Source organism: Strix aluco, chromosome Z (genome assembly GCF_031877795.1).
Source record: "Strix aluco isolate bStrAlu1 chromosome Z, bStrAlu1.hap1, whole genome shotgun sequence".
NCBI classification, from domain to species: Eukaryota; Metazoa; Chordata; class Aves; order Strigiformes; family Strigidae; genus Strix; species Strix aluco.
In genome coordinates this window covers 22,396,995-22,541,173 of record NC_133971.1, presented here as the reverse complement: position 1 = coordinate 22,541,173, position 144,179 = coordinate 22,396,995, and the positions used below count along the sequence as shown (strand labels likewise).

Genomic DNA, 144,179 nt, shown 5'->3' with positions numbered 1-144,179 from the left:
ACAGAAAGTTAGAAACTCACAGAGGGGAAAAAAAAAAAATTGAAACAGAAATCCCCTGTGGCCCTCCACATGGGATTAAGAAATTCCAGGAAGAAATAAGTTTCTTCCTACAAAAAAAAAAAGAAAAAAATTCAAACAAGAGGAGCTATAACTGCTGATCTCCATGGCTTGTGCAGTGGAATGAGCAAGGGGGTCACACAAGAGAGCGCTATGCAGGTGTAAAGAGGCTGGGAAAGTGACAACAGGTTTGTGGAGGTCGGATGGCTTGGCAGGGGCATGTGTTTATTCTTTAGGGGATGCTGGTCTGCCAAAATATGATGCATACTCAAATTGCAGCCACAGACTATGCTGCCACAAGGGAAAAGACAGCACAGAGTATTTTTCTGGGATGATAATGAAATCAGAAGAGCCAGAAAAGCAAAAGTCATGAGGTAGGAGCTGACTGAAGGTCATTTACCAGTTCTTTCAGTTCAGTTCTCCTTGCACAGCCTGTGAGGGAGACAAAACTGACTCTGGGCTAGCAGATACTGCTTCCAGGAGGGGAAATGTGAAGGTTTACAGCTTTCATTTCATGCTTTGTTTCTGGACCACAGTTTTTGTTGCCAGCACATTTTGTGTGTCTGTGTGTGTGCTTGCAAGCTTGAAACAACTTGAGTCTGCCAACTTGAGCAGGCTCAGGCCACATGCAGCATCTGTGGGCTCTTAGAAATAACAGCCGTTGCTTTTTGGGGCAGGGAATTAGCTCATAAATATTTACAAGACTGTCAGTTACTGGGACGCAGAGCTCTTAGCAAGACAGTTCTGATCAAAATATGGGAGACGGAACTTCAGCATGCCTGACTGATCTAGTCTGGTAATTGCCCAGCAAAACCATTTATGAGCACAAGGAAAGCAGTTTCCCTCCCTCTGCTTCACAAATAAAGCAACAGCGTACATTGGAGGAGGGCTGCAAAATCCGGCACTGCTCAAAACATGACCCTTGAGACTGCATTTTTCAACCCATATTTAAGCACGTCTCTATTTTAGAGAGGCCAAATAACTTCTCCCCACACCCTCATGTGTTGTAGGAAATCAAGCCTGAATACATCAACTTAAATCTTCACCCAGAGCCCTAGGTCACACAGCCCCAGCCCCACTCAGACCAGTGCCAATGGGAGAGGCCCAAAGGTCACCCTGGTGTCCTGACTCACTGCGCTGCTTCCTAACGAGGAGACGTGGCCATGCCAAGCATCTCCTGTAGGGGCAAATGATGCTCTCGCCCTCTTCTTGCTGGGGCAGTCCAGAGACTTAACAGCAAGGTACTTATGTCTCTCGGCGAGGGCTTTCTCCTAATCTCCCTTGGAGCTCTCTGCAGCTGGGTCATATCTGCAGGCACTAAATTAAGCCTCTAAAGGCTATGGTGGCCTTCATAGAACCAGAAATTTGCTGCTGCAAGCTGTATGCCGTCCTTGTCTGAAGGAGCCAGCTTGCACACTTTGAGGACAGGACCTTGGGAAAAGTAATGCCTGCCTCAAAATATAAATGGAATTTTTTCTTTAAGAGGTCATGGATTTTTTAGAAGTTTAGTTGAAAAAATTAGGAAATTGTTTGTTTGGTTTTTAAATGACCATGTGGTACAAGATCTCAAGGCTTGACACAGTGTTTTGAGCACATCAGTAATACAAGGGGTAGAAAGGAAAAGATGAGGCACAGTGTTTAGGTGAGATATTTCAGCATATGAGGAAATGAGAGGGTTGATACAGATCATCTCAATTTCCCTTATCCAACCCATATGAGACATCAGCAGGACCCAAATGTCAGCGGGACCCAAAGGTCTGCGAGTATGGGCAGGACTGCTCTGCAGGAAGCTCAGCAGTAGGGATTGAGAGGACTTGGAGCTCCTGGTTTGGTCAGAAGTCCACAGCTTTGTCAGATGTAGAAAAGCCTGAGACCTGTGGTTAACACATGGCACTAAGGTCCATTGCTCCATTTCCAGGTGTTTCTCTTCTCCTGTTGTTGGTTGACGTGCCTTTTGGTCCAGCATGTAGCATTAGCATAGGCCTTGTTCTGACTGACCTATTTTGGGGCACCTTCCCTTATGCAATGCTCCAGGTATAACTCTGGAGCACACAAGGATCTATCCACATAGATTTAATTGTGGGATCAGGTCTTGAAGGCAAGATTTCTTGGAGAGAGGCTGCCTCTTACTCTGTGTTTTTCCAGCACTCAGTTTAACGGAGCTGTGATCCTAGTCAAGTCTGGGCATGGGAGTCATGCAATGATGGCATGAGAGCACGGCCTCTTCGTGTATATTATCCACTAGGCACTCACTTTGTAACGTAACTACATGTCTTAAGCCATGGCTTATGTTCAAGAACTGTTTTGGTCAGTACTGCACATTTTTGGGTCTATGTAGAAAGACTCTCAAGTCCCGCTCTTTTTGCTGGTTGTTTTGGCTTTCAGCTGTCAGCTACATTAAAAAGTGGTAACAGAAACAGCTTTGTTAAGTTTCCTTGTGGCTCTTGCAAGGCACAGGAACTCAAGGTATTGAAGACCTTTTAAGGTGTGCTGGGAACAAAGGGACCCTGCCAGTGGAGGCTGAAAATCCTGGTTCTTGCTTAATTTATACTGCCACATCCACCCTGGGGAATTTGCAAAGCTTCATCATGCTTCCTCTCCCCAGCCTGTTGTGAGTGAAGAGCGATGCACACACACTTATTGCACCAGTGATCACATGAGAGACTCTGATGATCAGCGAGGCGAGATGGGAGAGATGCCTGGTGTCTTCAGGGTGTCTGATGCAACAAAAAAAAGGTACATGAGATTTTTGCCATAGATGCCCATAATGTACCTGATCCTGCCCATGCTAACTACCCCTGCAGCAACTCACAAAAAACCTGGCACCAGCAGCTCTGCTGTCCTACTGGATGCTGCAGAGGTGATCATCCACAGGGCTGAGTCCTAACACAGCTGGAGTGATGGCATGCAGTTCCCCATCTCCGATGGCATCAGTCCCTCCAGCCTGGATGTGAGTCCAGAGGACGTGTCAGCCCCTCGCTTCTCCACTGAAATCTTCCTTTCAAAAGCTGTGTGCACACGCTTTTTGCTCTGATCTGGTGGTAATCTATAGAGACTGCTAATTATTGGTCTGTGGGAGGTCAGGAGTCTCCAGGAGCAAAACGGAGGATGTTGTATGATGAGTCAGACTGCAGCATGTTCTTTTCACAACTCTTGATGTGCCTCATACTATAAAATACAAAAGGCAGGGGACTAATGATCTACAAATTTGATATCTGATTTTAGAGATAAATTTAAAAATGGCAAAAATAATGAAAAATAATTACGATAAAAAAAGGTGAAAATATTTTACAAAAATCAATGCCACAGCATGCAAAGACTCTCCAGACTGTTACTTTTTTTTTGCTGAGGGACAGAGAAAAAAATACCACCATTTTTGGTGGGGACTCAGTCTTTTGAAGTGTAGAATGGCAGGTCTTTTTCCAGTGTCTTCTGCATTTGCAGTGTTCTTGCAGAGACAGAGAAAGATAAAACTAGATATATGAAGGACAAAACCATATGCCTCAGAAAAGTTCTGAAGAGCCATAGTGAACACAACAGATATTTTGCAAAACCAAGAAATATCTGTAAGCAAGATATGCACTTTCTTGAAGAGACACAGCCTAATTTCACTACTGTCTTAGAATCTCCAACAAAATAAGCAGGGCAAAACTGGATTTATCAAAGGGCCCTGGGACTACAGGCTTTTCAAATGCATACTCATGTTTGTCCTAATCACATGTAAATAAAAATGCCTTTCTGAAAGGAAGAAAAAGCTGTATAACTCAGTGACTTCAAAATATCACCTTTTCCTTATCACTGGCCTTAATTCTACTGCCCTTCCCTACTCAGCAAAACACAGAAATGCAGGTTTAATTTCAACCATGCGCATAGATGCTTTGCTGGAGCAGTACAGAGCATTAATTGCCTGGTTGACGCTGATCTTTGCAGGGACTGCTGCAACACCCCAGCACCGGGGAATCCAGCAGGGCTTTCCCCACCGGCTTTTACAGAGCTAGGAATTTGCTCCAGCACCCCATGGGAATCATTCAGCATGTGAGAGATCAAGCTCTTCTCTTTAATAGAAAATGGGAGCTGAAATGTGTCTCTCTGCCCATTTGGTTCCCCAGCACTCCCAGGAAGCTTTTGTGCAGCCTTTGGCCAGATCTCCTCCGCTTTCCCTGCAGCAAAGCAGTGGGACCATGAGCCTGTTGGCAACACTATGTCCCTGGACTTTGCAAAAATGCTTTCCTGCTTGGTCTCTGGAGGAGGAATGCCTGCTGAAGGGTGAATTTAAAACTTTCACAGGACACAGCAAGTGTCAGGAACTGCAATATATATTCTGTTTAAGGCTGTAAACAGAATTAGTTTTATTAAAGGAAAGACAGGGTAGAGATAAGGGTCCTTAGAGGACAACCTGTTATCACTCAAGCCTTACTCCTTTCTGCATCAGTAACCTGCACTGACTTCCCCAAACGGAATAAAAAACAGAAGATAACTGGTTTTCAGCCAGTGCTTTTCCCCTAATTAAATCATATCTCAGAGTATAGAGGCACTGTAGGATTTGTTTAAGAAACATGATCTCCTAAGGTCTGTCCCGTGTTTCTGAAACACGTTTCCATTACAGCATCATCTGTGTGTATGTAACTTATACAGTGTCTTTGTCAGCTGGCAAAAACTCAGGAATATATATATGTCCCCAGCCTACCCTTTCATTCACGTGTACCTGGACAAGTTCTTCCCAACTCCTTTTTTCCATTGAAGATGCCACTGAAATTTCCAGCTCAGCTCCTGCTACAGGTGGCAGAGAAGCTGCCACTGAAAAGCAGACAAGATATTCCTGCATTATTCAGTGCAAAAAAGAAGTTCCTTGCCCTGTCCAATGCATAAAGCGCTGGAGCTTCTGCAGGCATCACTATGAGAAGCACAAGGCCTTGCAATCCTTGCTCGGCAGGTCCTACGTGTGGCCAAGTGGTGGCTATGGTGTAAGAGGAGGGTCACAGCCTTTGAGACATGACATGCCTCAAACAATGTCTTTTGTGCAGAGGAAGTACATCTCCCGGAGGGGAACACGTATTGTGTCTCACGCCACAGAAGATGGAAGCTGTTACAAAGCTTTGGCTGCTGCGTTGCTTGTGTTTGCAGCCCTGGACACCCTTCGTTCCTCAGCTCCCTAGCCGCTGGCCAAGGGAGGCTTGTGAATAAACAATTAAACAATATTGTCGGGGGAAAATTTTCCAGGAGTTCTGTAAAACATTGTGGTCAGCTGAAAACAAAACAAGGCCCGATCCCTGGCAGGAGATGTTCAGGACATTGGAGGATTGAGCCTGAGCTGAGCCAAAATAAATCCCAAGGAGCAACAATAAGCCAGCAGCCTCCATGCTAAACAAGAGTTTCCTTCAGTTTATCTACTTCTGTAGTGTTACTGCTTTTGTGTCCAGGTCCTGAAAAAAGCATTTTTTCAGAGACCAGAGGTCAAAAAAGATTCTTTAAAAGTAATAGACACCTCTTCACCTCTCACAGCGTTCAGGACCACACACTACTGCAAGCTATGTCCATGCCTTCAAAGAGAGGAGAGGAAAGCTTTGGAGATGCTGTTAACTGCAAATTTAAAAGCTTTGCTGCCATTACCTTGAGAAAATAGTAATATCTGAAAGCTGCAGAGTGAGGCTGCACTAAGCCAGGAGTTTAGGAGACCCTTCTTTGCTGTTCCATAACAAACCCCAGCAATGCAAGGGCAAAGATAGTCTGTCCATAAAGAGGTCTGTGAAGGCATGAGTTGGGTCAGGGAGATTCTTCTATCTGAGTCTGCAGACTACCACAGAGATGCCATTGATGCAGGATAGTGCAATGAAATCAGTTTAAAAGTACAGATAGGGGTTTTCAAGGCAGCCTGCAAACCCTGACCACCTATCTCTCTGCAGACTACAGGGCGTCTGAGGGAGCAGTGATTACTAGGGGTAGAGCACAGAGCAGGTGAAAAAGTAACGCAAAGTAACATCCCCATCTGGTTTCAAACACAAGGCTCCCAGTTAATTCGATTTCAGATTGCAAATTCAGCAAATACTGGTGTTTAAGTCTTAAAGTCTGCATCCCAGATATCCTTGGGATAGATCCCAGCATTTCTTCGAGTCCAGACATGAGGTCTGAACCTTCCTGTAGCTGACAGGAAAATGCTGGAAAAATACTAGAATACTTGGAGGAGGAACAACCAGCAGGCAAAAGTGCCCTAAAGGTATGGTTTTAAATATTCACGGCTTTTATTGCAATTTCATGACTTGTGGATGTTTGAGTTTAAATTACCACTAAGCTTTGATACCAAAGCGGTGCATTCAATCCCAGCTCTTCCAAAAATACTGTGTGTAACAAGCATGGTCTTTGTTGCTCAGAGGCTGTACTCCCACATCAAACCTCTGACATTTAACCACAGATGCAGTTGTACACTGCAGGGTTTTAATGCTGAGTTTCACACCACAGATTTTTAATGTCTCCATGTATTCCTTCACTCGATTTTTGAATAGCTCATGGTACACATAACACTGTTACTCAATGATTCATAGCATACAAAGAGTCATGTCAGAACAGCCATCAATATGAAATCACAATATGCTGGAGAAAGAGGCTGCCAAAGATCCAAAAAAATTTGACATAACTACTTTGGGACAGAACAGGAAAAGCACAGGAGTGCACATTTATTTTCTTGCCAGAGGATTAAGTGAATCAGAAATAATATTAACTTCACATAAAACTTTAGTATGCTAAATGATTTCAAAAGATGTAACAAGGTCACAGGCTCAAAGACAACGTTAATTGCTGGGTTTATGTTGAACAATTCTGTTAAAATGAAACAATGTAAAAAGCACCAGGTATGAAAGAAATTGTTAGGGCTACCACAGAAAACCTTGAAGAGTTGAAACTGTTCTTTCCAGAAATGTACAGAAATGACTGTGCTTGATCCCTGGTGTGTGTGTGATTTCTGGCTTCATGCAAGCTAGGAATATCACAGAAAGCTACTCTCTCAGATCATTTCATTCCATCAACTTCTAGTCTTAGCCATAAGCAAGCCTAGAAAATTAAGGGGAAAAAAAAAAAAAAAAAAAGAAGCAGCTGACTATTTTTGATCCTGAATGTAGTGCAGATCTGAGAAAGCTGAAAATATTGGCGCAGTGCCAGGAGGGTCCTTATTTCAGCAAAAGGGACTGGTCCAGACATGACTTTAAGGGCATTGGACTCAGTCCTGTTGCTACTTAAAAAGAAAGTGTTTTATCTTTATGAAGTGTGAACAAGCAAATCCATGGCAGGAGCCCTGAGATATGTGAAAAACAGCATGACATGTTCCTGGTGAAAATGGAAAATGGTTGAAAGTCTGTGCACAGATACAAAGGAATATATTCCTTTTTCCCTTCTCTTTCTCTTGCCTAAGGCCAAAATAACACAATGATCCAACTAACAAATGGATCCCTGCTCTGTCTTTCAGTGGCAAAAAACACAGACATCCTTTATCCAGAAAGTCTGACTTAAATGATAGGGGAGTCAGTAAAGCCAGCCAGGGACAGTTTTGAAGACTGTGTTACAAAATAATAGGAATGTATTAAGCAGCTTGGGAAACTTCATGACTGGCAAACTCCTCACAGGAACTTACCACATGTTTTCCAAGAAAAAAAAACCCACCACATATCTCCCCCCTTGAAAGCCAGCAGCTTTATTGTTGCCTGATTGTGTTGCACCAAACTTGTGTGGGAATGAGCCACAGCCATCATTCTGCTGGTTTTGCTTTGCACCGTGCTTTTTCGTGTGCAATAAAAAAATGAAATAAGAGAGGGAAAGCAAAATCCAGAGATAAAAGCAAGGAGAAGCAAGTTATGGAAAATTAATGGAGCAGAAAGACCCTGAAAGGCCAAATGGAAGGGCTGTGCTCTTCCACTAGGCTCTGTGACATGGCAAATGGCTCAGGATCTCTATTATTTTACTACAAGAAGATCCCGTGCAAGGGCTGGATCATCTGTCCTGGGCAGCCCAGTGCTTCATACTCCTTGGCCTTGTCAGTACAAAGCTTTTTTTTCCCCCCTCTTCAAGTTTCCTCCTGTTGCTTTTGCTGTTTAGTTCAAATTCTGACAGTGAGGGAAAACATGCTAGTGCATGGCATTTAACCATGGTGCCAGCTAAATCTCTACCCAAAAGATTTAGAAAGTGGCTCATTGGTCAAATCCCAGCTTTCACAAGACATAAGTCACATCAGGCTGCATCATTTGCCTGCTGATTGGGATGCATTCGGATGGAGCAGCATATATGGGGAAACAGGCGAGAGGAAAGAAAGCACTGCCGTTTCCAAGTTCTCCAAGCCCTGAAACACTTTACTGAGAAAAATCCAACTGGAAACAAAAACAGCCATCAAAACCCAACGTGGAGGCTAATGGTCTCATGTAACCCCGTGATTTCCAGGTGCTGGTGCGTTAGACACTCGTGAAGACTGAAGGGTGACATGTGCCCACTTTGGGTTAGGGGAAACGGGCAGGGACAGCGTGAAGCCAGCACACCAGAGGCTCGCTTTTCAAGGTCTGGATGCACAGACTGCCCAGCTGTGGATCACGAGTGACACACAGTGGAGGGGTCCATGAGCAGAGAGGGGATGAAAGGCAGGTTGCAGCTGAAAAAAATGCACCATGCCTCATGAGGAACTTGAGAAAAACCACACTGTGCAACTTTGGGACTACTCAGCAATGCCCCCAACCCCGTGCACCTGGGCTTTCATGCAAGGGACTGTAAACAAACAAAGGAGTAGGAAACAGAAGCGGGAAGAACCCTAGTGCCTTTCTGAAGAGGAATTTTAGCTGAGAAAAAGTGACATAACAAAACAGGAGCTTCTTTCTTCAGCCTACAGTTGAACATAAGACGAGTTGGAGAAAAAAAACTTCCCTTTCGTGCTCCCCAAAGAGCCCCAAGCACACCTCTCCTCACAAACGGCAGCCCCCTGTGTCAGCCTTGCTATTAACTCCTCCCTTGCCATAGTGTGTCTCTTAAGGGCCTCCCTGGCCAGCTGCATCCTTGGTGCTCTGCTGTGCTAATTCAAGTGGGTTAGTCCTTAAAAAGTTGTAGTGCACCCAGCTGTGTGAAGAAGAAGGTGGAAACTAGTCTACCCCCAAACACCTCTTCATGAGCTTTCCATAGAGTGTTTTCTAATAATCTGAACTGATGCGTAGAAAATCTGATTTCCTAATTGTGTGCTGGGTTTTTTCCTAGCTTCATGAGCCAAGCTATTAAAGCTACCTTGTTGCCTTCTTTTATGTTCTTTCCTTCCGCAAAGACGGACAGGCTGCTTTTACTTTACTGCAGAGGAGTAACGACGAGGCAGGGTAGGTTTAATGAGTTAGTCAGAGTGCGGATGCATTTTCCAGGGGCAGGGCAGGTGGTTTTGTCATCTGGAGGAGCATGTATCTGCTCCTGCCTCAGTGCCTGGCAGACACAGTGCCTCACCCATCCTGACTCTGTCTTCTGCATTGCAACTAGCTGAAAACATCTCCTACTTGCTATTTCCCCATGAATATGCAGCCAATTTTCTCCTTGTTTATGGGAAAGAAATACCCTCTTTTGGAATAACAGGGGTTGTGAGATAGATTTTGCCTTCCTTGATCAGTGTGAGTTGTACTTTCCTTGGAGAACAGTTTCTTTGAAATTGGTGAATTGTACCATGAGCTCCAAGTAGAAGCAGGGAGTTCTGCAGATGAAGAAGGTTTAGAAATTAAATGTAGGTCATAGTTTTCATTGAGGTTTATATATAAATAACTTACAAAAGGTTATTCATAGGTGCTTAATAGATTACCTTAGTGATTAGCAATCAATTTTTAAGGAGTCCAAAGGGCAATGTGTTGCCTCTAGCCATCAATTATTTCAGTTACTTGAAATATACCATGACACACATTAGGCAAGAAATATTTAAAATGTTGCGTTAAACTATAATAAACCTTTTCCAGCAGAACTTTCACACAAGTTAATGACTGAAGCTGTTCTGCAGTGCATGGTACCCTTTCTATCTGGATAGATATTTCAAGTGCTGCAGAACAGACCTATGTCACTAGGATGACATAAGATAAGATGATCTGCCTTTCCTGTAATCTTCTCCAGGGTAGTACCTCAGGTTTGGGAAACTGAAGAGTGGCTTTGATGGGGTCTGTGCTGATTTATAGGAAGTGTGTCTGTAGCCCTGTAGCAGTTTTTCATTAAAAGGAATGGGGGTGATTAGTAAACCTGCTAATGATTTCCTAAAGTTTTAATTTTAAGGCATGTGGCTGTAAGGAGGGACTTGGTATGGGGTCATTCTGGTTTTTTCCTTTCTTTAGAGTCACTTTGGGAATAATTCTTCATCTTTGCATACGGCTGTACCACTGCAACGTGATAAAATTCCCATACCAGTTCTTAGCTCAGAAAATTTATTTCTGAATAAAGGGCCTGTGTAACTAGTCAAAAATTCCTTCCAGAACAGTTTTGCAGAAAACAGCTGCGAGCTCAAAGAGTTTTGATTAATTAACCAGACTGATGACAGGAAGTGGGCTGGGAATAGTCTTGAATGAATTGTATGAGGTAAACCCTAAACTTTCCATATTATTTGAACAATCACTGTGTACACACAGTCACCCTTCTTCTGCCTGGGACTGCAGGAGTGACTCCATACACGGACAAGCTGGGTCTTCTCACCCAGGTCACACTTAACCTGCCTGTTGAGTCCCACTAAAACCAGTACAACTGACTGCCACAGATGACCAGGTGAAACGAGTGTGATAAATGGGAAGACACTTATATTACCATTTACACAGCTATTTCTTCTTCTGCTGCTGCTTCTTTGTTAATGGCATACAGCTACAGAAGAGGAAAACTTATGAAATAGAAAAGGGAGAAATGCTGATGTGCATGAATAAAATAAGCACAGCACTGTGAAGCAAGGGGGGAAAAAATGGCCAGGAAATACACATCTATCAAAACACATCTATCAAAACAATATCTTCTCAAACTCATGTTAACTGCTCCCCGCAGCCCTGACTTTGTTTTTTTCCAGCAAAATTATTTCAAGTTGTGGAATCCAGAGACCATCAGAAAACATCTTGCCTGATTCATATTCACTGACCAATAGACAGTTTTATAATTGAATCAGTGTCCTTGGAGGAGTAACTGTATATTTGTACAAAAGCATTTTAAAGGTCTCAGCAACAGATTGAGACAGAACTTCATACGCGGCACGCCACACCACCAAGTATGCAGCTCATGAGTTTAGTATGCCATTTCACTGACAGTAGACTTCTTCCCTTGCTTTAATATGCAAGGACAGGCAGACCAGAACCTCCCAGATATTTCTTTCTGTAGGGAGGGCTCATTTAGAAAAAAATCAGTATAATTTTGCTATAATCCTTACACATGTGCAAAACTCCAAACTTTTATTTCTTCCTGCTGGAGCAAATCTTCAAGACATATCCCTTGACCCCAACCCAGCAGGTCTAAATTTGATGCAAAATTCTTGGCAGTGCACAGGGGCTCTGTGTAAAATTAGGACTTTATGTTGCTACGTGCTGCAGAAGCATACAGGAAAGAAGATGTTTTTGCCCCACAGCTATGACAACCTGCAACAGGTTGGGGAAAGAAGAGGGCAGGGAGAGAGAGGAGAGAGTAAGATAGAAATACAAGCACGTTTTCATGTAGACAAGTGCAGCTAACTTGTTGAGAGATGCCATCAGAAGTCAACCTTCTGTGGATATCTGTGGATATGTTTCTTCCTAGATCATGAAAACTGCTTTTGCTCTTTTCCTGGCACTTAGACACAAAGAGATGCCAAGACTGGATCTTCCCAAGGAATTATGCTTGGGACATCCAGAGCCACAGCTGAGATCTCCTCTCACAAGACTGAGAAGTGAGCTCAGGATGGACAGAGATGTACCTTAAGTGGAAATTCTGAAAGACAGGAATATTGAGCATTGTTTCATCTTTGGGTCCTGCTCTTGCAGATGGTGAGAACTGGAAATGGAAGAAATATGCTAACTGAAAGAAATCTGGAGGAGCATTGGTCAAAGTAATACAACTGGCCTGGGAGCAGAACTGACTAGCAGAGCATCACTGAGTCAGGAAGCACTTGGGAGATGAGAAGTGTGGTCAAAGAGACATGAGGAGAAGGTGAGGTGGAGAGGGAAGGGCCCTGTGGCAACAGAGCTGAAGCAATCAGCATCTTCAGCTGGTGGAAAATGAGGAATTCTCCTGTTTTTTGAGGAGGACACTTTGCATCTGCAGTGGTCAAGCTACCTTTTAGCTGCCTTGAGATTCTTCCAGGCAGTTAGATTCTTCCAGATCACCTTTAGAATTTTATGGGAGAAAAGGTCACTTAATAACACCCCTTCTTGCAAGAATCCATCCCACAAGAATTTCCAATAATCTCTTGGCCATTGCATTGCTGAAGTATGGATTTTCCAGCTGCAAGAAGAGACTTGTTAAGGTGAGCAATCCCAAACCCTGGGACGTCTTTTTACAGCACAGCTCACATGCCTATGGTGCTTTGCAGAATTTCCTCAGAAGCACATGTTTTGACTCACTTTCAGATAATTTAGAAGATAGACTAGATGATTAATCCGCCTATTCTGGATAGCAAGCTACGATATGCAATGTGAATGGATTTCCAGATTTCCGTTTCACCACAGAGAGACAACAGCTGTGGATGAAGACATCCTCTGCACCAGCTCACAAGGTTTGGTCTGTTCCACCGAAGGTCCACAGTCATTACCATCCCAGGGGGATGGCATCTAGGCACATGGTCTGTAAAGTGCTTTGGGCCCCTCTGGGGTGTGAGGACTTCTCAGGGGAAGATGGTGACCTTTTCTTCTTGCTGCATTGATGGTTGTTTTTTCCTCTCAGGTGCCTCAGGACAGCTGACTGCTTGACTTTCTCCCTCTTGGGTCTGCCAGTAGCTCAGGTTTCAGTTGGGATTACAAGCATTTCCTGACCACTGGTGTTTGGGTTGTGTCAACACAGGAGTTAAGAGCTATTTCCATGCCACAGTAGCCAATGAATGATACTTTCAAAAAAGGAAAAAAAAAAAGGTCTTTCTACTGTTTTTTCTGTTTTCCCCTCCTGTAGTGGAAACTGGCATTGCTTCTAGGGAAACACGGCTGACAGGTTGTTTCCATGCTTCTACATGTCAATCTTCGTGTTTATGGCTTGCAGAAAGGGTTGGATCTTTGGCCTATATCCTTAAACCCTCTTATTCCTCCTGCACAATGCCGATTGGTATGGCCACAGCCTCCTGACATAGCCTTGCTGCAGACCCTGGCTTGGCAGAGCTGGAGTAAGGAGGGTACACCTGGTGAGCTCCTGGGGCTCCCTCCTTGGGCGGAGGGATCAGCCTCTGGGAACACAGCATCCAACCAACTGTACCACAACTCCAGTGCTTCCACCCACAGGGGCATCAGGAGACCTGTGAATGGTGGCTCACATGGTTCCCAGAAATGCCTCTGGGTCACCCACACTGACGTATGAATCTTCCAGCTCTCCAGGTGCTACTGGGTTTATCTACCTTTTAGCCACTAAAAGCTCTTTTTCCAGCCAAACCCTGAGAACTGGCATTCTAAAAGGGATTACTGTGTCATAAGCCATTAGAATATACAATGAATGAGACAAAACCCCCCAATTATTCCTGAAAAGTCAAACTGATGGCACAATCAGTATTGGCTGCTTCTTTTTTCTTCCATTTGACAACTTTTTTCTTTAATTTAGCCTTTGCAAAATAATGTGCTGCTCAGATGATCTCCTCTAGGCAGTGATTACATAATACTTTTCAAATTGGCTAGGTGTAGGGATTTATTAAGTGTTACATACGAACACATAACAACATTTTAAGGTGAGTTATCCTATCAGCTGAGGTTACCAACAGGATGTTTGTCTCAACGCATTGTTTGAGCTCAAGGAGCAATGTCAAAACTTTGTTTATTGACAAAGGATCAGCACTGACAGACAGGACAGGATTTGCTTAAAGATCACCAAGATTTAGGAGTGATGCACAGAAGTAGAGTAGCACAGGAGAGGTGTGCATGAAGCAGGAAGATGAATGATAGTTTTTAGCAAACTGGAGCTATTCATTTTTGACACTGGTTGGTCCCCTCATGCTAAAGCTGCTTGTACCTATCTGCTGACATTCCACTGAAAGACTGGCTCTGAGTAGGACTTTGAGGGGACATCAGTTATTCTTTGGCAAACCAAGAGGGAATGGACCAGCAAGAGTATAACAGTATTTTTGCAGTTGTTTGGGTTTACGTTAATGAAATCCTGCTCTTGTGACTACTACTGAAGTCTACAGAGTCATAGCATGTCACCGGTTATAGCTAATCAGAGCATGAAGGATGGAAGTTTGAGAACTTCCCAGTGTTGGGCTAACTCATCTTTTTGAAGCCACTGTGCATTTAAGCATCAATTTCACAGACAGGGCAGTGCCAAGTGCTATGGAAAAAGACACCTCTGGAGCCATGAGGAAGTTGTTTTAAACAACTGTATGACAGAGACATGTACCTGGGTGCAAACAGTGTATGCACTGAGTTGGAATATCCAAGGCAATAGTTCTCAAACCACTTTGTAGTGACACCACTCCCTGGATCAGACAGACAGAAAACCCTCTGTCTATGCAGGCTCTGCTTTCAGTTTCCATTTCCTCTTTACAGCCCCCACACTTCCTTTTTCGAACACTTTCTGCCTTCCTGCTGTTAACACCTTTCCATACTGTGGATGTTGTAATGCCATCCCTTTCCTAGAGTCATCGTTCAGCTCATTTCTAGTCTTCCCACATCAGGTACTAGTGCTCATTCACAAAATATTAGGAAATGAAGTCAGTACTCCTAATGTGTCTGTGCTAATGCACGATGGATCATTTTTGGAAAGACCTCCAGCAGGCCATCCTTATTCAACTATGTTATTTCTGTTCACTCGGTCAGAAATTGGTGTTTGTTGCTTCAGAGTTTGCTAACGGCAAGTGGTCACAGAGCGGCTCTGGCTCCTCAGCCCTCTTGCTGCAGCTGGAGGTGGGAGATGCACTTTCTGGGATTTGTAAGGGCTGGTGATATACTGGGCCCTGCCTTGCAACTCCCAGAAATAATCCTTGGAGGTCAAAAATGCTAGGTATTTTCTAAAGGTGGCCCTGTCTTTGTGTCTGGAGCTGTGAACATTCCCCAGCTGCTTAAGATCATCCCTTTTGGCCAATAAAACATACACCAAAAGCATCCTTCAGCCGGTCACCTGTACATTCCCTAAGCTTTCCACTCACCACACAATCCCATGATCTTTGTTTATGATAAACATCACAACACAGTGAGGATTTTTGCATGAGGGAGTGAGTCACCCCTAGGCAGATGTACAAGCTTTGTGAACACCTCCTGACAACAAACCACCATGGAGCCGAACTGGAGGCTTTTTTTGAACAGGTGAAGTAAGGACTTACAGGCCAAACACTGCACCTGTATTTCTGGTTGTCCTCCTCTTCACTTTCCTTTGGATGTCAACTTATTTGCTGAAAAAGAAATATCCTAAAGAAAATAACTTTACCTACTATTGTAAAATTTAGTGTAGCTGGCTACCCAGATGGGTAGCAGGTAAAACCAGTGAATATCAAACTAAATGGTAATTGGTTTTATCCTCAGCTCTTTTTCTGATTCTGAGAAGAACAACTGATAATGAAACAGCTTTGAAAAATTGAAAGGTAAATGAATTTCAGTAGTTAGCTTCCAGTAACATGAGTTTTTAAATGTTCACAATGTTTAAAAGGAGCTGCAGGAAAAGCAGGTTGCTCTGCTTACTCTGAAACCTGCCTTTGGTAATATGAACAAGCTCCCTGTCTCTTTCTAAGCTTGCCATCATGTTACTGGGTCTCCAGGCATCCACACTGGTGTCTCCAGGGAGGGTAATGTGCCAGGGAACAGGTATTTCCCCCACTGGATGTGGGTCATTACCTGAATTCAGATCTCCAATTTATAAACAACCAGAAAATTTTCTTACTCCTGACTCTGGAAAGCCTCCAAAACATATATGACATGAATGGTCCACAAATGGTGGTGGCAGGTTTGTAGGAGATGGTGAAGTTGGATGGGAATGTTTCTCTGAAACACATTGACAGAGTCAGTTTACAATTCTCACCAGTTGTGAAGAAGATATTGGTTTTCCCCATCATTAGCACTAATTCTATCTCAGATGTTCACAATAATGTGGAAAGTTTTTATCTGGAAATCTTGGCCATTGTGTCAATATGATTTCAAACTAAGAACTTAATCTTTCCCTTAAAAAAAAGCAAAAGCAAAAGTGTTATAAGGATAACGATAAGGACAGCAGGAAATCCAGGTTCAAAGCCAGTGCTTACCCAAGTATTATCAGTGTTCCACAGTCACACTTGTAGCCTTCCATGCCCTGATCACTTGCTGTTGCTGAGACAGCTCAGAGACTTAATACCAGTCCTCATCACAAGGGAACGTTGCCCCTGACCTGAATATTAATACAGACTCTAGCTTTTGTTTTTATTTTCATGAGTTTTCAGAGATTACATATTGTCAAAGGCGGGTTTAGCTCCCATTTGAAAAAGAGTAAAAGCAGTGCCCAGGTTCTGATCCTGGTTTTATAGACATACATCTGGAGTTGCTTTTCTGATTGCAGTAGGATCATCTGGCATTTACAGAAAAATGAGACAAGGTCATGACTGTATGGATAACAGTAACACCACTTTCTGTATTTCATCTCATGTGGTTCTGAAAACAGTTTAAATTATCTATTTTAGTAAGAATTTAAAGCCGTTAACCTGTAACAACTGATTTTTCCAGGGTATGCCACCTACAAATACATACAAACAAGTTAATGATCTTATTGCAGAAGTAGTTACCACCAGTGTATTGAACACTGCAGCAAACCTGATGGAGAATTCATAAAAGAGGAATGCTGTTTCCTTTCTAAGAATGGCCACTGGCCTGTCTGAAGAGCATTTGTTTGCTCTAATGGACAAATGCTATTATGAAATGGACACAAATGGTTGGCACTGTGCATTCCAGTTAAACCTCTGGTGTGGCACCTTCTTTTCTGCCTCCAAGGAGATGTCCAAGGACTGAGCGGATATTGTCATTCGGAGCACCTCACCCTGAGGTGTGCTGCTGGGCAGTGTAGGAAACTGTGCTGGCTCCAGTCCCTGGGACCATAGGTGAGACTCACACTTCCCTCCATAGCAGGGATGTTCCCACTCAAACCTCTCTGAAGTCAGCAAGACTTTTTTTCCATCACCTTCAGCAGCCTGGGAGAAGGCAGCAGACCTCTGAATGCAACAATTTTTTAAAACAACTTAAATGAAAAGGCTTGCGCCCTGAGACTGTTAGCACTCCATAACTTCAGTTATCCTAAAAGCAAATCCCTTCTGATGGCACCAAACCTGTCACGTTTGGATGCCATATTTCCATTCAGTTATGCTCACACTTGGAGGGGAAAATCCATGCTGTCTTTCTGTCTCTACACAAAGACATGAGCACTCTGTCATGAGGCTGATTTTGGCCACTGTATTACCTTCCTTCAGCTTGGTTGTACTTGATTGTTACAACAAAATTCAGCAAGAGACTGTCAGGCTGACTGTTTCAACAAAACATGGCTATGGCCATGGCCTTGACTCAGGTGAGGGAAACCAGGAGTACGTTTCCAGTCATCACAAAGGGGAGGAAAGAAATAAGCCCAACTAAACTCAACACAACAGGAAACAGAGGGGCTGGCAGCTGGACGGCTTGGGCTCCATCCTGCACAAAGTCCAATGGAAACCAGTCCCAGCAAGCTGGCAGCTGGCCCACAGAGGGTCAGTTCAACATGGCCGCCTTAGCCCTTCTCCTCCCTGGATTAGACATTTCACCTCGGTATTTATGAATAAAATCCCTTAGTTGCCCCTTGGGAATTACCATGCATGAAAGGACCATAGATCCAGGAGGCAAAATCAGGGAAAATGGCCAGGGAAAAGCCAGGTCATGTTTTTCCATAGGGCGTAGTGAATTCATGCTCCTATCCAACTCACCCGCTAGTGAGTTTGATGCTGTAGGTTCCAGCCAAGATCCTCCATAATGGATCTCTTGTTGTGAAGTCAGTTTGCTCTAACAAATGCTGTTCTGTGCTGTAGTCATCTTTTGGAGCTGAATGGCTCTGCTCCTTGTTTCCCAGGCAGAGCCCATTCCCTCCTCTCTCCTCCCAAACACCACAGGCTCACCTTTAACACAAGTCCACGTGGTCCCACTAATTTTCCATAACCCTCCTCTGCAGCTGTATGCATCTAGGTTTGCTTAGATGATAAACTTGCTGACCTGATAAAGCCTTCCAGGCTTTCAGGAAATACAGCCATTTCCTGCTGGACACTACTTCAGCATCCTACTTTTCAGCAGGTCCTTTGATGGCTTCCTCATCTCCAGTCCTGCAGGAAATCAAGCCTTGCAGTCCCATTAGTTTTCTGACTGTGGTCCAGTAAATCTTAACCGCAAGTTGTTTTTCAACTTTACATTTAATCCATTTACCTTTTTCTGCATTTCTCTTGGTTTATCATCACTAAACATATATTTTGCCTTCTTCCTTCATTACTAGTTTTTGGCCTTCAACTGCATTCTGATGTAATTCCCTCTTTCTGCTTTCCTGTCCAAACTCTTCTCCAAGAATGAGGTAAGTACATTACTAACCAGCTCACGCCTGAGTTGACAGTGAGTCAGCTGGGTGACTGAGTCGCTCAACTGAGGGACTCTTGACTCCTGCACCAGAAATGGCCTCATTTCCTGGTGGAAATGCTCTCCCATGGAGATGTTCATTTATTGGTCTGGGTTCTGCAAAAACACATTACAAAGAGGCATTCCCCATACTGTGGAATTCACAGTGGAAATGGAGCAGAGGGAATAAACATATTACCCCTAACTGAAACGGAAAATTTAGACACTGAAGGGAAATTGCCTAGTCATATATAGCCTGTGACAGCCAGGCATAATTTCTATCTCTGGACTCTTGGCACACACAATATTTTACTTAGCTGGCTGTATTTCCTCTTTCTTTTGATTATTCCTTGCATTTGTTGACTGTGTCCTGGGTCTCTGGGTTAGAGGCAGGACCAGAAGGGAAGGCACAGCACGGTACAGTGACTGGATTGCCACATCGTATCATGCGGTGGCCTCTTGCATGGGCACTGCGGTCTGGGTGAGGGGCATGCACCGGGACCACAGTCACAGCCCTTCTCAGCACAGCACTCCATTGCCAGCTGCAGGGGCAAATCCAACCATGAATGGGCTGGGGACGGTTAGGGAAGAAGGAGGACGCAGAAGCCCACCCAGCCTGGTGGTGCAATTGCAAAGACTCGTGTAGCTCTATTGATGAACAATTCTTTGATGAATGACTGGATCTGCTTTGTTTTTCATTGTATGCTTGACTTGCACACAGTGTTAACTAATGAAAGCATGGTTTTCTTTATTAAAATCACACGTATGTCACTGTTAGTTCATAGCAAACAACTTGGCTTCATAGTGAATTTATACGCCGTGTAATTTTTTTCCACTCTTAATGAAAAACACACTGTTTTGTTTGGAGCATTTCCAGACTTTTCAGTTATGGAGTAACTCACTGAAGGTGGAAGCATGTGGGAGGTTGCTTTAAGCAACGTTACTAGCAAAGCCACTTAGTCTGAACATTGGCTGTTCTTTTACTTTATTTGGATGAAGAGTAATATTTTCAGAAGTGTCTGAGCCACTTAGAAGTCCATGGCCTACACCAGAAAAATTTCACTGGTGCATGCTGGACTGGATGTGATGTTTTTCCTCCAATGGCTGCACCTTCACACAGTAGTACAAGGCATTGGAACAAAGGTGCCTTTAACTAGTGCAGTTTCTTTTGGTTCTTGAGCCAGAATAACCTGGACTGGCACAAACAATGGTAGATGAGTACAGATATATTGATGCAAGTGGAGTTGTGTCTCTTCCATTGTACTCAGCAAAATGAATGCAGTCACATTTGTGAGTGACCTAGAGCAGTTGGAAAGAAAAATCCTTTTGACTTTCAGCCAAAGTACTCTACCGAAACTTTATGCTTCTTCAGCTACGCAAATGATTTGGGAAATGTTAGCCTTGCAAGTAAAGGGACAGACCACTAACATTAAAAAAAAGAAAAATCTGTGCTACAAAGGCTTTTTTTTATACCACTGTGCACTGGAAAATGGGTAGAAAAAGCAGGAACTTGAATTTTGCATAGATGACTTACTTGTTTTTTCTTACACCAGTGCCTGATGTCTGCTCACTATTAAAATGTCTAGCTTGGCTACAGCTGTGCTGCAGGAAACCTCCAAAATGCTATTCAAATGCTGGAGAGAAAGAAAATCCCAAACCCTGTTGCAAGACACAGGCTGCACACATCCTGCTGGTAGTATCTGCTGTGGGATGGATTCTGCTGCCACAGCTCAACATCCAAGCCAGGCAATGCAAGCCAGAAATGCTCACTGGCCAGGAGCCACTGGAGAGGCAGAGGGGCCATCAGGCTGTCATTTTTTCCACGCTCCTGGAAGGGCCCCCTCATATCAACGTAGCCATATATGTTCTTTGACATGTCCTTCTTGGCTGAGTTATAGCCATGGAGGATGAGTTAAAGCCAGTGGTGAGGAGCCCATCAGGAGTTTATTGTGGAGCGCTGCAATTGACATCTCCTGACAACAGCCCTTAAAGCCTTGGCCCAGACAAAATTTATATCCTTGCCCTTTGAGCCAGGTCTGCAATGATTATAATCCACATTATGGGTTCATTATAACCATATCATTCCCAGTCTAGTGCTGTTCTGCTGTATCCCAACAGAGATTTCACCTCTTTACAAAATGCTAAAGGCAGGGGAGAGGGTTGTCCAGCCTGGCTCCATTTCATATCACTACTCGAAAACATTTTTTGCTACGTCCTGCTTGCAACACAGCCATGTAGCTTACCTGCAGCTGCTACTCCTGGTAAGGCTCCCCTGGCACAGCCGCTTGCCTGGGCTGACTTCTCCCCCCGAGAGAGACATGAGGGTCCCCCCTCCTGTCCACAGCCCCTTTGGTCCCTGCCTTCTCTACAACACTTCAGCCATGGCAGGGCAGAAACTGGGAAGGGTGAATAAAACTTTCCTGATTGCATCCTCTTCCCTGAGCTCACTGGGAGCAGGTCAGATTCAGAAGCTAGTGAGGGCACTTTTCAAGGACTGCAATCCTTGTACAGCAGCTAGGTTTACATGGTTTGTTTAAAAAAGGAAGCTGTCATCTATGGATGGTGATGAAAAAAATCATAATTTGTCATTTTACAGTTGCTCTTTGTGCTTTTCCAGGATTCTGGAGCGCTTAGATTCAGGGTGCGTTCTGCAAAAAAAAAAAAATAGAGTAAAGATGCCCAGTGTCTGTCAGTTTTCTACATAAAATATAAAATAATAATAAAAAATACATTTTAAGTGAAAGTTTTCTAATCCTGTAAGTTTTCATGCAGTTTGTCTAAGCAAAATCATTGCCTGTGTTGCAATTGTGTTTTATTTGTGCACTTAGGATAAGTCATTAAACATGCCTGGTGTTCCTGGACCAAAATAGACATCACAGCACAGACACTAAGCATGTGTCCAGCTGACAAGAAAAGAGGTCTGACAGTCAAGGGCCCCAGTTCCCACTTTACTTTTATGTGCGCTCCCTCTGGTAGAACAGGTGTGGATGGCTCATGCTTTTAACTGCATGGACTGAAAAGCAGGATTTCCACTTCACAGAAAATTTGCAATTTTTATTTTTTTTTTTTTTTTTTAAACCGCGAGCTCTGTTTTTGAGGAATGATAATCCACAAGGAAGACTGGTGCTTCTGAACCACCGGCACCTGCCATTTCCAGCGTGCTCCCCTGCTGTTGTGGGTCTGTGTGATCTTGATGTAGTTATGCCCAGATGCCCCATTCCGGCCACCCCTTCCCTGGCAAAATGCTGCCCTCCCTCACAGGCATGTGCTGAAGTCGCCAGCCCAACTGCACCAGTCCCTCCAAGCTCCTGCACCTGGGGGCTCAAAACAATCTTTCCTCCCCCAAAACATGTGTCGTCTCTCTCTCTCCTGGCCCAGGAGGGAAGAGGGCATGGACATGCCAGCTCGCTGTTTCCTGGACGGGTGCCATCACCATCCCTGCTTGTGAGTGCATGACCCTTTGGCCAGCAATCCGAAAAGTCTCAGTTTGCTGCTGGGCCCCTGTTGGCTGGGTACTTTATACCCCCAGAGGGATGTCCCCACCTGGGCATCCAAGGTAAAATAAGTGACTTTGGAAGAGGAAAGGAGCCACAAGTAAAAATAATGCCAAGCATCAGACTTCTGCAGATGTCTACAGAAGCATGATTTCACCCTTCACTTCCTCACGTGTGGGCTGGGAACCTTCCTCCCCCTCCTCCTCTTCTTTTTCCTCCTCCTTCTCCTCCCCAATGTGTTGGCCACCTCCAAAAATGAGTGGTTGGCACTGCCAGGCTTGGCATCCAGGAGCCCACAGGGCACTGCTGGCACCATTGGGACAGTGCAAGCCTGGGCTGGCCAGATCTGGACCACTCCTGAGCCCTGTGACAGACCCTCTCCTTATTCTGACACTGTGCCTGTCCCAGGTCGAGTGTCCTTGTCCCACCACTGTTTCCACTGACACTGCTGTGGGGAGCAGGGCCAAGGACAGAAGTGTGTGTATTTCTGAACAGCAGGAGAAAGGACAGGTGAGCTGAAGACTAAACAGCAGCTCACCCGTAAGCATGTTCATGCAAAGATGTAGGAATGATGTTTCAAAAATAAAACAAAGGTCAGTCATCTTTTTCAAACCCTTAACCCAGTCCAGCTCAGAAAAGTCTGTTTTCCTGATGTGCCTCTTTAAGAAATGCCATAGGGGTAGCCAGCTTGCCTGCAGCATATTGCATTAGCTGTAAGGACATATATATGATATTGGCATCTCCCCTGACACAAGAATTTCTAAACAAAATAATTGTCACTTGCTAGCATCTAGTTGTGTCTCAAAATCAGACCTCACTGTGAGCAAACAGCAGAAGGGGTCTGGAAGGCAATAACAGCTGGACTAGCTCAAATCAGGCACATTTTTGAATAACTCCCTTGAACTAAGGAGTGTTTACATATTTTGGAAAAGCAGGATTGCAAAGAGACACTTGAGGACAAGAAGAATGTACAAACTTCAAAATCTGTGGCAGAACAAGCATTAAAATATCCAGATATCATGAACATTGGAAAACAGAGAAATGAAAAAAAATAACCTATGTCAGTCCTTGAAGCATCCTTCAATCTTTTAGCAGTAGAACACCATTTATATAAAAACAGTTTAATTTTGTATTGAGTGTGGGTGGGAAATGGGAAGGCTTCTCCTTGTTTCAGTTGGCCTTTTGAGCTCTTAATAAATTAAATACACCTAAAACAACAAAGTCTTCCATCAGAGAAAAAAAAAAAAAAAAAGTAAGCCATGGAAAGGGTATTATTCTTTCCAATAGAAAAAAACCCACAACCCAAAATCCTTTCCTGAACTCGCCAGAAAGCCTTTGAAAGGATCATAAACCAAATCCTGCACAGAAGGTAGGGGGTTCTGTCCCATGTTGTCCCTCCTTGCCTGCAATTTTTCACTTCCCTGTTCTCTATGTATTATTTTTATTTTCCCATAGCATCATAGAATCATTCAGATTGAAAAAGACCTTTAAGATCATCAAGTCCAACCATGAACCTAGCACTGCCAAGTCCACACTAGACCCTGTGATGGGGACTCAACCACTTCCCTGGTCAGCCTGTTCCAAAGCTTGACAAGCCTTTTGGTGAAGAAATGTTTCCCAATATGCCATCAAAACCTCCCCTGGCACAACTTGAGGCTGTTTCCTCTTGTCCTGTCACTTGCTACTTGGGAAAGGAGACCAACATCCACCTCGCTACAACCTCCTTTCAGGTAGTTGTAGAGAGCAATAAGGTCTCCCCTGAGACTCCTTTTCTCCAGGCTAAACAACCCCAGTTCTCTCAGCTGCTCCTCATAAGACTTGTGCTCTAGACCCTTCACCAGCTGCATTGCTCTTCTTTGGACATGATCCAGCACCTCAATGTCTTTCTTGTAGTGAGGGGCCCAAAACTGAACACAGTAGTCGAGGTGCAGCCTCACCAGTGCCGAGTACAGGGGTAAGATCACTTCCCTGTCCCTGCTGGCCACGCTATTGCTGATGCAAGCCAGGATGCTGTTGGCCTTCTTGGCCACCTGGGCACACTGCTGGCTCATATTCAGCCCGTGTTTGACCAACACCCACAGGTCCTTTTCTGCTGGGCAGCTTTCCAGCCACTCCTCCCCAAGCCTGTGGTGTTGCATGGGGTTGTTGTGACCCAAATGCAGGACCTGGCACTGAGCCTTGAACTTCATACAGTTGGCCTCAGCCCAACGATCCAGCCTGTCCAGATCCCTCTGTAGACCCTTCCTGCCCTCAAGCAGACCAACACTCCCACCCAACTTGGTGTTGTCTGCAAACTTACTGAGAGTGCACTTGATCCAGATCATTGATACAGGTATTAAACAGAACTGGCCCCAGTACTGAGCCCTGGGGAACACCACTTGTGACTTGCTGCTGACTGGATTTAACTCCATTCCCACTTCATCCCCCAGGGAATTACAAAGAAACTGTATCTGTGGTGGAAAGCACCTGGTGTTTACCTTGCAGCTTTATTTAGAGATGCTTTAGACTACCTGGAGGAGGTGCAGAGAAAAGCAACACAAATGAGGAACTTCAAGGGCTTTTTGAAGGGTTGAGAAGAGTTTGGCAAGAGGTTGGGTATGCAACAAATAGAGGGGGGAGTGGCAGATCCATAACCACGTGAAGGCTAAGCAGTTAAGAAGAGGAAGACTTTAGACAAAAGTGGAAGAGGCTAATTTGCATCTGCTCCTGCTGGGACCAGCTCATCTGCAGCAGTCCTGTCCTCCCAGCCATGCCTGGCCTGGAGGGGCAGATCTCAAAAGGCACAGAGCAGGTTGTGGGGGTTGGCCCATGCGATGCGGGGGAGTGTGCTGCAGGGTCTGGGCATCATCATCCCAACTATGCTGGCTTTCCATGCTCCTGCTCTGCTTGCTGCCTACTGCACATTGATGCTGCGTCCTGTGTCGCTGCACGTGTTGTGTATTTAATATTAACGGATTGCCACATAAACAGTCTGACTTTGCCAGCAAATGGTGATCCAGGGCTTAAACCAAAAAATCCCAGAGGCATTGCACTGCGTTTTCATGAGGCGTGATTTATTTAGTAACTGTGTATTTTGGCTTTCTGCTCGTTATGTCCAGCAATCAAGCTCTATGGGGCTGCTTTACATCACACATGCCATGTCATGAAAAGCCCAGCACCAGGGTATTAGTCATGAATCACCAGGGTTTGGGGAAAGGAAAAAATAAAATTCTTCCCTTTTTATATTTTTGTCCTTAATAATGGCCGGAGTGATTAGTACTGTAATTTTACCTTAGGAGCACCACCTTTATCTTCTGCTATTTTGCTGAATCAGACATTTAGTTTCTCTCAGTATACAAGTGATTAGCTTCTCTAACAAAAGGCAGGGGGTTAATCAACCCTTTACCCAAGACCTCTTTTCTTCAAAGTGTGAAATAGGAATTAGCATAAAAATAGAGTCTTAAATCAGCTATGCTCAAACAGCATTGAAATAATACTTTTTTTTTTTTTTCCCCCCAGTTTTTCCTCCTGTGGCTTTGCAAATCTGTGTGTGGACACATTCATTTCTATATATAAGGCAACCAGCTTTGGTTTAGTCAATGTATGACCTTCTGTGGTTAAATCAAAACTGGGGACACATTCTAGTACAAACATTGTCTATGCATAGCAAAAAAGGAAAGGAAGGAAAAGGGAGAAGGGAGAGGGAGAAAGGAAAGAAGAGGGAGAGGGAAGAGAAGCAACAGGTTTGTTTTCTCTGTGCAGGAGAACTTTTCTATGAGGCAACAAGAGGAGGCCTGAGGTTAAAAGGCACAAATGTGGACTTGAAAGGAAGGAAGGTAGGCAAGTAGAAATCAGGAACAGATTATTAAGTGATATACATGAAATAATGCGTCCCTTCATTGTCCCTGGGTTTCAGCCCTATGTTATCTCCTGGAACAGACCAGCCCGTATCCTCCACACAGACATGCTTTTTGAATAATTCCCCTCCACATCCAAAATACCAGCTCTCCCAACAAAGGGTATTTCTTGCACACTCCAAATTACACATGCTAAATACTTTATTGTACTAGATACAACCTCTAAACATTTACAGTAAGTGCACTTAATAGCAAAATTGTTTGCCAAACCTCATTGGCTCTCTCCATACTTGTGAGTTATAAACATGGTTTTGTTTAAACAGAAAAACAAATTAACAGATTCCTGAGTCTCCCACATACACTTCTGGTTATCAAAAATTTATCACAGGCAAATAGCATTTCATGGAGGCTCTTGTTAAAATGCTGGCAGCTTATCAGCGGGTTGGATTTCCATATAGAAGACAGCAGTATAGTTTAATATCCTTGTTTGTTTGTTTATTTTTATATCAACCTCTTTTTTTTCTCCTTGATAGACATAGAAAACTGGAGCTGGGTGAATAACTTGTTGAAAATCCTCTAAGAGAAGAAAATGGGAGAAAGAAAAACATTTTCTTGAGAAGGCATGGCTGGACAGGTGTGAGAGTTATACTCTTTAAGCTCTATATCTATTGGAAGTGGCCTTCCAATCAAACGGTAAAGCCTGGGCAATTCGGCTGAACAAATGAGATTGCAGTTGCAAAGCCTCTCCATTCAGACATAAGTGTATGGCACAGACGGATTGCTAATGGCAAGAACTGATTGGAAAGGACAGGATAGGTAGGCTTGTAATTGCAAATTGCTCAACAGTAAAACCCTTAAGAGAATGAGAAAGGAAAAGCCTGTCTATTTGGGTTATGTTACTTCTGCAGCTGGTGGAGAAGAGCCAGTGTCCTAAGGCTGACTTCTGCCAGCTCCATCCCGTCTCATGGTCAGAGGGGACCCAAAGGAACAACAGGTACAATGGGGACAGGGTCATGCCGTGGTGTGGGGTGGGGACGGTGCACTAGAGAAATGCCTTTGCCAGATCTGCTTTGCATCACCTTGATTCACAATGATTGAAAGACAGGCTACGGGTGTTTGCAGTAAAGACTCTCTGCTGATGTACTCTTTAATCCTACCTGGGGAGAACAATCTGCTGGGTGGGCTTTTATCTCTTTCACAGAAAAAGCAGCATGTTTTTAGTCCGGGGACACCTACTGCAGTGAGAACAGACAGTGCCAGTGGTGGCAGCATCACAGAGAGGAACCCCCACTGGCTTTACAGTAGCTAAGCCTGGTATCTGGTAGCATACTTCTGGGGCAACACAGAGGTCAGTAGAAGCTATAAAGTCTGCTTCAGAAGCAGAGCCCACTTGAGTTTCCCATGACAGATTGTTCCTGGGACCCAGACTGGCCATGGCCAACCCCCACCTGGCCACCACAGAGACATACGCCTTGGAGTGACCTGCAAAGTTTCATCTCAGTGCAATGACATACTGGGAGAAATTTATGCTGACACTGAAACGTTACTTTGGAGGGGAAGCAGAATTAAGATACTGGACATAAAAATATGTCCCTTCCTCTTTGATACCTGTTACCCAGGCTTAGTTTGCACCACGAACATAGCATGCCTGCCCTTTCTTCTTCACCAAGTGGCATACAAGCAGCCTTCAATGCCAGCTTGTTCAAGCAGTGCCACAGCTGTGACTAGTTGGGAAAGGCAGAGTTAAAAAAACAGTGGTGGATCTTGAGGCAACTATTTAAGAAAAACCCCTTACTGGTGCACTACAGACAGACAGGTGTGTTTGGTTTTAGGAATCACTAAAAAAGCTCTAGATTGGTCTGCCCTTTCTCCTTGTGTCAGCTATCTGCCCAGCTTTGAGCACCCAGGTTAGCAGCCAGCCTGAAGCTACCAAGGGATCTCAGAGAACATGGAGCAAAAAAACGGGTTGACAAGAAATGCAATGTGTGTCAAACACAGAACGTATTTTCAACTTTTCATGTAAGTGCTGTGATTGACAGGTCTGTGGACCAATGGGTCTCCCAGCCTCTCTGTGATAGCAACAGAGAGTTAAAATTCTACTTAATAATCCTTCATTCAAAGGAAATCTTTTCAATTAGTTTTCAGACTTGTGCTGCCACTGAAAAAACAAAGTAGGAAAAACATTTTCTTTGACCTGCAAATGATTTCATCAACCATATTCCTTTTAATACACAACTCCCCACCACTACAATTGCTGAAACAAACACCATTACATTTGAACTTCAAGAGGATTTACTTGGACCAGAGGCAGCCAGCAACAGAAGAATTTTAATGACTGTGGGAGGATCGTTGGTATTTTAAGAAGTCTTCTAAAACCTTTTGAAGGATTTGAGATAAGTAAAAATAAGTGGAGCAATTTTTTTTCTCTAAGTACTTTGCACCACGTTTTCACATAGCAGAAGTGTGTTCTACAACTGCACAATGAAGCTGGAAAATCTGGACAGAGAAACAAAAGTTAAAAAAAATCTGAGACAAAACCAAGTGGCATGGGAACCACTCTGAAGAAGAGAGCAAATGAATCCTTCTATTCCAAGCTCTGGTTTTTATTCTCTTTGCTCACAGCAGATTTAATTTCATTAGCTTGCAAAGCAACACTCCATCCACAGATCAGATTTCTCAAGGATATAGGGAGATCATGTCAACAAAACAAAGCACTAATTAAATTTTTAAACAGCATCCACATGCTCAGTGATTTCGTCTAGTGGAATCACACAAGCAATGTTTGAATCCTGTTGCCATTGATCTAAAGCATTGCACTTCACCTATTAGAAGTAAAAGGCACCTGCTGCCAGAAGTGCTCCCGGATTAATCTACCCCACAACTGAAATTTAACTGCTATTAAGAGTTCAAAAGGTCCAGCTTCTTGAATTGTTGAGTGCCTCCTTGGAGAAGGGCTGATCGATGTACCTGGGTAGCAACTACTACCTGTTGCAACTACAATGAGCAAAACAAAGCCTCCTTGGGCATCTGTCTTCACAAGGGGCCTCTGGACCCACCCACGTGTCATAAATGATTGCACCCCTGGTTTAAAATTATTCACTCATGGCTTCTCCAAAACCACCACACTTTCAGCACTGTAAACCAGGATGATGTTATTTCTTAACATCATCCTCCCACCCTATCCAGGAGAGATTCAATAAAGAACATGTAAACAGCAGTAAAAAGGACATCTGAAAAGGGCAAGCCCCCCCCCAAAATAAAGTGTCCATGATGTCCTGCTTTTGTGGGGAAGTTGAGAACAGAAAAAAGCGCTCTCCCCCTGGATCCAGGGAAGAAAGCAACTCAGCACTCTTGAGAAAAGGAAATTGTTTTTCAGTCAGACGTCCCCTGTCTTTGGAGGCTCTGACCCTCTCCTTTCTTCCGTTTACCTGCACTAGTTCAAACATCATGCAGGCACTAAGAAAAATTTATGAGTGGCTTAGCAAGCAGATGCTTTTAAATGAAAAAGTTCACACAGCCTGTTTTTCTCCTTCTCAGTACAGTTATGTGGATAAAAAACAAATCAACCTTTACTTGCTCTCAAACACAGTCAGAAAAAAGAACTGTTTTGTCCAAAGCAAGTGCGACATTCAATACCTTGGTCAACTGGCCAATAATGTTGTGTCTATCCCCTCTGCCCACTCCATCTTCCACTGTGTCCACACAAATTTGGCTTGACAGTACAGGTGAATTTCAGTTTTATGGAAAGCAGTGGCAAAACTCTCACTTTATTCAGTGGAGACAGGTTTTGCTCACTTGCTGGTCTTCCCTCCCTCAGCAAGGAACTGCCTTTTCCAAGCAATTTTATGCTTGGAAGCATAAAATCCAAGCCTCTCTTCCATGCAAGAGATGCTAAAAACTCTGCTCTTTGCTGGGCTGATCCTTTCCCCTCCATTTCTTACCTGCCCAAATGGGAGAATATTGTGCCTGTGTTACATTCCAGTATGGTACATTGAAGGATACAGCTCTGATATATTTTTTTTTTTTGTTATAGAGGCAAATTACAATGAGGAAAATGGCCCCAGGAATTTACTGTTGATATATTTCACACTGTTAGGAGAACACACAGTTTCCCAGAGAAAGGTCCCAAGTTTTTTATCAGCAAGATCCCATTTTTGCTCACATTTAACCCTGTCCAGGAGTTTTGATTAATGTCACTGATTCTTGGTAAGTGAGATTCACACAAGTGGCATTTATCATTGAAACAGCCATATATGAAAAAAATCCATCTGTTAGCTTAGCTATTCATAACAATGTGCATGTGTGGCTATTACATGTAGCATGGTCCAGTCATTTGCAATAGACGACTACCTATGTTGTCTTGACTTTACAAAATAAAATTCTACCTTGGTTCTTAGTAGTCCACTGCTTTTGAAATGACTGATACATCATTGAAGAGATACCCTACAAATATTTCTTAGTCCAAAAATGCAGAAGGTGTTTTGTTTTCCATGACAAGAAAGGTTCCATAAAAATGTATACATTTTTTTCACATTAAAAATCCCTTTGCTTTCTGCCATGAACAAGAAAAGTATTCCAACACGATACTTATTTTTTAAAATCTACCAACCTGACCTTAGCCCTTTAAGAGCCTTAGGGACTTGTCCTGCTTTAAGAACTTGTCCATGAAAAGCTTGGGACCCCTCACATGTTACACATTTCATACTGCACTTCAAAGAAGAACATTAAATACCTTGTGACTAGAGTACTGTTTATTTCATAATCTAAACAAACACTGGAATACAGTCTATGCTTTTCTACTTTCCTGCAGACTTTACAATGAGCTTCTTTTTTTTTTTTTCATAATTAAAACAATCTGCATACACACAGAACATGCATGCTCTCTAACACCAGTAATGAAGGTAAGAAGAGTCAGTTTCCATCATCTTCCTGTTGCTTGTATTAGAAAAAAATACTTTTGTTTTTACTGTAGTTACGGCAGTGTGGCTAAGGATATGAAGACTAGAGCACAATTTTACTCCCTGCACAGAAAATGTTCATCACAAGCATGCTGATGGTGATAAATATTACATGTCTATTAAATGATAGGCATACTTTTATCCCCTTTACTCCCTTTTTAAAAAGACTAAGTGGCTACATGTAAATGCAGTGAAGCAGGTATAAGCTTAATTAATCAGAGTTGATTCAGACTGGCACCAAGATGCAGCGAAGTCCGACAAAGTCTCAGCGAGGCTCTCCATGGGCTATTGATGACCTCTGCCACAAGGCATCTGCCTCCTACTTTTTGAAAGTAGAAATCAAAGGCCTTGCAGCATGGCCAGTCTTCCGGATGGGGTGGACTGTGCCGGTGTGTTGGGCTCCCTGGAAAAGAAGCACTTGTAGTCCATTAGTGTTTGAGAAAACCTTGTGAGTGGGTTACCTTCCCCAGGGCTGTGCGTCCACCCCGCTCTGTGACATAGCCTGCTGCTCTTCGTCGGCCTCGTGACTGGTTGCGGTTTTACACCACTGAGTGGTCGTTGCTGTGGACGCCAGCCAAGATGGTGTGGTTGAGCGAGGATGCCGACCGGTCCGAGCCTTCGGTGGGGCCGTTGGCGCTCTCGCTGCGCTGGCAGCAGAGGATCTGCTTGAAGGTTGCGCTCATCTCCTTGTCCCGGTAGGAGTAGATGATGGGGTTCATGGCGGAGTTGAACTCTGCCAGGAGCAGGAAGAATTTTTCATAGGCCAGGACGTTGCACTGGGGACAGCAAACATCGAGGAGCAGCAAGACTAATCCTGGGGTCCAGCAGATTATGAAAGCACCTAAGAAGAGAAAGAGAGGACAAAACACAACAAAACTCACAAATACACTAATGCACCATTACTCGTCAAAACACTGTGAGAACCATACAACTAGAAGCGGCAACGGTTAATTTTCTCTCTCAAGAATATCTTTCCCACACTATTTCTTCACTGACCTGATGAGAGGGATGCCTTTCAAAGATCTTAAATGGTTATGGGCAGCACATCAAAAGAGCAAGTCATTCCCCCCCACACTCACCATCTGAAACTCTGCTTGGCAAATACATTTGCATTTAAAGTTGATAATGAGGAACATTTTTTCCCTTCAGCTAGAGACCTCTGACTAATCAATCTCTTGATCAGGAGAAACAATGCTGCAATTTACTTCTCAAACTAATAACAACAAAGAAAACCTTTCTGTGAGTGCTGTGACTGAAGCATCAGTAATAGAAAAAGAGTGTTGCAGGCAGCAATTCTCAAGAAAAAGAAAGCCTGGGTCTTGTTAATCCATTTCAGCCCCATTATGTAATGGAAAGTCCTAAACACACATCCTTCTTGCACTGAAATGCCGTCCTTCAACAGATCTACTTCTTTTCTTAGGGCTCCATTCAATAGAAATTCAGAGGCTCCTCAGGCTTCAATAGTGTAAATGCCAAAGAGCCTTACCCTGATTAAAATGCTTCCCCCTCCTTTCTCTGCTTTACAAAGCTCTGAGGAGAACAAAGCCCAGAACAAAATTCAGAGTTCAGTGCAGAAATGAAATCAAATGCCTTGCACTTTATTGGGAGTATTGAGTTAAACAAAGATGCTAGCTCCTTGCAAGGTTAAAAAGGTTTTAAATACAAGCACTGCTGGGGAAGCCCTTACACACCAATCATGTCAGAACAAAGATGGTGCTCCTGAGATTTTCCAGGCTGACATGCTTGACTGAGGTGGAAACCAAGGTCTTATCATCAGTGGGCAGGCTTAGTGCAGGCAGTAGCAATAAGGGCTTCCCAGTACTACCCCGTGAGTGCTGTTTTCAAACAGGTTCTCCTGTCACTGTGGTATTTATTTGCTAACATACTGCCCCTGTTTTTTCTGCAGCGATGCTCTCTGCAGGTCTAGCAGCTGACTATAGTCAGTTTCCACAGCGTGCAGACATTTTGCTGCGCCTGCCAAGGAAGTGCCTGCTATTTCCAGCTTGGGCAGTGGCGGCTGTAAACTGTGCAGACACCTTTCTGTTTGGATACCAAACCCACCTAGATCAAACAGAAGAACATTTTCCAAAGGGCTTTGCAAATATGCAGGGTGTGCCAGGCCACAGACACTGGTTGCCAACCAGGCAACCACACACAGGCTTCCTACGTACCAAAAAGTATCCCCAAACTGAGCTTGCTTGCAACATATGGTGCCACAGTGCCACTCAATGCCTATCACTTTGCCAACGAACACAGCTCACAACGGTACAGAAGCTGGGAGGCAAACTGCCAGCTGTCAGTGCAAAGCACCGATGTCTTTCACCAAATGACTTTGTTAGGGGCTGGCAGCAATTTAACAGCATAGGAATGAAACTCTCCCACGCCGAGGTGGCATCAAACACATGAATCCACTTCATAGCTTTTGTCTACAGCTCTTTCGGATTCCAGCAGTCCTAGAAAGGAGTACTTGAAACCCATGCAAAGGACTAAAGTCTTTTATCCCTTTCTTGTACCTTGTTCCCAGAAGAGTAGAAAACTGCATCTCTTTATTTGCAGGATTGTCAGCATTGATACAGAGACTGCACTCTGCATGGAGCAGCTCTGCTGAGCTGGTTTCTGCAGAAACCAAGACAATCTTTCAAATTCAACCACTCACTGCTGAAACTCTGCGTGTTGTGTTCAACCTCCTAGCTAATGAGGCAGTGGTGGACTTTGTTCCAGCTTGAGCATGTATTTTCTTCATTACAGGCTGCCTCGGGAGAACAACATCAGAGATGGGAACACTGCAAGTCATGGGATCTACAGTCAAGGACAAAAGATGATGACAGCATCCTCATCAGGCCTGTAGCAGAAAAGTCCAATATTGGAACAATGAAGCTGACAGGAAAGTTCTCCTGGAGTTGTTCAAAGTTGCAATTGAAAGCTTCCAATTTTCCAACAATTTTTTTGGTGCGTTTTTTTTTTTTCAATTCTGTCGTTGAGAAACGAAATACACCAAACAGAACATTCTGTTGCTATCACTTTTGGGTTTGTTAAAAGCAGTACGTTGGGGGAGGTAGGCATTTGCCTCTGAGAAAGCCCCAAAGTCTTTGACAAAAGTCCACATGCAGCCCACTGCACTGAACAGTGGTCTTAGGTGGAATTTCTGAGCCTCTCTGTGCTCTCAGTATCCCAGATAGATCCAATAACCTATATGCTGAGGCTTGACATGGTTGCACTCAAGAAAAAGTGGACTGTGGTTGAGCAAGCAACTAAATGCTCTGTGCAGCTCATGCCACACTGAAAAAAGATAAAAACAAAGGGTCGCCTTCCCACCCAGCTCTGGAAGAGAATGGAAGTCATTATTCTGCAGTGTCACCCTGCTGCTCATGCCAGGCCTGGAGCTGGGTCAGTGATGCACTGGCAGCCAGAGTATCAGAAGGAGATGAAATCCATGTTGCCCAGCTCCAGACCCGCCCGGGGTAATGCGGGCTTTCTGCTGCCCTGGCCCCCAGCTGCAGAGCAGGCCGACTTTCCAACCTGGTTCCTCCGCAGGCAGCAGTGGCAGCAGAGGAGCACGGAGCATCCAGGACCGCACCTTTGAGCAAACGAGGCTTCTGAACAGCTTCTGAACAGACAGCTCATTTGTTACTGGGAAGTAAAAGCTGTTGAAGCCAGCCCCATTCAGTCTAGGGTTTTGTTTTACTTTAGCCCCTGGGATTTTCCTAGCAAAACTTCCCACCATGCTAATGGCTCCTGCAGCTTATTAAGTTAAGTGCTTGCAAATGGTGACACAAACAATGTCTCCGGTTTTCTCACTTGTTATTTAACTGTCAGTGCCCTGGAAAATACTGGAAAACATCGCTCATAGTAAGGGCATGTTTGAGTTAGGTACAATGCAAGGAACATAAAAATGTCAGGCTCCTATTACTTTAGATTTAGGAAATATAATCTGTTAAACACTGAATTCTTTCCCTGGAAGAAAAAAAAAGCTTGAAGTTTATTTTTTCTACTTCTCACTTGGAATATTTGTCAAAGTAAAGTGATACTAAGCTAAAAGTGAGGTTAAATTCTTCCTTTTCCAGAAAGCTGTTGTTCATTGATTTCACCAAGAATGAAGACCTAAAAATATCACATCTAATAAAACAATGCGAACCAAAAGCTTCCTACTGCAATATACTGAAAAGCCTTAAGCATACACCAAAATCTTGATATATTTTTCTCCTCAGAAACAGAACTGAGAGCACAGTGTAATTTCCAGGTGCATCTTAACATTTTACAAACCCAGTCAAACCCACATTATAATGACATATAAAGCAGATCTATTGCATTCAGTGAATCAAATCTGCTCATCTTTGTGGTTATGTCATTGTCATGCCATGACACGGCATGTCAACATGCATGAATAAAATTGCAGATGGTTATGTCCTTGAGTGGCTGAAGAGCACTGTGTTTCCTGGACATATAGCACCTTGGCATTACACCTCCAACCCTGGCAGTCCTTAGAGGTGCTGGCATTGCACGAAGCTGACCGAGCTGTTCAATTGCAGCCGGAGGAACACCCCTATGGAGCATGGCCAAGGTCTGTCCTGCAGGTCTGGCAAGAGAGGTCTGGGTGAGGAGGAAATGCCCATCAGGCTGAGGGGTGAATGGCTAGCCATGAGACAGGAAAGCCCAAGGGAACTGGAGAAATGGCACTGCATCTTTTAAAAAGATTCAAGGAGGCAAGAGGGGAAGGGTCCCTATAAACTGAGGAGCATGTTTTACAGCAGGAAATCTGAGTTACAACAAAGCAGTCATGACACTAATCTCATTTGCTGTTGCTATGTGACACCTCTCACCCAGGGCTGAACCTCCAACTTCTTGTGCATAGTCTGTCTTGCTCTGCTGTGGCAGAAGTCCACTGGGGGCTTTCCAATGACCATTATATGACTACATCACATCTGTCTTGAACTCTTGCCTCGTGCACCAGTGCAGACTGTATTTCCATGGTAGTTGGATGCTTGCAAACTGCTAGGTAAGCATGGCATGGCCTCAAAGCAAGATCTGATTGCAAGAGAGTAAAAACGGTTGTGGGCAGTAGGCATGTCAACCATGACAAATCACACAAAAATGAGTGACTGAAAAAACAAAAGAGAAAACAACTCCAAAAACCAGAAGCAGAAAAGAAACAAGCTACATGAGAATAAACACCGATGAACTAGTCACTCTTACTAGAATACAAGACTGGATGGCTATTCATGAAACTTCTCAGGTTAGCAGGTGAAGCATTTCCTAAGAAGCACTTTTATTTTTTTCCTTTTGCCTTGGACAGTGTAAGTCTGCATTTATTCCATGAACATTTAGTTTTCTCTAACTCACAACAGCAAAATAAAAGAAGCACTTTTGCTCCTGCCAAGTCACACATCGCAGTCCCTTGGAGGCTTCAGTGGGATGTGGCTCTTGTCAGTGCACACCTATTCTGAAACACCCCTGTTCTCCTGCTTAACCATATTGCATCCCTTTCATATGCCTTCTTCCACCCATCTTTACTTTCCACCCTAACTTTACTGATCTCTGGCATGGGTGGGCTCACATCCACCCTGCAAATTCCTCATACGGAGAAGTCCATATGGAAGGGAAAAATATGGAAAGGGCCTCTTCTAGGGAGTGTGAGGAGAGAATGGGGAAAAAAAATCTCCTTGTGCTTGCAGTTTTGTTAAGATTACAGAAACAGGATAAGGCACTACCCTATGACAGACAGAAAAGACCCACTCCAGCTGAACTTCAGGGACATTTATGTTCTGCCGCTGTTGCCCACCTCCCCTTGTCCACCCACTGGCCTCTCCAAATCCCCTCCTGTTCTCAGAGTGGCACTTGTGATGGGCAGCTACACCACCTCTTCCACTGGGACACCAGTGACCAAGAGAGGAAAGGACATTGAGCATCACTGACAGTTACCAACAGGGAGAAAGGTCTTGCTGCACTTTCTGCAGGCTGAAAGCAATGCTATGGGGAGATGATTTGTTTTATTTAACAAAACCATAGCCAAAAAGGGCTACAGAAATGCCTGGCATTTTCCATGTCACAATACAATCCCACCCTCAGTAGGGAAATCCACTTGCTATGCTAGCTGAGGAGCAAGCTCTTCAGCTGCAACACAACTGCACTTCTTTATGCCCTAGCCATCTGTAAGCTCTATCAATAACACTCCTTATCACACTGAGTATTATCTTGTGCATAGCATGAATAGAGATAAGTACTGAATGAAATAGTGCTTATTTATAGCTATATATTGTTTTCCCCAGACACAAATATTAGAGAATGAAATCTAAAATGAATGCTGAATTCACATATATGCAAAAGATCCATGAAGATCATTTATCACATGGTAAACATACAGAGTGTAGGAGTAATTCTTCTAATTCTAGTCTGACATAATTTTCCCCAATTTTGCCACAACATTACTACACTATAGCTTATAGTTCTTGGTGGATGAAAACACAGTTGTTGCTGTTTTTTGTAGTTTCTGCTGAAAATAGTCAACACTGGGGAAGGTTTGCTTCCACGCATCAAATGTTTCCATGAAAAAATAAAATGTGACTTTGACATATGGACCAGATTAACAAATGTAGAATAATCCTATGCTGAATTTGGCAAATTCTGCAGAACTTCAGATATGAAAGGCTTGCCTCTCCATCCACAGACTCCAAAAGGCTTGGGGAGGATGACAGTGAGAGACAGTCCTTGAAAAATACCCCAGGCAGGGGAGAGCAGGATGCAGCGTGCTAGTAAGAATGGTCTTGTTGAAAAGGGTGATATCAAAACCCCTTCATTTATTTAAGGTGTCTTTATTTAAGGAAGCTGTATGAATGCTGAATGAGAGATTCATAGCATACTCCTGCAGTTTTTGATTGAGTGCAAAATGCTGTTTTCTCTGACATGTGTCTGGGAGACGTTGACACAATGGCTCCTTTGGGTTTCAAGCCAAACATTTCTCTGGTGGGACTGTGTGTGAAAGGGAGGGGGGATATCTCCAGCAGTGTAAAATAGGAAATGAGAAACAAAGCAAAGCTAAATAAAATCTACATTCATATTCATGCATGTACTTCTCATAAACTGATTTGGAGCAAGAGGACCCAAGCAAGTAAGAGAAAATAAACAACTAGGGGGCATATGGAAGGAACTGGGTGGTATAAGCTATAAGCTTGTCTTTCACAACACTACAAATGAGTCATCCCTGGGGTCCCCCATTCTAGTCTCCCATGAGCTGAACAGCTCTGAACATGCAGGTTATAGATAAAATCCTGACCCCAGCTTTTCCAAGTATCTGAACTCCACGTTACAAGCTGACAGGTTTGCCAGATTTTTCAGTCTGCCGCACCCACGGTTTGCAAAGGCATTTTTAAATATAAACTGTTTCTGCTAGTACTGCATCCATTCCCCGATTTCCTACCACAGCTATACGCACACACACACCCCAACCTCCTCATGAATCCTGTTCTGGGATTTTGAGCTGTTGAGTTTGGTTAGACTTTGCACAAAACAATGGCTGGAGAGTGTAGGAACACAGAAATCATGTCTTGCTCCAAAACGTATTTCCCCTTCCCAGCAGGAATACAGTGTGTTTCTGCTTAAAACATCTGCCTTCACCTTTGAACTCCTGTGCACAGAATTTATGGCTATCTTTGTCAACAAATCACCTCCTCTCTGAGGAACCTATATGCTTCCCTCTTAAACTACGTATCCCGTTTAAAATATGCTAATGACTTAATATGAAACTTCCTTAGGGCTCTGCCTGTGCTCTAGCTGGGCTGGGAGGACCAGCAAACCTTACCCACAAAGAGTGAAGTTTCAGTGTATGTTAGCATCACCTCATTCTGGGCCCTAGTATTTAGTATTTCACCTGTGTCTGTTCATCCCTTTAATCCTCATCAATTTCTTTTTTTCAGGAAAAATAAAGTAAAAAACTCTTCCTAAACGGACATACAATCTTGACCACAGCTGATACTCCTACCGGCATACAGACTCCTTTACTACGGGCTGGCCTCTGCTCTCCCTGTTGTCTTCCAATGCTCACATCACCACATTGCTCCTGACAATTTATCATTTAAATACTCACTCTCACAAATTCCTTGGTGAAATCTTTAGGTCAAAGCCCTCCTTTTAAACCAAACACATTTCTGCATCTACCCCTGCTGGATGTAGGGCCAACAGAAGATACACTTGACCCACCGTGGCATTTCACAAGGTGCTGACAACAACCATTAGCCAACAACATCACTGCCACTACTAGCTGCACCACCACTGTCTCTGAGCATGGAGATGCTCAGACAAAAAACGCCTGTGGTCGGTGGGGCAGCATCTACAGCCATTATGCCCTTCTGTCTGTCGTGGTGGCCGACACCTTTGGTTTTCTCTTCCTGCTGCAGTTTGCAAGCCCAGACCAGAGGTAATGAAGAGGAGGTTTCCCTCAGTAGGACTCATAAATGGCAACCGTGGGAGTCCTCGTGAGCTCGCTCTCGTCTGCATTTTGCGATCACTGCCCCTGAGTGCTTGCTGCTCAGTGCTGGAGGCAGGGTACACTTGGCCTCCTGGCCTTCCTTCTGAAGGTCCTATCTGCTGGGTGCCTTCCCACCTGGACCCTGGGTGGTCTTTCCACAGAGCCTGGCACCAGCTGCAGATGTTTCAGATACCATGTGGGTCTCCAAGCCCTTGCGTATCTCTGTAGTATTTGAAATTTTTGAAATTTGAGGCCCTAACAGACAGAAAAGCCTGGGGACCACCGATAACAGAACAAAACAAACTGAAGAGGAAATAAGACGTGGGCAGAAGCGACCTGTCAGAACTGACCGGTTTATTTCATGGGTACTCATTAAACTCTACCTCAGGTTAACACCTGTTTGGTGTCATTCTCTGCCTGCTGCTTGCAGTCCTGCAAAATGAGTTTGCTGGTCTCCAGCCAGATGATCCAGCCACCCCCAAGTATTCCTTGGCTGACATCTCTGAAGGAGAAATCAAGTGCTAATGCAAATGGAAGAGACCAGGACTGTTTTTCAACTGACACCTGCAAACCAAAGTTGTTCTAATACCTCCTCGTTTCAAATGTACGCTTACCATGGTGTTAAAGAACACCCTGCAAAAATGGCATGTGCAAACCACTTTCCAAAAAGAAAAGCAAAAGCTTGAACCCATGGCAATTTATCCATGTTCATTTAAATCCCTGAAATCAAAAGGCTGTTAAGGAAAAATGGAATTTGCCACTGATCTAGTGACTGCAGGAGAGAAACGGTGCTCCCCCCACTGCCTCCCACAAAAGAAGAAAGTAAGCCTTTTATCTATAAAAAGCATTTTAGACAAAAACAGGAAGTCATTAAATGCCTATGGTCAGGATTCCAACTGGTTTCTAAATTCATAAAGATATGTGAAGCTAATCTCTGAATAAAAGCCTGCCTGTTGCCAAAGCAATCTGAGTATTTATCTCTGTGTAAAGACAAACAGTAGTCCCCGTGGAGTTTCGCTGTTGCCAAAAACCTGACACACAGAGGAAATTTTGGTGTCTTTTTCAACTTTCAGGCATTCTAGACAACCCTTTATGCTCTATTATGGACACAAATACTCCTACAGTCCCAAATCAATGGTGGTAGCTTGGCTGGAAAAGAAGCATAAAAGCCCAGCTGGTAAGAGGCTCCTGAGGCTCATGGCACTGGTCTCCCTGGGTCACTGTGACACAGGACAAAGAAGAACAGGCAACAGATGTCTGGGGAAAATTAGAAGCAATAAACTGCCTTTCAATCCATACCTGGTAACCTACTTGCATCCTCTAGTCCAAACTCACCCAGGATCCTCTTTATGGGCACTGATTGCTTGTGGTCATGACTTGGGGTGCTGAGTGGGGGACAGACTTGTCCCTGAATGGCAAGAGGACCCTGTACCAGGGGTCTGGGTGAAGCTTTCAGGTCCTGGATGTGAGGCAGCTGGAGGTGCCCAGGTCTGGTGGCAACGTGAACGTGCCTACGCAAACGTGAAGGCTCACCGCAGGAGGTCATCTGAGGCAGGAGCCGGACAGCTGGCACCCTGCAGGCAGGGCTCACAAACCGGACTCTGTTCTGCCTGCCTCCGCAAGGTATATTTAGCATGCTTGGGACTTGGGTGTTTCACCACTTCTCTAGTACCTACAGTTTTCAATCACAGAAAAATCATTCACGGCCATGTTGAAAAAACCCTGTTTTGCCCACTTTTCTTTTGGTAATCCATATACCCCCTGCGGTACTCTGGTACTTTCCCAGGGACGGTCACAATGCTACACTCAAACAATACAGTTTGTTTAGCAGATTTCAAACAACTTTGGTACAAGAGATTGTTTAATTGTATTTTCTTTTGTTGTTAAGGACATGAAGTGTTACTGGTATTATGTTTGGATAAGCTCCAGTTGCAACACAAGTTTCCAAATGAAGCATGGGTGGATGCAATTTAATATGTAAAGGACTGCTTTGATTCTTACATAAGATGAAACTAATAATATTAGAAGAAAAATATTAGTCTCTCTCTGCTTCCTTAATAGGAATAAAATTTGTTTCTTCCATGCTAGTACCAATCTGTGAATAGGAGAAAGTGTTACAAAAAGGTAGAGACACTTAAAATGACTGTATTATATACCAGCTCTACCTCAACTGCAAGAAAACTGTGTATGCTTTTATTTTTATACAGCCATACTGCAATTAATCTGATTATAGTTGTTTAAGATGTGGTAGACACCCCTCGAGGGAACTGCATTAAGACCACTTATAAAAAACAGTTTTAAGAAGCAGCATCTACTGTGACAGCTGTGCTCCTCTGGTAAAATGAAGAGCACAAGCTCCAGAGTGAAGTGGACAACAGGGGAAAAGCCCTCTTGGTTAAGGGGTTGTCACTCCAGAATAAATCTTCCTGGAAAATGAGTCTGTCTTTTGGATATGATAGGATAGCCTCCTCCCCCAAAATACCTTTACTCCTGATCTGAATGTTAACAAATCAAAATACTGCCTTAAAGCAGAAGCAGCCTTGGACAGACTGTACATGAACAATGGCGCTATAGTATAAGTAACCTGTGCACCTCACCACCCAAGCAGTGTCAAGGCCGTATGGACATTGCTTGGGCTATCAGACTACCAGCAAGGTGTCTACAAATAGCAGTGATAAAACAAGGGGACAGCAGACAGACACAGCATTGCACTTCACAAGAGAAGCACTGAGTGAAGAACCATCCACACTTGGCTTGTAGTAGTATATACTGACAGCTTATCAGAAGGGTGAATTTCAGATTTTAGCACTTGATTCTACACGTACTCATTTAAACCTACCTAGATGAGGCTGATAACTTAGGCAGAAAATACAGCTTTTCGTCTATATTTCTACACTGGAGACATGGTTTAAAGGGATGCAGCTACCTCTTGGTACTCACAGATGCCTCTGAATTCCCTTGGAACGTCTGATTTTCCCTGTCTGCACGAGATGCCATCATACTGTAACTTATGTCTTAGGTGTCAGGCAGAATGAAAGATTAGTATTTTAACAACTTCTACGAAGCCAGTCTCTGGATTCATTAAAAATACTATAATGCAGAAAGAAGCACTGCAACAGTGTACAGTAGGTACTTTTTTCCCTGTGAAAAGGGTGTTTACCATCCTGCAGCATATAATTTTACTGCGGTAACGACAGTATTTCCCATACTTAAAATGGGAAATACAGTGAACCAGTCTGGAAATGTTTCATTGCTGGTGGTAAATACCTGGATTCCAGTGGCAGTTCCTCTGTGATTTCCTTTGTATTTACCATTACAGAATCTATATTGATTTAAAGTCTTCAGGCAAACACAGAACACAGTATTGATAAAATTTAGCCTTTATTTCAACTCATAGCTTCAAGAATCACATTGCCAAACGATGCATTATACCGGGGAAAAACAGGTGCGTCTTCAGCTAGGCCTTTCTCTCACCAGCACACAGCTGTGGAACACCCTTGGGAGCGCAGCTACTGGGGAAGGGATGCTTTGCACAGTTCTGTTTTATGTCATTAGGTCAGGACAAGCAGAAAAAAAAGGGAAAAATTCAGAATGCATTAGACACCGTCAACACAACAAACCAGGGAAACCCACTCTCATCCACTTAAAGGGTTAGCCATTAAAACCACTTTTGGGTTAGAGGAGTGATGTGTCCTCTCACTATCACTGAGTTTTCCCACATTTCATGCATTTATTGGAGATGTGAGTTTGATTTGGCATACTGAACTGATCATGGTGTTTCAATTGGTTTTCAGGAACAGCACTCTACCTTTGGCAGTCTGCTCTCTTGTTCTAAATTTAACCCCTGATAAGCAAAGTATGTCACCTAAAAGTCTTGTCTTTCAGTTAGTGTGTTAGCACCACATCCTGCATCACTGTGGCTTAAAGATTTCTATGTAAATAGCCTCTGAAACCACAAAAAAGCACAACTATCATAGTATTTTGAAGGTTGCTCAATCTGCATGTTTCTGAGGATGTGACTCCTTTGACCACTGGCACAGTTTGCTCGTGTCCCCATAAAAGACTGTAGATTTTGGCTATGATAAAAAGGAACAATAATAGTGAAGGAAAAAAAAAAAGCACTAAGTCTTTTCTTTCAGTTCACTTACTCCCACCTACTCATGAAAGAGCAATTGTGTTGCAGCAGAATACTGAAATACTTTCAATGCCAAAACTGGGCTGATTCCCAGCCACCTTCATCTCTTTCAGGGGTCTTCATGAGGAGTGCCAGACAAAGGTCATTTAAATCCAGCCTCTATCTACGAAGCAAGGAAGGAAGAGGCGTTAACATCGCCGCTTTCTCTGTAGCATGCCTTGATCACAGCTCGGCTTTGTCCTGGGTCTTCTGCTGCTGGGCATGAAAAAGCTGTCTCTGTTCCCACTGAACTCTTGGCCTTTCTAATGAGACTGCCAAAGACGACAGTAATTATTTTCTACTGTCACCTGTCTCCAGACTAAGGGCAAAGCCAGCTCACCTCTCACAGCGACACAGAGAAGGCACACTGCTGCCGGGGCAGAGCTTGTGGCTGTGCTCAGCAAGCTCCCTGCTGGGGAGCGCACTGCTTCTGCAGGGCGAGAACTTGGAAATTCTTCCCTTTTAGCACTCTCTGCTTGCCAGGGACTGCAGTCCTCAAGGGATAAAGGATGTAAATACCATCCAATGTAAAATCTTTGGCAGTTGAAAACGAAATAGTCTAGAAGATTTCAAAATACAAAAGACATTTTAAACAATTCTCTGAGATGTGGACTGAGCTGATCTGGTAATAATTCACATCACCTTACTTTACTTTTTAAAATAACTACTAATAACAGTTCAATCAGATGTGGCAGATCAGCTATGTGCAGCACAGGCCACACCAATGGCTGCCAGAGGCTGAAGATACCTGTGAAAGCATTTGCTTCACACTTGGAAAGCCTGATACTACATGCAGAGAATGACAAAGCAGGGGCATCCAAAAAGCAAGCCTAATTTGTTCTGCACGCTCTGAATGGCCCTTGGATCTGTCTAATCCCCTCCGATTCCTCCTTCACTCTATGCCCACCATCCACATCTGCACAGCATGCTGCTTTGATCTCTCCATGGGAACAGGTTCTAGATGCAGGATTGAGCTTTCTGCTAAAAGAAAGGGGACATCTTATAAACAGGGAGCCAGCCATCAAAGAAACTGCAACTTGACTGACTTCCAGAAGCAGTTGTAGAAACAGTCTCATTGAAAGCAGGCCTCTAAAAGAAAAATGAAAGGCTCCTCCACACTCTCTCTGTGGAAAACCGCAAGAAGTTTCTGCATGATTATCAGTCGTGAAAGGAAGGTCTTAGTACGTCAAGGACATCTACTGTATTGCATCCCTCTGCTTTAAACAGGGTTGCAATCATGGGTACAGGTTGCAAAATAGAAAACCTAACTAGCATAACACCAGCTGTTGTTCCCTGATGAAACAGGAACTGAAGGACCAAGACTGCTACCAAATCATAAAGGCAATTTCCAGCTGAATTACCTTCAGCAGCTGCACAGGTCTGCAGCTCACCTATGGGGCTGAGGAAGCAGCAAATTGAAACAGAAGGGGTGAAACAGGGCCATGATGATTAAAAACCACACCTCCTCAAATTCCTGCTGCCAGCTTCTGAATTGCTTGATATTAAAAAACCTACAGCACCAAGTAGACAGGCTGTGCCTATCAGCATTGCTCAATGGTACCAGCACATGTCCAGGAGGTGGAATCTGGGGACACAGAAACTGTATTTTATTGCAATGCCAGCTAATTAAAGCACCTACAGTGAGTACTCCTCCTCTAGCACACACCCGAAATACTGCCTGCAGGATCATGCAGATGTTTTAATTCAACACTGCTCACAGTAGTTTAAATCAGATTATATTGGGACAGACACACTTACGTATGAATTCACAAGACTTCTGCAGTTGTTTTTTTAGCAGATGTTTGTGGGTTTGCACCTAAAGCAAATGGGAAGCTGCATGAGATAAACTGAGACTTCTGAGGCAAAAGGCCCTCCACTGAGGGAATTTTGGGTTAAAAGAAAAAAAAGGCAGAAAAGCAATTAGTACATTGTAAGCAAATCACTTGCAAAATCCTTCTACTCAGCAAAATAATTGCTTCCAAGAAGTACCTCTACAGCTCTAAATGAAATATACAGCTTTTTTTCTTCAGAAAAGAACAAACTGCATAACGATTCAGCAACACACTGAAGGAAGCCAATCAGAGCTGACCTTAGTTTCTTTTAAAGTGTTTTAACAATGAAAGGAATATTGAGGCAACACTGAGGTAAGCTCCAACACGGCAGCAGTGGTTAGGGGAGGTGCATGGAGAAGACCTGATGCAAACTCAGATCAACCTTTGCTGGCCTTCATTTAAAGCTCCTGGTGATATTTGCTGACTTCCCACAATTTTTCTGCAGAGCTCAGAGCAGTAGCCATAACAATAACAGGCTAGCAAAATTAGGGTTGAATGCAGCAAGGCAGAGAGGCCATTTCAGTACTGTAGGAAAAGCCCGTGCCTCCAGCTGCTTGTCTTTAATAGGCAGGCTTTGTAGCCTGGGGATTGATCACAGCTGTGTCTCAAATCATAAAGACCCAAACCAACCAGCACAACAAGCTTCAGATCTGTTGGGTTTTTACTAGCTGTTCTGTAAACTGTGGGGGGAGGCTAAGGGTACAGATTTTCTGTCTCTGGTAACTTCTTGGAGAAGCAAGCAACAGAGGATGAGTCCACATGCTCCTCCTCCAAAATTAATTGGCTTTCAGTTTCCTTAGTTGCCTGGTGACACCACAAGCATTTTTACTGGGACCAGTGCTCTCTCTGCTATCCTGTCATCTAAACCCTGGTATTGTAACTGTGTTCATTAATTCTTTATCTATGTGCATGAGAATACATGGCTGGGAACAAGGTAATCTAAACTGTGGTATTATAATCGTGTTCATTAATGCTCTATGTGCATGAGAATATAGAATCACAGAATCATCAAGGTTGGAGAAGACCTTGAAGATCATCTAGTCCAACCATTAACCTAACATTGACAGTACTCAACTCTACCATATCCCTCAGCACTTTGTCAACGTGACTCTTAAACACCTCCAGGGATGGGGAGTCCACCACCTCCCTGGGCAGCCCATTCCAACACCTAACAACCCTCTCTGTAAAGAAATGCTTCCTAATATCTAGTCTAAACCTTCTCTGGCGCAACTTGAGGCCATTACCTCTTGTCCTATTGCTTGTTACTTCATTAATACATGGCAGGGAACAGAGTAGCGACCAGGCAGGTTTTCCAGACTGACCTACTGCAAGTTTGATGATTCCATGGTATTTCCAGCACATATTTTTCTGAAAACACTCACTGTTTATACTTACCAATGACTACACTTCTGCCTTAAACAGCATTTATCAGAGAAGGCACATGCAAGTTTCACCAGCTCTAACACTTTTAAGGATGCAGTGTTGGCGTATGCAACAAGGCTGAACATGGCTATGGGTGCAGGGCAGGTAATGTGGTCTGGGCAGGATAGAGTCTTCACCTGCTGCTCATTTCATCAACATTTGGCTGATCTTACGTTTGAAGCCAGCCGAGTGCTTTGCAAAGCCTGCAGTGTTGCGATCCCCTCTGAGCTGCTTGGATTGGTGAGCTCTATGCTCCAGTGCACAAGATGTTGTTCCTGGTTGTGATTCAGCCACCCTCCCCTTACTGACACGCCTTAAGTGCGGAGTTTGCTCTCCTCCCACCTGACCCACAGCTGGAGAAGCCCGCATCAGTGCCTGAACCATGGGGGTTTTGCAAAACCCGAGCTATGCATGCCTGGGGAAGGGAATGAGCAAGAATGGGGAGGTGCATGAGCACTGCTGGACCCCTCTTCCCCTCTTGCCCTTCCAAAACCAGGAGAGTTTTTCCCCAGCAAGTCATTAACAGCATCTCTCTCAAGGCAGTGCTGGCTCTTGTTTTTTCTCCAAATTGGCCAGGGAAGCTGCCTTGAGATTAGAACCTGTTACTGTTGCCTGTTGCTGTGACTGTCCACTGGTATCGATGCTCTGTATGTTACTGCAATTGGCTATACATTACATTCATAAGAGAGAAGAAAAAAAGGTGCCTGTAGCGATCCACAGCCTGGATGTTCCTCGTCTCCTCCTCATTCTGCATCACAGAATAATTCCTGTATTGATCAGGGTCATTTTGGGCAGGAGTTCAGAGTTGATGGGAAAGGGTGGAATGCAGAAGTCTCCCAGAGTTCAGTTGTGGCTGTCAAACTGCTGCTAGCAGCAGGTCTAAGCTTGAACGTTGCTGCAATGCAAGCGTTTTGAGTGGAAAATTCAGTCATTCACAGTGGATGGTGCAGGGTGCAGGCAAGAGCAAACACATCAAAAAGCAAGGAAATGAGTTTGTCCGCAAAATGCAGTACACACTGTCAGAAGTCTTTGAGATAAGCAGCGAGATAAACACATACAGTACAATGAGCACAGGGAAAGGCAGAGGAAAGTACACCAATGCCTGTAAGAGCATTGCACACCACTGCAACAGACGCATGTAAATGTATACAGATGCAATTTAAAACTTAATCTTTTCCCCAGAAGTGTTGAGACACGCATAAAAGAGATGAAAAGAGACAACCCAAAAGTTGTTTACAACAGAAGAGGGCCATATGTGACCTGCCACCTCTCCATCCTTCTCCCTAGCTGTGCTTTCTGAATTTCATGACACTATGGAAAGTTGTCCCATTAAGCTGGCATCACAAGAGCATGAGCTGTCTCCTTCCTGTGCGGAATAACCAGCAGCACAAACTTGCTGACAAAACCCTTCCTTGCCACAATTCTTAGGTAATTTTTCTGGGAACATTCATACTTAAAGCAATCTGCAACATGCTAAGCAGGAAGAAGGAAAGGAGTGCTAATTAAGGAATGGTACTGATGTCTCTCTGGCTCATTTAGCACTGCGTGGCTTTTCAAAAGCATGTTGTTATCACAGGGCTAGAAATTATTTAATGACACTGTGGCATTATGATTGTCTTGCCTGGCTTCCAGGACATCTAACTGGTTTGCAATTTTTTTTGTTTTGAGGAGCGGTGAAAGCAAAACCACTGGTGTACCTCCATGCCAAATAAAGTGATGGGACTCTCTGGAAGTCCTTGCTGGAAGACGCCCTGGAGGGACCAGGAGGAGGAGCCAGGGCAGCCTCTGCTTGTGGCTTCCTCAGAGAAAAGGGCCAAGCAGTTTACAGCGTTCCTCCAAGGAGAGTCATGGCCACCCTCTGTAATGCTCCCTGACATCATGGCATTGCCAGTGAGCCAAAACCCTCACTCATCGGAGGCAGACCCAAACCCCAAACCAAACTCCCAGCTATCTGTTAGGGTTCAAAGGCAACTACTATGACCAGAATTTGAAGGCTCGTCTTCCCAGTGCAGACCCACCACCTATGCCAATGTTTTTTTCTCAAGCGTTTGTAGTAACTCGGGGACAGGACACAACTGGAGGCAGTTCCTGCCAATGCATCATGTGCAGACCAAAGGCATGTTTATCAGCTCTTGAGTGCTCAAGAACTCTAAGCAAGTCCTGGAGCCAGAGCTGACACTGCCACAAAGAGGGCAGCTGTGGTCACAGCAATGAGGGATCCTCTGGAATAACCTCACACCAAGGGCAAAAATTGCAATATGCATCCATACACTTTAATCTCAAATGATGAAAATAATCTAATACGAGTCCTCTCCATCTAAATTAAAGAACAATTCATACGTGAAGTGAGCTACCAAATAAATATTTCCAAATGTTTCTGTTACTGATATCTCTCATGCCAGTTCAAGAAGTTTCCAAACCTAGTGCTAGCCTAGCAACTCTTCTCTCACAGCTCTTTAAAATGCTGGCAACATGCCTGTCTTTTCCAAGCACTTTGCGTTTTATTTTCCTGGGGCATGAAAGATAGAGGTGTTTAAACAAAGAAAATATACTTCCAAGCTTCCAAGCATGTGAACTTTTTTTTTTTTCTTTTTTGAAAGTGGTCAGTCCATGTCACGGAAGTGGAGGAGATGGTTTCAAGATGTGGCAACATACATTTCTTATTATCACAGATTTCAGCACACACAGAACTCCACCATATCACACTATTGCAAAATGCTGCCTGCAAAGTTGCATCCATGGAGCTTTACAGGCAATTATATCAGGATACTAGTGCCTTTTCTATGCACTGTAGTAAGACTACTTTTCTAACAACAAAAAAAGTTAACTCTTTAAAACAGTATCAGAAGCCTTCTGCTTGTCTTGGCTTGTTTGTTGTGGTTTCTGCTTTCTTGCATAAATATGAAGAGATGCTCAATGAAATTGCTGCATCCAACAGATGTTTCTCTTTCCTGTTTGAAAGCAACAGTAGCAAAAAGAGGCAGTGAACTTAAACTTCAAATAAAAAGAAGGATGTCAAAGCTTCTCTGATAAAACTTCTGGCAAGTATAATATTTTCTTTAGTAATTTTTGTTATTTTTTGGGAGATCTGCACTCAACAGTGCAATATGCAATGGAGACATCCCATAACTGACACTTTGCAAGATTCCCTCTAAGGTATGAGTCAAGGGTCACTCTTTATAGTTAGCCTGTGCATGCAGGAGACTACTCTTAAAACTTCTGGGAGAAAAGCATATTGTTTCAAAGTGAAGTTCATAAGGTACAAAACTTAGGAATGGATCATGCTCAGAGTTTTAATATATTTCATCACCGTTTTTTAAGGTCAAGGCCAAGTTCTAAAATCTAGTTCATGGCCCTGCTAAGATTTCACCAACATTCATAGTGAAATCCTGGTGTTAACACAGCCAAATGCAGAACTTGTGCTTCAGCCAGCTCTGGATCCAGCTCTCTCCACTCATTTTAAATGGAGGAGGAGATGTTAGAAATTTGAGGCACTGTTATATGCACTATAGCCTGGAAAATTGCTACATCTGTGGCTGAATATCCCTCCTGAAGGGAAATACGCAAACAGGCACAATTTCTTTCCGGATCAAGCCTTGACTGGTCATTATCTCTATGTAATCTACTTTTTCAATTACTGATGCTCAATCAGGTCCTGAGCTTAGGAACTGGAAGTATGTGACAACTAGGTTAAAATAATTTTTGGTATTGAGTTTCCAGAGCACTGAGGAGGGGTTATAGTATTCCAGGCTCCCCAAAATTTTGCTTGTTCTAGGAAGAAAATGTATCCTCTGCACCTCTAACCACTATCATGCAGAGGAACGTGTCCCAGCCCTGCTTGGTTTCTGTGGGCTCTGGTAGACCTAGAGGGAGCTACTTGAGGCATGAAACCCCAAAATCTCAGCAGCAACAGTAAAATGACCTGTGACAGCCAGTGACTGAGGGCAGGGGGCTCTGTTGCCCCACTCCCTTGGACCTCCCCAGCCAGGGAAGCTGGGAAGCAAATGACTGCCTACCCAGCTTTGCAGGCAAGGTACTCAATACCCTGCTGAGGTAGTTCTCTCCTTCAGTTAGAGAGATAAATCAACCAGAGGGGTCAATATTTAGTTGTACGATTTTCTAAACCTTCCCAGGGAAAAATGTCAAAGTTCTATAGCCACAATTAATGGAGGATTTTATTTATTGATTGATTTTTAATTCTTAGAAACTCAAAGTTTCTAGGGAATTCAGATCTTCTTCTGAATGTAAGCAACTGGCAGATGGGCTACAAGGTATGAAACAGGCAATTTCAGCAAAAACAAAAAAAAAATTAAACAATTCAGCAAAAGCATAGTGAATTAAGAGCTCCCTGTTAATTAAATCATGTTTGCTTGTAAAATCAACATCCATATCCATCAAAGAAATGTCAGAGGTTAAATCCTCAATGCATATTACCAATAACAAACAGTTTGATTGTATCTACTCTTACAGATTAAATACATCTATCTTTAATGCACACTGAAAACTATATGGTATTGCCACTAGCAGGGTAAAAATGCAACAAATGCTTGTTCCATTTCACAGCCTGGTTCCAAAACTCTGGAAAAAAAAATTTGCTCTTCTTCCAGGAGTAAATCTCTATGCCCATGACAACAGTTTGGCTGCTGGCTACACTTTGTTTTCTGGAAATAGGCCTGGAATTACTTTTCTCTGCCACACCAAGAGCCAGGAGAGCCCTGCAGCCCAGTCCTGCTCAGAGGCACCTGATATGGGATCACTGGTGCTGCCGGACAGGGTGGTCTGGGCTGCAATGACCCTGTGACATCCTCCCACAGCTCACACTCCCACGTACCATCCCAGCAGCTGGGCTGGCTCTCAGAGGTGCTGCTCCTGCCTGCCAGCTGAACGGGAGCAAAGCCACAGAGATAAAGTTATAAATAAAGAAAGGGAGTGGAGAGACGGGAAGAAAGGGAGGGGAGAGGGAGGGTGGGTGAAGAATCAAAAAAATTTAAATAAAAGGAAAATCTCATGGGAAACAGCATCAATCACTGCTTCTCTGGAATGTGCTTAAAAGGTCACATTTCTTGAGTGCAGACGGCTTTATACACACCTCTCATGCTTACTTGGCGGGGCAAGCAAGGCCAGCGCTGTGAATCTGAAAGCCTTCTGCTCTTTAACACCACCACACAGCAGCACACAGTGAATGAATGTGTATGGTATTTGGTGGATTAATAGACTGAAAGCTAAAGTGTTCATATAAAGAATGCTACATTAATTATTTCCAGTTAATTAGTTTGCTTTGTTTGTTTATTTAAATTGACTCCTCCTCACTCTAGACTGAAACAAGCCAAGCTTTTCTGCTGGAAAGATAGAAACCAGCACAACTCATTTCATGCAGAACACTGGCTAAACAGCCAAGGATTAGATGTTGATTATCTTCAGTGAAGGACCATTTTTATTCCCTGCGGTCTACAGAAGCCATCTAGCCTAATAATCAATATGCATCCCCTTCACCTTTTTTTTTTTTTTTGCTGTGACAACAATAGGAAGGACATTAAGGTATAACACACTCTGGTATTACTCTTTCCTTGTTGAAGGAGAGTAAATCCCAAATGCAATTGGAAGGCAAAGCCTGACCACAAGGCTGAGCATCAGGCAGCAAACAAGCAGCAAGCAGTGATCCCTCGGCGCCCAGCACCCCTACACCTACGTCCCACAACAGTGCTTATACCCGGGGCAAAGGCTTTCCAGGAAATGGGCTGCAAAATGCAAAACTGCACAACAGGGCCTTGCAGAGCGATGACGAGGGACCAAGCAGGAGAGGGAGTTTTTGCAGGCGGCCATTTCGTGCACCTCTTGTCCCTACAGAGCAGAGGTGAGCACCCTCCCTGGGCATGGGAATGTTGTGGACAGGACAAAACCTAAGGAGGAGGGACCTGAGCCAGCTGCTGGATTAACAGCTCTCTTAGGGAGTCTCCATCTTCTCTCTGCACCTGGGGCTGAGAGGTTTTCTCAACAGAGATCTCATTAAGCCTGTAGTGTGCCTGAAAAAGGAAAAAACCCCCAGATCGGCACAACTTGAGAGCTAAACCCTGCAGATCACCCTACATTCTGGTACCAGAACAAAAGCAGAGCAAGCAAAAAGCCAGTATACTTCATTTCCCATTTTGCTATGTTATGTAACAAGCATGTATATTGAAATAGTAATAAAAAAAAAAGTGATCTCTTTAAGGAACAATGAATACACTCCACTACTGTATACTACAAAAAATACTTCCAAAAGATGCGTTGTTGAAATAAATTCATAAATCATCATGGAGTACCCACACAAGTTCCAGAAACTATGCCAGGCATTATCAGAAATGCCAATTTCTTCTGTATTTCACAACATACACAGAGTATCAGCTTCAGTGACCAAGGCACTGCATCTCTTCCACTCTCCCCTAACAGTGAAGTTACTTCCTTTTCTCTAATATGAATTATTGACTTGTCAGAACAAGAATTTTAGTCAGCACATTTTCTTGGGATATGATTCTTCAGTTTCCTAAATGTGGCTTGGTATGAACCGGCATACAAGGGAAAAAAAAAAAGTAAGCACCTTGCAACTGCATGCTTCAAATTAACCTTATGGGTAGTCAACCTCTGAAACAAAATACAACAGAAATTAAAATTCAACCAATTTACCTGTTCATCTTGCCTGAATTTAAGTCTTTCCTTTCAGTTACTGTCAACCTTATAGACTTCTTTTTTAGCCTTTAAAGCTTATGCACCATCCCACCACATCCATCCCGCACATTAAGATGGGAAAACCTTACAATAACCCCTCATCTGTGTGGGTTCTAGCTGTGCACCCTACATTTCAGGTGATTTCTGGCAAGTCAGGTTGAAGACTTTCTTCACAAAGTATCTTCCATGGTCCTGCAAGGTACATCCATCTCAATGCAAACCTCTTTCTGTTTTCAACATTCACACCTGCAACTGAGGTACACGCTCGAGAGCCTACAGCAGAAGAGTAGCTGACGAAGTAAGGCTTTTGCTATTGTGAAATTATATAAAACTCCTCCATATCCAGCTGACAAACCATATGCTTGAAGTGAAGCAGTAGATACAAAAAATGGAGGCTTAACTCTGAACTACCTAAAATGTGGACCATGACCTCTCCGTCTCCTTCACAGGTAGTCAAGATGATAGAAATTGCTCATTCTCAAATGTAAGATGAGACTGAAACACCTGAGGATGTCAGCAGGACCACAAGGTACTACGTTCACCTCTTGCCTTAGGTAGAAGAGTAGCCTGTGGTCTTCTCTGACAAACTCCACTACTCCTCCAGGGATCAGGAAGGGTGCAGTTTTAAAGTTGCAAACTGTTAATAGGTGATTGGAAAGCTCAAAAGGTGTTCAAATGAGAACTCCAAGAAATACATAGCAATTGCTTTTGTGTGCAACAGCATGTAAACAAGAGAGCTGCTGGGGAGGGGAGACTGGATAATGTCAGTAGGAAACCAAAACAAAGTAAAGGCTTTTGATTCAGAAATTAAAGAGCTAAGTAGCTCTCTGCATTGACATTACCTCAGAAATTACCTATTTTAAACCAAAAATACACTAATTTTTATAGTGTATAGTCATATTCTTTGGCTTCCATGCAGTCCCTACTTTTTTTGTTTTCCTTGGTCACATGCGTGGTAAAGGCAAGGGATCTCCCATAGAATGAACAGGTCAGTACTGAACTCCATTTCACTATTCGCCTCCAGAGGAGGAACCAAAACATGGTGTGCCCTGCTGACACGACTTTGAACATCAAACACTAGCAGACACGCTTTGCAGGTCTGCCAGCTCAAGACAAACAACTTTTCTATCACAAATTTCTGTTTTGACCTGTGCAAGCAGGGGTTAGAAACCACACATTATTCCCACCCTGCTTTCTACAGTGTGGTACAAGCAGACGGGAGTTGTTATGCATTTCTATTTGCAGAAAAAACATGACTTTACACCTTCAGCCTGTGTCCTTCCCCATCCATGAGGCTTTTCACAGTCTGGAGTTCAGTGACTCTTTGTAGCCCCTTTCCCAACTAACTGAGAGTGAAGGGTTGTATTACATGTCATTTAAAGTTGACAGTTTCTTACTATGTATTGAAAGAAATTTATTTCCCCATTAAATGGTTGTAACCTGAAAGTAGACACCTCATTGCTTAAACTACGTACCCAAACCAAGTTTTTAATCGTAACCTCCCTGTATCAAAACTATATCTTGTAGCACCAACTGCTGATTAATAGGCACAACATGATTGACTTTTTAGTAGTTATTCACCAGACTCTTCACTCTGCCTGCCAGCTGAAGAGATAAATAAAACGCCAGCCTGTTCCTTGTATGTTCAAGGTTTGAAATGAAGCAGGTTTTTTTAGTTAATTATGTAGAATTTTTTCTCCCAATTCATGGGACCTAACTGAAATGCATGTGCAATAGCATCAGCACTGAAGCAGGTCGGCTGTGAGGGGCAGCGTGTCACATGGGAGAGCAGCAGGTGACATCTGGTCCCTGGTGTGGTACCCGGGCCTGTTTTGGGGCATTAGTACAACCTCTCCAAGTTGGGAAGAATGAATATAATTTCTATTGCACCCTTTTCTCTTGCATAAGCCAGATGCAGTTATGGTAGAAAATATGTCATTAAATATGTTTATTTTGATAATTAATAAAGGTAACCAACTTTAAGAAAATCCAAGACATCATCAAGGAAGTCCAGTTACATATCTGAACCCATTTAATATATTTTTAAGAATTTCTTTCAGCTTACCTTTTATGAACTAGTTTTCAATTTTAGTTTAACAGAAGAAAACAGCAACCATTCTACAAATACGCAATAGAATTACACAGCTTGCTTTCTTTCTCTATACATACAGCTTCTGCTTAGAAAATTCATCTGTACGTTTCTCCTTGTACTTCTAGAAGAGTAAGTGGCCACTTAGCAGCAACTTCAAACAAAGACAGACAAGAATTATCAATGCCATATGTCAGAACAAGTTCTTTCTGAGGTTACATCAATATCAGAAGATGGGAAACAGCTCCCAAAGCTGCTTTTAGGAGAACAAGGAAGGTAGTGAGTCCAGGGTCAGAGGAAACTATTTCCATGAAAAGAAGATATATGCAGGAGCTCAGCAGCTTTTTTTGCTTGTAACAGCTAAATTCCCTCCCTCATCTTCAGATGACTTCTTTCATGAAGGATGATATTTCAAAAATTGTAACTGTCCTTGCATATCTATGGTTATACTAGCAAATTCATACTCAGATATCAAGTACTTTACTCAAGCAGAAAGACCTAAGCAGATAGCTCTTATTCCAACAGAAAGAAATGCAACAGAATTGTTCTCACTCCCCTCAAACTTATCTGAACTTTTTTTTTTTTTTTAAAGTAACCTCATAGGCTTTTAGTGCTAACATCAAGAAATTACTATTTCAACCTACAACACACAGAGGCTGCTTTCGTCACATCAGCCCACCGCAGCAGATAGCCAGCCCTGTGGCAGGTATGTCTGGGACAGTTTTACAGACTAAATTCTCACTTCCTCTGTTGCAGAACTTAGGATCACCCTGCCCACAAACTTCAAAGCACTCATCCCTGAGCGTTTGAACACCTCCTCTTTGTTGGTGGGCCTGGAAGCCAAGCGTTTTCACTTATTGTAGTTCCCCTTGCTCCACTACTTCGTTAAGGGCAAATTGTGCCTGACAAACCTGATCACCTTCTACGACAAAATAACCGGGGGTGAGTGACAGACATGGTTTGCCTGAATTTCGCCAAGGTTTTTGATATAGGTTCCCCACAGCTTCTTCCTAGAGAAACTGAGGCGTTATGGTCTAGACAAGTGGTCTGCGTGGTGGGTGGGGAACTGGCTGACAGGCTGCACCCAGAAGGTGGTAGGAAATGGCTCCTTTTCAAACTGGCAACCTGTCACACGTGGGGTCCCCCATGGATGGATATCGGGCCCAACCCTGTTTAATATCTTCATAAGTGATCTCGATGATGGGATCAAGTGTACCCTGATGAAGTTTGCTGATGATACCAATCTAAGTGGGGAAGTGGACACTTGGGAAGGGAGAACCAACCTGCAGGAAGACCTGGGTGGGCTGGAAGAGTGGGCTAACAAAAACCTTATGGAGTTCAACAAGGCCAAGTGTAAGGTCTTCCACCTGCATAAACCTGGTGAGAGAACCAACCAGAGAAGGTGCCCTGCTGGATCTCCTCTTTGTGAACAGAGAAGGACTGGTCGATGATGTGGCAGTCAGAGGACGACTAGGGCACAGTGATCATGAAATAATAAGAGTTCTCTATTCTTAGAGAGGCCAGGAGAGGGCTAAGCAGAACTGACATCCTGGACTTCAAAAGGGCTGACTTTGTCTTGTTTAGGCACCTGCTTGAAAGGATCCCTTGGGAGACGATCCTGAAGGGTATAGGGGTCCAGGAAGGCTGGGCACTGTTTAAGACAGAAGTGTTAATGGCTCAGGAACAGGCAGTTCCCAGGTGCTGTAAGAGAAGCCGGTGACAGAGAAGACCACCCTGGCTGAACAGGGAGCTTTGGTTGGAACTCAGGGAGAAAAGGAAAGTTTACAGCCTGTCGAAGAAGGGGCTAGCCACTCACAGTGATTACAAAGAGGCTGTGAGGCTATGCAGGGCAGAAATCAGGAGGTCTAAAGCCCAGCTGGAAATTAATCTGGCTTCAGCAGTCAAGGATAACAAGAGATGTTTCTATGTCAGTAGCAAAAGAAAGACCAGGGAGAGTATCCATCCCCTGCTAGATGCAGGAGGAAACATGGTAACAAGTGATGAGGAGAAGGCTGAAGTCCTTAATGCCTTCTTTGTCTCAGTCTTTAATAACAAGACTAGTTGTATTGAGGGAATCCAGCCTGCTCAGACAGAAGACAGAGACTGGGAGAACAACCCCCTGCAATCCAGGAGACAGTCACTGACCTACTGCATCACATAGACACACACAAGTCTATGGGACCAGACGGGATACACCCGAGGGTGCTGAAGGAGCTGGCTGGGGTGCTCGCCAAGACGCTTTCCATCATTTACCAGCAGTCCTGGCTGACCGGGGAGGTCTTGACAGATTGGAAACTGGCCAATGTAATGTCCATCTATAAGAAGGGTCAGAAGGATGATCCAGGAAATTACAGGCCTGTCAGCTTGACGTCGGTGCCTGGGAAGGTGATGGAGCAGCTCATCCTGAGTACCAACACACAACACATGTGGGACAACCAGATGATCAAGCCCAGTCAGCAGGGGTTTGTGAAAGGCAGGTCCTGCTTGACAAACCTGATCTCCTTCTACGACAGGGCGACCTGCTTATTGGATGAGGGAAAGGCTGTGGATGGTGTTTACGTTGACTTCAGTAAGGCCTTTGACACCATTTCCCACAACATTCTCCTGGCAAAACTGACTGCTCGAGGCTTGGATGATCACACGCTTTGCTGGGTAAAAAACTGGCTGGATGGCCGGGCCCAAAGAGTTGTGGTGAACGGAGTTAAATCCAGTTGGCAGCCGGTCATGAGTGGTGTCCCCCAGGGGTCGGTTTTGGGGCCACTCCTGTTTAACATCTTTATTGATGATCTAAACGAGGGGATCGAGTGCACCCTCAGAAAGTTTGCAGATGACACCAAGTTGGGTGGGAGTGTTGATCTGCTCGAGGGTAGGGAGGCTCTGCAGAGAGACCTGGACAGGCTGGAGCGATGGGCTGAGGCCAACTGGAGGAGTTTCAATAAGGCCAAATGCCGGGTGCTGCACTTGGGCCACAACAACCCCCAGCAGCGCTACAGGCTTGGGGAGGAGTGGCTGCAGAGCTGCCAGTCAGAGAGGGACCTGGGGGTGTTGATTGACAGCCGGCTGAACAGGAGCCAGCAGTGTGCCCAGGTGGCCAAGAAGGCCAATGGCATCCTGGCCTGTATCAGAAATAGCGTGGCCAGCAGGGACAGGGAAGGGATCTCACTCCTGTACTTGGCACTGGTGAGGCCACACCTCGATGACTGTGTTCAGTTTTGGGCCCCTCACTACAAAAAGGACATTGAATGACTCGAGCGTGTCCAGAGAAGGGCAACGAAGCTGGTGCAGGGTCTGGAGCACATGTCGTACGAGGAGCGGCTGAGGGAACTGGGGGTGTTTAGTCTGGAGAAGAGGAGGCTGAGGGGAGACCTCATCGCCCTCTACAGCTACCTGAAAGGAGGTTGCAGAGAGCTGGGGATGAGTCTCCTTAACCAAGTAACGAGCGATAGGACAAGAGGGAATGGCCTCAAGTTGCACCAGGGAAGGTTTAGACTAGATATTAGAAAGTATTTCTTTACAGAACAGGTTGTTAGTCATTGGAATGGGCTGCCCAGGGAGGTGGTGGAGTCCCCATCCCTGGAGGTGTTTAAGAGTCGGGTCGACATAGCGCTGAGGGATCTGGTGTAGTTGGGAACTGTCAGTGCTAGGTTAATGGTTGGACTAGATGATCTTCAAGGTCCTTTCCAACCTAGATGATTCTGTGATTCTGTAATCCAGGAATACAGCACAGGGTGGGATCTATCCAGCTGGGGGGCAGTTCTGTGGAAAGGGACCTGGGAGTCCTGGTGGACAAGAAGCTCAACATGAGTGAACAGTGTGCTGCAGTGGCAAAGAAAGCCAAGAGGATGATGGGTTGCCTCAACAAGGCATCACCAGCAGAGATAAGTAAGTCATTATCCCACTCTACTTGGCACTTGTCAGACCACACCTGGAATACTGTGTTCAGTTTTAGTCCCCACTATGCAAAAAAGATGTGGACAGTCTGAAGAGGGTCCAGAAGAGTGCCACAAAGATGATCAAAGGACTGGGAAGCCAGTGTATAAGGAAAGGCTGAGAGAACTGGGTTTATTCAGCCTTGAGAAGAGAACGCTTAGGGGAGACCTCATCACCATGTTCCAGTATTTAAAGGGTGGCTACAAAGAAGATGGAGACTCTCTTTCTACAAGGAGTCACATGGAAAAGATAAGGGGTGATGGGTACAAATTACTCTTGGTGAGATTCCAATTGGACACAAGAGGAAAATTTTTCACCATGAGAACAATCAGTCACTGGAATAATCTCTGCAGGTAAGTGGTGGATTCCCCAACACTTGACACTTAAGATTCAGCTGGACAGGGTGCTAGGTCATCTTGTCTAGACTGTGCTTTTGCCAAGGCTTGGACCAGGTGATCCTTGAGGTCCCTTCCAACCTGGCATTGTACGATTCTATGAAGTAGCACAGACTGATGGACAACACTTGAGCATGGAAAAGAAATGCTTCAGACTTAACAAATGTCATGGTTTCTGAAGTCTCATGACCTTCCATGCAAGCTCTGAGTCTTCTCCTTGCTCTCCAGGGACTGATGGGAAAGGTTGTGTCAGCCAGTGGACCTGCCACATACACAAGAAGCACACTTGAACATAATATCAGTGTTTCTCCATGTGGATACAAAGAAAATGAACTTCACGAGAATTTTTTAGGCCGAGCAAAATGGAAGGGTGGCACGCAAAGGTTTCCCAAATGATTACCACAGAAAGCATGAGGATTTTCTGTTACTGTTACTTCCAGTTTTACAGAAAGGCATCAAATGTCTAAGAGTGTGACAGAAGCTTACTCATGGAAGAGCTGGAAAAAAACAAAAGAAAAAAGACCATTGTCTGAAAGAAAAGAAAAGAAGTCCACCTGTGAGCTCTGCAACAGCATCCCCAGGTGTATGAAACAGGAAAATAGGAAGCGGTTCTGCTAATAAAGCCAGAACCAGAAAAGCTCAGAACCACATTTTTCTTTCACATTCAGGTTCAAAATACATTTATTAAAGAAATGCAGAAACTAAGCCTTTTCCTTGAACATGCTTTTCATGCTGAGACTAGGAGGAGGGAGGCACAAAGGCTGTTGTCTGAAGGCTATCACTCACTGCCAACCATTTCCCACCCCACTGACCAGCTGCTGTACCCTCAGATGTCTCAGCAATACAGGCAAAACACAGGCAATAACTTTGTGTTTTGATGTGAAGAGCTGCAGTGTCATTGAAACTATAAAGGCAAAACTAAATTTGCGGTTTAAAATTGTATTCGTCTGTTTTCACAGATTACCCCAGAAAAACAGGCAATCCAGAATACTTACTCACACTGCTCATGTGCAGTGAAGCAATGCACAAGAAGGAGCACCACTTCTCCTCTCCCACAAAACAGTCTCTTGTTCTCAGTGTTTTCCACTGGTGGAAACAAACGATTGTTCAGTGCCTTATTGAATGCAGTTCTGCAATGCAACAAGTTAACAGCTGGCATTTTTATTCACGTAGTTTCTTCAGCTGAGATTTAGCTGTAAGTTTGGCTTAGCATTTGAGCGGTTTTCACTGAAACATGGGAAGGACAAATGGTATCTCAAAGATGAAAACACAAGCCAGAAGCTGGACATGGACATTACTCCTGATCTTCCAGAATAAAAATGCTTTGCTTTAACACTTACCAGGGATGTATCAGTTTTGGCTGAGGATGCAAGAAATTTAACTCAGAGTCAGTGAAGAAATTAAGCAAAATATTTAGAATCGAAGTCCCCATGCAATTATGTGTTTTCTAAAGGACAAAAATGTTATCTTGCAAGCAGCCATTTTGTAAAAGCATTATTGTTGCCTCTTCTAAAAGATGGATTCCCATCTTCTGTTTCAACAAATTCAGCTCAAAAAGCCCAAGATAGGTAGGTCTTGATCATGTGCTGACATTTTACATGTAACGTCTTCCTGCACAAGCTGATTTTCAAATTTTTTCCTTGATAACAATTTGTACCCTGGACCTTCAGCTTTTCTTAAAGTTTACCAAGACCTCCGTGTTAGAGCAAATATCCCACAACACATCCCCATCTCCACGATGTTGGAGGAACTCAGGTTGATGAGTACACACTCATGGATGTAGCACTGCTGAGTGGAGTCAGGCAGCAGAATGAGATATGGTACTAATTCATTTTGGTTTAGTGTGGATTTTCATTAAGTGAATTTCACTCCTTGGCCATCCATTTGTTATTTCACCTGGATCCGACAGAAAAGGTTGGATTCTATTGCTTGGGGGTAAGGGTGTGATTTCCAAATCCTATTCTTTGTAAATAAATAAATAAATAAATCAATTCCCTTAGCCTTGTTGAGAAGAATACCTACTTTTGTCATTGCAATTCATATTTAGAAGCCTTTTGGAAACTAGACAACCTATGCAAGTAATTATAATTTTATCTTTTTATTTTTAAATCAAAAGCTGAACATGAGTAGAAACCAAGAACTACTCAAGATTTACCCCTGTCTGGCCTTTTTTAGAAGAACGCAGAGAGTTTTCCTTTGCCCTTTAAATTTATTTCTTCCCTGAAAAGGTAATAAATTATACTGAAGTCAGGGGAATGACTTTTATTAAACAAGGCCTCATTTCCATCGTATGTAAAGGAATGGATTTACTAGAGGGATTTTTCCCCTTAGAAATAAAGTAAAATAAAACCACATTCCTGCCTTGGGAAACGATGGAAGTTCCTCAAAGCACAGTTTCAAAGGATACCAAATGAAAATAAATAATACTTATTCTTGACTGAAGGGGGAAAGAAGGGGGAAACTTCCAAATGGTTTCCCCAGGGTGAAGCAATGAATTACACAGGGATACCTGACATACTTTAGAGAAAAGACAGTTACCAGGGACATACCAGCTTTAGCTGGGGATGCAGTAAATTTAATTGGGAGAGTCAGTGAAGAAATTAAGCAAAACATTTAGAACGAGACTCCCAACACACCCGATCATGCTCTGGGTTCAGAGAAAGAGCCACCTGGATCCAAGGCACCAATAACTTCTGCTTCAGCAAGGAGAGCTTCCACAGGCTTGTTTTGAAAAAGAAAGCTACTTATGAAGTTTATCGTACAAAATGACCACAGTGTAATTTCCCGATGCTGTGCTCCCTTATTCTTTTTCCTTTCAATATCCTCACCAGCCAAGCAGTACTGGGAAGAGATTTGGTTTGGGACTACTAGACAAAATTCAGAAAGATCAACTGGAATTCATTTGCAAGACTATAAATGACAATAAAAATGATCAGTGAGTGAGATTTAGAGAGACAGATTAAGTGTCAGAGAGCACACATAGTATTGCTTTTACTAGCAGCATGAAAAAAACAAGCAGGCAAGAGACATCCTATGCAAGTTCAAAGGGTCTTAAATTTAAGACACACTCCAATCACTGCATAATTATGTACAGATTACAGCTTAGACCCTTAGCAAGTTTTCATGCCTCCATTATTTTAACTGAAAGCAGAAACCCATTTTGCTGATGAAATGTAACTGATCTTTAATAGTTCTTTGTGAAAATTTGTCTTCCTTTTATAAAACAGTGATAGATCTGTCTAATACAGTAATCAAGCTGTATTTATCAAGAAAATAAGAATATGGACAGTTACATGTATGAATAAAAATATTAGTCCACTCATTATGGATAATAGACATAAGGAAAATTCTATTTTTTGTTATTAAATTTGAATGATTTCACAATGAAATCTTCTAACAAATATAAGCAATAATACTAAGACTTCCATTTCGCTTCACCTACTTCCAAGCTGAATGCACATTTTTTTTAAGTCAATACCAAAATGACATTAAGATGCATTGGTCAAAAAAAAAAACCCAAAAAACATTATAAGTAGTAACAACAAGCCCTGGAAACCACTCCCACCCCAAACTTTATGTATTATTTTCATCCAAGGAGCAGTCACAACTACTCTTAAGGACTTCCACTAAGAAAAGAGGAAGATATCCAAAATCCTGTAGGATAAAGTGTGCTATTAAAAAAATCTTATAGAATAATTTTAATTAACATTTCACTTCTTCATGCAAATATTTGATGATACAGCTTGAATGTATTGCTGCAGTCACACTGCAGCTCTGAAAGGACTCATTATAAATCTTTCCTCTCCATACAATGGTAGTAATAATTAATCTTATAAACTCTATGAGGAGCGCTCCATTTAGACTACAACCATCAGCCACAGTTTCCCAATTTACTCAACTGTGGGTTAAATTCACAGTTTATGCACTTTTAAAATATACTTATCTAAAAACACTGGGACCGCACATAACTGCACCCTGTGTGCTAGAACAGAAAGTCATTGATGCTCAGACTTATATTGCCAGCGCCAGTTCCAGAGTTTATTGCCCTGTTTTTCCATCAGGACTAAATCAATACACAAGCAACATTACTGTGACGCAGGGATCAGGCAGGGTTGGTGACTCTGAACGAGCCCCCCTTGCTTGCCACAGGGTAACCCAGTATTTACGGCTTCACACTCCCCCACTTCCAGAGAAGAAGCTGTGAAATGTGCTGCTCTCATCTGAACTCCAGCCTGATCTCACTCCAGCCCAGCTCAGCTTTCTAAGGAAAGTGTAATAATGTCAAGGAAAAAACCCAGCTGGATGCTGCTCTCAAAATGCATCCACCGCTACTTGATGAAAAGACATCTCCAAGCTAAGATGACATCCTTATTTTCAGTCATCTCAGGGAAAACACTGCTGGAGAGCTTAGCTCTCTTCATGCCAGCAGGACTCCAAGGGAGGAGGTGAACAGGTGAAGTTCTGCCAGTCACAGGGCTCAGAGTTAAACCCTGGCTTCTCCAAAAGATCCTCTTATCCATTGCATTGTGCTCCCAGGGCTGATGTTTCCTGTGGCCCACCAGAATAACTTTTCATGGGCAGGGAAGGTCTGCCGCAGTACAAGTGATGCCATAACCAAGATCTGTCTAGACAAGATCATCTTCATCTCAGCCCAGGACCACTTACTTGGTAACTGGTGAAATACAGTTAGTTAATAAGGCTTAGGTAGGTCAAAGCCTTATGATTTAGGGACTGATGAAGATAAGCTATCCCAGTTAACCACCTGACACTGCATGAGGGGTATGCATATAAAGACATGCCTCTGCAAAACACAGGGTGCTGGCATTCAGGTTGTAGCAGTATTTCAGGGTCTTTTTATTTTCTACTGAAAATCAAGTGCTCTTGCTGCATGAGTGGAGGAAGCGGGAAAAGATGCAGACTGCATTCCAGGAGAGAGAACATAGTTATTGAAAACATCTTTTAGAAAATGTGCCCCCACAGAACTTCATGGTTTTGATCTTGGAATGAAATTCTGCGTATCAATCAATCACCCAGAAAAGTTAAAGTTATCAATAATGCACTTTGCTTGCTTTAACTGTCTGGCTACAGCATATGTTGACACTCAGATGCATTTCCATAGTTATTTGCTGCTTTCCATCCCTATTTGGTACCTAGTTGTGAAAGAAAAGCTACAGAAGTACAAAAATAAGTCTCTCATGCAATTCATAACTATGGCAGAAAGAGAGGGCAGGAAAAAAAATGTTGCTGAGCATTTCCACCCTTTCCAGATGTTTATACTGAACTTCCAGATGTTTTCCTTGCATTTATTGCTCCATTATAAGTACGGGACTGTCTTCAAACACAGTGAGACTCCTTTAAATGTCAACAGTTTATCCAAAAAGAACCTTTACTTATTTATCTGTGCCCACATTAGTTTCCAAATCTTACAGAGTAAACCACACTCCTCCAAACAAAGTAGATGGTCTTACAGGTGGAAGAGGCCTAAGTGTCTTTTTAGTTCCCAGGAACATAAGGGGTAAGCAATCGTGAATTAATTGTTTGCTCCCCCTATGTCCTGGGGGCTCGCTGTGGTGCTCGGCTCAACAGGCATGCATAATTTTAGCCAAACATCATTGAAAACTCACCCAACACAGAAGGCTAATTGGCAGGATTGGTAAAATACACATAAGAAGGGTTGTTGCTATTATGGCTATTTAAAATTCAGTTATAAAACCTCAATATCATAATCTTCAAGTCTAACTTCTAAATGGAGAAGAATATCCAAAGATGTGTATGGAGGTATAGGGAAGAGTTATCCACATTGTATAAACAAGAGCTGACAAATTAAGTATGGGTGTTTAATCAGCATTTAGGCAGAACAACATACAAGCTAACTTTTCAACAGCAACAGTGTAAGCTGGTACTTATCTACAAATGCGGCTATATAAGAACTCCTAAAAGACCCTAGCCTTTCATTACTTTTTCCAGGCCATGGAAATCCAGAGCAGAGGTAGTTTTTCCAGCCCTGAGCTCTGATATAATTTTTTGGTGCTTTTACTGCTTCTTAAAATAGTAGTTAGACATTGTCATCCATGTTTGGTCCAAACTTCCATTCGGCCCAGTCAAATGCATTCAGAGTCTAACTATGACCTCCACCAGAAAAGCAGTTTAGCTTTGTCCTTAAATGTAAGCTAAGAAAATGTGGAGGATGGAAGGGAGGATGCCAAATATCAGCTGTAATAACTGCTAGGTTTCTGCCTGTTCCCTTGATTGCTCATTTAAATGTAACACATGGTGCTGGGGAAAGGCAAAGTGTCATTGAGCTGCAAACCAAACCAGACCCGATTTTATGACTATGAGCAGTACACAGATCAGCCCTGCCTTAGCTCCAGTGCAAAGGAAAGGCATACTCTAGAGAAAGAGCTTTATGTTCCTTGTTACTTTCGAAAGATTTCAAAAGCAGCCTTGTTAAAAGAAAAAAGGCTCAACTATGAAATCACTTCCTTCTGTTTAAAATATTTTACACAAGGAAAAAAAAAAAAACAAAAGGGCATGAAAAGGAAAAAAAAAAATAATCTGTTCTCTGCTTTTGACTTGTTCCTAGGATGCAGCATCCCACCCGGTCTGTGGGATGACGCAGTGTGCCAGATCCCGACCGCTCCAGCCAGCGCGTCAAGCAGCCGTAGCCCTCCCCACACAATCACCCTCTTGTCAGAGGTGGCTGGCGGCCGCCCCACACATGCTGACAGCATCGCGGCCGGGAGGACTGCACCTTCTCCCTTTGGAGCAATGCAGCAAGGCGCGAGGAGGGCAGGCCGTGTTAGGCAGCTAGCAAACAAGCAGCTCTTGTGTTAATTCCCTCCTCCTCCTGCCCCCCAAAATGTAGTGTGGATGGGGACAGCGGAAAAGAGGATCTTCTGCTTGCAGCAGCAAGGCCTTTCCGGGGAGTACAGCCAGCAGGACAACTTCGGGAAGACCCGCTTATGAAAGTTTAAAAGTCAAACGAACAGTTCATTGCTACCCAAATCACAAGGGGGTTACTTATGGCTGAGCAGCATTTTAACAAAGATCCTAAGATGAGGACTGGTTTGCCTCTGTCTGCCAATGCTCATAGGTTTACTCATACTCTCAGCTGTTTTTCCTTGGTTCCCAAGGCACCCTCCCCCACCTCTAAAATTAATTGCCTCCTCCTGGGTAAGTGGGCTGTCGAACACCAACTTCCTTCCCCACTCAGCTGTGGGGCAGAAGAGGAGGAAGAGGGATCCTAAAAATAAACCGAAACCATTCCTTTCTCCCCTCCACCTCCAGCAAAAAGTTAGTTTCTGCCTCAAACAGCAATGCGTTACCCTGATCTGCACCGTTAAGAAAGGCAGGGGGTCTCTTCCTCTGCATTATTGCTGTTCACTGATGCAGAAAAAGACAGATTGCATGAGATAAGCATCCAGCAAGTTGCTCCAGGCAGCCTAAGATATCCACCTTTTCTGCCTTTCCCAAAGCTGAAGAAGATAAACTTGCAGTACTATGCATTGACTGCCTTTACAAGGAGGCACTCAGGAAGTACAACACTTGAAATTAAATCATCTGCTTGTGTAAATTTTAAACCAGAATTGCAAGCAGACTGCAAGCAGTGCCAGAACACCAGGACGCCTGCCTGATCAACAGGCTGACCACACTGTCTACTCCAAACTGAAACACCACCTAACCAGTGCTTCGAAGTGATGATCAGCTTTTTTTCTTTAGAACATCAAAACAATACTCCATTGGAAGTGCAAATTCAGTGACACAGACAGCTTATGGCAACTAATGAACATTTCTCGTGGTTCATCTAGAAGTCTGCTTAACACCTTGATGCACAAACATTTAACTTCCCAAAAGTCTCTGTGGTTGCCCTCAGGCCTGCTTTTTGGCTTCAGGCTTTTTTTTATAAATTTGTTAATTTTTTAAAATCACTTTTATTTTTTAATTAAAAAAACCCACCAAACCCACAGTGGTTTCCTAGACATCTTTATCTTGCAACTGTGTCTCACAGGTGGTAAGGAGGTGAAAGAATTGCTGCTTCTTTACACTATAGCGCTATGACTGACCTCCTCCAACCAAAGAAACCACACTGCTGTGGAAAAAAAAAAAAAAAAAAAAACAGAAAACCAAACAAAAACCCCTTTTCAAAATAATACTGAAGTGGAAGATCCAAATACAGGATGAAGAGTGCCACAGCCTGGGGTTCCCTTTGTTTTCTTCAAACAGATTTAATAAAATAATATGCTGCCTCTCTCTGTAAATGGTGTTTTATGCAGATTAGAAGAGGTGCTAAAGCAGAGTGTGTGCACAACACTGAATGAATTTAATGGCACCACCAACAAGAAACAAGGTCCTGTTTGAATTTTGAAGAAAGCTTCCACTTGTGCTACCTCCAGTCCTGAAAAACCTTACTCCAAATAGCCCCAATAAGGAATCAGAGATATTACTGAACTACATCAGCAACTAAACTCGAGTCACCTTCAGTTTGGCTAATGCTACTTAACCTCTGGAGTTGTTCCACTGTTTCCAGAACAATACCTGGAAAAAATAAGGTACTTAATAAAGAAAAAAAAGGCTGCTTTATGTTCCTTGTACACCTCTACTGTTGCGGCCACACTGGGTGGCCTGTACATCTTCCCTGTGACCCCTGCTCATAGGAGAATGCTGGAGGGTGCAGTCACTACCTAGCCTTCCAGCTGCATACACACCTCTAGTCCCATACATGCTTGGGATTAGCTGCCATGTGCTATTTATTTATTTATTCATTCCTACAACTCTGCATTGCACTGGTATAAATGCTTACTATTTCTCACCCACTTTTTTTTTTTTTTTTTAAAAAGTCTGAGCCAGTCTTTCACCTCACAGGAAATCACTGCTGTATGAATAGCAACTCCTTCAGGAGGAAAAACAAGGATCTATTTCTTAAAACGACAACTGCAAAGTCTGAATTTTCTTTGTGTTCTTAATCTCATCTTGGCTTCTTCAAGGAGGATCATGGAGGTGGAGATGGACAGATTTCCAAACCACCAGGCAATCAAGAGAGGTTCTGCCCACCACTACAGCCTCCCTCACAAAACTCATAGATTCTTTTCCTGAAGAGATGAGTGGAACATGTAGGAATATGACTTACCAATGGCTGGACAGGTTAGTCAACTACACAGTTCATATTCTGGTTACAACGTTAATCACTATGTCTGAGAGCAACATGTACATTCTTAAACTAACGTGAGTTGACACAGTGACTCAGTAAATATCTGCAAGTATTCTGCCATGTTTGTGCAAACAGTACTGCTAGAAAGCACAAGTCTTGGAATAAGGCCATGGAAATCAGGATGTCAAAGCAAGACCTGGGGCTAAGTTTTGGGCTTTGTAGACTGCATACAGTTGCATTTATGGACTACTAGGGCAACTTCACAGTGTAACATGGTACTAGGATCCCAAGCGACCTGTGTACCATGTTGGAGGACCTCATGAGTGGGTACACAGGTGGGGACAAGATGACAACTGACACGATCCCTGTCTGACTGCAGCTCACTATCATCTGCAGCAACAAAGAGCAGAACAAACTGCAAAGAACATCACCAGGGAATGGTACCCAGTATCCAGGCTGTGCTTTTACATATGGAAACTGAGAGTCCCAGACAAAAGCCAAATACAGCCATTCACAAAATGACAGGAACCTTCTGACTCCAAAGTGTGTAATGATATTTGCCTCATGTTTCCCTCTTTTCCAAGCCTTGAAACTTAGGCACATCCTGAGCAATGTGCTTAAGCACACCAGTGCCTCACTTGCTAATTTTCCGAATTAGCAAATTGGCAGATACTCAGACGTGCCAAACATTATAGACCTGAGTGAACTGTACATGCTGTCCTGCTTAACACGCAAAATCTTTTAAGCAATAGCCTGTATGTAGCTCCTCAATGTTCTCCAGACATGGGAGCACTGCCTGAATACAAACAATATCTTTTGGGAGGCAAAAAGAAGATGATGTGCTTCAGTGGAAGATTGAACCTTCCCTGTACTTTAAGGTTGTAGCCATTTGGCATCTTCAAAGGCAGAAGGGTGAACATTGCACAGGATAGGCTGCCACAACAGGTTTTAAACCTGCATTGCTTCAAAAAACCATCACCTTACATCTCACGGTCCTAGATTTTCATCAGTTTCATGTTACAGGGCCGAGTGACCAAGTCTCTTATACCCAGTCCCATAAATAAGCTTAATAGTCCCAACACAGTAATGAATGCTGGGGTTTTTTATTGTTGCCACCTCTTCTAGTGTCTTCCAAATGCTGCCAACCTCCCAGAAGCTGGACATGCATTACTGAAATCACCTGATAAGGAACAGAGGGGTAGAACAGGAGAGGCAAATTAAGCACTTACCAAGCACAATGACCACAGTCTTCAGGAGGCTCATCATGGTGTCCCGATTCCTGCGGGGTCCAGAACTGTGTCTGGACATTCTCATAGTCCTTTGGCGGACGTACCCAAAGATATGAGCATATAGGACCACCATGACCACAAAAGTGACCAGGTTGAAAATAGCCCAGAAGACCAGGTAGGAGTCACTATAAAGTGGTGCCATGTTGGAGCAGTGAGTGATATCACAAATACAGTTCCATCCGACACTTGGTATGGCACCCATGACGATGGCCATAGTCCAGATAACAACAATTACAACCACCACTCGTCGGTTGCTCATCCGAGTATGTAGCTGCATTCGGAAAACTGTAATGTGCCGCTCAATAGCAATGGCCAACAAATTGGCTACAGAGGCCGTCAGGCTAGTGTCAATGAGACCCTGACGGAGAAGCCAGGTGCTTACAGTCAATCTTCTAGTATTGGGTCCTGTGTTGAACATTAAGTAAAAGTAGGCCAGCCCTGCAAAAAAGTCCGCAGCGGCTAAATTGGCCATTAAGTAATAAATAGGAAAGTGGAATCGGCGGTTGACATAAATAGCCACCATAACCAAGAGGTTGGCCAGCATTATGAAGATGCAGACGGTAATCCCCAGTCCCATTACAAGCTTGCTGACAGTGTTCCATTCAGTGGCTAGGTATTTTCCACTTCGGTTATAAAAGAAGGCAATAGTTTCATTGTAGTAGCACTGTGGTTCGCTCATGGCCGTGGACTGAAAGAAAAGGGGAAAAAAAAAAAAAGAGAGAAAAAAGAAGAATGACATCAAAACTGAAAACATATGATTGCCTCCATGGACAAAACATGCACAGAGAGTGGGGAGGGGGACAGGAAAGAAACACGCTTCAGAACAATTTTTTTTTTCAGACCAAATGGCATTCCACAATTCACAAACAATTGCTCTGAGGAGTCTATAACAGCAACCAGATTAGAAACAACCAGAAATGCTTTCAACTGCTCTGGGAGCTAGCATGATTTCTGACGTAGTTGTAAATTGCACAGCAAATGAGCTTCTGGCCAAGCAGACCTGCTGAAAAATTCACTTAAAGATAAGGGCATGCAATTCATAATTAAGAAAAGTTAACTCTGTTACAGGACACCTTATTTATATTATCAATGCATAAAACTGTTGTTTGGCTGTAGCATTGTTAAAAGAAGAGCTCCTCAAAGAGGTGAAAAAGTGGATTACATTTCCCAGCAAGTTTTAACTCATTCAGGTCTTCTTCAGGGGCATTCCTTCTTGTCCTGTCTTAAAAACTGGGGAGAACACCCTAAATTAAGATCATCAATGTGCTCTGAAATGGCAAATTGCCAGGGCCAGGGGCTATGTCTGTCCATAAAGCATGAAGTGTATTTATAAACAATAAAAGAAGCATGCCACTGTATTTCTATGAGCATTCTTTTTCCATCAGACACGTTTCTAAACAAGGTTTGTAATACACCATGTTTTAAGTCATCTGAACTGGCTTATTCCAATTTAGAATAGAAGGTGTGAAGTAAGAAATCAGCAAAGCAATATTTGACTTAACTAGAGTTAAAAGCGTCAAACCTTATTCCTTGCATTAAAGTATTGTTATGGCTATGTCAGGGAATACATGATTAATTCTCCTTGCAGAGTACTTAGCTGAGCGCAGGTATGGGTGCAACAAACAAGCCCCATACTCCACCAGAATGTATTGATTTTGTGTAAAACTGGTGGCTAACAAGAAAATGCTTAATGAGTTTCCTTCCCCAGTTATAATCAATTACTCAAGGTGCAATTCCCAAAAGGTAAATCTTAGAAAAAGAAACCCCTCTGAATAACATTGTGGTTCCTTGTTTAGCACGGCTTAACAATGAGAATGTAAAAACAATAATTAAAAAAACCAAACCAAGAAACTCATGTCAAAAAAGTCTCTTTTTAAAGAGACCCAGGAGACGTGGCTCTAACACCATGCTTTTATGGATGTGAAACTCTACTGCCTAAACTTCAATTTTTACAAAAAAATAGGAGCAGTTTTAGCAAGAAACTGGATAATAAGCCCAATCAAAGAACAGACCAACAACACTAAAAGATGAGAATACCTTCCTATTATCTTCCTAAACATACAAACAAAACTTGTTTTGGACAGTTCCAGCCATTCTGCAAGGAATACTACAGCTAACCTAACCTTCATGTTGAAACCAAAAATGTACAGAATTGGGAAACAGTAGTAGTAATTGGACTTGAGTGAAAATAGTATCTGATAAAGATTTCCTTAGTATTACCCAAAGCTACTTCTGTTTCCTTTCACTTCCCTCTGTTTGTCAACACAATTACGCTAATTCCAATAAAGCAATATACAAAACTTTCCACCTATATCCCAAATGCATTACATGACATTTAGATTTATGTTAAAGAAAAAGGTCTTTTTAGAATGATTTTACCTCCAACCTAAACATTGATCAGAAACATTTGCAGACCCAGGATAATAAAAAGCTAGAGTAAATAGTATTTCTCAGCACAGTGACTATAAAACCTTTATTGTTCCTCTAGGATACATCAACTCTTAGGTTAGAAACCTTTCAGCCTTCATTATTTAAGAATTTTAAGAAGTTCTCATGTAGGATCTCTCTGTTGTATAGAAAAAAACTATTTATAAGGGATACTTAACAAAGAGAGAGCTAGCTACAAGACATCTGGCTTTAATTCTTTGGTTAAAGACTGTGTAGTAATAACAGGTCAAGTATAAGAACCCTTGAGGGAGAGAGGAAGTCATACGAATGAATTAGTGGCCCTTATAAAAGCTTGCCAACATCTGCATTAATTATATGAATGCCCTGGTTTTTTACTCTCTGTAGGAATATCTAGACACAGTCTTACACTCTGAATTAGAGGAGGTCAGCACTCCAGGATCTAGTGGACTTTTTCAATCCTGAATAAATTCTCTCTTTGTTTATATATTTGTCGATCTAAATTTTTCTTTCAGATGGATGCTGCCCATATGTAACAACTCCTGCTCCACTGTTGCTCCCGTGGAGAGAGGCCAGATAGACCTAGCCGAATATGTATTTTTAAATTTTTTGTGGCTTTATTTTGCACTGGGCTTAGAATGTGATTTATTCCCTGATTTTGTAATATTCTCCCGAGCTTTTTCACATGAAGTCTGAAAAAAGGTACAATAAGAAAAAATTGTCTTATTCACAAAATGCCATGCCAGGGCTGAATGTATGCCACACACATAAGAGTATGTAAAATGCTAAAAAGTCAGATTTGTTAAATTTAAAAGCATGACAGCACTTGAGTGATTCAGAGGAATAGCGTAAGGCTCACTGGCTTCTTCTCTTGTTTTGAAAACACAGGAACAAAACACTGTCTTCACATAAGTGATTTTGGAGCAGTTTTGTTTTTAGGACATGCTAATCTAAAACCTGGGATCTCCTTTAAAAGGAATCTTTTCAGTCCCAAGGGGAAGAAGAGCAAAAGAAGAGACAGTTTCCTGACAAAAGTTCAAACAGGGGACTTCCAGATGATCAGCCTTCTCAAATGCCAGCACATATCTTATAGGAAAGTTTTGACCTCCCAGGTCACAAACATATAAATCCCAAGGCATCACATGTAGCCATGATACTTCTATCTGACTGGAAAGACTCAAGCAGGAGGTAAATACAACGTATCTCTGAGTACCGAAAGTGTTAACATGCCATAATGGCATATGCAAGCAGGCAAACCCATCCCTCTCCTACCCCTGCAGGAAAAGGGGCAGGGAAGTTTATATTTTAATTTCCTGAAGTTTCACTCAGTGTGTTTCATTGCTTGGGTAAGCCAGATGTACAGTGCCCTGAGATTTACCTCATCCATTTAGTATATCTCAACAGAAGTTTAAAACAAACTGAACTGCAAATTGCCCATGTTAACTAAACCTCTAGGACACATCTGTGTACAAAAAGAAAACGTCTGAATTATAAATCAACAAGACAGATAAAGCAAAAAGGAGTAATAGCAGGCTAAAAGTAAGCCTCCTCTAACCAACTGAGGTTGATTTAATACTCAAGACAGCTATCCCAAACCAAAGAATTAGAAAATCCTGAGTACATGGAGTTAAATCCCTTAATATCATGAGACGTAGTTATAACCACAACACAGCACACAGAGACCAGGAAATTTGGCACTAGGACTTAATAATTAAAACTCACTCTGCTTCTACAGTCAACACCTAGTCATCCAGTGGCCAGAACGTCCCCTTGGCACTGGCCTTTCCAGCCACTATTTGGTTTATTTGTCCTCTTGGCTTCTCTCCCCTGATGGTATGGGGCCACATCAGTGGGGAGACTGGGAAGAAGAGTCCATGTACACAGCTTTCCAGTGTTTTGTGCTTGATTAATCTTGCTGCTGCCCTACCTCTCCATCACAACTTAAAGACTGGGGTGAGGATTTGGATCCAAGGCATGGAGCAGCTTGCCCACGGGATGTCCTTGAGTGAGCAGCACATTACCACCTTCCCCTCTCAAGGAAGAGACCAGAGTGGAGAAGGCACTGGCTGCCTGGAGCAGAAAGGTAAGAAGTCATCTCTGGATCCTGCCAGCTGGGTGGTGGATCACAGCCCACCTGGTGAGGACTGTGCATGGTGAGATGTTTAGGGTGGAAAAGTTTTCAAACACCACTGATTGATACTGTCAAAATGAAGCATTAGTTAGCACAAGGTGCCCGAGGGGTAAAGGATCAGTTTGCACACTCTCAGATTGCAGTGGAGTTTGTAGAGTTCCTCTGTCCACCTAACAAAAAAGTAAAAAAAAAAAAGACACCCACCCCAACCCCCCCAGCATGCATGGGTGCATTTATTTCTCTCAGAGAAACAGAGCTGAACATTCTTAGAATACTAAGGTCTGACTTTTACAGAGCTTTTAAAACTTGGAAGCCACAAAAATGATTCCATATCCAAGAAAACTCTGAAAAATATTTTAACCCTAAGCTTTCCAAACACAGTCTGCTCCTCAGTTTTTTCCCCTTTACTGAATTAACCTCAACATGCTGTTGTTTTCTTACCCAGAACACAGCGACAAGATGAAAAGCAATTTATTTGGCAAGGAAGTCTGAGGAAGATGACAATTTTACATACAATGAAATGCCAAGTACAAACCAGACACAGTTTTTCAGAAGTCATGCAACTTGCATTCAGTCTCCTTAAAGTTTGTGAGACTGAGAAGACTCATTCTATACAGGATGAGCTTTTAATTCTGAGGTACCTACCCTTGGATCCCCAAAACAGTATTTATCATTCTCAGTGCTGCCCAGAAATGCAGAAAACATCAGAGGAAATGCAGAATTGTGAATGGTAGACTAGGACTCCAGAACAGCAATAGGTGTTCTTACAGCTTTACATTTAGTGCATCAGTGAACGGAAAAGCAGTAGCACTGATTTCAGTTTACTCAAATTCTCTGAAGTTTACCAACATACCAGGAAGCCTAGAGATGAAAAAATCTGGGGAACTGCCAACTTCAAAATCGCCAAATAAGGGTATCAATTAAGAATATCTTTAAAATAAGCATAAGCAAGTAAGTATAGGAATAATTGAATCAATATGTAAATACTTTCTCAACCCACAACTGCAAAACCATGGGTTTTATGAAAGTAAAGTTGTAACAGATGAGAAAAAATACCCATTCGCAACAAAAATTTCTCCATTACTAATGAAAAACACAAACTATTGTTCAAACTGCAGAACTCAAAAGAAACAAGGGGTTTAAAAATAAAGGAGAAAAGACAGTGTTTCCTTTAAAGATAAAAGTAGAAGCTGAGTAGGCATCTACCCAAAATTTAAGTCAAAAAATCAAAAAGTCTCAAGACAAGGGTCCTGATTCATTACAGCCTTATGTCTACTATGTCTTATGTACAGATATAATTTCATCTGCACAATGGAAGTATGAAACCCTACCACCAAGATACAACTGCTTCTCACATACCCTTTTCAGAATTGCATATCCCAAAGTAATTGTTCAACGGACTTAAAAAACCCCTTGTATAATAAGATGTGGTGGTTCAGTCACAGCAGACTACCTCTTCATTTTACTAGACTCATTTTGCCCTTCACATAGCTGAAAAGACAGGAGGAAATGAACCTCTTTGCAGCTATAACATGATAAAGCATAAAGTTACTTATGGATCATGTAGCAATAGCTAGCATATCCAGTAATTTTTAGGATGCTTCTGTAGTAGACTGTATTACTACAGAGTCTCAGAGCTAAGAAATGTCCCAACCATTAGAACCTGAACTGAGAAGTTCTCCTGTATCCTACAGTTTATACCTGAAAAGGGCAACCTAAGATATCCACACACTCAGTGTACCAAAAAGACCTAGTCACCAGCAACACTGGAAAAAGAAGCAATTTTACTGCTAGAAGGTATAATTCACAAGTGGCACAGATCCTGTTGGAAGCTATGATTATGACCTCCACAGACTGACTCTAAAACCAGGGAGGGTGTTGACCTTCCTTAGTGCTTATTCACTGTCAACTACTACAAAAGCAAATTCAAAAATAGCTTCTGTGGGCTGAAAAAGGAATGGGTGAGAGCCGGAAGTCCAGATAACTCTGAAAATGCTTTTCTACTGGAAGATGCCAGGGTCACTAACTATCGAGTCTGCAATATGTCGACTCGGCCCTACAGCTTTTCAGCATAGATAAATCAGGAGCTATGCAATTCACTATTTAAACACAAGAGCATTAGTGAAGAGCAGTGATGGTCAGGAGCATACTGAGCTGGCCCAACAGGGCCCCAGGTTGCCAGCTCTGTGGTTTCAACTTCTTGCACTTCCTACTGCTGCAGAAAGGAAGCATGTATGCACACATCAAGTATCTTTCACTGCAGAATTCTACAAGAAAAAGGAGATGTAGGAAATTAAAAAGCTAGAAAAATTGGAAAAAATATCCAAGAAAAGACAGAGAGTGACATCATCCCTCCAGCAACCTACCCAATAATTCAAACACTGCTGTATTGTTGCTCCTTTTGCACAGATCCATCGTCGGATGAGCTGCATCCCTCGCAAGCACTACCTACATGTTCTGATGAATGCTTTTCAGTTAAGAAGGAAATTAAGACTGTTTGAATCAGGGCATAGTTCTACATCATCACATCCCCCCCTTACATTGCTAGGATGGCTTAAACGCTTTGATTACTAAAGATTTGCTCCAAGACCACACAGCACTCCTATGCTGCCCCATCTCTGCCTTCTAACCACTTCTCAAAGGGAGGCCACTACTACAATGCGGAGGTATTGCAAAAATAAGCTAATTGGCTTTGCCCCTAGGAGAGACATGATCGGGCATGAGGAGCCCACATGTCCCATACAGAGTGCAAAAAGTGTTTTTGTAAAGCTCTTTAAGCTTCATTTTCTTCTGGGGGAGCTTTCCTCACAAGCTGAGCTTCACAAACATTAGCCAAACACAGGTATACACTCAACACCTCCTGGCTTTGTGAGAGACACAGGAAGGCAATTATATTCCATCATCTAACTTAGTGACTGAAATATGCCACCTTTTACGCCTTCAAAAAAAGTCTGTGTCATGATGCAGACTAGGCTTCCCCATTATCTTGCCCAGTTTGCTCCTCAGTTGCTACCTGTCTTATCCTCAACCTGAGCATCGTAGGCAGACATCTGACCTGTTGTGAGTCCCTGAAGGTTGCTGTGCAGGATGAGTGCAGCACAGGACAGACCTTCCCCAAAGACCCCAGTCCCAGGAAGAGCCTTCTGGAGAGAGGTGCAGCACACAGTCCCCTATCTGTATCACTTTAGAAGCTATCAGAATGCAAGAAACAGGAGGAAAAAAAAGTAATCTGCATCTCTAACATCCTAAGTGAGTTTCCATCCATAATGAATTACAACATGCATCCTTTGGACCCAGTCTGGTGCTCAGTGAGCCAAGCTGGTAATTAATTTTTGGCTCCAGCAGTTGAAAGACTGGCATTTTATGCTGAAAAAATGCTGTAAGCTATTGGAGCTACTTCCATCTCTAGGGCACACCTTCCATCACTCCTCACTGAGCAAACCAGCAAAGTGAGCACTTGGGAGAGTTTAGCCTACAAGCAAAATGCTGACTCAAAGTTACGTTAATGAGCATAGCAAATTTCATTTTGAGCTGGAAATTGAGATTTCCAAATGGAAATAAAACTATCCTCTGTTTATCATGGCAAACACATTTTTTTCTTGAAATATACAACAGACAGTTTGGGTTTCTTTTGCTTTGATGCACTGTTTTGTGAAATATATAAACAGAATACAGCAAAATCTTTCTCAGGGCTCTGGCAACAATGGTTTCACTATCAGCAACTTGTTCATACAGTACTGAGCAGCTGCCTATAAGGCTCACTTTGAACAAAACAAAGATGTATTTTGAACCCCTGGTAATCTTGTCTAGTGTAAGAATATTAAAATAAAAACACACTAGTGTCTAAGTTTCTCTACGATGCCTCTAACTGGGTGGATATACCTCTAATCCAAACTGTTTCTTCCATCCTCACCATTTCATTTTGTTCTCTCATTTACCTTATTTACCACCATCAGAGGTCTGTTTTGGTAAAGAGGTTAATTCGTTTACTTACCTAGAAGGGAAGAAAAAAATCAGCACATTTGTTGGCTGCAGAAATTTGGGCAGCAAATCCAAAATGCAAATTGTGTTGGGCTTTGTGGGGGAAAGGGGTGAAAACAGCTGTGCCGCCCCACAGGAGTCTGTTCTCAAGCATCATTATAAAGAAGAAAAAGCTACTGAGGATGACCATTCTGTGGCAAGGATAGTTTAAATCTCTTCCACTCTAGTTCAAACAAAAAGAAGGGAAAATAGAGAAGTATGCAGTGGCACAGAGTGGGAGAAGTGTTTTTTGGCTCTGGTAACCACACAGCCATGAGAGGCCACTATAATGGAAAATGCTCTGGATTTCTCTTTGGAACAGCTGCAAGGCAGTTATTTAAATGTACTCATTTACTTCTAGCATTTGGCTGGTAGGAGCCACTTCTGGCAAAAGGAAAGAGAGAATGATGAATTTTTGTTGTTTTCTTGTGTTAAACATTTCTGAAGCATTGTTGGAAGTCCCTGGTTCATTAGGCAACTGGAGCTCAAATCATTTCTTCTTCAAAGCTTTTACTGCAGAATTCATCTCATGCCATTCACAAAGAGAGAAGATACTAATCACTCCACAGAGTACATTAATCAGTTTAGATCACCACTTGTTATGTTTCCTTTTTGCAAACAGCAAAGTCCTCTGGGATGCTAAATGTTTCTTACAGAATTATTTAACTTTCCACTTACTGCATTATCAGACTAATCAGGTTTCCATGATATAATGTTGCTTATACATAGTTGAGGTATGAAGTTGTGACATGTACCACAAAATAACCCCTGCTTAAAAATCAAAAAGTTCCACTGTGTTTTGTTTCTCTCTAAGAGCCGAATGGCTTATTTAACCTGAAATCACTAGATTCTGCCTTACAATAAAACCTCATTGCCAAAAATTCAAAGCATATTCTGAAAATTTTTCATTTCATTGACTTCTTTGACATATTGTGAATGGTGTCCCAGAACTGTTTTCTATTCCAGAAATCAGCTACGGATAGCTAAACTACCCTGAAACTTTACTTATCCTTCACATTTAAACATGACCAAGATGACTTAAATCTGTGCTCTTAATCACTACTTATGTCTAGTAACAGGGTGCTAGGGGGGAAAGAAGATGGGAGCAGAGAGCTTCAGACAGGTCAGTGCATAGGGAAGGTATGAAGAGACATGACTATTGAAAATGTGTTGCTTCAGTAGAGGGTTGTAGAGAGCACCAAAAGCAGTTCCCGTGTTGACACATTAGCAATAAGAATACTTTAACGGTTTCACACCTGGTATCAAGAAGTGACTTTCAAAAACTTTTTCAAAATGTCAGTCTTTTGTAACCTAACTCAGAAGACAAATCTTGAAAAAGATACCATTTGCAATTAAATTAGCAGGAGCTTCCCTCATTGTGGTGCCACGACAAGCATCAGTATGATTCATAAAACCTGTCAGGGTGGGCTTCAGATTGCAAAAGGTCCTGCTGAGGTCTCTGGGATTTGCCCCCATGGTAAATAAGAGTCTATTCTTGCTTGCCCTGTGCAATTAAAGGACTGACAATAGGCAGAGGAGTATTTATTACTGAGATGTATACACACACATAGGTATACATACCTGTGTTTACAAAATAGATAATTACTTCTAAGACTGAATTGACCAAACGTGAAGGAAACCAACTATTCTGGCAATGCTAAATGAAAGTTTAAAGATAAAAGATACAAAAATATTACAGATAAAGACATTTTAAAGTAAAGTAGCAAAACACTTTTTGTAACTGAGATGCCATCTAGCTCATGTAGAAGGCATGCAAGGCTACTTCCAAGTTTAAAAAAAAAAAAATCTTTCCCTAAAACATTAGTGTCTAAATCTCTTCTGCAGCCCACTGCAGCTCAGTTTTAAAAGGCAAAATAAAGTCCTCCAAAAAAAAAAAGCACGTTAACGGATATAGTTTTCTGAACTATATCCAAAATTAATTTGTATGTCAACACAAACATGGAAGGCAAGCCCATGCAATCCCAGTCTGAAAAGTGCTTTACCTCAATGCTTCTATCTAATGATTTGTCTCTTTAGCTATGCATCTCACTATGTCCTTGCCTGTTAAAAAGCTCTTCCTTACCCTCAGAAACATACACGTGGCTCGCAGCTGATTATTTGGAGCTGTTACTCCTTTACATAGGATTGAAGACTTGTATCAACCATCAGATCTACAATGGTTTACTGAAACCTGTGGGAATTCATGCATGCATGTAAGTCTGCCCATAGGGATATCAAATTTGAGTCCCTTTTGACAACGTGAGGTTGAGAGAATGCTATTTTCTACCATAATCTCCCACACTGAGATACCAGTCTTTCCCCTGCTTCCTAATGCCATTTCTTTTTGGCTCCCAAATCAAATCTCATTGAAGCACAGTTTCTAAAACCCAAGTGTGGAGGGAGAGCTGTCTGGATTACCAGTCAATGACCAGAATCATCCATTTATCGCTAGTCTTTTGTCTAGTGATGCAAGTCCAGGGCAGGATTTATGCAGCAGAAACTGTCTGCAGACACAGGACATGTGCATTTATTCATCCCTAAGTACAACAGAATGGTGACTATGCTGATCGTCAAGTCCTTTACAAGTGATAGCTTTTCTTCCACTCATTCTTGCACCACAGTTGACCTTATTTTCCCTTCCAGAAGGCATTTACCCTGAACAACAATCCTTAGATAAACAAATTTCTCATACATAAGGGTCTGAAGAGAGAACCCATGGAGACAGGGGTGCAAGTGCCTTTCAGAGCATGCAAGGAGACGGCCTGGGGCAGCCTTTCTCCAGAAAGGGAGAAGAGTCCAGTAACAGCCAAGCAGCCTGGGACACAAGTATACAGCATCCACCTCCTTCCAGGTATTCTGTTCTGCTGTAAAGACAAAAAATTCTTCTCTGACCCTAACAGGGACAGAGAATTGAAAAGCAACAAAAATACTTTTAAGATACACTAGTTCTCCAGTTGAAACACAGGAGGAAGAGGAGCACAAAGAAGCTTCTCCAAAGCAGATTTTGGATTCAGCTTGTTTCACATCACCACCCGTTAGTGGACACATTTTTGAAAATTCACAGGGTCCAGGGATCTCTGAACTACTGCCCTTCTCAGTGCATACTGCTAAGAGATGTATTCTCCTGAGCCAAAGAATCTCCAGCAAACAAACAAACAAAAAAAAAAGCAAGCAAAATAAACATTCGATCTGCAGTTTTCTGACATGTGCCTTAAGCAACTGTGGTGCCCTCATCAGTAAAAAATATATGTCCTTAAAAGTTTTAAGTTGTAACAGACACTTGGGTCTCTAGGAAGTCAAAGGGATGTTGATAATGCTTTTCTGAGATGGAGTGACTGTTACTAACATCTCCTTTTGTTGTTTTCTGGTGAAGTAAATAATACAAACAGAAGTACTTAGTGTTCAGTACATGGAGTTGAATAAATCACTTAGGTATTTATAAATACCAACACACTTTGGTTCATGAAAGCAAGATTAGTGTGTTGGTAATTTTAAGTATATCATTAATTTTATTGCTGCTTTTGGCTTAGAACTTTAGGTGTTCTGATAAGAACAGTGAACCTGAAATTTCCTGTGGTATTATTCCAACTGAACCACATTATGACCTTCTACTTTGTATTCATTAGGCACAGTAAGAATCAAACCATACTGCAGGGACCACCTACATGGATCAGTAGAGATTGTATGGAGCACATGTCGTACGAGGAGCGGCTGAGGGAACTGGGGTTGTTTAGTCTGGAGAAGAGGAGGCTGAGGGGAGACCTCATTGCCCTCTACAACTACCTGAAAGGAGGTTGCAGAGAGCTGGGGATGAGTCTCTTTAACCAAGTAATAAGCGACAGGACAAGAGGGAATGGCCTCAAGTCGCGCCAGGGAAGGTTTAGACTAGATATTAGGAAGCATTTCTTTACAGAAGGGGTTGTTAGGTGTTGGAATGGGCTGCCCAGGGAGGTGGTGGACTCCCCATCCCTGGAGGTGTTTAAGAGTAGGGTCGACATAGCGCTGAGGGATATGGTGTAGTTGGGAACTGTCAATGTTAGGTTAATGGTTGGACTAGATGATCTCCAAGGTCTTTTCCAACCTATATGATTCTGTGATTCTATGATTCTGTGATCTGTATTTTGTCATGTATTTTCTTCTACAAATAGTAGTATAACACAGCGATGTCATATCTCAAAGTATAAAAACATTCTTAACAAGTGATGAGTGTCTTTAATACAATATTTCAGGAATAATTCAGAAGTGAGACAGGAGAAGAAGCTAGGATTCAATGAGGAAATAAGAAAAAGGTTCAGTCAGTTCAGCTGCCAGTTTCATTGTGGTCTACTCACCTCAATCACCTCAGGTTGCGACATCATGGAGGATGGCACCAAATCGGTGGGGATATCCATGGTAGCTCAAAATGTCCCTGCTGTCCTTGCACCCTTCCTCTGCACCTGCAAACCCGTGGCAGGAACACAGGAGCACGTCTCTCAGACCCTAGTCATGCTGGCATTTGCTCCTAATAGGAAGGGAAAAAAAGTTGTTGAGAATAACAAGAGAACTGGGTATGCAGTGAATTCCCAAGCCCCTCGGCTGCTACAAAAGCAGACTGTGAGTTTGCACAACCCAACTTGCTTACATGAGCATTCACAACAGATTTGCAGGAGAAGTTTCAAAGAGCACATTGGAATTTGGTCCAGAAGAGCCGAACAATTCACTCGACCACACAAACTAGAATTCAGCAAGAAGGCTAATGAACAGACCATGTACACATTTGCAAGGAACGATGGTCACCTACAGAGCATTGGAACCGTGTTAATGTTTTTGGGTTTTTTTTTCACACCAAAAAAAAAACCCCAAACCCTCACAGAAGAGTACTCAGAATTACTTGCAGGAATTTAGGATACATTTATTTCTTCAACAACTATAGCTTTACAGTTTGGTGATCGCATGAACTTTTCTTCTGTGTTAAGAGAATAACTTAAACATTATACATTACGACATCCTTATCTTAATGTATTTGAACCATACTTCCCCCTCCCCCCCCAGATAGGCAGATTTGCTGTAGGTGAATATACTGAATTGCCATGTAAAGTTTGATCAGCTGATCCAACAGAATAAAATTATTTCCATAACTATCATGTTTGTCAAATGTAAAAGGCAAATAAATTAATGCCATTTAAAAATTTTGGACTAAGGCTACTGCAGCTTTTTCCCCCCCAATCAGGCCAGTCATATACAACACAACCCACAAATTAGCCACTACATAAAGAATTTTGGAGAGACACCTATTGCTCTCTGCATCTACTACTTTCTCTTCTGTAAGTCACAGTGGAAAAGCACTCACACTAAGTGTATTCAGCATCCAACAAATATACCAAAAATGACCCCAAACCTAACTGGTATTTTATATACAGACAATGCTAGTAACTATCCTGGCCACTGTTTCATTTTTTCAAAGGCAAAACTTACTTACCAAGCCAAGAAAGAACAGATAAGTTCCATAGGAAAGTTGCACTCCACATGCTTTTCTGAGTCAGTTATGTCTTTTTTTTTTTTTGGTCTTGTTCATTTAAACTCAGCCTTTGCACGCCACTGTGGAAATGATTTCTCCTTCTTAAAAAGCATCATCTTGAAATGCCTGCTTCACATTTCAACACATCCCCACATGCCTTACGTCACATGTAGCTGTCTCATCTTCCAAGCTCTAGGATCACTTTTTCCATCTTTATATAGCTTTCCAGTGACCCCTATTCTTTCCTACTCATTTCTTGCTAGTAACCTTTCATTCTTTCCACTCCTTGCTCCAAATTTCTACTACTATACTCATGGAGAGGACAGAAAATGGAGATTTAGCATTCCTCCAGGAAAGCCTTCACTGGAAGTCGAAGAACCAAGCTACACATCCTTCAGGCTTCCTGTTTTCTTTTCAAAAACAGAGTTTTGCCTGTTTTCTGAAATTCACTGATTTTTCCACTGTGCATGGCAGATGAAGAAAACAGCATCAACTTGAAACTACTGCTCTTTTGACTAAGGGAAGCTTTGCTATTTGACCAAGAGAGTGATTTTCAGTAAAACTCCATCAACAGTCTCAAAATCCTCAACCAGTACGTTTCATCACTCTCTCATGAGCTGTCACAAACGCAACAAGATCTCAGAAAACCTTTGTTTCTGTTCTTCTCAAAACACACTTAAGAACAGCAGTGTCACCACACCTACTTTACAGTAGCTCATTGTTAGTTTCTTTTAAAGTTTATTTTCTCTTCTCTTAATCCTGCAATGCTGCCACTCTTGGATAATGAAGATGGGGAAAAAATTACAGATGAAGCAGACTTTAGGGAAGACTATCTAGACCAAAACCAGAAGTATGTTTAGAATCCTGTTTGTCACATATAAAAAGGAGAGAAAATGGTAATTTTTAGTAGGGAGCTTCACAGAGCAGAAGAGGAAAACTAAAAAAAAAAAAAATCTTAAATCTGTTTGCCTTTAGCTAGCTCTGTGTACTCCAGGTAGAACCAAATATCAGAAAAAGCTTAACCTCATAAAATCCAACAAGCACTTTAATGAAGATGAGGAGAAATATGCCTATAGTAATATTTCACCATCTCTCCAAAAAATAGAAAATGCAGGATTAGTAAAAAGTTCCTAAGCCTACGGCCATTTCACATTTCCCCTAGCTGCATTTTTATTACTTGTATTGCATTGATCCCTCAATTTGGCTAAGAAAAGGAAGGCTCTTCTGCAAACTCTTGCTTCTCAACCTCCTGAGCACGACGTACACAATGATTAAGACTTTCTGCCAACTGGTTAGGCTCCTAAAAGCATTCCAGCTGAAAATAGGTTGGACTGTACAAAAGGAGTCTCCCCCTGCTCCCAACCCGCCTCATCGTCTTCAGCAATAAAGTACAGAGGGGACTGTGCTTTCACAGCCCTGCAAAAACAGGCTGGCTCAATTCAAACAAACAAAGGTGGCTCCTAACTTAATACCCGTGTGAGTTCAGGGTGCAGCCCCATGTTTTTCAAGAACTGCAAATAAGGGGAACAGGATCCTCAAATGAACTTCACTAAAGGGCATTATGACAGAAAATGTAGTCTCTATTAAAAAGAAAGTCTGAAACACAAAAGCACAGGAGTGGCTTCTTACTAATTAGATTTTGATGGCTTGCTGCACTACAAAGCATTGAAAAAAACACCCAAATTTGGAAGCAGATTCACACATATCGTTCCCAAACACTGGAACTGCAGGTGTCGCAGGCAAATACCACTCTACGTACTCTTGTTTTGATAGACACAAGATAGAGAATTGCAAACTGGGGAAACACCTTGGATCTGTATCTAAAATTTGTAAAATAAAGAATTTCTTACCCTCTGTGAAGGTGACACATGTCTCAGAAATGATGTTTCACCATAAACTACAACATCTAGAAAGTCATTATGGTAACGCATTTGAGTTTCAGGTTAACTGAGAATAAAAATAATCAGTCAACACTCGGTAGAGTAGCGCGTATCTAACATATGGAGCAGGAACACATCCTCACCAAACAAAATATACTGCTCTCTGACATGCTGTGATTAAGCATCATGATTTCTGGATCAGCTGTCTGAGACCACAGAAAAGAAGAACCATGCAATTCTGTCAGTAGTTAGGAGAAATGTAATCATTTATCACAAAAACATCATCTTGAAGGAACTGCTTCCTAAAAATCCATTACAATGACAAAAATTATTATCCTTATTCCTCCTCAGTTTCTTGCACAGTACACCATGATCTGCAATTCAGGACAGATACAGCATAACCAAAAACTTCTGCATCACCGTGTATCTCATCCGGGCCCACAAACACACAGTGCTTCTGCTGGAGTAAGGTGCTGGGACTGAAAGGCAAATTGGGTTTTCATAATCTGTGCCTGTCTCAGACGGTATCAGGTGTCCTGCATTGTTGCCGTCTTTCAGCTTTGGTTTCCTGCACCCCTATCAAAGCATCTTTTGGTACCACAGCTTGACTTCACAGACTTCAAGTTTCTGGATTACACAGCTCTGAAGATGTTGATTTCATATGATCTTGAAGCTGTTAAATGCGACTTAGCTAAACAAAGCTACCCTCCCTGCACACCTCTAGTGAATAAAAGCCTAACTTACGGTTTCTCAGAGGACAGTTTTAAGTCCTAATTGATCTCCGATGGATAAGACCCGTAAACCCATCAAGGAAAGTAAAACATTCGAACAATATGAAAAAAGGTGAGAAAGTAAGAAAAAGTTCTTACATAAGGGTACTGCTTCTAGATGTCATTTCAGAGACATTCCAGATTTCATGTGGCATCTGAAGTCTTGCCATCCAAAAGTAATCATTTGCATCACTCATCTCCAGCAGCACCCTTCACTGAACAATGGCTGCTTGTAAACATTAGTTCGTTCAACACACAAGTAAAAACATGACCCCACTGTCGCAGCCATACAAGGCGAAAAGGCAAATGAACACCATCCAGGGAAAACCAACAGTAATGACTTGACCTGTCTACTGCTTCATTTTATCACTTGTTAAAGTGATGGTGATAACATGAATTTTTAGTTACCTACTATGGACTCATGGAGGTGTTTTTCTGCTCTCCAATAACCACTCGGTTAATAAAAGAGCAACTACAGATACACTTTCTAGCACATAAGAAAAGAAACATGAAAGGCAGAAAAACTGGTTTCAATTTCATGCTGCTAAGAAAAGAGGAGAGGCCTTCCTGTTATTCCTTCCTTTACTACAGTGACTGCTACGAACTATTGCAAAAATCTGGATTTTCTTTTGCAAGTTACAGAGCACTAGATCCTATTCCTAACAGAAAGATATTACCTCTTTTGAGTCCTTATTTTAGGTAAAACCTTCACCACCTCTGATGTTGTCACTTTGAACAGTAGATGTGCAGATTCACTTATGCAAATGCAATTCACTAGCTAAAAACTGTTCAAAAAAAAGTTATTTCATAGTGACTCTTCAAACACTGAAACTTCTCTTGACATATATTTAAAGCAATTAATAAAAAAATCCTAAAACACACAGAGTCTGTCAACATGATTTCATAGGTGAGCAGAGGCACCTGCAACTGTGACACGATAGTCACAGTAGACTGGCAAAGAGAAAACCACACCACAGAAATGCAGATAAGCTCTTGGTCTCCCTGAAATTGCAAGGTGATCCAAACTCTGATGTCAGTATTGACTTCTCTCAAACAGTTAGTTTCAGCAATCATTTGCATTAACATAGCACTCCGTATTTTTTTTTTTTTTCATTAATCAGTTCGCTACTGGTTAAAATGGGGGGAAAAGCCGCATACCAGCTCTCTGTCCTGTCACTTCAGGACCTTCATCCTCTTTCCTCACATGGCATGTCTGGAGTTATATTTCAGCAAACATCTTGATTTGTGTCAGGGACCAGACTGCTGAATCTTGAAGAGAGTTTGGTACGTGCTGTACTTTGACAAATCAGAATGAGCTGTGTAACGCATGTGAAACTTTAGTGGATGACCCGCCAAAACATAAGGACAAGCTGAACTGATTTAAGTGGTTATGTTCTCTATAATCCATATTTCCTTGCAATTCTGCCCTCTCTGTTCCAGGGTGTGTTCTGCCTACAAATGAAGATAACTTCCTGTGCCCTGCATTAACTTGCTCAGCAATTAAAAGAGCTTCAATAAGTTAACAGCTGTGATTCAGTATTGGGCAAAAGAAGCAGAAAAGAAAGGAGGAGATTTCCAGACAGATGGTGTAGCCCATTGTTGTGCTCTTGCCCTAAAGTCCTTCTGAACAACAAGTCTTTTTCCACTTAATGACACTCTTTCCCTACCGTCAAATTCCTGATGTCTCAGAAAAGAGACCTCCCCTTCTCTTGCCTTAGCAGATGAATCAATACAGTTTGGAAGCTAGCACAAAATTAACTGTCCCTGTCAAACTTTGTTGACACTGTGTATATTTGAATGCACACATTTTACTGTACAAATTCTGCAGCTTGGTTGGTATCAGCCTGGCTCTTTCACCTGACACCCCTCTCCAGAAAGCAGGCTGTCGTCACATCCACCATCTATTACTACAGCAATAAGTATCAGAATAGATCTAATATATGGTTGGAAATTATTTTGCCAATATAGTATGGAAGACAATTATCTATTTCCGATGTCACAGGGACTGATGTGAGCACTGACTGGGTGGTAGCATTGTTCATATACATCCTTGTAGAAGGAAGTAGATGCAACTACTCAACATGCCTTCAAACCAACAACCAACAAACTGCACAAGTTACACCTGTTATTACACCACATGCAACACTACCCTCCATTGTCCCGGTGAAAACCAGTTGTACAAACATGACTCCTCCCAAAGCCTTCCTGTCTGTTGCTTCTAGTTGCTGAACAGACTGCTTTAAAGAGCTACGGAGCTATAGCATCTCAAGCATTTTGGAAGCTCTTTGTAAGAATGAATGTGAAAATGGATTTGTGAGGTTTTACTGAGGGGTGGTAAAGTCTGGAAAGGGAGTGCCAGAGGAAAGCGACAACATCGCTTCATTTCCTGTTTTGGCTGTAGTACCATCATCCCCCTGAAAACAGCCTCTGCCGGTAAAAACAGACATTTCTGGAGTCCAACTTCACTGTCTAGAAAAATAGATTTTACTGGAATTTGCTAACATATGGAAAGATTCAGACACTGCAATAGGAAATCTTTATCTTGCAAATATTGGAAAATAAAAACCAACCCAACCCCAAAACCCAGAGTAACACATACTTGATGGTCTCTGCCCTTTCCCACTAGCGAGTACCACAAAAGTTACAACCAGCCCTAAGAAACTGGTCATATTTTTCAGTCTGAGAAGAGAGATCAATGACAGACTGAAGACGCAATAAAACTGAGCTACTAATTCACTTCTGCAGAAGAAATTGAGATCCTCACAGGAAACAAGGTGAATTTTCCATGCCGCTGTTACACTAGCATATCACACAGGGGCAAAAAATAATTTTCCACATGCACCAAGACAGGCAATATCTACACAGAGTAAAAGATGCTTATGAAAATAATACCCCATCCCCAAAACACAGCACGCACACTTGGCCAAACTGCAAATGGAAGTTAATCCATATCCAGAAACTTTTTTTGCATCAAATCCCTGTCCTTGTGGAGAAATGACCTAGTCATTTCTCTGCAGTACTCAATGGTTAATTCACTTTGACAGTAACTGTCAGTTCTTTGCAGATATTGTTTAAGAGATCAGACCTTTACATTTGCAGGCTGAGTGGGTTAATCCAACAGCATCAATTTCTATCCAGATAATTTCTGCTTATAGATCTTCCGTTATTGGTGAAGTAATGCACTGTTTGAGCACAAACATTTCCAGAGCAATTTAAAAAAGCATAATTTTCCGATGTGACACAAAGAAACTGGCGAAACAAAATATCATTAAGGCTTAAAAGGGAGGGAAGGAGGAAGGGAGAGAGACATGCTAAAAGAACAATGGAGTATTTTAAAGTGTTTCACTGTCACCAACAAATGACTTGTTAGTAATAAATAACCTGGTAACTACAGTGGACAGTTGAGTTGGTTGGCCCAAAAACCAGAAACAGTTGGTACTAACCCCTCTCTCCTGCCATCACTCTTTGGCTATATGGTAACGTGATCTGATTTTGTAATATGCCATCCAACAAGCTGGAGGCTGCATCCCAACATGCGGAGCTGCAGAAGCACTAGCAGAGCTATGTTTACAGGACGTCCCATGCAAAGGGGAAGCTTACAAATGCCTGCAAAAGGGTTGGCAGAGAGGTAGGCTGTGACAGCCTTCTGCCTAAGCAGTGAGAGAGAGCAGGACAACAGTCTCCAGCAAGACCTCTGGAGAGCAAGTGACATTGCTACCTGCCATATGATCTCCAGCGTGCTGTCTGACCCGCCTCAAAACCTCTGGGTAAAAGAACGTGAATACCCCAACAGATTAGATTACAAGAGTGGAGATCCCCTCTTCCAGCTGTTGAAAAACATCCTCCTTTTACCCCATGTGCATCATCTGCTTTCTGGTTTTCTCAGGTTTCTGTTTGTTTGTTAGGGTTTTTTGTTGCGAGGTTTTTTTTGTTGCCTTTTTTTTCTTTCTTTTTTTACAATCTGAGCACTTGTGACTTCAACAACCATAAAAGCAAGACAAAAACTTTCCCAAATTCAGATCTAACCCAGCGACTGAACATGTCAAAGCATGTAGTAGTGCCTACATTACTGCTGCTCCAACTTCAGAGCAACAATGTCCTAAACAATTGTCTTGGAAGTGATTCAGGGTCCCAAAGATACACCACAGAATCAGGGATTTTATTACTGCTGTGGTCCCACATAAGTAATACATCAGCTTCTATGTTTGTATGATGCCTGTTTTGATTGCACTTTGTCAGCCAAAGCATACAATCCACATAATATATAGCATGATCACCTCTTAGTCACTAACAGCATCAAAAGCAGGACAGTAGCATGTTTAGCTGTTTATCACCTTGCAGATTGCTTTACTGAGAACAGCAACAGCTGTCCAGAGCATTCAGCTTTTACTTAAGCCAAACCAAAACAAAATAATAACAAACAATACCTTGTGAAGTTTAACCTGAACTTGCCCAGCCACCTGAAAACCATCTTATGAAAAAAAGTCAGGAACAAGAGAGATAACTTAATGAGGTCAAATAAAAATGCAGAAGTCCAAAAGCCTACTACTAAAGGAAAAAAAGGAACTAATTTTTCCTACTTTCTCTTCTGCCTTCAGCCAACGCACACCTGTACACCTCCAGGAGTTTTTAAAAGGTGCTCCAGGGAAGTTTGCAACTTCCTGAAGCTAGAAGAGACTTACAGTTTCCACTGCCTCAGTCTTCACTTTCAGAAGCACAATACAGCTGTTAGCTCTCCTTATGTAAGGAAAAAAGGTGAAGTTTTCAGTGGTAATCCAAGGCTAGAAAGCAAATGATTTTGACACAAATTTTAAAAATGCCCTTGCATTCAGTAGGACTCTTCCACAAGACAATAATCAACAGAGGGTCTCAAATCTACGTTGTTTGCATCCACAGCGCAGCCTGTGCTTCAAAAAAAAAAAATGACATCAGTCAAACCTTTCTGAATAGGAGCTCTGTAGCTAATCAGGGAAAGATCATTGTTCTGGCCTCAATAATTAATAATATGAGAACTACACAACTGCTCCTAAATCATCCCATGACAAAATACAGCCTGCAAGGAGTTCAGCAAAGATGTGCCAGGTGGAGCCTTCTTACACAAGCTAAACAGTTTCATGAACTCTGCAGAGGCAGCGTTGTGTGAAACTGTCCCTTCCTCCCCACTGCAAGATTAAGGAGACAATCTGTCACCTTATTCATTTACCAGGCACTGAACTAATTTACAACAATAAAATAGCACGACTATGCAGTGGCACTGCCTCCGAGAAATCATCTGCTCTCACAGAGAACACATGGGTCAGGAGAGACATCTTCCCAGTCATCCCACCAGGGCAAGATCAGAGCTCCTGCCTATCCCTGCACAAAAAGCAGAAAAAAAAAGATCTCTACTCACAGACTTTCAATGCAAAAAAAATCAGTAGATAGCATACTACCCTGAAGCATTTATCTTGCAGTGAAATCTTCTCCATGTGCCACTCTATTTTGCCTGTCACCATGCCTTGTTACCCCTTTTGAGGATGACAAAAGCAGGCTGACCACAGTTACGCACTGGGTTCCACCAAAGGGCAGACAGTTCAAGCATCTGTAATTAACCTATGCATGTCTGCCTTTCTCCTTTACCTGCTCTGATGTTTATCCCCAGAAGGGACATTCAGATGTTTTGCTGTGGCCACTGTGAAAGCTCTTTGGTGAGTAGATTATTCCCAAAATTACAAGGTGTTAATTCTTTCTGGAATTGTTTTTGTCTTGGGGTTGTGGGTTTTGTTGGTTTGGGGTTTTTGGTTTTTTTTGGTTGGTTGGGGTTTTGTTTTGTTTTGTTTATTCTGGCAAACCAAGAGTCTGATTCTGTGCCCATGAAGTTCAAATGCATTTTGTTGATGACCTCAATGGCAGCCAAGGAAGGCTGGAGGACTCCCGCTTCTCCAAGCATTTGCTACAGGTCCAACCCCACTGAAGCCAAAGAGCCTCTTCACCACTCTGTGCAACACGTACCCTCATGATTTCCTATTGTTGGTTACTGGTGGCAAAAGGTATTTGAGGAGACGATGTTACATTGTTGATGGAAGCAAAATGTATTCTCATTTGGCCCATCGTGATACTTTTTTTCCAATTAATGGAAATAATCAAGGACATCTTGAAGGGGAAATAACGTCTTCCCTCCTCTGTGTCAGTGGTAGAAAGATGATCACTTAAGAGGTCTTTTCTAAGGCACATAAATATCCCATTATGAAGGAAGGAAAAGAAAAAAGATTTTTCTCTGCCTTTCTAGTGTTCTGTGTCCAAAACAATTAACTCATTTCCCTCGGAATATTCAAGAGGATTTGTATCTTCTCTTTTCTGACTTCTATCAGAAAAAAATGCAACATTTTACTAATAAACAGAAAACATATTTTGAAAGGACAAGCCCACAGTATTTGGCACTGTAATGTGAAATTACAACTCACCCTAAGTCATGTCAGTTATGGTACAAACTGGATTCCCATTAGCAGCAGGCTAATCTAAAAGGCATGCAGCAGCACCTCGGGTTTCTCTGCATACTGCTCAGATGAGATTAAAACCAAAATAAAATCAAGAGGCACTCATTTTCTGTTCAAATCTCAACATTTTTTGCTAAAAGTGCCACCACCATGCTGTTCACAACTGAATCATGCTCCTTTTCCTCATTAAACATAGGATACCTTCTCTCTGCTACACAGAGGGACTTGAAATCTTATTTACCATCGGACAAAAACTTCCATTTAGTTTGTGTAGCTGTCCTTTTTAAGAATCCTTTCTGTATTTCCCTAACCTAGGTCAGTTTGCACCATCCATTGCAATTCTCTCACTTGCTCAACCTCCTTTCCTGATTACTTCCATATTGTATCTATTCCACACCCATCTCTTGGGCAGCATTTTCTTGCTGTTTTTTAAATCCAAAATGATACTTCATCTTCTCTTGAAGCCTCCTAGTTCCCTGAAAAGCTTCTTCTGAGATTTGTCTGAAAAGTCAAAAAAATTCTCATGGCTTCCTCAGTTTTCTCATATTCCTGCAGTTCCTCCTTTAATGCCAACACATCAGGTTGCCTTCCCATTACCATCCAGAACCTCTAGACTTATTTCAACCATTATCTATCAGGAACACAGCTTCCCCTAATGACCTCCATTAATCTTTAATTGTCAAGGATTGCTTAGATGTGGTCGTTCCTTCGCCACTCAGCAAGGCTGGAGAACCTCTTCCTACTCTCACTTGGGAGAGTGAGCGAGCATCTGCCTTAATGCAAGGGGTGCTGTCTAGTACATGCATGTTTCTTCAGGTGTATTAGGAGCTTCTTCAACAGAATGATCAGGTCGGCGTAAGATAAAACAATCAAGCCACACACAAAAATTGCTTTAAAGCATCTGCACTAACCACAGCAACTAGCTTCAAGAAACAACTGCAGCAGCAGCTCCACTAGGTTTTTTCGAATTAGTGAGTTCTGGAATAATAAGATATTCCTGAAAGTGAATTTCTGGTTTCTCTGTTTCAAGTAAAAGCAATGTGAACTAGGAAGACTCCAGAGTAATAATTCATGACATCATCTAATTTCAATATTATCTCACTACTCTAAACTTCAAGAAAGAATTGCCAGAAAATAAAGAGGAAAAATACAGCTAGACACTGACTGCTGGAAAATAACGCCAATCTGCTCAGGCTTATGTAAGCAAGTTACTACAATGTGGATGGTCTCTCATAGCACAACCACAAGGAAGCTGCTGTCATATGACATTGTTTTCATAATCTGCACTTTCATCATAATGACTTCTAAAGTACTGAATACTTCTGAAGTAAGTCATTTCAAAACAAGTTTCTGAAACTCTTTTAAAATGGTTTATTTCTACTGACAGACATTAAATTTGGAGAATTTAACTAACAGGGAGAAAAGTTCAAAGTCACCATGGATAGCTCATCATTTAAGATGCATCATTAACTGTGGCCAGCATTATGCATGCATGTGTGTGTGTGTGTGTGTGTGTGTGTGTGTGTGTGTAAAAGCAGCAAGTATGGTGCATGTTTTTGCCCTCCTCCATCGTTAAAATTATTCTGAACACTGTGATTGCAAGAAGCAGTTTTAACAACACAGAGCCAAGACGGACGCATTGCCTCACACTCGTAGTTGGCAGAATTTAACTCCCATTGCATTCTCATCACTATTTGGCTTACTAATCAGTATCATTAAAGAAGACAATAGTAGGCAAAGTCACTTGTATCAAGGTATAAATCACCATATAAGATATCAGGGTGTTTTTCTCCAGCTACCACTCCTCAGCAGGAAAAGCAGTAAGATCTTATCTTCTCAACAATTTACAAACAGACATTCAACATTTATTTCCAAGAAGAAAAAAAGTGATACAATTCAATGTTTCCATGGATCAGCAACAGAGTCTCCATTTGCTAACCCTACCTGACATGATCTACCTTTTGTATAAAACTCAGAAAAGTAGTAGTATGTCGGCATACTTCTGAAATAAGTTTGTATTTAAACATTCAGACAATATTCCTTTCACTAGATAAAAAACATCTGGATGATAACAGAATGTCACAATTCTCTAAACAGCTTTGAGGAGGGCCAGCATTAAAGCAAATACTTCTTTTTCCCCCTGCATCCACAAAGCAGATGTTCAATCTTCAGGCAGAATGAACCACCACACAATACAATAATCTGGAAATGCTAAAGCCAAGGAAGTCCTCAATTAAACATGCCAAAACCCAAACCCCAAATTACAAATGTACTATCCTAATATAGATCTACACAGACCCTGACCAATGGTGCACAAACAGAAGTTTAATTAAGTTTATCTGAAATAGAAATTTGCCAACCACCCCCACAAAAAAAGTACATTAAAAACTGCAAGGCATCAGCTTAACATGGTTCAGGTCATCACCAATGCAGACATAGTAACTGTTTATAAATCCCTCAAACTAGAAATAACAGTCATGCTGCTTCAGAAATATTTTTGTAACATCTGCATCAGTCCAACCGACCGTTCTCCAGGCAATTTCTGCAGTGCTGTGTTTTGCATAGTTAAGCTGAATGAAGTTTGAAAGAAATTGACAATAAGAAAGAATTATCTTAATGACAGGGTTTAAATTCCCTATTTTCACGTCACTGCTTTTTCCCAAGGCCACAAACAAACTTATCTGATGGACAGCAGTGACCCAGAAATAAGATCTTACCTTTGATCTTGCCATGATGGAGGGGGAACAAACCCAGTAGCACAAGACAACAAAAATCCTAATGTTGACAAATGAAAGGTAATTACTTCTTGCCCACCAAGAGTCTTTGGTGTGCTCAGGACAATATATCCAGAATTTGAGTGAGGGTAAAATCAGGGCTGGTTACTAGTTTACTGGAAGAGATTGAGAGGGCTTCCTTATCCCACAGTCTGCACCGTATTCCCTACCATCTACAGCATCCCAGCTCAACCAGTTGGGCTTTTTGAGGAACAACTGTTAGGGATGATCAGGAAGTAACACAATCCCCAAAATATCCTGGGAGCAGCAGCAGCTGTCAGGGATGTTTAGTACAGGGCTGCTGCAGAGTACTGGGTTTTGGCCTCAGGTAGCTCATGCTGATCATTCCATGAATTCAAGATTTATAAATGCAAAGCAGTTTGAAATATGCCCTGAAAGGAGACAGATGAACAAAACACCAAGATTTCATCACCTTTCCCTAAAACCCTTCCCCTCTCAATTATCAACTGAAGTTTAATGCAACTTAGGCTGCTGCATACCTGAATAAGCAGGTAAACCCAGAGGATTAGCATGCAGCTTGACTAATTCACTTTAAATATTGATTTGGATTAACTCTGTGTTGTGTTTAGCAGACAAGCTTTTAGTGCATACAGGAGATCACATGAATTAAGTAGTTGTTGTAAATTCACCTCATACTTCAGTGATTACTCAACTTCGCTGACTAAGTCCTCAGCATACATACTGCCCAACAGAAACAAATATTTCAACTGGAATATTTAGGAGATACCAAGAATTCAAGTGGAAAATAAAGAGTCAGGAGGCAGAATGCAATCAGTGTAAAAACAGAACAAAAAAACCCAATTTCTAATGCATACAGTGACAGAAGAGAGTACAAGCACTATCTAGTCTGTCTCACCACTTTTGAGATACACTCCTTTTGCACATCTTTTAAAGAGCAAGAAAGGAGAAAAAACAATCCTACTGGAGAAAAGCGCAACTGAATAGGAATGGATTATTCTTAAAGAAAAAACCAAAACTAAGTAGTAGTTTGCCTCAAACTCCCCCCTTGAAACTCAGTGCACATTAGCATGGGTACAAACATTAAAAGCACACACACTTCAAAGACTCCTTAAGACAGTCTGTAACAAAAGTATAAGCCATAAAGCATTACTCAGGAACCACTAAGACCCTTTTTTTGCAGCTACACAAATAAACTAAGAAGTCCAAAGGATCCAGGCCACAAAACAAGAACGTACTGAAATACACCCACAAAACAGATTTTTTAGGCATCCTGCAATTGCACCCCACCAAAGCCAAAGGCCCATGCAGAGCTCCTCTGAACCCGGACAAAGCCCACTTAGGCATGGCAGGTCTGAATTTTGGTCTCTCCTGCTGCTGTGCAGCTCCTCCTAGGTTGGCCAACCTTACACTCCCCCTCTACTCCACTCTCATGAGACCCCACCTGCAGTGCTGGTCCAGCTCTGGGGCCCCCAACATAGGAAGGACATGGACCTGCTTGAGTGGGTCCAGAGGAGGATCATGAAAATGATCAGGGGGCTGGAGCATCTCTCCTGTGAGGACAGGCTGAGAAAGTTGAGGGTGTTCCACCTGGAGAAGAGAAGGCTCTGAGGAGATATTCTAGCAGCCTTCCAGTACTTAAAGGGGGCTACAGGAAAGATGGGGGGGGACTCTTTATCAGGGAGTGGAGTGATAGGACAAGGGGTAATGGCTTTAAACTGAAAGAGGGCAGATTTAGATTAGATATAAGGAGGAAATTCATTACTGTGAGGGTTGTGAGACACTGGCACAGGTTGCCCAGAAGGGGTGGTGGCTGCCCCCTCCCTGGAGGTGTTCAAGATCAGGTTGGATGGGGCTTTGAGCAACCTGGTCTAGTGGAAGGTGTCCCTGCCCATGGCAGCAGAGTTGGACCCAGATGATCTTTAAAGTCCCTTCCAACCCAAACCATTCTATGATTCTAGACAAACAAACGTTATGGCACACTGGCGGAACTGACACTGTTTTGGAGAAACCCAATGCCTGCTACTCAGTCAGCTGCTGCATAAGGCCACTGCTAGGTCTCATCTACTTTTGGTCCCGCAGCAGCATCCTTCAAAGGATACTCCACTTAACCCAACACACAACACTGCCGGCGGGAAGAGTAAAATATAACTAACCAAATCCTCAAAAGTTTCCCAGTATAGCTATACTGGCATCCCCCTCTAGTGGAGATGCAGCTTATACCAGTAAGAGTCCCCACTGCAGGGTCTCGGGGGGAGAGAAGTTAATCAAACCAGAAGTGGAATGGTCAGGGGGAGATACGGGGCATGGGAGACTTCTGGAATCACTATGGGAGGCAGATGCATAGCAGCTTTGCGTTTGAGTTTGCTACTGACCAAGAAACAATCACCTCATCTTGGCAGCTCCAGGGAAAGTCAGTATTTTCTCTCCCTCCTCTTCCACATGCCTGCCAATGCTGAAGCACGAAGGAGCAGGGTGTGGCTTCAACGCCGAAGCCCTTCCTGAAGTTTTGTGACACTCTCCTGAAGGAAAAAGCAACTGCTTTCCCACAATGATTGTACCAAGAGTTCCTTCACAATCTTCACATCATATTGAGAAAAATTTAGAGAGGACAACTGAAAAAGCGATAAACAGGTCACTCGACCAGAACTTTGCCATTAAAATCTGGGCAACTGGCTCCTGTTTGTAAGAAACTTTGTGGAGGAGATGCTGAGGATAGATATATGCAGGACCACAGCAGAAACGTTTGTTCAGGCATATTAGTTTTAAGGCATTATGTGTTCTACAATCATGTAATTCCCTCCTGTCTTTGGGTTGCCATCAGCTTGCTCATCTCTCCCTCTGTTTTTTTTCTGTAGGCTGAACCTCTTAGGATGCTTTTGCATGTGAAACTTAAGCAACCCAAGGCAGGTAACAAAAACATATCATACTTCTTGGAGAACCAGGCACTAAGCTATGCTATTCCTATCAACTGTTCGCAAAACTGCAGTAATTATACCTGTTTTAAGTCTATTAACTAATTACCAGCATTGCTTTGATCACAGTAATACCCTGAAGTCTCCGTCAGCTTCCAGCCTCACTTGCATGGGGTGTTTGAAATAGGACACTGCAACTGCTGTACACAAGAAACTGAAAGACTACAGGACTGAACAGATGAATTCAGAAGAGTCTTCTGTAGTTTGCAAGGTTTCTGTATGGGGAAATGCACTGCTCTGAGAAGAAGTTTTCACCAGTTCCATCCAAAGCTTTAGGAGGAACAAAATGAACCTCATGCATTGCCAGCCACATCAGGACAGCTCTCAAAGCCCTGCACAGAAACCATGCTCAGGGCAAGTCAAAGGCACCATGGCTCATCTCCACAGCTTTGCTCTCCATGTCTGCCACATTTTGGGACTGACAGCAAAAGGGAAGACCACTAAACTCGACAGACATTTATAACAGTATCATTCAAGTACAACATGTCACATTCAAGATGTTATTCCTTGAACATACCTATCCAGACATCAATTTGTCTAAGTTGGTTACCCCACTACAACACCTTGGAAAAACAATCAGTGAATCCCATTTCTTTGACAAGAGGAATGAGGGAGCAGTGACCCTGTTGGAGCACTGACCTTGTGCCTGCAAGTGTAGCTGTAAATGGAGGGGACGTGGATAGAAACAGCTGAATGCCCCAGAGAATCCTTCACTGAAAGTTAAGGCTTTGCTCCTTGACTGAATCTGATGATTATGTGGATGGTAAACACATGCTCAAATGTGACTCCTAGCACATCCTAGGTGCTACCATGGCATATAGGACAACATACTGTCAGTACCTTGGCTGATTCTGTCTGACAAGACAGGAGTGCCCAGGGACATTCTTGGCACAGACCCGGGGAATATTCAAGTTATTCTCCTGTACTGATAATTTGTCAATCGGACACTTCAGCAGAGCTGTGTATACATTTGCAAAGACATCTTCCAAGTGCAATAGTCAAAGACATGCAACACAGTATTAACACAGAATTTATGATGCAGCATTCTCCTTTGGGATTTATGGGCTTATTGTCATCAGTCTGGATCTATTCTAGTCCATTGCACATTCTCCTATCAATTTCCCAAACACTTTTGTACTTCAGTAATTGGTTTGATATGTTCAAAACTAGCAGGCAACTATAGAAATGTACTACAAAGTTTAATCCTATAAGCACAACCTGAGGCAAAGCAGTCAAATTGCCCCTTTACATCCTACATTACAGTGTGATTACCACATCAAAGCAACACCTTTCCACTGCAGCTCATCTCAGGACTGTACATATCTTGTAAAACTACTGACCCAATCTCTACAGGGAATCACTGAAAACATACCTGTCACAATAGGCATGGAAACAGCAACTACACAAGAAGTGCGTAATTTACTTCTACTAGCCCGAGTGTCAATGAAAGCTCTCAGAAATATCTGGATGGAAAAGCAAACACACACACACACCCCCTGCCAGCCTTTGCTAGTATTTCATATTTGGTCGCAAGTAACTGTGAAAATGGTTAGTAAAGAAACAACCAATTCTTAAAGGTGCTAGGACCCAAGAAGTGACATCACAGCTGCATAGTAAAAGATTAGAAAAAACACAGTAACCACACGAAAGCGGATCGCACTAAGTAAATCAGTGAGTACCCACTGCAGGCACGAGAACCAGAGAAATACCATGTCTTGACTGCAATAACTACCACCACAATCCCTCCCAGTGCAAGGCAACTTCTTCTAGGGGCAAGCTGACCTCCTCCCGACACAGTTGTTGGCTTGAGATATTAACCTACAGTCCTCCACCGAGGTCTCCTGCCTCCAGCCTGCCAGTCGAGGGCCAGGAGCTGTTGCTGGTGCCGCTTCTCCTTGCCCCAGGGTAGCAGGAGAGCGGTGGTGCTCACCACCTGCCAAGCTGCTATGCTGTGAGCTGAAGGGAGAGTGGCTGCTGCACTGGCAGTGTCCCTGGGCCCAGGATCAGCCCTTCCACCTCGCTTGATACTGGAGAAGCTGATTCGGAAATGAGCAGCAAACAAACTGGGGCTTTATTCTGCACCAGCAGAAGTGACACCTGCAGCCTGGCTGGTGACAGGAAGGCAAGGGGAAGGCATGTTGCCTCTCACACACTGCAGCTCTATAATGCCACCCTGGTTCCCTCGCTTTGTCACCAGCAGTGGCTCAAGGCTTTGGGACACCGTTCTGTAGGTCCGATATCCATGATGGGTCAGAAGCAGATTGCACCATCTGTGACTAAACATTTAGTGAAATCCAGTGGCTACAGACCCTTTACCAATGCCCCATTGCAACAGACAAAACAACACTTGCCATGCTTGCAAGGTATGTAGCTATTTCTTCCTGAGAGGAGAGCAGTATTCCTCCTTTCCTGCAAACACCAACCTGAAGTATAACCATCTAACAAATGGATGCGACCTGTACAGCATCTCCCTTGCCTTCTCAGATACCAGGAAGTCTTTGCTGGAGTTCACGTTAAACTCAGTGCTCTCAAATAATCACCCTACCCATCCAAAGAAGATATAAATTTCTCTATGCAGTAAGCATTCAATACTCATCCAACACTTCCTTTTTTTTTTCTTTTTTAAATTTAAACAAAGCTGCAGCTAAATTTTTCACAATAAAAAAAGGATACTGCTCTAGTTATACATACATTTTTCCATCCAGGCTGAAAACAATCATCCTGAAATGGCCAAAGAACTTCTAAGAAAAGTCTCTGCAAACTGCACCCATAAATAATACACTGGCACCATTTCGTATTTGACGTACACGCCCTAAAAAGGGGGGGAAGGAGGGAGAGAAAGGGGCTTACAATGAAAAACAGTATGCATTTCCTTTGCCAGATTTTTACCACTCTTAAAATCTCCAGCATTTTGTACAGAAAGATCTTGCCTTTGATGTCAATCCAATACTTTTTTGCTTGCTCCTGCAAGCACTGCAGTATGCAATACATTTTCTAGCTGGCAGAGAAATGGATGTACTGTCTAGAGAGTGCCTGTGAAATTCACCCTAATCAGAAGGTCACTGTGGCACGTGAATTCCTAAAGAAAAGGCTAAATGGTGTGTAGACCTCATATTACAGTGAGCTAAAGTTCATCATATACAACCATCAAACTCATCAGCACTTTTTCCAGCAGTTTCAAAAATCTACTTCAGGAGATGTTTGCCTGTTATTCATAGTCAGAAGCAAAAGCAAAAAGATAATATTAGGCTCGCATACTTGGCACCTTTGTATTTTTAAATAGAAGGTGAAAGCACCTCCAAATTTGATCTAGAATATGTCACATGGAAGCCAAAAAAATAAGCAGTTCCAATGCCTCTCAAGTTAAATTAAAATAAAATAATCCATTTGTCACAAAACTGTAATGAAGTTCTCACCAATACAGTATCTGTGCTCCCAAAACATGTTTCCTCCGAAAAGATATGTAGCCTTCCCAATTTTGTAACAGGAAGTATTTCTTGCGCCACCAATCCACACCTCAGCAGCAGACACACTACGATCCATGGCTGAGAAACAACAAGGGGCAATGCTTACCTCCCGTGTTCCCAGCAGGAACCACAGACAGGTCCTCATCCAACTCCACCAGCAACAATCTTCAAGGCGCTTGGAACGCAAAACACTCTCCACATGCTCAGGACACCGTCCAGGCTATTTATCCCAGGAGTGGCCTGAGGAGGAGGGACACAGTTTCCTCCGCCCCAGCAGTGTTGCTGGCAGGGGGACACATGCCTTACCCAGACTCCTTGAACCACAGCAGCCACGCAAGTCTGTGGCAGTTTTCATCTGTCAGAGGCAGAGGAAGGCTTGCTTTCTTTTTAAGAAGAAATGCTTCTCTACCCGGGGGTAAGTGCACCAGTGCTCACCCGCTTATGCGCACTAACATAATTGCCTACATTATGTGGGTCAAGAAGGAGCCAGATCCAGTAGGAAATAGATGCAGGACAGAAAAATGTGTTTAACAAACTACTCCAGGCTGTGCCTGTCAGGAAATTCGGGAGAATTTGCACTGATCCGAGCAAGGCTACTGTTCCTTTATACAGAAATGCAACACCTTAGCCACCTGAAAAGGTCTTTTTCAAGAGCTCATTAGAGAAATGTAATGATTATGGAGTTGCCATGTGGGACAGGGACACACATATACTACCCAAACTGGCACTAAATAGGCGCTTTTCCTTACTGGCGCTAAATGTTGCACAAATAGAAACTACATTTTCAAGAATAAGAGGCACCAATCATCAAAAAATGAAAATTGATCCTAGAGTGCAACCTTCAGCCAAACAATGACTATGAATTTGCAAGCCAGGTATGCTACTGATCAGCTTGGGTGTAGGGGAAGAGTATCAGACAGTCAAGAAACAGCAATGGATCAGTAAAGGAGAGATCTGGATATACAAAGGCAGGCACGTCTCAGAATTCTCCTTTAGTTTCATTAGATATTGAAACAAGGCACCAAACCTGCTTCAGATATTCACTATCATTTTCTTCAGTATGGCAATGAAGGTGCAAGAATGCAAAGGCTTCTACTTGTTTTAAAGCAACTAAGCTTTAAATGAATATGATAAATGAAGAAAACCAAAATTCAAGTTCCCTGAAATGTAAGCAGAACAGGCACTCTTATTCCTTTGATAGAGCTTTCCTCTGCCCTGGGAATAATTTTGCATGTCTGTCAGAGCAACGTATCAGCCTTGTGCCTGATCCAAAGCCATACAATGCCGATAAAGATTTTATCATTGACATCTATGGGCCATGGATGAAGCCTTAAGCTTCTCAGTTAGCTATGAAGGAAACTCAGGGACACGAGATGTGCAAGTTCAGCCCTAACATTACACCACTTAGGAGCGTCACATTTCTACAATATCTCCTTGCGATGCATGGAAGAGCAAAAAACACACATGGAATGCTACATAATCACTACCAGTTCAAGCCATTACCACCTCAAGTCCCGCACAATCGGATCTTTCTGGAGAGCAGTGGGCAGTGTTCTCCCTTCAAATTATCATTCAATCCTAAGACTTCAAATGGGGACCTTACCTGAAGGGAAAGCAACCTTAAAGAAGAGAAGAAGGAAAAAAAAAAAAAAAAATAAAAAGAGTAGAGTGCAAGTAGTTTTTTCAGCTATTAGCATTGCCTTTTGATAACTCCTGTGTTTTTATTTTTTATGCAACCATACTGTTTACTTTTTTGAAAGTTTGTTTCCTTTTTATACTACTAAACTGTTAAAAAAAGAGAATATAACACTTTGTGAAGGAAGAAGCAGTGAAATACACTACTTACAAAGAAATAATCCACAAACTAAATATGCTGAAGGGATCAAATATTGTTTGCAATATCCTTCTTTCAGTAAAACAGTTGTATGCTTCTTTTCCCTAGCATTACTTGTAGCAGTTGCAGTTCAGATAACCCATTTAGATGGATTTAAACTAAATTTAAGTGTCCTTCAAAGTACATGCCCTTTATGAAAGGGAGGAAATCCCATGAACATAGCAGATTCCAATTTTGCGGGGGAAATGATAACGAAAAGGACAACAGCCTCATAGTACAACCTGTCCCCGCTCTCAAATTCTAGGTGTCCTTGGACCATCACCAAGATGATGAGTAACAGCTGTGAGAGCTCCCCATTCAGTCCTGTTGGTGACAGAGCTGCACTTGGTCTTCCCCTGCGCCCACACAATAAAGAAGCCACATACACAGCAAATGACATGGTAACAGTGCTCAGCGAGTGCTGCCAGGTCACCACCTAGAGGTGCTCAAAGCCAGCTCTTCAGACATCTGGAGGAGGTAGATCACCTCGGAGAACTAATGCACAAAACTGCTGGGTACTCCAAGGTAAGATGGTGGTGGTCTCCCAAGCACAAAAGCCACTCCAGAAGAAATACCCGCCTTTTGGTTTAAACCTCTGAATATCGGACAAAGCAAGCTCAGTGTGGAGAAGCTACTGAGAAACAATTAACTATTCATTAAGGTGTTATTAATGGCTCGTCACAGCAATGTAAAAGCCAATCCTACATAAGTCCTACCTAAGTTTCAGCTCCAGAGCAAAACACTTTCTTCAACACCCCCTCCTGGATTCCCCACATGGTTTCACTGTGTAACACTTAGTACAAGACCAGTTTAAAGACAGATTTTTATGTTCTCCCATTTTTTAGCAGAGAAGGAATTATATTTTAGTTACAATCTTCCAGAGTTACTGATGGAAACCACACAGCCCTAAGTATCTTTGCACACAATGGTAAGACTGTCTGTTACCCACATGTTAATTTCACTTAATTAAAGCTGCATACACAGTATAGCATTACTTCAATTTTGCATTTCCCCTGTGTTTTGTCTCAAAAGCTGTTTAACCTTTCCACCCTCAATATTTGTTTTGAAGAGGGGAGGAAAAGAAAGCAGACACCAGTCAGTATTCTCCTTTCTCCAACCAGCACCTTTACTGGTAACTTCCCAGAACAGGGTTTATAGCAGCCCAGGGTCCAACTACTGTAACCTGTAATACAGTGTGATAAGGACAACACCATACTGAGCATGAAACAGTGTTTCCCAGCATTCCTAAATAACATTTCCCTAGTTAATGGCAACTGAAAAGCCAGAACAGCCACAGCTCATGTACAACTGCATGGGATGAGACAGTGTCAATCTTTTCTGGAGAAAGCATTTGATTTTGCGTAGCTAAGATTTAATAAAAACAACAGTAAAACACAGGCCTATCAAGTTGCTTTGTTAGTCTGAGCACATATCAGTTAAGGAGAAACATACGGCACGCCTACAGTCAGTATTAGTAAGCTGCAGGACGGAACTTCACTTAACGCCTATGCACACAGAGTATCCCTTCAGTCTGCTGCTGAAATTGCCAGAACGTATTATTTTAGTACTACAGCATACCCCATCTTCTCACAAGAGTAACAGGCTGCATGGCACGCAGTTGGGACTGCCAAATTGAAACATGACTCTCAGACCTGAGAGTGACTCATTTTAGACCAAATGGTACAACACACCAAACCTGACTTAGCATGCAAGAGACTTTCTTTGAAAAGATACGAGTTGCAGCAGTTTTTAGCAGTAAAAGGCTTCAGCTACCCCAATTCCCCAACTTTAGGAACACAGGTCGCATACAGAGGCTCCTGCAAGGGGATATTGAGCAGCTTCTAATTTATTCAGACAACTGAAATCAGAAAGGTGTGAGTTTGTTTCACATAGAAATCCGCAAGAAAAAAAAAAGTTGACATTCCAACATTTTTCTGATAAAGGGCTATACAGAAAACTTTTCACCCATTTCCATAGGAAGCAGCTTTTTGGGGGGGTTCCCATTGTGAAGCTCTTTAAAAAGAACATGCAGAAAGGAGTGAGAGGAAGAAACTTGGTCCCTCGGGTTCCACCTCTCTCTTCTCACTTCAGTTTGCTAACGGCTTTTGTCCTAAAGCTTCCCTCCTGCTCCCTACCCTCCCGGTCCTTCTCTAATACTCCGTACCCTTGTTCTTGTCATTCATCCTCTCTATCGTTTCCTTTACCTTTGTAAGCACCACGGATACATGCACACAGCTCCCATCTGACTTTTGCAGGCTCTTCGTCCAAAGGACTGAGGAAGTCAGGAGAGAGAGGTGGCAACCATTTTTTTAGTTAGGACTTTTTCCACTGCCTTAATTTGGTATAAATAAATCCAAAGAGACTTCACGGAAAAAAAAGAAAAAAAAAAAAAAGAAAAGAAAAAAAATCAGGACAGGCCCTAAGTAAGCGAACAGTGGCAGCGCTGTTAGTGTGCAGGCCAACCTCAGAGAAGTTAGTCCAGCAGAAATAGCAGCCTGACCCGACGCCACCAGCCCATTAAGGCCCGTCCCTAACGAGCCCGCCGCCGGACCCCGCCGCTTGCAAACGCGCGCCTCCTCCTCACAGCGCTGCACACCCGCCAAAGTCAGCACCGGTCTCAGAAATACTCAAGAAAACACCCCAAAAGTGGAGGAAGAAGAGGCGCCGCGGACGCGGAGCCCCCGGGGAAAGGGAAGCGGACACCTTCTCCCGGGCGGGGACGGCGGGACCCCCGGCCGCGGGGCGCTTACCTGCGGGGGCTGCGCGGGCGCGGCTGGAGGGAGCGCGGCGCCGCCGCCGGCGCGCACAGAGGGAGGGATGGGGGGGGGAGGGAGGGAGGCTCGGGGAGGGACGGGCTCCCTCCGCCCCCGCTCCGCCCGCCTCCGCCGGGCGGGGGCCCAGGTGCGCCCCGCTCCGCCCGCCCCGCCCCGCCCCGCCGGACCCCGCGACTGCCCTGCCCGGGGCAGGGGGGGGAAACGGGGCTGTGCGCGGGGGGGGCCGGCGGCCCTGGCGGCCCCGGTCTCCTTCCTCCCGGCAGGGGGGCGGGGGAAGCGGGGGGCTGGCGGTTGCCCGGTGTTGGCAGCGGAGGTTGGCCGGTGGCGAAGGCCAGCCGGGGTAGGGGCTGCGGGGCTGGGGGCACAGGCTGCTTGGCGGTGGCATGCGGATGTTTCTGGAGCAACCACGTTTCTCCTCCCGCAGAAGGGTTGGGAGCTTCTGCCGACGGCGGCAAGAGCCCTTCGGGAGCCCCAGTTAGAGAAGAATCAGTCTGTAGGTTCATCAAGCCCTTACAGCTGGAAAGGGGCAGAGTTGCGCAACGGATACTTTTCCGGACTTAGAAGAGTTATTTTATTATATAAAAACAGGTTCAAGTTACTTCTTCTCCATGTCCCGCTCCCCATCCGTTTTACCGTGAAATAGACTGATTTAGTTGGATTGCAGGAGCATCTAGAGGCCACTTTTGCATGTGCATGCGTCAAAGTGAAAAGACAGTGTATGCTGCACAGCACTTGGTGTTCCGTGGCTGAAACGGCTAGGCGTTTCTAACGCCTGTAGAGAGGTTTCTACAGAGATTACTTAGAGCTATACAAGCCTGCAATGACTCCAGCAGTACAAAAGCCTATAATGAAAGACCAAACCCGTTTAAGTACTCATTGTGTTTCTTAAGGAGCCAGAAAGCAGCAGAGAGAATTCTCCTCTAGTCAGATCTTCACTTGTGTACCGTCAACACAGGGATGACACTGACTTCCATAGCTACTGACAATATCTGCTGTATCAATCACAGGTAATGTGTCATTAGAAAGGTTTTCAGCATGAGTGTGAGCAGATCTCTTGCTGTCATGGCTGGTTAGGAGCTCCTTCCCTTTAGGAAGCAGTCAGATGCTTTTTTTTTTTTTTTTTTTTTTTTTGTATCAAAACCAGTTATGTATGTGTATGTATATGTATTTCAAGAAGAGAGATATGTTGTCCCCACACACCACCAGATTTTGTTTTTGTACTCAGCACTGTGATTTAGCACAGAGACTAGGCTTCAACGTGATGAAAATTTCTGGTAAGTATTCAACAGGCCATTAACTTCAGAAAATGCTTTATTTCATCTTCTGTTTCCAAAACAAGCTACCAAGTATTTGCAAGGGTTCACCAAGAAGCATGTTCTGTTACAAGCTCTAATACCTGGTTCAGCATCCATACACTAAGCGCTGTGGCAGGTCTTAATAGTTTCCCACCTATGCACAGTCTGCATCCAAGTTGGACAACAACTGCAGGCTTGAAACAGTGTGCTCAAGCTGCATGTGTCCTCTCCTGGTGGTAGAAATGTGATGACTCTCATCACCCACTGGTTGAAAAGCTGGTCTTCAGAACGTGACAATGATTCCTCCAGTGCTATGGCAATATGTTTTTCTTATGTAGCTGCACTATAAACCAGATTTTACTTAGCTTTTTGGGGCAGGAACTGCCTGCACATGTCTACAATTCCTGTCTCATGCTCAGCCAGTTGCCCAGATACGACTGTACCAATATTTACTTAAAAATAATCAAAGCTTCAGGTAAAGGATGAACTGGAAGGACTTACATCTCCATGGCGAGACCTACTACCCCAAGCATGCAGGAGTGTGTGCCAGTGGGACGGTGCAGGTATGAAGACACTAGGTGGGAAGAGCTACTGCATCCACAAATGGGGAGTTTCACTGCCTAGCCTCCATAAAAACATCCCACCTAGTATGGTTACTCAGATTTGCTCGTTAGGACGTTCTCAGTTGTGACTCTAGCTACTGACGCTTGAAGGAAAATAGCAGTCCTGTGCTCATGGGGAAAGGCTGATCTGTGCGTGAGATGGAATTATATGAAGGCAAAATGATGACACAGGTTTAAAAAAAAAAGTATTTCTGAGTCTACCTTCAGTGAACCAATGTAGTTAAAGTAGCAATGTTTTTTCAGTTGCTTTGATTTCTGTTAGTGACTTCAGGCAAGCTTGCTCAGCCCTGAAACAGTGACTTGTCATTTATTCAAGGCTAGTATAATTACTTCTCAGTCCTCCACTCTTGCTCTAACTAGAAAATATAGGAAATCTTCAGTAAATCTTAGAAACAGGCAAATATTGAAGGTCCAGGGGAGATCACGTGGTCTGACAAAATTTAATGAATGTAACTTCTATGAGACTTGACTGTGCTGCTCCACAGTCTGAAATGTGTTTATGTAATCACACACAGATGTACTGAATCACATTATATAGGAAAGCAGTTTTCACATCCTTCAGTCTGGAAAAAACGTCTGTTTCCAGAACAAAACACGTAAGTTCCATGTGCTCCATTTTGCGAACTGATTCAAATCATAAGTATGCTTAACATGTACACACATTGATATATTTATATTTAATTCTCAGTGTTCATACAGTTTCAACTCAGTGTCTGCAAGATTAGTCATACAGACCCAGTTAGAGATCTAATTCCTCTTCAGTCTGGGCCTGGAAAGTACCTCTGGTGTTTTTAATTATAAAATAAAAATTCAGGGAATTTACAGTTAAGATGTCTCTTCACTCTGTCACTTCTCTATGCAGCATACTGTGGTGTTCTTTTAACAGTGGATAATTTCATTTTGGATTAGAAATGTGTCGAATCATTCAGTACAGCGGATGCTTTGAAGGAAGTGTTAGATGAGACCATAATTAATAGTATCTTGGTGGGGGAAAAAAGTGGCAAGCTTCAGCATTACCTGAGATAGGAATGATTAGAGAACTCGAAAAATATTTTCAGTGTACACTTTTTATTGATCAACTTTTAAGTTTATTCCAGTTTCCTAAAATATCACCATCTGTAGTGCTTGCTAAAGCACGTGTTATGTTACGAAGAACAGCTCCAGCAACACGCACAGAATAAAGCGCTCGCTGGAGTTTGACTTTTTGCTCATTTGTTATATATGGACTATCCAAAGCCCAGTGTGCACATGTAGGGTATCTGTTCAGAACAGGATGCAGAGGAATCTGAGCAAATAGCAACATTACCCACAGTTGGAAAACACACTGTTCTCCAGAGCAACTTCAGACACATCAGAAGTCCTACAGAAAGAAAGCAGCCCTATGTATAAAGCCACGACATCTTTGTTCCATTGCAGCGCTTCTGCCTTCGTTCAGTCTCTTCTGGCCTCCTGCTACCTATTTACAGCAGCAGTGCACGACGTCCTACAAACCATGAACTGCTCTGAAACTTGGAAAGCTCTCAAGGCAGAAAGCAGCTTTAATCATGCAGAGTCTCTCTCTCCCTAGCTTGGCCTCATGCTGCTCGGACCTTAGCTCATCCTAATCCTTCTGCAGCATAGCTGGTTGCTGAGAAGTTGCATGACTGCACTGCTCCTGCAAGTCAAGCTTTGGCTTTTCATGGCTTTCTGCCTCCTAATAGCAGGACTACAAGGCCATGACTGGAGGAAAAGTGGGTGCCCATGGGTGCCTTGAGCATATTGAGGGTTATGGATGTATGCAAAAAAGCAGAGGAGATGGTTGGTCCCCATAGTCTCCGTGACAAGGTCTGGATCATATTAGGCTGTTTAGACCAGCCTAATGCCAGAGATGAGAGCAGCGTCTGCCCAAGAGACCAGCATGTTGGCGGTTTGTGAAAGGATCTTTGGGTTTGTCCTAGCACTTGCACCGTCCATGTTGTCCTGGTTGCACCAGGGTTTATAAGACACTTCAGGCAAGTTACTGTCAGAAGTGCAAAGGAGTTCAGTGCATTAGTGGCAAATTCAGTAAAAACTCATACAGAACCATAAACCTCAGCTTTACAATTAATAATCTTACGACCCAGGTAGCATCAGGTGCTGGAGCACACATGAGTTGATGGCTGTGTAAAGTGTACAGTGCTTGTTGGGGGGGTGAGGGGGGGCATGGGGGGCAGGAGGCTGGCTTCTGGGAGGGGAGGCTGGGAAGCTGACTGCTGTGGCTTCACCACTGCGGGGGAGGTGAGACAGAGCCGGGGAGCTATATGTTTTGGGATAAGGACAGGGACGGGGATGGCTGCAGATTCCATGCGGGGAAAGCCACAGGGGGAGGCTGGAGATGTGCGTCTCCCGTGGGAGGGCAGCACCGTTGAACGGCCCCATGTGTCATCTGTCCTTTGGCTCCGAGGTGCGCCTGGGCTGGAGCCTGGGGCTGGGTCACTGCTGCTGTTTCGGGGAAGCTGCATTTATACAAGATGCCTAAAAGCCCAAGTAGCCGCCAGGACATTGCTACTCGGTCAGCATTTTGTTTTCCAGGTTCTCTAAGAAACATAGTTTGTAGGGTGTTGAGGGAAGACTGGATGGTGAGTGATGTTCTGATTTGTCTCTTTATTAAGCATAGAGCCCCAGTCTGGCATGACAGGACTGAAATCCCCCTTCTTATGAGGATGCAGGGAGACAAGGGAGAGCTCTACTGCAGCAGCAGCTGGTGGGTGCACTGCTTTAACACACCTCTCCAGCACCCACCCCTCTGGGTCTAGCTGTAGCAAATGTAAAATCCTGCCCCAACAGAGATCGTTAGCTAACACACAGCAACTAAAATACAGAATTTATCCTGTCTTTGCCCTTTCACCTGGAACTGAGTGATACTTTTGCACCAATAAATTGAATGCCCTATTCCTTTACAGGATTAAAAAAAAAATAGCTTGGAAAAAGTCTGATGAATGCCTCTGTACTGTACATGACTTCGCATATCAGTTTGGTCTGTTTAAATGTCAGATCTTTGAAGAGTTACTGGAGTTATCATTTGAAAACAATAAAAAATGGCAAGTGAAAATCTCAATTCTACATTAGAATTGCATTTCATTCAAGTGACAGTATTTATCATTAGTGTCTAAGTGTTGTTATTTTCACTGAAGTATAATTTGCCCCTTCTCTCTCTTCCAGAGCTTCAGCACCATGAACCACTAAAACTTTTCCAAGAGGTGCTGTGTCCACAGTGGGAGGTGGAACATGCATATCCCCAAAGGAGAAGTGGGGTGGGACTGAAGATTTAAGGGAACAAAACTGAAAAAAAAGCCCCTCCAAAATGCAGGATAGGACTTGTAATATTAGCTGAACAGTAAAGAATTTGGATATATTTAGTTAATGAAAGCTCTTGCTTGAAGGTAAGATTGGGTCCTTTATGTCTGCACAATAACAGCCCCAATGCAGAACATATGAATGCCAGATGGCTGGAACTGTTCCATTAATGAACTGATGCTTTCATTGTTCTGAATTTGATTTTGTAGCTTTTTGCTTATAATGATTTGATTGCACCATTAAAAACCTTCAATAACCTTCCGATAAATAATTCAGTCCTCAGAATGCAGAAGAGAAGATGCCTCTCATCCTCCACTTTCCACTGGCCTTAAATGAGACCTGCAGGTGTGCAACACCTCTGGCAGTCAGGCTGATGAATACATTTCATGCTGTTTTCTTAGTGCTGCCATTTAAATAATATATGCAGGACCCATGCACAATATATTCTTCTGAGGCACAGGAAAATTAATTCCAGGTGACACTCCATTAGAGTCCATGGGTTTACCCAGTGATGAATAGGCAGGACAAAAAAAAATCATAGGGGTGTGTATATAGGGAGAAATTCCTTCCAGATATGTGAAAATACAGGAACACTGTCAGGCACTGGGAGATACACTCTTCCCTTAGAGTACACGCCTCCTTCATTAAACATAATTCCTATTACTGATCTACAGGCTTAATTAACGAGCAGTCTAGGAGTCCACTTCTTGTGTATGCTACCACAGGCACATTTATTTTTCTGGCTTACACACCTCTGTAAACTTGCTCTCAGCTCCAACACTTAACTTCAACACTGGCTGCATCTCCACTGTGGCTCTGTGGCCACCCTTTGTCACATACAGACCTGGTGTACTTAGGTGACAAACATATCTCTGTCCTCTGTGGCTCATCTCTATCCCCATGTCTGAACAGAGATTATGAACAGGGAGCCTAGAAAAAGAAAAAAAAAAATTGTATTAGGTTAGCACTGAGCAAGGACTTCCTATCAAGGCTGGGCTCCAGCTATACACCTACCCTTGAGATGCTGGAGGGGCTCCAATCCCTAGGGCCAGAAATGAAGCCAGGTCTCTTATTTCTCTTTTACTCCAATTTCAGTTCTTCTAAGGTTGTACTCATTAAGCAAGCTAAAAATAAAGTAAATTGAGAAAAAGAAGGAAAGTAGAGGAATGTGGATACAGACTGCTCACAAGACTTGGAGACATGCTCTGCTTTCTTTTGTTTCTTGGTCTCCCTGTGCCCCCTTTCTCACCTAGCTCCCACAAACCTCTGCTGGTGCTGGTAGACATTAATTATCTCTGATACAGCTTTTTAGGGCAGGGCCACAGTGAGAAAGAAGCGGAGCTCAGGCAGCAGAGGGAGATTTTGGTGTTCACCCTCCCTAGCATGAATGCAGGAGTACAAAGGCAAGCTGGGATGGGGAGAGGCAGGGATATCAGGTATCAGAGCTGGCAGACTTTTTCTCTAGGCACCCCTTTTCCCTCAGCAGAACACAGGTTTTTCCTGGGGTGCTCTGTGTGGTTTGTTCCTCCTGGACTTCAGCACTGTGTCTCAGGGACACCAAAGTCAGGACCTGACCTTCAGCCTGGAAACTGGGCTGTGAGGATGGAATTCACCCCACCATCTCATTCCTTGTTCTACCTGGGACACTGTGGGGTATCTAAGACCCAGCTCACAAGCACTGGGTGCACAGGGGAGCTGTGGGAAACCCTCCTGTGTCTTTCTGGAGTAGGAGGGAGAGTTCATTCTTGGGCATCCCAGATGGAAACAGACATGTAGGTTTGGATCCAGTTTCCTGCCAAAGGAGAGTGAGCCAGGGTGATGGAGACATCTCAAAGCTTTGCCCACCTCCACGTAATCCAGAAACGCAGCTGCTGCATCCTTGCAAGTACTCTGCTGATGCTGCACACTCAGTGAAATTCCTCCTCTCTGCCTCACACAAGCATGGAGGAAAAGCTTGGGGTCAGCTCAGCCTTGTTAGTTAATAATTGAAGGCCTGGTTGCCTGCCACTATCTGTTGCCATTTAGAGTTGAATCACTGCTTGTGTTTACAAACCCAGACGTAATATTTGCAGCATTTGTTTGCAAATGTTCTTGTAGTTCCTTTGCGCTGCCTTCACTGGGCAGGCAGAGTAAGGGCTGCAATGAGAAACAAGTAGAAAGCTATTTGTTTAATGCCGGTGGAGTGGGAGAACAGACCCCTTGACCTCATCAACTAAAGCCACTTTAAACCTGAAGAAAGTCTAACCCCGTATTTTTAACAGATGATCACACCTTCCATGATGTCACGTCTACTTTTTTGAGCAGCTGTCAGAAGTTGGCTGGCTCAGACCATGGTTTTCAAAGATTTCTGAATGCTCAGTTATCATTTCTTTTAGTAGGAAGAAGGTGTTCAAAGTGCAGATAGAGGCCTGGTAATTTCCATGGTAACTCTTTGGAGACATGCTTGCCTTGATGATGACCTCCTCAGCACTGAGAGAAACCAATAACAGCTCCGGTTCTGGCTTTTGAACTATGCAATAAAACAAACATGGGGCCACATCAGATTTTGGTTTTTAAGTTTTGCTTTCAGGAGTGAAAAAACCCCCAGGCAGGGCGGAGCAAAGAGTTGCCCAAGCAGAGGCAGGGAGGAGGCTCAGGGAGGCATACAGCTCTGAGGGGACACTGGCCTGTGCCACTTCCCATGCCAGGGCAGTGGAATCAGAAACGAGAAGAGCAAAAGTAAAGGAGCAACAGTACGTTAACCCAGTCCCGTGTGCCACCCACCACATCACCAAAGGGGCTGAGTGAGTCTGGTAAAGAGGGCAAAAAGAGAGGAGGAGATGTGTCAGGAGCAAAGCCAAGATGTTTCTCTAAGTGTTTGTTTACTTGTTTTTATTTCTTAATACTAAAATCAGTAACTAGAAGCTTGTTAATTGGAAATGAACTAAATTGGTTGAAATTTCCTGACACAAAACTGTGGGTTTTGGCCCATGACAGAAAGAAGCAGTCTGGTAAGCAGAAGAATATGGGTTACCGATTCCTATAGTTTTGTTGATGGAAGTAATGGCTGTCAGGTTGTTCAGGACTAGCAACACCTGAATTCAAGTCCTTGCTCTACCATGGCTTAAGATCTTCAAGCCAAGAATATATAGGTGTTTTTACGGAAAACATGCTTTATCAGTCATCAATTTTGCACACAAAGGACAAGTAGCCAAGGCAATGTCTGTGGCAGCCATTACACTTAAGGTCAGACTTAATTACTTTTCCCTAAGCCTTCAAATATTTAAGTTGAATGAACAGGGCTAGCCTGATTCTACATCAGACTGGGCAAGAAACATCCTGCCTTCCAGAAAGCAATAACTGTGTTAAATGGAAGGGGAAAAAAAGTGTGCTGCATTACAGGAGCAAGGCACTGACCTTTCCAGAGGTTAACAGGCAATGCACAAAATGGAGATTTTTTGTTCATTAGGAGGAAACATGAGAGTGTAATTAGAAACAGGCCGTGCTGTATGGTTTTGTCTACTACTAGTACTATTCAACACAGTAGAATAGAGAAAGGTACCCACTAGTTTGGGGATTGAATTAACAATTGCAAATTTAACAGTGAGTGATTAAGGTAGGCACTAATTTTCTCCCCATAAAAGTTAGGAGACCAACCTGCAATTGAGTATTTGAGCTTAAAATTAGTTGAATAATGGTAATTTTTAAAAAAATGTGATTTTAAAAATTATTTGATAGTATAGGTAATGAAAGGAATATGCAACTTTCAAACATCTTTATAAGAGGCAATAGGAAAACTATAAGCATACCACCTGAGACTGATCTATTTGAATTGTCCTGGAACCTGTTCATAAAAGACCTTGAGCCAAAATTTAGTCTCCATTTTACCAGCTGTGCATAAAAGCTGAAAACAGACTTTTTCTTTCTTTAAGGTAGGTCCATATACCTAGTGAAAGTTAATGGGAACTGCAGGAGCATTTGCCCTACAGGAAGGTGGAGATAGAAAAAGCACATTATCAAAATGCTTGATCAGAAGTTTGGCCTTTAGCACTTACAGTCTACATGGATACATTGAAACTATTTGTTTTTTTTTTCTTCTTGGCAAAAACTCTCAAGAAAGTTGTAAAATGTTGAGGTTGACCAGAAAAAAGTAGGCCAGGGTACAAGGCTGTTCAACTTTATATACTGGGAGCCTTACTGCTGAATAGAACACGCATGCTGCCTCATACTGAAGCTACGTAAAATAGAGGCTTTAAAAATGTGGCCTGTCCATACTGTTTTCTGCCAAAGGCCATGGAGTTGTTGCTAGTTGGGAAGAACTTCTTAAGCCAGGGGTTTGACACAACCGCTTGGTCATAGAAATGACTCCTGACTCAGGTGGCGTAATGCTTGAATCACTGGAAATGGAAGTGTCACTGTGCCACTTTCCATTCATCTGTGAACTACAGGACAAGATTCACAGCCTGAAAAAGACCAGAAATCCACCTACGTTTCAGCCAAATTCTTCCAGGTACCATTTTTAGGCACTTGCTTTACAGTCACAGATCTGTCATTCCGGTAGCGTATATTACATTCTTACACACAATAAAATATATATGTGTTTGAACATACCAGATTGCAAGGATGAGAAAGAAGGATTCCCTTTATGTGAATGCCAAGAATCAATCTTTCTTCTTCAAGGCACATTTGAGGATTATGAACAGGTGGATGTGTAAGCCAGATGAGCCAAGTGAAATCCACTCCTCACCCTGGATTCTTCCCAGCCAAGGGTAAACACAGGTGTATGGCAGCAAATTTTCTTGAAACTCAGATAAGGTGAGTTTACATGGTCCCCTAAGCACTAGGTAAGTGAAGTTATCTATTTGTGAGAAATCTGAAAAATTCTGAGGCAAAATGCTTAATAAAAACTATTTATGAGAGGACTGGTATTGTGTATTCTCTACAAGTTAACTAAAATCTGTATAATGTGCTAAGTAAGCTTTTTGAGTAACTTGATTTATTACACCTTCATGAACTTTACTAGGATAGCTTTTAAATTTGTTGCATTAAAGGATATATTCTTAACGAAACACTTCTGGACCCTATAATTCTCTTTTGCCTTTTGAACTGTGACCTGTTCTTTGTCCCTAGTGTGTTTCAGGCAAGCTTTTATTTACTGCAGTAAGTGAAAGATTACATTTTGTGGAGACCTAATACCTAACAAGAAGACGTCCATAAAGTCATTCACACAGTAACACACATAGCTTCTGTGAACTCCAGAAATCAGTTACTGCCCCAAAATACACAGGTCATGTAGGTAATGATGAGTTAGTGGTTGAGTTTAAAACCAAGTTCTCAGTGTCAGGAAAGGGCTAATGTAAGTTAAGTGGCTTTATATGGAGTGGTCCACATCACTGTCTGCATGCCTAGGTAGTACAGCCTGTGACTCCTATTAGCACTTGAAAGGAGTGTGACACAACAAAATCCCTCATCTTCAAAATAGGAATACACCCTCGTATTTTAGCACATTCCCGGGAAGCCTGGAGCAATGCACTCCTTGTGACTTGGGGCAGGTGGTTTCCAGATGCTCTTTTGGTCAGTCAGTCAAGCGCAGTGCTGCTCCTCAAATTGCAACCCTCCTCACGCTGCTCATCCAGCAGAACAAATACCCATGCTCCCTGGGATGAAGTTTAAGAATAAAAGGCAGCAGGACTTCCTCATTCCGCTTCCTACTGAGTCAGGAGCTTGGACTTTGTTACGCCAAGGATTTATTTGATGTACTTTGCTGGAAGTACAAGTAGACTCTGGGTACAAGAAAGAGCAGGTTTTCTCTCAGACTAAGGATGCTTCCACTACAGATCAGGAAGAACTCCTTTTAGCAACCTTGGCATGAAGAGAATATGCATCTCTGTCTCCCATCCCTTCTAGTTTCCACTCTGACTCCCAGAGTTTACCAAGAACAATAAACATGCTTCTGTTCTACCCACACATGCATTTTGTCCGGAGGAGATTATCTTCAGGTGGATAATGAGAGGTCGCCCGTAAAAAAAGCATCTTTCTTCTAAAAAATCACCATCCTTAGAAACTGCCATCAGCTAGGAGTGATGGAGATAAGGCTGGAGGGAGGAGAAGCGGGGGAGGAGTGTGGCATGTGCGGCATTGCAGTCCCTCCATGAGCTGGGCACCTGCTGCCATCCAGATCATCTCCCAGGATTTCTGGAAGAGCTCAAAGGCTGAGGTTTCAAGGAGGGTGAAACTAAGAACAGAGTCCCTCAGGGTATGGGGTGCAGAGGGGAGCTTTGAAAAACTCTGAAATTAACCTCTGCAGTCAGAAAAAGATACAATGCCTTTTATTCTACTTTCAAATGCTCCATTTAAAAGCGTCAACGCAAAACTTGGTGAAAGGAACAGTAAATTCTTTGGGACAGAGACCAGGTTTTGACAGTCTCTAGCAGAGTAAAACACCATTTTTGAGTGGTACCCATGAGTGTTATAGTTAAAAAAAATAACAGAAATGCAGTTGATACACTGCCACCCTATACATCTTGGGTTGTTGGAAGCATGTGACTCCTGGATTTGAGTTTCAAATGACATAAAAGGTACACTGTCATGGGATGTCATTACTACAAACCACATGCCATGCTACCCACTCTTACTGATGTGGACATTGTCCTGGTTTCACTTAAGCTCTGTGTAAACTTGCATTTCACTGTCATGATGTTTCAGACATGAATTACAGCTCCTTGATGACATCATAGCCACAAGACTCACCTCGCTTTGCTAACTGGCACTGGAAATGTCGCACCTGACTTTCAGCAATGCAGAAGACAATACGTGTGGTTCAGGGGTGCAGAACAAGGGGGTGAAAGAGAGGCCTCTGTGACAAAAGGAGGCCAATCTCCAACAACAAAATGAAGCCCATGACAGGATTTTAAAATGATCATGTCACAGCTTGGAGCTGCTCTGTAAAAGCTCCACCCGCTGCTGTGCAATGGCAGAACTGCAAAAAGCCAGGAAACCATCAAATAAGCACAGCTGTAACCCATAAAGTCCCCCTTCTACCCTGCAGCAAATCTGAAAACAGCCTCACTTTAAACATCCCTCCTCCTCTTGTCCACAAATTGCGTGAGATATGAATAGGCTGGGTCTGGGAACTGGGAACACCAAAGATGCAAACCTGGTCATCAAACCCTCTTCTAACTCCACCATCATTAGTTTGGCTGTCACCATTCAGAAAACCTGTGCTAAGGAGATACATCTGAATTACACAGAGCAAAAAAATTGGGCATGGAGCAGAAATCTTGGTAGGATGTATAATGTTCTAAATTTATAAAGTAGAAATTGATAAAAAGACAGGAAGAAAACTGAATTTTGCAAAAACAAATATCTAGCATAATAAAATTATAATAAAAAGCCCTTTGTATCATCCTATGGGTTTCATTGTTTCCTCTTGCAAATAACGTTATCTGGACAACACACAAAATTTCCATTTAGTCCAAAGACTGTGGCTGTCTCCATCCTACAGTCATCTATATGCTACAGGAATAAGGGGGAAGCACAGATAAGTGGTATTTTTTTTAAGTTTTCCCGGTACCTGAAAACCTCCTCTAAGATGAATGTTTTAAAATCAAGCATATGTCTCTTTCATTTTTGTAAAGACTAGAGTCATCAGTGATGTCACAAATTTGGAAAAGAACCCCCCATCTCTCCTGCCAGCAGTAAAAGACATGTTTTTTCCTATAGCCATGACTGATTTTAGATTTCACGTTAAGATTTGATGAACACATGATTAGTGTATCTGAGCATTTCAGAGAAAAAAGGCAAACTGGCATTCAAAGGCTGAGGTGACTGTTTGAGGCAGAAGTGTATACACACAAGGACACACATTCCTCCTCCACATTTGTGTCTTTTCCTTTCAAAGTACATGTAGTCACTGTCCTCCTTTGTCTCTTCATCTGTGTCTACTTAAAAATCCCAGTCAGTTTAGGCTGTGTAAATGACTTCTAAGATAAATCTGATAAACATCTCTGTCATACTGAATATTGCCTGCAATAGGCTCTTCAGAGTAGTTTACAGACAAGACCACTTTCTTGTGGCTTAGAGAAATGTGCACAGGACAGAAGCATCTAGTAGTGACCTTGCCAGCATGGAGCATCATTGGCACAGGTGGGAAAACCATTATTCCTTTACAACAAATAAATGCATAAATAAAACCAAGCCATAGCAGACTTAAAGGTTTGTGTCTAGGTTGAAAAAAACACCAGGAAGTAATTACACATCTCTATTCTATTGTTTAATCTTAAACTGTGTAGCACTTGTCTAGTGCTGAAGTGAACAATAGGTTGCATGAAAGCTCTTGTGACTCATGGCTACTCAAGTGCTTGTCTCTTGCTCACCTGCTTGCTTACCCTTCACTGCATCCTAGTCCTTTACTGGTGGATCTGGAAATTATTTCTACTGCAGCAGAACCTCCTATTCTCTCCTGCCTCTCAGTCTCCATCCATGGGGATCAGGACTGTATTGTGCCAGATACATATATGCTACAACAGAAACTCATAGTCTCTGTATCTTGCAATCTAAATAAGCAAGACCTGCAGAGAGCAGGAGGGAAGAAAAAGTTATATTCCAGAATAAGAAATGAGGGTTTTATTGATTTGCTCAAAGTTGTGCATGTAATAGCTGTCAGAGCTAAGAATTGAAAGCAGGACTCTGGAGCTCCCAAGTGCCAGAACGAAGAAACTAGTCTTGTGTAAAATTTGCTCAGCTCTGATTGAAAGAAATAAAAGTATACCTTAAAAAAAGAAACCCAAAGGGTTTATGTTTCATATGTATCAAAATATGCTCAAGTAAAATCCTTCCTTTCTCAAACCCAGATTCTGTGTACAGACACACACGAAGATGAATTCAGAGTTTAAGTGGGTGAAGTTTGGTTTATTCCCCTGGAGCTGTGCCTGTTTACATATAGCTGAACTAAGGGTATTATGTCTTTGACAATGTACCCCATTAATATTTTCGAACATATGCATCTGCACCACAATATCCAACTGTTGTCTATTACTCTGTTTTTCAGTTGTTTAAACTTTTCACCTTCCTGCTGAGTTCCTAATGGAACAGATTCCTAATGCTCTGGTTTCTGGTTTCTGGTGTGGTTGCTGTTTTTTTTTAATTTTCTTTTTTCTTTTTTTTTTTTTTTTAAGGTTTGCACAGATTGTCCAGCACTTTGAGCAAAAGCTTTAGGAATAAATATATAACAGTGGGACCAATCCTTTTGCCCTTCCTCATTCTGAGGTTCCTCTTTTGGTTTCAAGAGCGGAATCTGCCGAGCAAGACACTACTCAGCACAAATAAAGTTCGCAGGAGGAGCCATTAAGCAGAAACAGAACTCCTGTCCTTCAGCCAGAAGGCATTATAATTTCTGTGACAAAGGAGATCATGTTGCACTGTTGTTCCTACAGTCACAATAAGAGGAACAGTCAGTTCTCAGAAATATGGGATTTTATTTTAAGCAGTTTTGCATGGTAGAGAGAGCTGAGCTAACACTGCAGCTAGGCTCCTGCAAAGTAAAATCAGAAAAAAACCTTGAGGGTAAGATCCTCTTGCTCCTTTTGGTCTTTAAAAATTCAGCTGGAGGGGGCTGGGAGTAGCACACCAGCCAGCTATGACTGTGTGAGGATTTCACCCATACAGGTCAGTCTGAAATTAACCTCCAAAATCTCCACAGGACACAGCCATGGAAAATGCTTGATCAGATGCAGTATCCACATTCAGATTTATTCTAAGTTACACCTTGTTCCTACAGTATAAAGGGCACTAACTTAACCTGCTTGGCACAGCAACAAAGCAGGTGCTAGCAGATCTGTGCCATGCTAACCACATCCTTAAACTGAATATATGGATACATCTTTACAACCCCAACTTTTCTTCTGAAACAGGATCTAAACCTTTAGAGACCTGGGGAAAACACCATGGAAAAGGCAGAGTAGATGCAGTAACATAAGGCAAAGCATGTACTGGAAAGGAAACAGTGCTGCGAGAAGCTTCTTCTTAACTGAGGAATGGATTTGAGAGGAAGGAGAAAATGCACATTGGAAGAATAATTGACATTATCTAGAGAAAACACAATTCAAGCTGCATGCGGAACAACTGGATACACCCAGTGAGCAAGAACTGGAGAACCTGAGACACGTGGAAAACTTCTCAGGAAAGAAAAGCACTGCAATGAAAACTCCTGGAAAGCTCACTGAAAAACTGGAGGCAGGGGGAAGTACCCAGGGAAGCAGTCAGAACAGGGAAAAGCATCGAAAAAAAGGTGAATGAAGATCTAATGATTGAAGCAGAAACAACAGTAGAGTGGGGAAATGCAGAGCCTTCTGCCAAGAGATAATCTGCAAAAGAAGAAATGGGCCAATTGAAACCAAAGATGGAAAACATCCTCAGATTTGGGTAGAACAACACAGGAAAGATTAGAAAAAGTAAAAGGTGCAGGACTTCCAAGCAGTTACTTCCACCTTAATACGACATCCAATGAAATATGGGAACTTAGCCAAGATATCATTAATATCACTCCAATAGAAATGTCTCAGTGCTGCAATTGAGAGAATTAAAAAACAATAGATCAGCAGTCAGAAAAGTCCTAGCAGTAATGCTAGGGATATGTGACAGCCACCACTTAAAAGAAACTGTGGCAGAGCTCGGCAGAAATGACTGAGAAAGAAAAGATATCCCTCCAGTACACTGGAAACACAAAATTGTTGTCAAAATGCCCCAAAATGTGATTACAGGAACCACAATGTTTGGAAATGAGTTATAAACTGTATTTAATCTGAAAAGTTTTCTTCAAGTGCTGCACCTCATGGGGTAAAACAAGCAAAGTTTTGGGAACAGCCTGGATATAGGCTCAGCACTGTATAGGCCAGATACATCCTGTATAGACCAGATACATCCAGTTAGCCCATTGTAGATGTATGCAAAACAAATCACTATCTTTCAAAGCTCCCAAAATAGCTGGAAAAAATCTTTGCTATGGAGTGTCTTTTGGTCCTAGAGAAGCTCATTTGCTGTTATTAATAACAATAAGGAAGAGAAAAGTGAAGTGCTGTATCAGAGAAAGAGTAAACAGTTATTTGGCATGAACACTCCTACAAAACATGGGTGCATATCCCTTTCATTGATATTATGACTTGCCACGGATGGACCATGAATGTGTGCACTGACAATACAAATCCTAGTGAGAGTGGCTTTGGCAATAGTTGCTGAGACAACTGAGGCTTCATTGCTGACATGCTACTGAACAACACCTCCAAGGAACAACGAATAAAAGCAGAATGCCTGAAAAAGAAAAAACGGGTCAAGTAAAGCTCGATTCAATTATGCCAAAGAGTTTATCCTTAAAAACTGGCTTCTTAGCAGGTAACATCAAGAAGATAAAAATTTTACCTGAGTAGTACAGTAACAGCCACCAGAAAACACAAGAAAGATATGAAATTAAGAACAGGAAAGATATCTGCAGTATTCACTCAGCTTAACATAGCTGCCTCCCGGAGGCACAAGGAAAGAAGGGGGTGTAGGAGAAACCTTTAAGAAGGTTTTCCCAGGGAGGACAGATACCTGACCTTATATTCAGAAGAGACAGAATCAGAAGTTAAGGAGAAAGCAAAGCTAAAGAGACAAGAGACTGAGCACCAACATCATTTACAAGGAGACACTGCCTCTCCACTTTTGATAGCACAAATGTCCCTAGGTACAGCTCATTGCCACAATGTGTCACAGTGTCCAAGTTATCAGGAGTTCTCAGAAGAAGAAAGAAAGGCTGGATGTTTTGATGGCTGCTTAGAGTACATGCACCCTACATAGATTGCTCTTTGGAAGATATAAAAATAAGCATATTAAAATTTCCAGCCTTTCTGGCCAGTGATGGAACACAGTTGTTTTGCCATGGCTGTGACCTGTGATCACACATTATCTTATGTGTCTGACACATCCAGTAGCTCCCAGAAGGGTGTAAACTACTGTGCAACCTCAAGTTGACTCTGCCACACGTGCAGAACTAAGTTCCTGAATGCTTTGAAAGGCCTCTGAGAAAATCTGGGGGCAGACTACCACCAGAATAACACATGAAAGTTAATCCTTGCTCTCCTCTTTTTCTCTATGCACCTGACAACATGCCAGATGTATTTGTCTCATGGCAGCAGCACACTCCATGTTGTTACCCTTGTGGGGAGTCCTGTAACTCCTCTGTATTCACATAGCAGACTAATTTTCTGATTATAAAATATTACCAGACCCAAATGAGACTTAAATTGCAGGTATTGTTAGTTGACTGTGTTGTCTGCATTGCTCTGTCAGAAACAATGGAAGTCTGCTGCTTCTCCTGAGGACACTCTCATAAACACACCTCCCTGATTTCTTCACCATAAACAACTGACAGGTGAGCTGCCATACCTTCATGGTGGCTCTTTCACTGCCTCTCAGTCAGCTAGGCTGCAGAGCACTATTGGCATGGATGCTCTCTTGCATCCATCTTACTCCTCTTCCCATCAGTTTTGAAAGGTGTCATTCTGATTTTTTGGTAATTCCCCAGAGCAGATTTGGGATGTGATGCTCAGCCTCTCATATTCATTTTGCAAACACTTCAGTGCACCAGGGTAGGGAAATCCTTATCAATGCACTGGCATTTATAACAAGGTCCACAGTTTTGGGGAAAGGTTATCTCAAACCTTCTGCTGGTGCTGCTTACCATTGGAGGTCTAAGTCAGTAGCAGGTTGAGATTCTTGCAGAGTTTGCAGAGTGTGACTCAAGGATGCGAGACTCCACTGCCTCCTCCAATATGGGCAGGAAACATTTACAGATGCTCCCAGTAGAGTCTTCAAAGGGTGAGGCAGGAAAACACGTGGTGAATGTGTGGAGTTGGGATGGAGGGTGGTTCTGCTGTGATGGATATTTTTCCTCTGTCAGCTTGTTGTGATACAGACAGCAGACCCTGAGGGAATAGTGGGACCGTGGCTCCGAGTGCAAGCTCTGCTTGCCCTGAAGCAACAGGCAAAGCTGCCACTGCAACCATTTGCATTGCCAATAGCTATAAGCCACAGATTGGCTTTAGTGGGCCAAGCATGGTATCACAAGCAAAAGCAAGCAAGTTTTCTAATGAATATTTCCTTGACCTTGAGTTTTGTAACTTTGTGGAAGTTTATGCAGCAGAGGGAGAAAGAAAGGGAACACCTCCTGCTTTGCTTAGCTGCTTTGTGCCAAGGGCTAATTATCACTTATACATTGCAGCTGTAGAACTGATTATCCCAAAGTTAATTAAATCTTTGCAATCCTTAGAACACCAAGCAGTTGGATGGCCATATTTAACCATTGTATTTAATCAGTCAGTAGCGGAAGGAAACTCTTGTTTAGAACAGAATATGCTTTGAATCGCTCAGCCTGTCCTTGTATCTTCCAATACCCAGTTTCTCAAAGGAAAAACTCCTTCTAGTTTGCAAGCAGAAGTCATGTAAAGATCTCTTCTGCTTGTCCTTCATGCAAACAGCACCACAGGAGTCCACACTCTTTGCCAGTATGACTCTGCACTGAACATAATGTGTACACAGAGTTATTTTATGTCTCTTGAAGAAGCAAGCTGTTCCTTTCTTTATTCCTTGATCTTCAGCTCAAAGAGCAAAACTTTGCATATTGCACGCATGCAGAACTATTTCTTACGTACTCACATGACCTCGACTGCTTCTGCACAACACAGTTTCACAAGGAAACTTCGTGCCATGACTGAATTGAAACAGGATTCCAATACACCAGGAAAATGTGAAAACTGCTCAAATGCCTTAGTCAAAAACTGTGAAGGTTAGGAAGAGGCTGCCAGTTGTTAGCATGAAGAACTCTTGTACCCAGCAGAGTGTTACACATCCTTCCTTATGACACGTGTCATTTTCCTCCAGCAAAGAAGCCATCCATTTTTCTTCCTTTCTTCAGCTAAGAAAGATAGTATTTTAAAGAGCATGTACATTAGCCAAAATTGTCTCAGTATTCTCAGAAGTGAGAAGAGGAGAACAAGCCCAAATTTTTTCATGCACAAAGAAGTTAGAAGTCTGTTTCTCTGGATATTGTTTGTCTCAGTGATGCAGTCACTTTGGTATGAATCTGATTGATTTCATGAGCAAAGTAACAAAATGTTGGCTAATGTACACTACTTCTATTGTGCAGCACAGAAAATAATTGAAGATGGCTCCTTCTCAGTTACCCCGCATGGCTCTTGAGTGCTGGCTAGAATGTGAGCTAATAAAAAATAATGGTTTTGTCGCTAAAGCATCCAGACATGACTCTAAGTTCAGACGAGGAATTGAACAGGGAGGAACGCAGGTGACACATTTTTCATGTTCCAAAGTAAGCGACACTCCAAGCAAAGAAAGGATGGGACAATCTTCAGACTCTGACTCATCAGTAGGTGACAAGATGTCTTGTAGGGACTGTGATATTCCGATATTTTGCATCTGGTCAACAATATTTTGAAGTACTAAGAAAATCAAGAGATGCATGCATGCAAAACACAGAATCATAGAATCAACTAGGTTGGAAGAGACCTTGAAGATCATCTAGTCCAACCATTAACCTAACACCGACAGTTCCCAACTACACCATATCCCTCAGCGCTATGTCAACCCTACTCTTAAACACCTCCAGGGATGGGGACTCCACCACCTCCCTGGGCAGCCCATTCCAACACCTAACAACTCCTTCTGTAAAGAAATACTTCCTAATATCTAGTCTAAACCTTCCCTGGCGCAACTTGAGGCCATTCCCTCTTGTCCTATCGCTTATTACTTGGTTCAAGAGACTCATCCCCAGCTCTCTGCAACCTCCTTTCAGGTAGTTGTAGAGGGCGATGAGGTCTCCCCTCAGCCTCCTCTTCTCCAGACTAAACAACCCCAGTTCCCTCAGCCGCTCCTCGTACGACATGTGCTCCAGACCCTGCACCAGCTTCGTTGCCCTTCTCTGGACACGCTCGAGTCATTCAATGTCCTTTTTGTAGTGAGGGGCCCAAAACTGAACACAGTAATCGAGGTGCGGCCTCACCAGTGCCGAGTCCAGGGGCAAGATCCCTTCCCTGTCCCTGCTGGCCACGCTATTGCTGATACAGGCCAGGATGCCATTGGCCTTCTCGGCCACCTGGGCACACTGTTGGCTCCTGCTCAGCCGGCTGTCAATCAACACCCCCAGGTCCCTCTCTGACTGGCAGCTCTCCAGCCACTCCTCCCCAAGCTGTAGCGCTGCTGGGGGTTGTTGTGGCCCAAGTGCAGCACCCGGCATTTGGCCTTATTGAAACTCCTCCAGTTGGCCTTAGCCCATCGCTCCAGCCTGTCCAGGTCTCTCTGCAGAGCCTCCCTACCCTCGAGCAGATCAACACTCCCACCCAACTTGGTGTCATCTGCAAACTTTCTGAGGGTGCACTCGATCCCCTTGTCTAGATCATCAATAAAGATGTTAAACAGGAGTGGCCCTAAAACCCAGCCCTGGGGGACACCACTCGTGACCGGCTGCCAACTGGATTTAACTCCATTCACCACAACTCTTTGGGCCCGGCCATCCAGCCAGTTTTTTACCCAGCAAAGCGTGTGATCATCCAAGCCTCGAGCAGTGAGTTTTACCAGGAGAATGCTGTGGGAAACGGTGTCAAAGGCCTTACTGAAGTCAAGGTAAACAACATCCACAGCCTTTCCCTCATCCAATAAGCAGGTCGCCCTGCCATAGAAGGAGATCAGGTTTGTCAAGCAGGACCTGCCTTTCACAAACCCCTGCTGACTGGGCCTGAGCATCTGGTTGTCCCGCATGTGTTGTGTGTTGGTACTCAGGATGAGCTGCTCCATCAGCTTCCCGGGCACTGATGTCAAGCTGACAGGCCTGTAATTTCCTGGATCATCCTTCCGACCCTTCTTATAGATGGGTGTCACTTTGGCCAATTTCCAATCTGTTGGGACCTCCCCGGTCAGCCAAGACTGCTGGTAAATGATGGTAAATGATGAATTGGCGAGGACCCCAGCCAGCTCCTTCAGCACCCTCAGGTGTATCCCGTCTGGTCCCATAGACTTCCGTGTGTCTATGTGATGCAGTAGGTCACTGACTGTCTCCTGGATTGCAGGGGGTTGTTCTCCCAGTCTCTGTCTTCTGGCTGAGGAGGCTGGATTCCCTCAATACAACTAGTCTTGCTATTAAAGACTGAGGCAAAGAAGGCATTAAGCATGTCAGCCTTTTCCTCATCACTTGTTACCATGTTTCCTCCTGCATCTAGCAGGGGATGGAGGCTCTCCCTGGTCTTTCTTTTGCTGCTCACATACTTATAGAAACATTTCTGGTTGTCCTTGATTGCTGAAGCCAGGGTAATTTCCAGCTGGGCTTTAGACCTCCTGATTTCTGCTCTGCATAGCCTCACAGCATCTTTGCAATCATTGTGAGTGGCTAGCCCCTTCTTCCAAAAGCTGTAAACTCTCCTTTTCTCCCTGAGTTGCAGCCAAAGCTCACTGTTCAGTCAGGGTAGTCTTCTCTGTCACCGGCTTCTCTGACAGCACCTGGGGACCGCCTGTTCCTGAGCCATTAACACTTCCTTCTTGAAGAGTGCCCAGCCTTCCTGGACCCCTATACCCTTCAGGATCGTCTCCCAAGGGATCTTGTCAAGCCGGTGCCTAAACAAGACAAAGTCAGCCCTTTGGAAGTCCAGGATGTCAGTTCTGCTTCCCCCTGTCCTGGCCTCTCTAAGAATAGAGAACTCTATTGTTTCATGATTGCTATTATTTCATGATCACAGAGCAAGAAGACTCATGCCACACAGGAGGGTCATGAGTGAGCTGTATGCCTTCAGCACTGAATTACGAGTAGGTCAGAGGTAACGAGTGTAACAAATCACAGTTCCACAAGTGCTTTTCATGCTATTTAACGTCCCATTGCTGCATAGTTCAATGAGGACATGAAGCAGTTGCACAACAGGTGAATGCAGCAGGCTTTCCTCTGATTTCAGCACAGATTTATGTATGGCCTGGAGTAATCTACAGCCTCAACACATTTGAGTTTTGTTTGAAAAAGCGCTAAAGCATCCAGATGCTTAATGGATTCTTAAATCTGTGGAAATGGGTTAGGGATGATGCATACAAATCCTTCCTTGCTGGACTTTTCTATAAGGCTAATTTGACTGAAAGCACAAATTGCCTCTATCTAATGGAAACAACTCCTTTCTCTGTCTTCATAACCCCATCTTGAAGTTATTCAGAAAGATGCAGAAAACCCTAGGAGAATTCCAGGTTTCCAGCATGGGAGGTCTCTCCTTTGAGTACATTCAGTTTATTCTTCCCATTAGAAGTCCAAATCTCTCTTTACTTCCCTGGGTTCTCTTCCTCCAAAATTAATTTAAAGTCTTGCAGAGTCTGAGGTACGCTAGGAGCATGTAGTTGCAGCCTCTATCCAAGAAATGCTTCAGAGAGAGAGTGCTAAGTAAAATGTTAGTATGAAAATAACAACCTCACAATATACCCACTCAAAATCCACAACTGAGCACCTTCATGATTAATACATTCTAGAATCTTTCCTTGCTCCCCATTTAGCCCTAAAAGTTTATAGCCAGAGTGCCAGTCACATCAGATGCTTTTACAAAAACCCTTGCAAAAAACAAGGGGTTTTTTAGAAAACAAAAATCTGTTCCATTCAAATTCCTTTGCTTTGTGTGTATGGCACAAACCTGTTCAACAGAAATAGCTTCTACTAAACCAGCCCCCCTTTGAACTACTCTGGACTCAAGTGGATACTAAGGGCAAACTAGCAGGGCAACTCTTCCTTAAACTGGAGATACGGCCCCTTCATCCTAATCTCTAGATGGAAGTTTTCCCTCAATACCAAGAAAAACTGACTGAAGATCCAACTCACATTCCCCATGCAGTCAAGTGGAGAATAATTTTCAACCAAAAAACCCCTGAATTGTGCCAAATAAAGGCATTAGTTAAAGAGAATGGGTCAGTTTCATGATGCTGATGTTGATAAGGGGTTAAAACTTCCACTTTTTGCTGAAGTGAAACAATGAGAGAAAACAAGGGCTTCGGGAATTTAAAAATCTGGGGTTTTCACCTGCTGTGTCACATAGTAAAGGACATAATTGCTTGCAGAGGTGTTGAGAGTATGTAAATCTAGTAGAGAGTTAAGATCTTTGCAGGTTTATACCAGTGCTTTCAAGAAGGATCTCAGTAAGTTGTTGCAGTCACACTAAATGAAGTGTTTGGGAAACAAGTACAGAAGAAATGCAAAGCCTACACCAGAACTTTTGGGTCAAAATAGAAGGCTGTATGGAAAGGTGGCATGCTGAAATCTGTGGCCTGTCCAGGCGTCTCTCTATTTAAAGATGAGAATACCAGTAATCTCCACTCATACAAACCATAAAGGTAAATGATGAATCTCTAAGCATTCCCATCCTCTAGTATACCTACAACTATACTGAATGTTAGAGATATCTTGGTTTTCCTTTCATTTCACTTATAAAAATAACAAGGTGGGCTTTCAGAGAGGTGCAACAGAGCTTCCATGTTTTAGCTAAATGTAAAAGTAAGGTAATCTTCTGCAGTCACAGATTGGCAGAGAGGCAACTGAAAGCATTTTGCTTTGCCAGTTGCGTGCAGACACATCATAACCATCTTAATCATGTTTGCTTTGGAGCAGAAGACAACTTTAGGAAATGTAAAGCAAATAGTAGAGTCAGGTCTTTTGGGAATTTTGCCATTTTTTTTCCATTATGAAGCTGTGTAGCATTTTTCACTATTGAGTATGTACTTCACTAAGGGCAAGTTTTGTCCTTGTGGAGTTAAGGCACCACCATCCCTCTGACTGCAGTTTAAAAGTACTGCTTCAAGACCTAGAGAAGCTGCATGGGGATTTCTTTATGGGGAGTACATAGTGTGTCCATGGGATGCTCCACAGCAACCCATGTGTCCCACACATGTTTTAAAAAAGAGAAATTTGCCACTTTGTGAGTTTTCTCTTTCCTGGATCCTTCATGGCAAATAGCTCATTCTCAGACATAAATACACCATCCTGGAAGCTGCCACAGCTTAACTTCATGGTTTTCCTAGAACATCTTCTTTAATTTTTTATAACTCAAATGGAAACTGAAATTCAAACCTACAATACCAAGAAAAAACCTACTCTAAATGTAGCTTGAGGACTAGTCAACAAAATGAGTTTGGCAGAGTAATTTCTTCTCCATAGATCACTTTTATTGCTCATTCCAAATGCTTAACCTAAAGGTCTGCCTTCCCGTAACATCTTCACTGTCATTATTCTACTTCTGCTTTAATGTACCTGGACTAACCCTGGGCTTGGACTTAGCTCAGTGATATCCAGTGGAATTTATATTTCTGTCTCTAGGAAGCTAAAACCTACTGTCCTGAATTCACTGTTTGTTCCTCATTGATGCCATAGCTTTTTAGATCCCACTGTACTAGATCAAAAAATTAATCCCAAAATCAGCATTGCACAGGTTGAAGTAGAATTAAGTATCTAACTGTTCTTGAAGGACCTTTAGGCCAGAAGTCTACATTTACTGCTGCCTACACTTGCAAATGCCACTCATAATCTGCCTGTAGAGTTTAGACTTCTGTTTTATTGCACTCTCACTCCCACCCTATCCTTGGGTCAAAAGTAGATTTAGCAAACTCGTGGGTAAAGCTTTCCTAATTTTGTCACTGAGAAGTCCTGTAGCTATTGCCCTTTTCCTAAGTTAATCTGAAGTCTGCTTTCCCCTGGCAAGCCTTTCTCAAGCATTAACTAAAACCCCAACACCTTGTTTAGGCTTAGACTTGCCTCCGTGATACCCATCAAATGACATTCCCAATTTTATCACCAACAAAGCAAACAGCTGCTGACCTAAATTTACTCAGGCCAGCTCAGAATGCCAGAGCGAATACACCCCCTTCCTTCAGTGTCACTGAATATACTTTATCTTAACCCTTGTCCATGTTCACAGATAGAAAACTAAGAGAAGTTTCTCAGAAACTCTAGGAAAAAAATATACTGCCCTATTTATTTTTTTTTGGGGGGGGGGAGCGCTTGGGGGCATCTCAAAATGCCATTGTTACTATTTGTCTTTAACTTTTACTTTAAGGAAAAAGTTTTCTCAACCCAAACTTACTAGTTACCAGAGTGAGACAGCATTATTCCTAGGGATGCACTTCTACCATGGAAAAATATCTCTACTTATTTCCTATTGTTTTTTTGATTACATTCAGTAGTTTTTAATACAGAGAAAATTTAAACCTAAACTAGCGTAAGAGAAGAAATTAAAGAATATGCTACCAGCTCAGGTCAATGGTTCACTTCACCTAACCCAGTTTTTGGTCTTGAATAGCAGCATAATTGGGGAAAGCATGCAAGCCTGGTCCCACTTTGCAGCCCATTCCCCTTGTACTACTCTCCCAGTACACCCACTTGTGTTGGGGACATTCAAGAGCACTTCCCTATGCCTTATAAAGCCCACTGACAGACTTGTCATCTGTGAATTTGCTCCAATCTCTTTTTGAATCTCATTTAAGGAACCTTTCAATGTTTTAAATGCCTGCAATTTCCTTTTGAAAGCTCCTTAACTTCTATGGACTGTGAACTATGAAGGGCTTGGTTTGCTTTGTTTTCTTCTTGAGTTGTGGCACACCATTTACTTTGGCTTCTAACATAGTATTTTTTTAAAAGCTCCCTGGCTGCTTGTAGATATTTTTTTTTTTTGCCTTAGATGTTTTAATTTGCTTTATAGTTTGCTTCATTTTCTGCAGTTCCTTTCTTGAAATTGAGCAGCTTTGTACTACATTTATTTGGCACACTCTCTTCTGCTACAACATTAAACTTAATGCTGAACCTTTCAAATGGAGTTCCTACTATAGGTTCTGATTTTCTTACTGTAAGACCAAAGAATTACTCTCTTGAGCTCGTTCTGTGCAGTCACCTGACTGGCATGCTGATTGCTGCTTCCTGAACTCTGTTCCTAAATTTATGCTTGTTCTAGAGACAGAGATACAGTATAGAACAAAATTTCTAATTTTTTAATTGCAAAATCTAGTGCCTGCTCTCATAAACTTAATGTGTATCTGCTTGGCAGTGGCACAGTTACTGTTGCTTTACAGCCCTGACCTTTGCAAGCTGCAAACTAATCTTAATTCCAGCCATACCCTAAGTGATGACACCTTCGTTATTTCACTGAGAAAGGTAATGTTGCTTGTCCCACATATATTCTGTGATTCACTTCCAAAGAACTGATTTTGAGAGATCTTTACTGAAAAAAGTAATTGGGGAACACAACAGAATGAATACAGTTACTAAATACTGCTATTTAATGAAAAAATATCCAGGAAATATAATTTTATATTCAGAAGGAAAATAATCTTAGTAATGAAATTCCTAGAAGCTTTTAAATACTAAGAAGGATCACTAGGCTTTTTACAGCTGTATCTTTCCCTTTTGCTGAAAGGAAACATGGGTGTCAGTGTATCTGCTGGTGAGAAGCTCAGCATGCAGTGAGCCTGAGGACAGAAGAATATTTTTCCAGATGAGAGGAGGTTTTTTGTTGTCTAATCAATATTATTGATTTGTGTTACCACAAGTGGCTGTACTTAATTTGTTACTCTTTTTTTTCCCTAGGAAGGACCGATCAACATTTACCCCAATTTTTGTGTTTTGTGCTTATCCTCACAAATGTAACTTTGTTCTGTGGTCAGTTGTAGCCGGACAGCTCTTGTTGCTCTGCCTCCAGGCTTCAGCCTCCTGGGTGCTATCCACATACCCTGTGGAACAATAATCCTCATTTTCTCCCCGAGGAACCTCAAGGATACAGTCTTCGGTACAGCTGAGGTCCATTATCCACTGGCAGTCTAATTCTCAGTCTGTAGCTTCTACTTTACTAAGCTGTAAACATACTGCTTTATCCATAAACACTTCTCTTGTGGAGGTAATGCATGGAACAGGTTTTTTAAATTTCTTGTTAACATTTTCAGGGATTACTATTCTAAAATTGGGATTTGCTTTCCAACTGCCCCATTACTTTGATCCAGATCTGCCATCCTTTGGTGGCATTGTTCTCATGAGTCATGGCCATTCCTGTTGTGATTCTCACTTCTTTGCATTTCCACTGCTACAGCACCTGAGCATCTAGTGGATTTTTTCTCCTACACTCTTATGATACCCTACACTGCTGCATTGAGGCTTGAGTCACTTTCCCGTGGTTATAAAGGAAATTTGTGCCAGTGCAAGTAATCATTCCTTATCTTTTAGATCTAGGTGCCTTCTGTCTCAGACAAATGAACTCCTTTGAGTGACTTTCAGGGACAGCAGAAAGGACCCTGGTAGTACTGTGCCCCGCAGCTTTCTGGCCAGGCACAGAGGAAGGACCCTAAGGAGCAACTTCATGTAATTTTGCTGCTCTTTACCCAGTGCTCTCCTTTGGCAATCCACCCATTAAATGCTGCAGGAGACTTCTGCAGTCAGCTCCCTGCACCCAGTGAACTCTTATCATGGGTACTGCAAAGGTATCTCTGGAGCTGCTGATGATTGTGCCTTCACTTGATGGTCTCAGTAGGTACCAGATTGTTATGGCTAAAATCAACACTTCTGGGTGGCGAAAGCTTAAAGTGAATTTGTCTTTGGCTTTTTTAGCAGTGGTTGGTGTTCAGTTAACACAGCAATTTAACCACTGAGATAGAGCATTATCTTGACTGAACTATTACCAATATGGCAAATAGAAAACCATGCAGTAAACCTCAGTTATCTTTTCCTGTTCAACATTCAGTGCTGCTGGGCTCAGGAAGGCAACTATCTGCTCAGTGCTGTGCTGTGCCAAATAATGCTTTGAAAGAGCATAAGATAACACAACCCCTGACACCTCTGTTGACTTTTCCAGGAGCACTTTGGGAAGGTAAATTTGCCTAAATGTGAAGTGAAAGTAACTCAGTACTTCCAGGAAGCAAATTCTCTGGCATCACTGCTATACTTACATGCTTCCTGCTGAACAGGTTACTGGGAGCGGGCTAGGCTGGACAAATCATAAGTATATTCCTGAATGCACATGTGTACCTGTGTGCACAAGGCAGGACATTCACAACCTCCACATTCAAACAAAACAAAAGCATAACCAACGCTCACACAGTGAGCATCCCATGGAATTACAGCTCTGGGCTAAGAAATGATGTCACACATCAAAGAGTATTTTGTTGCTTTCTCCACTGCTTTTTAGTTAGGGATATTACTTCAGGTACTGCACATATCTAAGTAAATTGCAGCCATTCATGTACTTATCCTTATCAGTCTCTAAGAGGCAAGATTTCCCTTAAGATTTTCAGCTCAGCTGACCTATCTGAAGCACTGTGACCTCTTTCACAGAAGGGTATCAGTGTTTTTATGCCTCTAATGTCACTCATTTCATAACTCCTCATGCACCAGAGCAGTACCACTGCCCCTCTCACACAGGCAAGAGCAGGAGTGCTGGGGAGTAAAAGCCCTGCCTAACAAGTCCATGATATGGGCAAGTGCCTTGCCCATGTACAATCCACATGTCATCTTCTTTAGGTACTGCATGGAGACTCAGGACCACTGCAACAGCATTCAGCAACCGAGCATGCATCAGGTCAGGTTTTGCTGCAGTAGCCAGGCCTGGGATGTGGTGGTACTCTGTTGAAAAGGTGTCAAAGGGTTGATAGATATTTCTTTTCATATTATTTCCAGGTCTGTGCATGAGGTAAGAAATAATTGTGTGCTGACAAGGCTGGCTTTGGGGATAGAAGAGGAGCTCTTTGCAATTCAAGACCAATAAAGCCCCTTTATCCCTGTGCTTACTTTTTTTTTTTTTTCACAAAACACTGGGCTACTGAAAGGATGCATGAATCAAGTTTCCTCCTGCTATGTTCTTTTTCTCACATCACAGTTTCAAGATATTCTTCACAATAAAATGCTTAAGGACAATTAAATGTCTTTCCAAACAACAAGATAGCAGCCAGAGGCAAAGTTCTGTATTGTCCAACTCCAGTGTGAGCTTTCAGATTGAGCCTCCTCTTTGTGGAGCTCTGGGTTCGTCCAGTGTCAGGTCTGGAGCATCCAGGATTTATTTAGAAAACAAGAGACTTTAGCCCCTAACAAGCAAGCCATACCATATTTACGGAGTCAGATGCAACAGCCATGACTGAAAGGTTGGAAACCCCTACAGCAAGGAACCTGACTGGTGCTTTCAACACATTATTTGAAAACAATCTTTACTGGTTTGCAGCTTTTGGCTATATAGACAAAACACAGCCAGTTACAAAAATAAAATTAAATAAAATTTGACAAATATCTGATGGGACTTAGGCTCTTTCCCTTCCATGCCTTACTACTGGCTAAAAGGACTAACTCACAAAGCATTTAGTATCCTTGTTGCTCTGGACACCAAGAGCTATTTCAATGTCAAACTGTCCCTGGGCCTCCTGATATATCACCATAGTCATTCTGTTAATGCAATAAACCTAATTTGTTCCAAACTGAGATCCTCCTCTTAATCCTACTGATTTACTTTCTAGTTCTCTTCTTGTCATTACTGTACTCAGAAACCTTCAGGTTCTCAATAGTAGGGTCACTTTCCTCAACATATGCTAAAATTTCTTTGGCCACATGAAATGTGAATATTGTTTCATCTGTCTCCTTCAGTATAACAAATGCTGCTCAAATCCCATGGCAACCCTACAAGAACACCTGTTAGAAAAAGAAAGATAATAAATAAATAAATAAATTAAAAATCTGTTGTAGGATCCAACAAAATGATCACAGGAAAGGCAACTTATCTGTGGGGGTTTTTTTAAATAAAGACTTGTAGATGCTTAGTCCAGCAGTTGTCTTTCACTGGTTGTTTGGTGAAGAGGCACAAATCCACTTACACAGCCAGAAAAAAATACACAAAAGCACATGTATTAGGCACGAGACTATTCTGTGGTTGTTTTTGTCTATTCCATCAGGTGTTATTTAGTAGGTCCTGATTGTGGCATTTTGGTTTTTTATGCTTGTGGGGTACTTCAATGAGCTGTTGTTCTGCAGAGCTGTTCTGTCAATTTATACTCTAGTAAATATCTCTCTGAAATGGTGGAGCGCTAGCTAAAATCAAAATCATATGTCTTTCCAGTTGTAGCCAGTAAATGAGGATAAAGGCATTCCTGAATCCCATTAGAGGATCCCTGTGGTATTTCAGACTTCTTGAGGTTGCTGTCATCAAGCCTGTCCCTACTAAAGATCACTCCAGCACTGTAAGAAGCTCACCCTTACAATTGTCATTACATTAGTACTGCAGTACTAATTGTCCTAGGAAGTGGGAGGTCACGATGAAAGTGAGTGCTCTCTCTTGCTCCTGCAATCCTGAAACAATAGGCTGCTCTCCTGTAAATAATCTGTGCTGGCAGACTCCCAGAGCCAGGTAGGCAGCCCATGGGTGTAGGAGCAAACCCCAGTGGACATCCTGCTCATGTAGAGGCTGCCATGGACTCAGACCTGTGTTCAGGAGAAAACCCAGAGGATGGGTGAAATACGTAAGTGGGGGCAGAGAAGCAAGGGGAGCAGGCAGCACAACTCAAGTGTGAATTGTGAACAGACCAGTTCAGCACATGGTGTGAACCAGGGAAGCAAGTATGCATAGGATATTAAGCATATCATAGAATTATAGAATCATTCAGGTTGGAAAAGACCCTTGGGATCACCGTGTCCAACCATCAGCCCTACTCTACAAAGTTCTCCCCTACACCATATCCCCCAACATCTCGTCTAAACGACCCTTAAACACATCCAGGGATGGTGACTCCACCACCTCCCTGGGCAGCCTATTCCACTCTCTGACCACTCTTTTAGTGAAAAATTTTTTCCTAATGTCCAGTCTAAACCTCCCCTGTTGCAGTTTAAAGCCGTTCCCCCTTGTTCTGTCACTAATCACCTGTGAGAAGAGACCAGCACCAACCTCTCTACAATGTCCTTTCAGGTAGCTGTAGAGAGTGATGAGGTCTCCCCTTATATATAACTGAATGTATTGACAGTCGCAAGAGGAAGGAAGGAAGGCTTTGAGTCCAGTAGTAAGAGGTACATAATGTCATACAACTGTCTCCTTTAGCCACATTTCATGAATTTTGTACATTTTCTCAGACTCTATAAGCTATTTTGAGTTTCCAAATGTGCTAGCATCACCTGCTAAATTACCTGACATCTCATTTGCTTACCAACACCAGAGAACAAAAATGGCTTTCAATTGCAAAATGAGGTATGACCAAGCAATTGCTTATGGTTATTGCAAAGCCACTGTGGACTTACCACACAGAGAGCTGCACTGCAGCGTGAGACTTTGCATCACACAAGGCAGCTTTGTGCATCTGAGTCCTCAAGAGCTCAGGTCGTGTTAGTTATTAGTTCCTGTATCTGTTGCTTCTGTGGTCACTCCTCTCAGGGCAGGCACGCTTGCAGCTGCAATCTTGAACCCTTGCTCTCAACTGTGCACACCAGTAGAATAAAAAAAGATTAGTCTATGTGGGCAAAGTGTTCCTCCCCACCCACTTCTGACTGCTTGGCCTGGTGGGAGGGGAAGCAGTTTTCCTGTTAAAATTGGAGATTGCATTTGCTGAGAGCTATAGGCTGTGGGTGGAGCGTGTGTGGTGTGAGGAAGCAGTGCCTTCCCTACCTCTGTGTGCAGAGCCCTTTCCAAAAGGTAGCTGTCCCCAGGGCCACAGGTCTGCAAAATACTTCAGAAGAGGCAGTCCTACTGAAGGACTCCAGCCAATCAAGCTTGTCAGAAATAAGCTTTTGGCTGTAGAAATGCAGCTGAAGGACAGCTTCTGCCCAGTCTTCCTTCCGAGGTGTCTTGTTGAACCACAGTTCTGCTCTGTACGAGGGTAATGGCTGCTATTGGTACTCATTGAGTAGCTGTGTGTGTGCAAGTAACAAAAAGCTATTGTAAATGTAAAGAAATATGAATTTTTATTGAAGGGTGTGATGCTTCCTCCTTATTTTCCCCAAGGAATCCAGTGTATACTCTGGAACAGAAAAATGTTCCTTTCCTTCATATTTTAGACACTAATCTACATTTTAGGTTTTTTTTTTCCTCCTTCCTGGCTGAAGGCATTTTCTTGCCTCAGCTGCTAAAAGTATTCAGCTAATGATTTTCTCATTAGCCACCATTACCACAGCTAAATGCATGCAGTTAAGACTTTCACCAAATTAAAGCTGCAAAGCAAATACATTGCTTAGTCGTTCATCCCATATTTTGCCAAGCCTAAACAGGAGAGTGCTCTTGTGAAAAGAATCCTGCAAGGCTGAGGTCACAGTGAAGGTAAAACCAAGGGCTACAGGGACTCTAGATTACACACAGTATTAAGAACAACAACTGAACTTTTAGAAAATGGTGATAAACTGTAGGAAAATATTTATAGAATCATGCTTCTTCAGGTAGCATCTACAAGTTACGTGTTCCCCTTTGTGCATATTTTTCAACCAGATTATAACAGAAATGCTCCTGGGAACAGGGAGTGAGAATTAGCTACCTTATGAGGATCTTAGGCCTCTCTGAGGCCATCAGCTAGTCCTGGGAGGTAGGAATAGCATCTTTTGTGTGGCTTTTTTATCCTTCTGGTGAGAGGCTGACAGGGTCACCACCAGTACACAGGAGACGGTAGCAAAGATACATGGGAAAAAGATCCCATGGGGAAAGGAGAGGAAAAAGAGAGGTTTGAAAATAGAGCTCATTCCTAAACTCACATATGTATTGTAACTTCACTTTCTGGGAGGTGCTGTTTGCATGAAAAAGTCTTGCACCCCTGTATCACCCACTGTACACAGGCACTATTGTCCAAAATACAATTTCTCTTCGTTTCCTGAGTCTTGTCATGATCTAGATGCTACCACTATCATAGCCCTCAAAGGTGGCCGTTGAACAGTATGCTGTGCAGACCATATATTGGCATTAGGTGTAAGAAATTAAAAGTATGTTAAGCATAATGAGAAGTGTGCTTTAAAAAATAATGACTTTTCATGTCTCTGGAAACAAGAAACTGTACAGCTGAGAGGGGCTTGAATGACAGGGGTCAAGTTCAAACTGAGACTGCGATACCTCCAACAGCTGGTGGTGGTTGAATGCAGAATTTTCCATTAAAGCACTGCTACTATGACTTTAGCTTCATACACAGCACCGAACTCTCTCAAATCTCCTTTAGATGCAAAATCTTGGTCTGGGTCCATCTCTGTTGAGCAGCTATGGCAAAACCTAAATACATCAAATTTGTGCTCAGTGAACCTTGTGTCGATTTCTGCCCTCTACTGGAAATGAACCTGGTGGCACTCATACAGTGACAGCAAATTGGAAATGCAGTTGCTGCCAGAAAAACATTTCCTTACACACATATGGGTGAAGCCACTTACTTTCTGCTTTTGTGACTGCTGAACAGTTTCACCTGTAAAACCGCTATTTTGAGTGATGATACAGGAACTGAAATAGTCTGTGAAATTGCAAGTCTGAAGCACTCTTGCAAATACAGTGAGGATTTTAACACTATGGGGAAAGAATTAAAAAAAAAACATCACACGGTGCCATTTTTACATTCTGCGGTGTAGTGTAAATTTGTTTCTTCTGGCCTGAAATAAGAGGTGTGTCAGCTGCATGTGGGTCACTGAAGAAAGTACCTATCCTTTCCTACTGGGGTGACACTCAGGAGAGAGCTTGTTACTGACTGCCAGATTTCTTCTAAGTTCTGATTATCAATATATGACTATACTGGCTTGTGGGTATGTTGATCTGCTTGTGAATGGGAGACAGTGGTTTGTTTGAGAGCTTTGCGAAAGAAGGAAGTAAGACTATTCAGGAAAACGTAAATGTAAGAATGTAGATGAAATTATGAATGATGCTATAAAGTTAGTCAACATGAGTGAACGGGGCTGTTACAAAGAGAAGAAACTTCTAGCAAACCACTACCCCAGGGTGAAGAGATCATCTGTAGATGCAAAGCTGCAGGCGCTGGGAGCTGTCTGCAACTCTCTCCCTTTCCTTGTGAGGGTTTTCCTACTGCCACTCACATTGAGGTGACAGGCAGAATTGGGCATAGAAATATTGAAGGAGGTGAGGCAAGCTACTAAAATGCCGTGACCGTAGTAGCTGTATCAATAATAGATGGAACAGTTGGGGGTATTAAAGAGCCCAGTGGGATGGAGTGAGGCATATTCTCTAACGAAGGACAAGAAAACATTGTATAGTACAATACATCCTGGTAGCCTAGTCAACTGAAGTAAGAATCTCGGTCCCTTTCAAGATCTCTCTGATTCCCCCTCCTCTTTGACCATTAAAGGATTTTGTATTGTGGGAAACCTAATTAAAGACTAATACTTACCATATTCTTCCTTCTTTTTGTAGGTCTTGTCCACATAGAGAGCTGTGCCAGTATTGCTTGGTGGGTGTTTTTAAGTAAACAGTGTTAAATCAATTTAGATCCTTTGTTAATGTCTAAATAAGAAGGAGAGCCTCTGACTTACAAACTTTCTAATTCTCCCTTCACTGCTTGAAATGGCCCCAACAGGAGAGACAGGGAAAAACCCAGCACTTCTAGACTGAGCTTTTGTGTGCGACTCTTGCTCATACTCTGTTCTTTTCCTCTTCTTTTCTTCTTGTGTCATTCCCCTCCAACAGGCTTGGGAAGCATCATACACTCAGAGCAAGAGTGTATGATCCAAGAGCAAGTATTTACTGCAAGGAAAACCATTCCAGTCTAAAGAGTTGCTGTATGAGCGAACAGCTGTGATACACTTTCCTATTTAGCTTCACATCAACATTTTGACTATTTACATATATGATACTGTTTGTCCTGATGAGAATGTTGTATGTTGCCAAACAGAATAAAATAGCATGGTTTCGTATCTAGAAGTCTGAGTTGGCATTTTTTGGGTTCTCTAGAGCCTTAGGAATTTCCTGTTAATTGCTGTATCCTGCCTTGCACAAACTACAGGTTTTCCCCGTTTTGTTGTTTAAAAAGAAACTCCACCTGCCTTTCCTTCTTTGTAGCTCCTCACAGTTTTTTCTATTAGCCCTCGCAGAGGTGAATTGCCTTGTGGGGAGAATGAAGAATTTCAAAGTAATTGGGAGGTGGGTGGTTAATCTTCATGAAGCTTCACAACTGATGTCACTTAGCATTACTCTAAGCAGCTTCAGCATAATTAGGCCACTGCTTCTGGCTTTCTGGTTTGGCTTCTGCTGCTTGTAGGTTTAAAACCTTTGTAGGAAGTTTTGTGTTTCCTGAGCTGGTAGCAGAATACGTGTTCAAGCCGAAGTCTGCAATGAGCAGCCTGATGGAAGTAGACAGCAGGCAGGCTGTTGAGATGACTTGTGGAAAAACTTCCAGCCCGACAGAAACCCACAGCATACTTTCCAAAAGCAAAACCCCAACAAAACCTTGCTGGCTTCATGGTCTGACTTTTCTTCCTCTGCAAGCATCATGAAATGTAGGGGAGAAGGTGACTGTCTACCACTCTGTGCAGAGCTGTTCTGGAGCCCTAATGGTGGTGACGGGGAGGACACGTGGGTCTGAGTCACCCTCTGAGTTGTTTGCAGTATCAGGCTGTGGTTCAGGAGAAGCCTTGTGCATCTCAGCTTCACTTCAAGTGGCGTGCTCTCATCATTTGCAGTTGTACCAAATGCCTTTTAAGGGCTGTAATTATTTCCCTTTTCCCAGGGAGGGAGGAAAGTGACTGAACTACTACACCCAGACAGAGCATCACCACCTCTAATGAATGCAAATGAGGGGTCAGCCATAGTTTGCGTGAAACCCTGGGGCACTTTCTCTCTGTCCCCCCACTTTAGGGTGCTGAGAGCACGTACATGTTTCACAGACCTGTGCCCAAACCACTGGTCAGCCTTCACTCCCTTTCTCCCCAAACTGCTGAACGTTTCTAGCTTATGCTTCCCCTGCTTTAGCTGCTGCTCCACCAGTCCAATGTTGACGCAAGTGTCAGTTTATCCCTGAAGAGGTGACACTGCCTTGTTTAATTTCAACTTACTTCACTTTATCTAGAACAAGCATTTTTCTTGCCAGATTTTTTTTTTTTTCCTTTCTCTCCACTCTTCACCCCATCCCAAAAAGGACTGGAGAGAGAGTCATTTCCAGCTGTGCAGGAAAGGAAAGAGAGCAAAACAATTCACAGTGCAGCCAAATTTCAACTGAAAGATGACATTGCATTTACTGAGCTGTACATGCAGATGAAATGCTGCTCTTTTACTAAGGAATGGGGAAAGGGAAAGCTTAACTCTGTCAATATGAGTAAAGACAGCTGTAATATCATGAATTTAACAGCATTTTGCATTATAGTATGGAGAATGCTTAGTCCAAGATCCAGAAGACAAAAAGGCTGAAGCAGGAGGACATTGCTCCCACTTCTGCAGAGACGACTTCAGTCTGGATAGCATCCTGGGCAAGAGCTTCTTGTTTGCATTGGGGTTAGA

At 42.8% G+C, this 144,179-nt stretch overlaps 1 protein-coding gene across 5 annotated transcripts; it reads right to left on the bottom strand.

The window, feature by feature from the left end:
• Positions 1–26,265: 26,265 nt before the first annotated feature.
• Positions 26,266–107,520, bottom strand: LPAR1 (lysophosphatidic acid receptor 1). 5 transcript variants are annotated; one of them, XM_074813172.1, is made up of 4 exons: positions 107,484–107,520; positions 83,374–83,543; positions 70,426–71,173; positions 26,266–31,881 (listed from the first exon to the last, which is right to left on the bottom strand). In XM_074813172.1, the coding sequence occupies exons 2-4, from the start codon at positions 83,431–83,433 to the stop codon at positions 31,580–31,582; spliced, it is 1,110 nt and encodes a 369-aa protein (XP_074669273.1). In that variant the 5' UTR covers positions 83,434–83,543; positions 107,484–107,520; the 3' UTR covers positions 26,266–31,579. The 5 variants fall into 5 exon arrangements, with proteins under 5 accessions (XP_074669273.1, XP_074669274.1, XP_074669272.1 ...); XM_074813173.1 differs by lacking the exon at positions 107,484–107,520 and adding an exon at positions 106,938–107,328; XM_074813171.1 differs by lacking the exon at positions 107,484–107,520 and adding an exon at positions 102,967–103,062.
• Positions 107,521–144,179: the final 36,659 nt, after the last annotated feature.

What these genes read in the sequence shown, in the direction of transcription:
- LPAR1 (XM_074813170.1), bottom strand. Translation starts at nt 77,454, where the DNA reads ATGCAGCTCATCCGACGATGGATCTGTGCAAAAGGAGCAACAATACAG. An exon ending in AGCAGTGTTTGAATTATTGG is followed by an intron (nt 71,174 to 77,388) that starts GTAGGTTGCTGG and finishes CTTTTCTTTCAG; the next exon opens with TCCACGGCCATGAGCGAACC. An exon ending in GACTGTGGTCATTGTGCTTG is followed by an intron (nt 31,882 to 70,425) that starts GTAAGTGCTTAA and finishes TTCTCTTCTTAG; the next exon opens with GTGCTTTCATAATCTGCTGG.